The sequence below is a fragment of the Onychomys torridus genome, chromosome 10 (genome assembly GCF_903995425.1).
Source record: "Onychomys torridus chromosome 10, mOncTor1.1, whole genome shotgun sequence".
In the NCBI taxonomy this organism is placed as follows: Eukaryota; Metazoa; Chordata; class Mammalia; order Rodentia; family Cricetidae; genus Onychomys; species Onychomys torridus.
In genome coordinates, this window is record NC_050452.1 from 65,712,553 (window position 1) to 65,856,731 (window position 144,179).

Sequence of the window (144,179 nt, forward strand, 5' to 3'; positions counted from 1 at the left end):
CATCCACATGTAAGGTCATGTGTGAATTTATGTATACATACACACACAAGTTTATGTGTATATATGAATGTGTCTATGTGCAGACACTATTGTTCCCATGTGTGTATTGTATACACACAGGCACATGTGAATGTATAAGTGTGTGTATACATGTATACATGTTTGCACTGATCTGATGATTAATCTTCACAGTCAACTTGGCAGGATTTAAGACCATCTAGGGCAGTGATTCTCAACCTTCCTAATACTGTGACCCTTCAATAAAGTTCTTCATGTGGTGGTGACATCCAACCATAAAATTATTTTTGTTACTACTTCATAACTCTAACTTTGCTGCTGATATGAATTGTAATGTAACTCTCTGTGTTTCTGGATGGTCTTAGGCAACCCATGTGAAAGGGCTGTTCATCCCAAATGGGTTATGACCTACAGGCTGAGAACCGCTGATCTAGAAGTTAGGGTGGCAAACTTCTGAGTGTGCTAACCAAGGGTGGGCATCCTTGATGTGAATGGCACCATCTTATGGGCTCGGGGGCCCCCCCCCGACAGAATGAAAGTTGGAAGGAGAAAGTTAGAAGAGTACTGCCACTCACTCCCCTCTGTGTCCTGGTTTGTCACAACACAACCCGATCTGCTCATACATGCTTTCTCTTCCATGAGAGGCTGAACTCCCTGAAACCCTCATTCAAAATAAAACTTCTCCTCCATTAAGTTATTTCCATTAGGCATTTTTTTCATAGCAATGAGAATAGTTACTAATACAGAAAACCAGCTCTAGGGGAGTGAAATCATTGCCATGTCTAAATCTGCTATTTGGTTCATTAGCCTTTCAAATTGGATTTTTGGAGGAATTTGGAGAAATGAACTATAGAAAACCCATACTCCTGTAGTTTACAAAAAGTTTAATGGGTGATTCTGAAAGGCTCTTAGAAGACAAAAGTATTTTTTCATTCATTCATTCATTCATTTTTAAAATATAACATAAAATACAATAAGATAAAACAAAATCTATCACATTGGAGTTGTACAAGACAAATCAGCAGAAAGAAAAGAGCCCAAGAGAAGAAGGTGCAAGAGTCAGAAACCCACTTGTTCACACACTCAGGACTCTCATAAGCACCGAACTGTAAGTCATAATATAGATGCAGAGGATCTGGTGCAGACCCATGTCAGCCCTGTGCATGCAGCCTCAGTCTCTGAGTTCACATGAGCTTCGGTCATGTTGATTTAGAGGACCTTGTTTTTTTTGGTGTTCTCTATCCCCTCTGGCTCTTACCCCTTTTCTGCCTCCTCTTCCATGGGGTCCTCTGAGCTCTGAGAGGACAGATTTGATGAAGACATCCCATTTGCAGCTGAATGTACCAAGATCTCTCATGTCTGAATGTGAGTTTCTGTATTTGTTTCCATCTACGGGAAGAAGCTTCTCTGATGATGGTTGAACAAGGCACTAATCTATGAGTATAGCAGAATGTCATTAGGAGTCATTTTGCTACTACATTTTCTTCTTTCTTCTTTTTTTTAAAGACCAGTTTTATTATTCTATTTTCTAGGTCCCTGGGATAGTTAGTCTCAGGTTCTTGGTCACCTGAACAGTTTCAGGTATGGGTTCCAACTCCTGAAGTGGACCTTAAGTTAAATCAGTTATTGGTTGGTTACTCCACAAGTTTTGTGTCCTCATGGCTCTAGCATATCTTGCAGGTAGTAAGTATACCATTGTAGAAAAAGGGCTTGTGTCTGGGTTGGTGTTTGTTTCTTTTTGACAATGTACAGAGTACCTACCTGATCAAAGACACTGGAATATAGAGATGAGGGTTCCATGTAGGCACTAGGTTGACACCTCTGTGCTCAATGAGTTGTGTAGGTGTGGTAGAAGAACAAAACATTGATAGATACATAGATTATAAAGTCTGTTCTGATGGAACAAGGACTCTAGCGGGACTTTAATGAGAGGTTAGTCTCGGTTCATTCTGCAAAGTTTGTGGAATGTCTGAATTTGACAGCGATAGAATGATTACATTGACGGAGGAAATGTAAGCCAGCCAAACATGCAGACAATGCCGTAGATATTGCTAGGTGGATTTAGAAAGACTGAGAATACAATTCAGGGAGAGCAAAGCAAACAGAAGAATTTGAGAAAGAAGAACAGGAACAAATTGATGCCTGTGGGCAAGGAGGGTGTGGCTGTCAGAGAGATTAAGAGCCACCACTTTGCACTGGGACAGTAAGGAGCTGGCCAAGTTAGTTACTTTCTGTTGGTGTGATAGAACATCATAACTCAAAGTGACTTACTGAAGAAAGAGTTTATTTGGCTTCATATGCCCAGAGGGAGAGTCCATAATGGTGGGGGAAGCATGGCAGCAGGAGGCTAGAGCAGGAACTGAGAAATCACATCACAGTCATGCACAGAAAGCCAAGGGAGCGAACTGGAAGTGGGGGCAAGGCTGTGAATCATCAAAGCCCACCCCTAAGGAATACTTCCTCCATAAGGTAAGGTTGCATTTCCTAAAAGTTTCATGATCTTCCTAATCACTGCCACCAACTGGGGAACAAGTGTTCAAACACCCATGGCTCTGGAAGACATTTTTCATTCAAACCACCACATTGACTAGGCCTCACCTATCACAAGTATAAGAGTGTAAAACTCTGCACTCACTTTAAAGATTTTTCTTTAAGGCAAGAATACCAGCAGGGTGCTCTGCTTACAATAGGCCACCTATGGAAGTATTTTTCTGGGCTTAGCCATGCAAAAAGGAGAAGCCACTGCAGCCATGGTCCAGGAGCTGCAGCTATTGCTTAGGCTGGCATCATACTTTGGCATCATACATACTGTTATTGTTTAGCAGTCATGCAGAGTACAAGAGTCATGAGGTCATAGAAGCTTCTACCAAGATTTTAAAGGATTGCCTTGGAGGGTAGAAAACATGTAGCAGGGTAGGATTCCCTACAAGGGGCCCCTGAAAGGATAAACCATGAAGCTGTAAGGGTAAACCCTAAGCCATAATAGGGACACCAGAATGTTAGAGATGCCAGAAACATGGAATGTCTAGAGACTAAAAGCTACAGGCCATGACTGGCACCAGTCCAAAAGAGACACCATGTAGTCTGTAAATGGCAAGGCCAAAAGGGCAGGCTACCCATATCAGTAGCAGCTCAAATAATACCCCTTCTCCCTTCTCAACTTTTAGGGGTTGAGGAAGGAAGTGACTTAGCCACAGTTTCACAAGCATAAGGGCTAAAATAGGAACCCATTTAATATGATTTCATCAAACACATCAAATTTCTAAGGAAAGCCTTCCAAGGTCACAGATAAATCACCCAATACCATGATCTCCTGTGGCCTTTGGAGAACTGGTTGTCCAGAACATGTTAGAAATAAATAGAAATGTTGAATGAGAAGGAGAGATGGACAGATGACCTTGGGGCTGTCATTTTCCATGCACCCCTAAATTCCTGAGCTGCCCTCGAACATGAGAGCTTGTGGTTATTAACCCTGTCCAGCTGTTCAGCCAAGTCAGCAAACTCTGAGCCAAGGACATCCTCATTGCCCAGGTAACAATTCAGGCTCTCTGCCATGACAGGCACATTCCAGAGGCTAGGGAACATGGTGGTATGGGGAGCTGGCACACAAAGTAACATCTCTCAGAAAGCAGCTCAGAGGGCATGCACAAAAGCCACATTTGCCTGTCTAATATTTGCAGTCCCAGGATTTCCTTGTCTGCAAACATCAGGGCTGAGGCTATAGCCATAAACACAGCTGAATGTTGGTGCCTTCTATTGTGACTTGCCATGTTTTACAGGGACTGTAGGGGTCTGTCTTTCAAGACTGTTACCCTCCTTCTTGCCCCCTGACTCTTGTCCTATGCATATACAGAAATGTTTTGAAGAAGACAATTAGCAGGTTAACATTTATGGAGCACTCCTTGGTCTTTAGGCATCATTTTAAGCTCTGTCTTTTAGGAATATGAGGCTTTCATTTGAGTCTCATGCGGTGTCATGAAAAGGAGGCTAGGATCCCAAAGGAGGGCAAGAATCACTAAGTCCAGAAAGGTTGAGTTACGTGCCAAAAGCAGCACTATGATTGGAGCTTGTATCCAGATGTCCTTAGATTCCCATTCTTTCAAGCTTAACTTCCCAACAGAAAGATAAAGCAAAAACTAATCACTAGGGAGTACTTTCTCCAGACCAGAACTTGAGGTGAAACCTCTTCTGCCTATTGTCTACCTGGGACTTAACTATGCCACAGTACTCATGTGACAGACAGCTTAGGGGCAGGTTGGGTCAGGATGACATCTCCCCTTTACTCATTCATGCAGGCAGACCTTTTCTGAAGTCTCGAGGACCACAGGAGCTCAAAATACTAAACACAAGTTAAGGAGACAGTTCACTGTAGTCATCTCTACAAAGGCAAATCATGCTGCATCCATTGTTCTGTTAATAAAAATAAAACAACAACTAAATGGAAGATTTTCCCCTCTTTTTACTTAATGTTAAACCATATCAAGACACAGCTAGCATGTCCACCTTATAGGAGAGGCAGCAAGAGTCATAGGCCAGGCAGCTGTCCAGGGACTCAACCACTGCCCAGGGTGGTAGAAGCTGGGCAGTTCCAGAGAGCACTAAGTTTTCACTATTAGTGAGAGATGTTTTCCTGGACCAGGAAGTGGAAGGGTCCTGATCTCAGGACACCAAAACTCAATTCTTTAAAGTTGTGAGGTTTTCCTTTATTATTATTTTTGTCTCATGTCTTAAGAGTGAGACCAAATATTCTACTGCCCAATCAAACTTGGGTAAGTAATCCTGATACTGAGTTTTAGTATAGACACAGAAACTTTAAATCAGCACATTTGAATTACTCACACCTTTATAATCCACAGAAATTACATCTGAGCTTTTCTAGTATGTAACAGGTACCTAGTTCCTAAGAACTTGGCTATGTGTGTCTGATTCAAGAGTGAATTAACCATCTTCAGACTTGCTGTGCAGACAGTTGCCACCTCCACCCTCCTCTTCTGGAGCTATTGGTGATTGCTGAGTATCCACTGTGTGCAGGTACTGTGCCAGGCATGGAGTGTCTGTCTTTTAGAAGGTGTGATGATTAATTTTAGGTGTCAACTAGACTGTGCTCATGGGTACCCAGAGAGCTGATAAAAGACTCTGGATGTGTCTGTGAAGTGTTCCCTGAGGTGTGTGTTTGAATCGGGAGACTGAGCAAATGAGAGCTGTTCACACCAAAGTGGGCAGATATTATCCATCTCAGGGCCCAGACAGTGGGGAGAAGGATGCAATTCAGATTCTCTTTGGGAACTACTTCAGCGCCTTCTCTTGCTCTTGCGTGCTGAAGCTCCAGACTCATAGGCTTCCAGATTTGGGCTGGATAGCAGTCCTTGCTTCCTGGACTCTCCATCTTGTAGGCATCCTACCTGGGACTTCTTGGGCTCCATAATTATATTATCCATTTCCCATAAGAAATCCCTCATATGCCCATATGCACAGCCTTTGCTGCTCTGAAGAAATGTGGCAAGTGTAGGGCACAGTGGAAAGGAGAATAAAGGAAAGCACAAAATTATTTCAAACACTGAAAAGCTCTCTAAAAGAGAAATAGCAGGTTTGCAGGGAGAAGAGAGAGCGTGTGTGTATTGATATGAAAGGAGTCTATTTTCCATAGGCTAGCCAGGGGCTGTTACTAGCAGAGACATCTTAAACGCAAGAAGAATGATCAAGAATTAATTGAGAATCATGCCCCAAAGAGACAGGAGAGGAGGATCCTGAGGGATAGGAAGAGGCAAGAGGAGACTTTGGAGAAGATGGGATTTCCTGTGCACAAAAGCTTGTGTGTTGTTGGGATGGGACTCTACTCATGCAAACTTTTAAGATAGGAAGGAATACATTTGGATTGACTTTTTATAATAGATTTTTCTTACTGGCATGTTTGCAAGGTAGTGGTCATAAGGGACTATTGTAATGTCCTTGAAAATACTGAGAAGGGGCAGTTACCAGGCATAGTTAGAGCCATAATCTTACAGACAAGGCTTATGAGGTAGGGATCGGGGAGGGAGAAAAGAATCAAGGCATCTTCTGTCTGCTGTTTAAGATAGATGGCACAACTATTTATTAAAATAAGGAAAAGTACTATTGAGAAATATTAGAGATGGCATATGTGTCTCTGTGTGTCACTATATGTGCATTTATGTGCATATGTGCATACATGTATGTGTGTCTGCATATACATGTATATATGGATATGTGTGTAAGCATGTGTGAACATGTATCTGTATGTATGAGTGTGTATACATATGTGTGTGCATGTGTATGTTAGAACAATGCAGCATTTTCATTTAAGATAAATTTTAAAATGACAAGGTAAAAAATATTGCATGTCCTCCCACAGCCCAACAATGTCATGGGAACATTGCTTATCCTTCCAGTCTTTTTTCTTAATACTTATGTTCCATTTGAATAATAGTATGCAGTTATGTGCAACATAACTAAGTGTGTCTTAGTGTTTATGATTTAGAGAAGCTGAAATTCATTCTCACTGGCCCTACTGTGTAGCCTTGCTAATCTGTTCCTTGACCTCTGCAAACCTCATTCTTTCATTGGTAAAACAAAGGCAACACAGATGTACAATTCCAGACCTCACTGCAGAGGTGCAGGCAAGGCCTCCAGCTTAAACCCTGGCATAAGCTGGGCACAGGAGCTGCTGATTATCATGATAGCTATATGATTTATATAACAGTTTCTCTGGAATAAACTTTCAGAAGTGGAAATGCTACTCTCAAGTACTGGGTAATTAAAAGGAAAATAATTTTCCAAATTCTGGAATGATTCCCTAAAATTTTTCCTGAAATTCCCTGAAGTTTTGATATAGCTCAAAGAGATTTATGGACATTATTTTTAAAGGACAATGAAACATTTATGTAATAAATTCAATATAATTCAGAACCATCAGTCTGCATTTTTCAGAATCTCCAATTGATAGAAATTGTGTCAGGATTACTTTCAGTTCTTAAAGTTCATTCAAATTTCATCAAAAGTGTTTTTTAAATTTTTACAAATTTATGTCATGTTATTGTTCCATGAAGTTACCCCACCTGAAACAGATGAGCCAATAGTGATCTCAAATTGGTTGGGACACTTACTGGCAATAATAAACAGATGGGATGGCAGAGCAGGCCTGAGGCCACTTCAGGGAGACAACCTTTCTACATCCCCACACCTCAGCGATGCTTCTCATCACACTGGCGGCTACTTGAAGAACAGGCATCCAACCACAGAAGAGGCTGGACTACACCAGAAGCTGAGCAGGAAGTAAATGAAACTTTCAGACCCAAACAGGAATAAGTCAGTCATGAAGTCCAATGAAGCCTCAAGGTGAGTTGTGGATCCTGCATCACAGACCAGATGTGGCTTGTGGAAAGACCTAGCAACTTCAGTGCATGGAAACGTGAGTGTGAGCCATAGAACCAGAAAGGTGCTAGCAATGGCCTAGGAACCTAGCCAACACTCATTACCATCCTTGTTCAGTCGATTTAACTAACCCAAAAGCCAATTCAGTTGCAACATTTGTTTGCTAATAAAAACAAAACAAAACAAAACAAAACAAAACAAAACAAAACGTAGTGTCTAACAGGCCACTCTCTGAGGACATTGAAAATGACTTGAGGGCAGGTATAGCATCATGGAAGGAGTCAGAGGCAAAGGAAGAATACAATAGAGATCAAGTTCTGTTGCCATCATGGTGTCTTGTTTCATAGGGACTGAGATACATTTTTATGACAACAAAGGTAAATGCAATGTGTGCAACAGGTTGCAACCCATACAGTGTTCAAACATGTATTACAAATTGTGACTCTGAGATCATAACATTTTACCTCTGCAGAACTCCGGAAGACTTGAGGGTTTACCTCTTAGAGTCAACTGATGCTTGAGGAGGGGCTAGTACATCTTCAATTTATTGAGCAGTAGAAGTCCTTTTTTTTTTTTTAAATTTTTTGGGATATTGATCAGTATAAAGAAAATGGCAGGAAAATGTGTTGTTTTTTAAAATTTTCTCTCATATAATAAATCTCAACTGCAGTTTTCCCTCCCTCCACTTCTCCCACACTCTCTCCACTTCCTCTCCCCACTTAATCCTCCACGTCCATTCAGAAAAGAGCAGGGGTATGAACTGGACACAGCATAACGGGTATAATAAGACTAGGCACAAACCCTCATATCAGGGCTGAGTGAGGCAACCCAGTAGGTTTCAAGAGCAGTTGAAAGAGTCAGAGACATCCCCACTCCCGTTAGGAATCCCACAAAAACACCAAGCTAACAACCAAAACATGTTTGCAGAGGACCTAGTATAGACCCATACAGGCAATGGAGACAGAGAACTTGTGGTCATGGCCAACTAAATAAGCAAATATAAAGAATTAATGGCATTGAAGTGAGCATAAATAAAATTAAATTTTATTGATAATAAAAATGCTAAAATATACAAGATCTTAAGTCTTTGTGGTTAGTATGACAGAGCATATTCCAAAATAGCATCATCTCAAAAATAGAACACCAGAAGTTATTGCATTGAATTGGAGGGCAATGCCAAGCTCCTAACGTCACTTAATTATTTAAGTGTGTGCAAATGTGCCAAAGTTCAATGCTGGGTGCCTTCCTTCGTCTCTCCACTCTGTTTTTGGAGCTAGGATTTCTCTCTGAGCCTGCAGCTCAATGATTCTGCTACTCTGTCTGGCCAGTGAGTTCCTGGAATCTGTCTTCACATGCTAGCTCCGAGATTATGGGATTACACCATGGAGCTTGACCTTTCCTGTAGGTGCTGGGGATCCAGAGTCAAGCTCTCCGCTTTCATAGCAAGCACTTTACTGTCTGAGCTGTCCCCCCAGCATGAGAGAATTTAAACTGAAGAAGTATATGTTGTTGTGTCTTCACCATCTGTCAACGCTTGAGTGAAAAATCACCGTGTCCCTTCCCAGAAGCCGAGAAGGATCTGAAATTGATATTAACCGGAATGAGAAAAACCATGGATGTCTTTTTCTTCTGTCAGGTATTAGTAGCAGTATCAACAGAGGGATAGAAATAAAAAACTGACCCATGGGTCTGTATGTGGGTTCTAAGTAACGTTAACAGATGCTATGTTGCTGCATACTAGAGAATCGGCCTGGTATTTGTCCATATTCCAAGGTACAGTCACCATGTAATTTTTTGTGTGTCCCATGAACCACATCTCAATGAGCTAACTCAAGGTCAGCTCCTTGACAACTTCAGAAGGTGATCACTAAAGATCACTAAAGAGACCACACATGATTAGAAGGTTGGACTCTGAGCCAATCTGAACCCCGGACAAGGGGAGAGGCTGGAGAGTAAGTTCAGTCCTTTAATGATTTCATCTATCATACATAGTCAATGATCCCCTGATGGAAATGCTAGATATTGAAGCTTGAGGCTTGTTGCATTTTTCCTGCTGGTGAACATGGCAAGGGTCAGGGAGGGGTCACTCACATCCTGACTGCTTGGGGTGAAGGTACCTAACACCCTCCTAGAAGTCACATTGTGAGACTCTCTTTTGGTTCTTCTTGAGATGGATCACAACAACTACCCCTGTAATAAATACAGCATTTTCCCAAGACTTCATAGGACCCCTGTAATAAACAGCATTTTCTAGAATTTTAGGAATCATTCTAGAAATGGTTGGACTGGAAAGGTTGCAGGAAATTTTATTGTTAATAAACTTACCTAAAGTGCATGTAGCTGACATAACTCACTTTTAGCTGGTGTCTAAAGTGAGGATAATGTTGTTAGGTGAGGCTATGCCCTTTAAGTTGAAGGTCTGCAGTAACACTGGTGATGAATGCCAGAACTGATTAGTAAGTGTCAGACGACATATAAAACAACTTTCCCTGCATAAATAATAATGTTTGTCTTTTAAACAGGTTTACAGTATAATGTGAGCCTTTAGTAATTGTTTACACTCTATTAGACTTTTTAATTAGAACTTTAAACTTTTAGCAAAGTGTACACTAAGACTTCTAACAACACTGGTAATATCTCAGAGCCAGTCACTAACATTTTTACAGTAATACATATGAAAAACAATACTAAGATCAATTATGGCCTGGTAGCCTCTCTTCAGCTGAACTTAAGAGTTGGCATCATGTGAGAAAAATAAAGGAGCAAATTTTTTGGGACTTGAGGACTGTGGGTGAGGAATCCATATGAACGTAGGCTGTCTGCTGGAAGGTTCTGGAATGCAGCCTACATTGCTTGACCGTAGAACATGAGTTTTTTGCTTGTTTGTTTTGGTTTTGTTTCTTTTGTTTAGGAGGTAGCTCACCCCACTCCCAGGAGAATAGATAAAATTAATAAATAGAATGGATATAAAATGAAATGTGGAATGCATAGATCCAATCTTTAGAGAGATCTATCAATTTCATCATATAAAACCACCAATAGATGATTCACCATCCATCAGCTCTTCCTTGAAAATATTTTTTTTTATGAACATACAGTAGTCCCATGACACCATCAAAGAAACTTAGAGGGATAGGCTCTTGGGCTCTTGAAAACAAAAAGCTTATTTAGAAGTAACAGAAGATTAAAAAATGAGGTAAAGTTTATGGTGACTCTATACAGTAAGGGGTGCAAAGGCATCCCCAGGGAGGCAGACAAGGTGATCTGGGTTTTGTTTTGTTTTGTTCTTTTTTTTTTGTTAAGGAAACAGAAACAGAGGAGGTAGAGGGTTTATGTAGGAGCCTGAAGCTAAGCATCTTCAGAGACGCTGGGAAGTGAGTGACTAGAAGGAAAAAGGGCCTTTTGTGTCACCGCCTTGTCAATTAGCTTCATAGGAACTTGTCAAGGATGCTGCAGAAGGTTCCTGGCAGTCTCAACCTGTGCACAGCTGGGCACAAGTCACCCACTGACAAAACACGAGCAAAGTGAAGCTGCTGCACCCTCAGATCCTCAGTTACAGAAGTCCCCCAGTGGAAAGAAAGATCCTCAAAACACCAGGGACTGAGGTTGTGACTGGCAGGCTGAGGGGTTCCAGACTGGGGAGTTCCTGTACACACACACACACACACACACACACACACACACACACACAAACACACACACACACACACACACACACACACAGGAATCCATAAGTGTGCATGTGTGTGTGTACTTTAATGTGTGTGTGTGTGTGTGTGTGTGTGTGTGTGTGTGTGTGTGTGTGTGTATGACATAGGTCATGATACTGGACAAGTGCGCATGAGAGGGGAAGAAGGTATACTTAGGAAGGCAGAGGGATAAGAACAAAAATAAAAGAAAGAGTAATGGATTGCATATGACCTGAGGGCAGGGTGGGGCTGTTTGGGAAAGAGGATCTGCAAGAGGCCCAGGGGGATGGAAAGATGGTTGAGGGAAGAAGACAAGTGAGAACATGCATGGGGAAAGGTTAAGAGGGGAATATGAAGGGAGACAACTAACACCAAAGGCTGTTTGAAAAGTTATATGGAAACTCATTACTGTAGAGGCTTCCTAATATATGAAAGGAATCTAAATGAAGTCACCATAAGGATGTCACAAAAATGAAGATGCTTATGTGGGATGTAGGTTGGGCAGGCTATGATAGACAACAGGAATTTAGTGACTTGGATAAACGTGTACTTTTTTGATACTATTATTTAACTTTTGACAGAATTTCTTAAGGAAATAATTCCAAATATGTAAAATCCTTATGGAGGTAATGAAAAATGGAAACAAATTCAGTTTGCCACATTTAAGAGGAAGTTAAGTCAGATATGGCACCTCTGTTTTCCTCTGATGGAAGTATTAAAAGGGATGGTTGTGAAGACTAAATTAGTCATGAGGAATGTCTATAATTTAGTGTGAAGTGACAATATGGAATTAGATACACTATAATTATATTCTTGAAAAATAGCAAATAGTGACAGTGTAAGGAAATGTTACAATTCCCATGCATTGGAATATGAATGATGTTGGAATTGAATAATGGGCTATTTTCTAGTCTAAAACTTTCCAAATGCAGCTAATGTAGTGAATAATTGTTAAAATACTGAATTTTTTACTAAAAATGTAAATGGCTTCATGTCATTACTTAAGTTTCTCTAAAGGAACAGAACCAAACAGAAGCAACAGCAAGCAAATGGTTAATATTCATTTTCTAGAGATGGGGGGGGGGGATGGCTCAGTGCCTAAAAGCTCTTGTTACACAGGCCTAATAATTTGAGTTTGATCTCCCAAATTCATATCAAAATTGAGACTTTCTAGTACTTGTAGAGACCCACAGAGGTTTCCTAGCGAGAACTTACTCAGTCCAAGAATCTGAGTTTGCTTTACCGAGCAGGGCTGCATAAGGAGATGATTTGACCACGGGCATGTTACCAGGTACTTGGAAGGGTCTACACTTGGCTGTGCAGTGTGCTTTGATCTAGCAAGGGGGGGGAGGGTCTTTTGCCCTGACTCTTGGCATTGTTATAAAAAGCACTTTTGAATAACTTGGAAAGGCTGTTGGGTATTGACCCAGGCCCTCCTGAAGCTATACTGTGTTTCTGTCTTTCTCCTCTTCTCTATCTTTCTATCTAGAAGTTTCTTTATCTCTCCCTCCTCCTCATAGGAACCTCTTTAAAAGATGGGAGCTGGCCTTCCACAAGTGCTCACCTGCATTCCCACAATGCCTGCAGAGAAATGGAGGAAACAGAGACAGGAGGGTCAGCTGGGAGCTTATGTAGTGAATTTCAGAACCAAGAGAGACAAGGTCTTGTCCCAAAACAAGGTGGAAGGAGAGATGTTACTCTGAAAAACTGGCCTCTCACCTCCACATGTATATTGTGGCACACATGCATGTACCCAAACCTAAACCAAATGAAAAGGTGCCTGAAGTTAAAAAGCAAAAATGTTCCTCTGAGACCTCTAAGCATGGCTGCTTATGTTGACTATGCCTGGAAATGCATGCTCTAAGAACTAGTGTAGCAACAGAAGCCTTTCAGCCAAGAAAGCATAGTGACTGAGGTCTGGCAGGCGAATGACTTCAGCCCAAATTTGACATTTACCAGTTTCACAACCCTGGGAATGTTACCCCACAAGTCTGAGCCTTTCGGTACAGTGTTTTCTCACAGCTATCTTGCATACTCAGGAGTCTGTCTGTCTGTCACTATCAACAGTCAGGGGTGGCTCCTCTTTCTCGCCAGTGGAGACTTTTGCTTGGTAGACATATTCTGGTATACTATGAGTAGCCTTGGGAGAGAAAGGGGTACACTTGCCTCCATTTCTCCTCCCTAGCTGTTCCTTGTTCTTCCAAGATGGTTTCTCTAAGAGTCTCATATGTCTCTCCAGAGTGAGGCACTTTTATTCAGTGATCTATTGAGTCTGGTAGAAAAAAAAAAAGTGACATGTTTAGTCAATTCTCAAGTTTCAACAGCAGCACCAAGAAGTTATTTGACTTAAGTATGGGCAATTTGCCCAGTCACAATCAAGGCAACAGAAGACCACCAGTTCATGGTGCATGCTTAGCAGCAGTGTGGAGATTTCCATGATAGCTTCTAATGGAACTTCTAAGTCAGAAAGTCAGTTTCTACTGGGATAGTCACAATACTTTAAACCTAGAAAACTACGTGTCAAATTCTGAACCTAGGTTGTTTGGGGTTTGCTACCCAAAAGCCAAACCAAAGGTTAATGGGTTTCCGCTTCACTTTCCACGTTAGCCTGTATTTTTGGAGCATGCAGTGCAAAGCAGCCATTTGGAAGTTTCTGACTCTGTCATTTTGTGGTGGAGATTCCCTTTGTTTGAGAAATCTTCCCTGTTGGTGATGCTGCCTTTAGTTAGCAGACCTGCATAAAATCTAGGTGCATCCCAGTGCTGACCTTCACATGACCTCATGAAAGGAAGTGTTGTGACTTTACCAGTGGAAACTGACTTTCTGACTTAGAATCAGAAGATTCATTAAAAGGTATTGTGCAAATGTCCACAGCGCTGCAAAGCACTCACCCACTGAACTGGTGGCCTTGTGTTGCCTGGTGACTAGGCAAAGGGCCCATACTATAGTCAAATAACTTCATGTTACTGTTGCTTGAAACTCAAGAATTGACTAGATAGATCACTTTTTTTTCCTACCGGACTCAACAGGTCATTGAATAAGAATATAAGCAGGACCAGTGCAAGCTTTTCTTTTCTCAGAGAAGTGTGTCACACAGACTAGTCCTCAGAGAGGAAGTCACAGACTTTGGGGCAATAGTCTAAGTATTTAACTCAAGATGAGAGAGATGGCTATGAATGGCATTAGTACTCTTCCAGTTCCACTGATGCTTGCCAGGCCATGCTTTAAACCAGAGTCTCCCCAAATTGGAGTCCACCAAGAGCAGTCTTGTCCCTGGCATTTGTCCTGAAGTGATACTAAATAGCAGGAATGCAAGTCTAGGCTTCTAGAGAAGAAAATGGACTTTGCCTGAGCACTTTACAGCAGAAAGTGAAAGAGTGATTGACCATTGCCTCCTGTCCTCATTGTTTGAAGGTTGCTTTAAGGGTCCATGTATCTTGTATTCCTCTTAGATGGAGGCTGAGTGGGCTGCTACAGCCATCAGAGAAGGTCTATGGAGGGTATGGGAGCAAGGAAGGGAGATCACAGATAGTGGCAATACTCTCACCACAAAACAGGTAAAAACCTGCATAGGATTGTCATCCAGCTATGGCAAGTTAGGAGGATAGATGAGTTGGTGTAGAAGATGCTTATGCTATGTGTTGATTCCCTTGGGTTCCTGCTTGCAAGGTCACTGAAGTTTATTTATATCATTCTGCCTGAGGCTACAGTTTGTATCAAGCAGCTTCTAAAACTGGGACTGGAGCCAGCTAACTTCTGGCTCCAATAAGAGACCCAAGTACCCCAATAAAACCTGGGCTAGGCTGGCAAATTAAATACCTCAGTGAGTAGCAACCTGATAGGCAGGAGTCTCAGAAGATCAAGCCTCCTAGGACTGAGAAATCATTGGTAATTTCCACTTAGATGATTGTGAAAGCAAAAACTGCAAACATGCCATCAAAACAATCGCCAGAAAGGACTACAAACACAATGATGGAAACACCTATTACCGATATATGGGTGTGTATATCACATGTAGTCTGAAGAGAATTTGAAGCGCCATGTATTCAGATTTCCAAACAATAAAGGGAGGTGCAATATCCACAAGGAAAGAAGGAAAAAGAAATTATAAACTGGAAACAAGCAAATGTAAGCTAAGGACAGAAGAATTATTAAGGAGGGTTGACTTTTATTTTAATTCAAGTATTTATTTTAAAAGAGATTTAAGAAATCACTGGGAAGAAAGTATGAAGATCCCATGTGCCATGCTATGGTTTGGGTGTGGTTTCATTCTCTTAGTATACAATTATGATTGAAGGCTAATTCTAGGATGGTAGAGGTACCAGCAACATGCAGTGCTACCAGGATCAAATTGCACATAGTGTGTGAAGTCAGCCTGACAGAGTAATCCTGTATGGTGTGATCAGCAGAGCAACAGGGCGAGGTACTGCTCCAAACCTTGGGTGCACATCTCCCACCACACTGTGCTCTAGATGCTCACATGGACAGACATAAAGCTTTAGGATTTAACATTTGTCCTGGGTTCTGGTGTGTTTTGGGGGTGGGAATCCCCAGTGGGAACACTGATGTGTCTTATAAAAAGTCTACAAAAATGGGTACATGAGTAAATACAGTTTTGCATTTTTAAAATTAAACATTAAAAAAAAACATTACTAATTTGGAATTGATATGTGCACGATAAAATTGTAGTTAGGTAGGAAAGTGAGAGGTTGCTTCTAAAGAGGATATGGATGTTTTTGCACACAAGACAACCCTGAAGGATTTCCAGATACTATTACTTTTAATTGTACAAACTATGTATAAAATTTAGTATCTAAATTTTAAGGTTTAAGTTTACATGTATATATTTGTGTCTGTATGTATACGCACATTCATGAGGTAGAGGGAGGGACGGCTGGAGGCCAGAAGAGGTTGTTGAACCCCTGGAGCTGGTGTGAGCTTCCAGATGTAGGTGATGGGAACTCATCTCCAGTCCTCTGGAAGAGCATCAAGTGCTTTGAATAGCTGAGCATCTTTCAAGGCTCCCACCCTATCTTTAAGGTCTATGGTTCTGTGAATGCTGCATACATTACACACATTCACAGTTTTATATGACCCTCACCCCATCCATTACCAATTCTCATCCACCCCAACGTCTGAACCAAACAATAACTCCCCATCCTCTGGAAAACTCCATTCTGTTCTGTCTATAAAGGTCTCCACTTTTGGTACCTTGTATTATGGAATACTTTTGTGTTTTCAATCAATTGAGTAATTTTTCTTAGTGTAATATCTTCAAGGTTCATCCATGTTGTAGAAAGTGTCAGAATATCCTTTTGAGAGTAGCAATTTGATATCCCAAGTGTTTTGCTGATTTTCCATTGACAGACACAAGTAGCTTCTCTTTGTGTATTGTGACTAGGCTATCATCGTAAATAGAGACATAGAATGATGGCTGGATTCTCACTTTAAAGAAGCTCCCATTTCCTGGCAAGAGTTTTAAATTGATGTGGAGTAAAATCACACAATACAAAAAAAAGAAAGAAGTCTTGAAGATCTGGAATTTGGTTCCCAAGGGAAATCTGAGACCTGGGTTTCAAATTTCTTCTGATAGTGTCCCCTCTGTCTTGTCTTACTATTGGAACAAGCATTTGCTTTTCCATCTACCTTAAAAGATACTTTGTCAGCAATATATAAAACAAGTGGGTAAATGAGTGGGTAGAAATGCATCAGGATAGTCACAAGATGAGCACTGTGGCTTGAGTATGTGCATGCCTGGTACATCTGAAAGGAAAACATACTTATTTTAGAAAGTCAGTAATAGTGGAAGGGCTGGGGAGATAGCTCAAGTGACTTCACAATCCTGATGACCTGTTTGACCTCAGGAACCCACATGAGCACAAGTGCACTGTGACATGTGTGTACTTCCCATAACTCATACATAACACACCACACCACACACACACACACACACACACACACACACACACACTAAAAATAGTATCTTGAATTGAAAAATAAGGAACAAGGTAAGTTTGCTCCTTAGCTATGAGTAACCATGTAACTGCAAAAGTGGTAGACCCTAAAAGATTAAAATGGTCACCTAACTGGAATAGAAATTTTATTCCCCAATGACACATTAAATGGCTGTCTACCCACACTGTTACCTAGCATTATACTCTTTTATTTCCTGTATATATCCCTTCTTTTTTGTGGAATTGGTCTTTATCCCCTGGAGTTACAGGCAGTTATGATCCACTTGACCTGGGTGCTGGGAACTGAACTCTAGTCCTCTGAAAGAGCAAGAAGTGTTTCTAACTGCCAAGTCGTCGCTCTAGCACCACGTAATTATTTTAGAAAGGTTTTTGGGTGTGTGTGTATTGTATTCATGTGCCTGTGTTTAAGTATGTGTGCAGGGCAGGGGTTAATCTCAGGTGTCTCTTTTAACAGGTCTCCAGCTAATTTTTTAGTAAGATCTCCCAGTGAATGTGGAGCTCACAGACCGACTAGATTATCTGGCCAATAAGCTCCAGAGATCCTATTTCTATCCACTTCCCACAGTACTATGGTTACAGATGCCTGCCATCATGGCTGGCTCTTGATGTGAGTGCTAGGGACCTAAGCTTAGGTATTCATGCTTATGCAGCAGGTACTTACCCACTGAACCATCTTGCCTGCCCCAAGTATATGTTTTAAAATAATGCAAAATTTGAAGACATATATTATCAATATAAATTGCTTAATGAAGTCAAATTGTTTCAGGAAGAAATTATTGTAGCAGTTCTTTCTCCTCCAATCCTATTTTCTAGCCTGTTTTATCTTCTGTAGTATATTCCTTTGTATTTGAACTAAACCGACTTTTCACTTATACAGAGGACTATAAAAGGGCATGGTGGCAAGGATCCTGCTTAGTAAGTGTCCAGTGCTTAGTTTGTATTCAAAATTTATTCTTTTGTAGCTGAGTGTGGTGGCTGACACTTGTAATTGAAGCTCTTTGGAGGCTTATTTCTAGGCTAGCCTGATTTGGGGGAACTGTCTCAAAAGACCAAATGATTCTTTTTTCTTTTGTTAAGTGAAAGAGGACCCTAGCAAGTTACATGACATGTCAGCATCAGAGAAGCCAAGACAATGTAAAATTTTTATTGTAAGTTAGAATGTAGATGAGAATATTTGAGTTTTATAAGATCTCAAATAGAAAAATTAGTACCCTGTGCTGAGATAGAGCTGAGTGCAAATCCATGATTTATTTGAGAGGCTATGGGTGATAGCAGTGATGATGTAAACTATGGGTGATGATGTAGGGACCAGAATGTTGACTAACCCATCAAAGGGGTTTGATCATATTGTAGAATATGGGAAAATGTTAACTTTCACATCTTAAAAAAACATTTTAAAGACAATTTATATGTATGAGCATTTTGTCTGCATATGTCTATGCATCTATTGTATGCCTGGTGCCCTTGGAGGCCAGAAGAGGATGAGAGATCCCGAGACTATAGAGTTACGGATGGTTGTGAGTCACCATGCTAGGTATGAATGTGGGTCTTCTGGGAGAGCAGTCAGTGCTCTTAATCATTGAGCCAATTCTCCAGCCCAAATTTTACTTTCTAAATACAGCCACTATTTTTGAATATTCATACATGTATACAATGTACTTTGGATCATATTCACCCCACTCTCCCCTCCAACTTGTCCTGGCTCTCCTCCCATTCCCATTCCAATTCCAACTCCAAGTCTTTATTTTTGTAACCCACTGAGTCTAGTTAGTTATGCTTATATGTACATCATGTAGCCAGGCATCCATTGGAGCATGGACATCCTACCAGGGACCACAACCTTGAACTGACATTCTCTTCCCTAGTAGCCATCAACCTTCAACATCTCCTCTTGCTGGATGGGAGACTGTGTGCATGCTCCTTTCCCACTCCTACTAGAAATCTGACTGGCTTGATCTTGTTCAGGTCTTGTGCTTACAACAGCCCCTAAAAGTTCATGAGTACAACAGTCCTTTCATGTCCAAAAGACAGTTTCACCCCAGCCCTCTCAAACCTTTGGCTCTTACAGATTTTTAAAATGTATTTTCATTTTTATTCATGTGTGTGTGTGTGTGTGTGTGTGTATTCTACTGTGTTCAGGTACGTACAGAGGCAAGAGAGCATAGGATCCTCTAGAACTATAGTTAAAGACAGGCAGTTGTGAGCTTCCCAACATGAGTACTCGGATCCAAACTTGGGTTCTCCAGAAGCACAGCAAGTGCTCTAAATTCCTGAGTTACCTCTCTAGCCCCTTACAGTCTTGCTGCCCCTCTTCCATGATACCCCCTGAGTCCTGGGGAGGGGCAGGCTATAGATGCCATGAAAATATAAAATTTCATTTTGAAATACCTATTTTTCTCTCTGGGAGCCTGTATGCTCGCAGACAAAACTATGATCAACTACTGCCCACACTTTCTAACAAAAGCAATGAATTCTTTCTTTCTCCCCTCCCAGAAGCACATGTTGGCTTTATGATGGAACTTCAACTTTAGGATAAGGTACCCAGGCCACAGGTTGCTCAGGCTACACATCTTTTCCTTGTTCCTCCTCTGCCTAGTACACTGAAGAACCAACAGGATGCATAGAGAACGAGGAGAAAATTACAAGTGGGTGCATGCACAGTGAATGTAAAGCAGCACCATTCAACCTGCTTAACAGTGTGATTGATTTCATTTTTAAGGATTTATTTGTATGTCTGGTTGTAAGTACATGGGCATGCTAGTGCCCTAGCTCCTGTGGATCTGGAATTACAGGCAGTTTGTTAGCTGCTCAACATGGTGTTGGGCCAAACGAGTCCTCTGGAATAACATCCGTATTCTTCACCTTTGCACCATCTAGCCAGCCTTGAGTAATGGCTTCAAGTCAGATAAAGTGACTCTTCAGGGGCACCGTGAGAGACTTCAAAGGTGTGTCAGCGCTAGGCGCAGGAAGGTGCACAAAGGCCCTTCCAGAATTAAATACTGAGGAGTTCTGCATTGGTAGTCCTGGAGCTTCTCCCACCTGTACACTACACTGTGGAGCGGCTTGAGCTTCTTAAGATGATGCTTTTGAGCAAGCTACAATTTCACTGCTCCTGATAGTGTGTAAGGTGTAAACTGCTGAATAAGGTTCCACAGCTATGCCAATAACTTAATAGTTTATTAGTCAGTCAACAATATTACAAATATTTAAAAATTACTTAATATAAATAGTTGGCAGCAAACTATTCCATTACAGAGTTAAATTACCAGTACAACAGACAGACTGGAGATTTAGACACCTGGAAGATAACAATAAAATAAACTAAATTATTTAACAAAAATTTTAAGCTGAAGGCGTTTTACCTAGTGTCCATAAAAGCATGGGTTCTCTTTTTATTTAGAAAAAAATAAAAAACGGCTTTAACACCCCATTAGGAATATAAAATAAAATCAACTGAAAATATTAATTTGCATATCAAAGAACCATTTATAGTTACAATCCAAACACTCCATAAACCACTTGTGCGATTCTATACAGAAACTGGGAATTAGAAACTAGTTGCTTTAATATTACAAAGATTTCAGCTCCAAAAATAATTCAACATAAAATAAACTTTAGCAATTAGTGTCATAAAATTATATATTTTCACATAAAAATACAAAATAATATTAATGACAAGAATATGAAAAATTATTCCAAGTATTTTACTACTATTAAAATAAAATAAAACCCAAAAAAACAAAATAGAAATATGCATGAAAAAAGTCTCTCCTTTTGTTAGCAAAACACTATCCAAAATAACTACAATCATTTACATCAGTACAAAGATTTCTGGGTTTAAAAAATAGTTGCAATGACAAAAGGGGCATCTTTTCTGACAGTAAAAAATGACACTGTGGATAAAGTCTGCAAAATATGCAATGAAAAAAATAAATTTGCATTAAAAAGGTTTACACTGTATCTTTATACAAACATTAGAAACAGTATTGCACATCACAACACAGAATCGAGGTTAGTCAGCCTTCCAAAGTGTGTTATATTCAAGTTTTGCGGCATCTGTGAGGAGAGGCTCGTGCAGCCAGATGCAACAGGGATAAAATATCAAGTGTTTTCCATACACAAATATATAAATGCTAAATGTCTCCTTCTTAACAAAAAGTGTGGATTTTTAAAGTACTTTTTTCCTCCACAGTCATTCATACTTTTGGGCAGCAATATGAACATTTAGGGAACACAAATGAAGAAGCTTTGAAAATACAAAAATACAATCAAAATTAATTTTCTACAAAAATAGTAAAATAAATATGATCTGTAAATTAAAAAAACTCTAATACAGTGTTTAACAGTTAGAAAATAAGAATGTAGTACATAAAAGGAAAACTAATCCCCAAACAGAAAAGGAAAGGAATTAGAGGTAGGGGGAGGCAGGGAGGAACCAAATATTAGACCAATAAGCTCTGTCCTAACAGAAACGAAGGTGACACAAACCAGCATTTCTGTCACATTCACCCTGGTGGGAAAGGGTATCCTTTTCATTTCCCTTCATTTCAAATTTTCATTTCTGTTTAAGAAGGGAAAATGATTTTCGGCATCTCCAATTATTTCATCATACAATTTATTTTAGAGTTCATTATTTAATACATGAAAAGGCTCTTCAATTTTAAACATTAAGCAGAAATTATGAAAATAAAGTTTAAAAATCTGCGAAATTAAATATCTAAATAATTAACATTGCAAAACTACTGATTTTTTTTCTAAATTCCAAAAATTGAGGTATAGCAAAGGAGATGTCATCAGTCAAAAAAAGTGTGCCATAAAATAGCTGACTGTTGGAAAAATCTCTCACAGAGATATAAAAATAGTGCATAACAAATGTCAAAATGGATCAAGGTCTGGCAGGGCGAGGGTAGAAAAGAATGCTCCAGAAACTCTGGAGGGTCATGGGGAGTAACAAGTAGGGACACTGACAAATAAATTAGTAAAGAGCTCCTCTGAAAACAGCGTCAACTTCAAACATTAAAAACTTGAGCCACAACCACAATAAAACAGCAGAGTTAGACATGAACCACGTATTTTTACAGTACAAAAAAGCATACCATCGACAACCAATGTTGAGATCAGCACTTTGCTCATGTGAAGGATTGTCCCAAGGGTTTGCTGCACAGGCCATACCCTTGTAATTTTCTCTCTTTAGAGTCAAAAATCTTAGTTCTGCATTAAAACAAAACGAAAACAAAAACAAAAACATTTACCATTGTGGGGTGCTTTGCTTCCACTGCAGCGTAACTCCTTCATTATCAACACAGGGCTAGCTGCGGTTAGGATGCTCTAAAGAGGAAAACCACCACGAACGATGTTCTAGGTCAGAACTGTGCATGTTTCCACGCAACTCCCTCAATAAAGAAAAAAGAAAAAAGAAACTGCAAGCAAAGTCATTACTGAAATTCCTTCATCAAAGTTTAAAAAAAGCAATTCTTAACCATTAAGAATAACAATGCTCCATGCAACAGTGACCCCAGTTTAGACAGAAGACCCCATATACATAGGTCAAACATGTAAGCAAATTTAAGCCAGATTTCACCATTGTCTTAAAGGTAAATTTTATGCAACTAGCCATCTGTTATTAAATTTTCCCATCTCCATTTTGACTTCACTAAAGTTCTGTGTTCTTCTATAAAACCCTCTTTTAAAGTATGGGCTTCTCATGGGTCTCACATTCGGTGACTGGTTAGCAGTGTGCTGGCCATCTTTGGTTTTTAAAGGATATCTTAACCATGAACTATCAAAGGGGCTAAAATCAACTTTCTTTAAATTTCCTGTTTTTCTTTTATTCAATCTTTTATCTATACTATATCACTGCACATGAATTAGAACCGCACATCACAAAATTGCACAGGGATTACAAATATTACATCCAGTCTGCATAAAATCGAATTCCACTACTGACCAGATCACAAAATGGCTGCACTCTCTAATCTAAAACTAATTTGCATATTGTACACATGTAGGACAACATTTTTAACTTGAAGTCACAATAATGCATGCAAGTTTGCTTTTTTGTAAAGAAACAAATTTTATAATTTGTCCATGCTACCTAGATTCAAGAGAGCTTTTTGAACATTTGCAATACCTCACCTCATTAGTTAATGTCCTAGTGCATGCATATGGTGGACACAGGTTAAGTAAACATGCATTGTTTCACATTCTAAACTATGGCAGTTTCGGCCATATTGTGCTGCCTGCATTTCATCCGCAATGCAGTGTGTCTCTAACGTTTTCAATCCCGTATTAATAGGTGACATTTACACATAACACCTATATAGCAGCAAAGCTAATACAGCTTGTGATTAAAAATGTTTAAAAATAGCTAATAAATCAGATTATCTTGAGGTATTATTTCTTGCAAGTCAAAATGGAGAGCAACAAAATCAACCCTAATTTTTAGTTTATGTACACACTGAAAACAGCAACAATAAAAATAAGCATTTGTAGCAGACATATTCCATCTTCACTATTATTTTGCTACCTTTGGTAAAGTACTGGGGCAGATCTTGAAGTTAAAAACCCATGTTAAGAAATAAGTGCACGCTTCACCCACTATATAGCAGCAGACTGTGTTGCCCCTACGCAAAACATTCTCATATCTAATTTTAACTTTACATATAAAAATAACTTGGAGAAAATACAAAAAAACATTTTATTTTAACATGAAAATATCACAAAAATTAGTAAGCCTGAGATGTAGGGTTTTGGTGAAAAACAAGAGGCTTGTAGTGTTTTGGCTGCTGATAACGATGCATGTATTGAGAGCTGGGTGAGAAGCAGAAGAATGCACTTATTTCTTCTGCAGGTCAGTATCTTCAGCACAGTAAGCCACATGCACCCTTTCTTTCCTTGTTAGACGGAGGCCAGTTTGCTGTACTTAATTCCAGCGAAAGTGGATCTGACGCGGACGATCAGCACCTTCCTTCACCAATGGCTTATGGAACTCACGTCCTGCACGAGAGTGGATATTTGCCCAACAAAACTCACAGTAATACTGCAGGCAAGTGACATTGGCACAAAAAAAGGGGGCAAATTTTCCACCACAGCGTGCGCCCTGGCATTCATCACACATCTGGTCATCCAGCACATATGGCTTTACCTCCACCTAGAAACAGAAAAGACCTCATTGGAGTCTGCTTGAAAAATAAAAATTTGGAATGATTTTAAATGTTTATAGTATTCTAGAGACAAGGAGGAGAAAGTAGCAGTGTTTTAGGGAAACCATTCCCCTCCAGAGGAGGGCAAATGAAAGCCAGTTTGCTTCTGTGCTGACTACATTTGTGTATCATGTTTCATGTTCATAACTGGCTGCGAGCTTAAGTGGTCAACACTAGTTCACTTATTTTAACATGTTTCATTCAGAGGTCACTAAGTGCCATTCTACTCTATTTTCCAAAGAGAGGAAAAACCCACTTTAACAAACTAAAGACCTAAGACATTCTCCTCTCGCTTTTCTAATACCTGTATGTTAGCATCAATACCTTCAAACTGTAAGCAAAACTCATAAGGGGTTAGCATGGAAGACAGATTTCTTCTTAGATTTCTCTCATTTTAGTATCGTCTGTAAGCTGGTGAAACTCAACAGCCACTAAGATTGCAGCAGCTTTCTCTACTGCAGGTCAGAGCTGCACCTTGCTTGCAGTAACTGCTGCAAACAAGCCAGAACTGTGGCTAATCTGAACCAGGGCATGTCCAGACGTCTTTATAAGCTCTTAAGAAATAATGCCCCACTGGGAAGGACTGATTCAGCCAGTGATGCCAGGTTTGAGTGGGCTCTAAACAGCAGACTCTTTTACCTGTTTGCACATCTATGTGAGAATGACAGACTGTTGGAGTGTAAGACCTGGGGAAAGCTCACACTGTGGATCAGTGTCAGCTGCTTTCAGCTACTGCAGCCTTGCTTCCCTGTAACTTATGAACATCTCAGGCTGTTGTCTCTGGCTGACTGGATGGGGTCACTGTTTTAGAATAGTTAGTTGTGTGTGAAACTGGTATGTAAATGAGTAGCTTGTTCTCCTATTTTAGACAGCAATGAGGGCTCACAGTATTCAACAGGATAACTTCAAGCTGTCATTCACCAGATTTCTATATATAGGCCCAATCTATGCTACTTATGAACTAATGTTTCTAATTTTAGGTTAAATGACTTACAGAAATATATATTGTGTCTGAATTTTAGGTTTTATAAATGAAAAATCACTCTTAATTAGCACTTCCTCTGGACCAACTTCTTTTCCAAGTGCTTGTGCACATGTGAAATTCATTCAGTCCTCAAAATACCAGGGAGACTAACTAGAACTCCTTCCCATGTGGTAAGTCAGGAAAAGCGGCACAGAGAGGGCTGTTTGCCTGAGATTACAGAGCCAACGGCAGACACCGAGCTTGGTCCTAAGCACTCTTGTCTTGGGCACAAGCTCGTATAAACTGCCTGCACATCTAGGCAGATAGCTCAGACTTATTGGCTGATAAAAATTTTTGACATGGCTTTAAAATCACATCTATACTTATGGTTCTTATGTCTCAAGTTTAAAGTACATCAAGAAATTTGTATTTCAAGGATATAATGCTAGGAGACAAAGGAAGATAAAAGTGTTTGAACCACATTATTAACTCCTTATGGTAAAAAGCACCTATAAGTACTAAGTAAGACACAGATGACCTCCCAATATGTAACTTACACGTTTATCAATATCACCATGCTGAAGCTGAACAAATCGAGCACTGATGGCAGCAATGTAGCTCTGCTGATTGGAGAAAGCAACTCGCCCAGCACCTTTTGGGTATTTGAGTTCTGGATCCGTATCAATTCCAGCGTAACACACGCCACCATACAGCCGGTCCATGATCATAGCAAGTTCCACTTCAAAAGAAAAGACATTCACATTGAAGGTGAGAAGACAGTAAATCAACAATTACAAGTCAGGAGAACACTAACACAAAGCAGCTGTGAAGAGAAAGCCTGGCAGCCAGAGCTTTGCCCAGGCTGGCAGGCAAGCTACCACTGAGTTCCATTCGTAACCTTACAAGCAAAATAAAACAAAAACCCTAAACCACGTGCTTACTGTAAAGTCATTACCACCATATGCACTGTCTAATCTGGTAGAGAAACAAGAGTGTCATGTTCTTTTTTTAAAAATCCAACTCTTTCACATGCATATCCATCTCATTCATTTTCTTTATGGCAGGACAATCGCTCCTCTCTCCCAGAGTTCAGCTTTCCTCTCATACTCATTTCAACAAGCATGGGTCTTTTTCTCCCTTAAGGACAGTTCAGTCCTTGTCTACAAGAGAATCTTTTTTTTGACAGAGTATGCAGGTTGGAAGGGAAACACAGTATAGTGAGGGAGGTCAGACCAGCTCAATTACCTTGGTGACCAATGGGTAACAGATTTCATAGCCAGATTGGCCCCATATCTGTCTGAACAACCCTTAACGATCAGATTATCACCCTGTGACTGCACTCTAATTGATCTTTTCAAAATCAACTTCCCATCTTGTAAGTTCAGTGCCCCATTTTCCTGCTGGCAGCACTGATAATTAGCATAGACAATCTACTATTTTGTCTGGAAATATTTTTCCATATGACTTGCACGATATTTTATTCTGCTGTTAATTCACTTCACTGATGACTTTCAGTCTCACTTTTCAATGTCAGAATACCTTTGTTCTTTGCCTACACTTGGGTTTTGGTGATCCCAGTTTATGTCATGTATTTAAATACTACCTGTGTACCTTTCAGCTCCTGAATTTATGTCTGAATTCCTCACAAAGCAACTCTTTACCAGACCATTTGTGATACTGCAACACACAGCATGCTAAAAAGGACCATACATGAACACATTCTTCTCTGTTTAATGAAACATAATCTGATGAGTTTTTGTTGACTCAATTGTGTAAACAGCATTTCTGCCTTTACCCTTCACTTTCACTAACTATACAGATAATCTCATAGACTTGCTTTTCGGAACAGCGAGAACCCAATCTGTCCACTTCCATCAGGCAGGTTTGCTTTAAAAGCTAGTATCATTTTTCATTTGGTTAATGGAAACAAGCTTATCTGCTTGTCTTCAATCCTTCCTCTCCAATGTATTTCCAAAACACTAGAAATAATTATTTTTTTAAACACTATATTAGATGCCACATGGTTTAATTGAAATTTCTACTTGAGACTTCTGAATGGGGCCAGGAACTTACATTCCTAACCCCAACCACAATCTCCTTTAACCTGCCCTTCCTTTGCTGTTTCTCACACTATTTACAAGCCATCAACAACCACCCAGCAGCTTAAGCTGAAAATGGAATTCAACTTTCTATTTTCTGCCTAAGTATTCAATGATCTGTTCACCTGGTTCTTTCTCCACTACCACCACCAGTCCCACACAAGAGGCCTGTACCTGGCCTACTGTTATTTACTCACAGCTTCTCCTTCATGAATCATAGCTTAGCTGATCTTTCAAAAAGTCTATGTGATTATGTCTCTTTTGCTAAAAAACTCTTCTTGTTCTAAGGATCAACATCAATTAGTCTATTATATTTGTATGATCTAACTTCTGTTGATTTTTTTCCAGTATCCTTTTGTATCTCTCCCATCACTCTATGCATTCCTAGGTTATCCACTCTATGCTTTATACAGTCCCTTCATAAATACACCCTGCTGCTCTGCACTCAAGACTTCCAAATATGCTGTTTGCTTTGTCTGAAACACACTCCTCACAATGCTCCTATTGTCCAAACTCTCTTCCGTTTTTTTTATCAGCTTAAATATTTTTAAGTTATCACAGCATAGTATATTCCAAATATGAACATACACACATTCACACATATATGGATATGTCTAAATACACACACACACACACACACACACACACACACACACACACACTTCTCTTCCCAATCTTCTCTTTGCAGCAGTTATCACATTCTTTGAGCACTTACATGTATGAAGTTAATTCCTATCTCCCTGACTTGAGGAGGCTGCTTTCAGAGACAGCAATCACCAGCACCTTGAGATGGTATGATACTGCACAGCATACATATGCAATAAATAGTCACATTCATAATTACATCCTACTCAACAGCCTTCAGGTTTTTGGTTACTAGTTTCTGAGAAACAGAACTTTGTAACTCACTCGATTAGAATACTAATTTCAGTTAATAACTCAAATGTGGAAAAATGCATACTTCCTTAGACATCAAAAACAAGAAGACAATACAAATTTTTCTTACTTAGGGATTCTACTTACCAGCCCTTAATGGCCTAGGAACACCTCCAACAAAAATTGTTTTTCGGGGATCCAAAGGCTGAGACCCATCCATGACGAAATCACTATCACTTAAATTCCAAGGACGGATTTGAACCTATAGAGAAAAATTACATCTGGGCTTATTCCTTTTACTGCTTAAAATTTTTAATGCAGTCTTAATTTTTTAAAAACAGTAATTTAAAAATACTGTTTTGCAAACCTGCCTTTATAGGCCACAGTTCATCTGGTGTTTACTTACAGGTTTGTCCTTGATAGTAGGGCTGGAAACACACAGGTAGAGCTTTCCATCTTCTTCAATGCAAGCGTCAATGAGTGCCTGAACTGAGCTCTCTTCTTGAAAGAGGAGGAATGCATAACCTACAATCATACAAACAATGCAGCACGTCAAGTTAAGAGGCATTAATTACCTCAATGTAAGTACTGCTCCAAGAGACATAGAGCCCACCAAGTAGGTGTGAATCATTCCGTTTCCGCAGGGGATGGAGCACAATATCCCATCTCTCTCCTCTCTCTCTCTCTCTCTCTCTCTCTCTCTCTCTCTCTCTCACAATATCCCCTCTCTCTCCTCTCTCTCTCTCTCTCTCTCTCTCTCTCTCTCTCTCTCTCACACACACACACACACACACACACACACACACACACACACACACACGTATGAGTGAGTGAGTGTCTCAGGAAAGCTACACTATCAGGTTGACTATACAAATCTATGAAACATTCCTTTACAGAAGGAAAGACTGAGATGCCAGAGCAAGTGGTTGAACAGTTTACGCTCAAGTCAGCTTCAAGGTACTGTAATGCTATCTACCAGTGACACTGTTCTTTATACTAGAGGCCAAAGTTGTCCATAATGCTCATGTGGTGATACAAGTTCCAGAGCATATGTCTGGACTAGAGAATAATTGGAAATGACCAGGTAACTGTTCCTAGGGGGATACTCTGGTTTCCTAAAACTTTTCAAATACCAGCAAGTTGCCTTATAGAAGTTGGAACGAAACATGTTCTTTTTTAAGGATTGTTTAGAATTTTTCAACCACATCTTAACATGGATGAGCAGGAAAACACCTCTTTCAAGCTGTCTAGAGACTGTTTAGACTGAGAAACTTGTTGTGTCATTGTCAGACTTTGCAAACTGTGTCCTCCTCCCACTCTCCCGTGAGAACATCAAATGTCAACATTCATCAAGAAGCATGTCTGTAGTAGGTAGGGTACACACTTAGGTCCTATGACAATCTGTACAGTATCACAGTCCAGTCCAGTGAAACAAGTACCCCCACAACCTCCCCATACCCCATTCATGATGCAAGCTGACTGTGAAGTCAAGCTACGCTCAGAACTCAAAGAGCACAGCGCTCTGATGTAGTACAAAAGCGCATCATTTGATGCCTTTGTATAAAAAATACCTGAAGTTGTTACACAAATCTTCACTAAATAGAAAATTCCATAGATAAGACTAAGCAAGTTAAAAATATACCAAAATCTTTTATAATTGCTAGGAAAATTATATTCTTGACAACATGAAGAGTAGTTTTCTTTAAGGAGTTAATTTTGATATAAACTCATTTTCCAAGAACTATAATTATCCTATAATAACCTAACTCTAGACCAAGATACTAAAATACCACTTTAAAATGGGTATTTTTAGCTGGGTGGTGGTGGTGCACTGGAGGCAGAACCAGGCAGATCTCTGTGAGTTCAAGGCCAGCCTGGTATACAGAGCGAGATCCAGGACAGGCACCAAAACCACACAGAGGAACCCTGTCTTGAAAAAAACCACCCTGCCAAATGACTATTTTAAAATTTGTGATATTTAATATTAATATTTTATAATAATATAATTAAAAAAAACTTTAAACTTCATATTTTAAATTTTTAATAATTTGTTACTACTAGGCAAGAGACATCCATTACCCAAATTAAAGATTATAATTAAATTATGTCCATAATCTAGAGAATGCAAACCATTAGAGATTACACTATTAGTACAAACACACTCCATATAATTTTTGTTAGAATTCAATGAAGTAAGCTAATGATCATCATGTAAGGTAAATGCTGCTTGCCACAGAAGAGCGAGGCTCAGGGTCTGAGAGCTCAAGCCTCTGATCTAATTACAACGTAGTTTCGCCAGATATCACTTTATCTGTTTTCCCAACCATGGGAAATGCTCAGAAAGTGGATAACCCTTGAGTTTGGACAACAGTGGTCAAGGGCTACAATTAAGGATAATTTCACCAAAAACTATGATTTACCAGTATTATCTTTGTTCAGTTTCAGAAAAATAAACACTTCAAAAGTTACAGTTACAACGATGGCAACAATAGCATTGAGGACAACTACTGTTTCATTGTACATGCTTCAACTGTCTTCCTAGGTTACTGTGCCTTCTTTTTACAACTACTGTTTCATTGTACATGCTTCAACTGTCTTCCTAGGTTACTGTGCCTTCTTTTTACACAGGCAAATGGAGCATGTGAAAACCTGTACCTGTCTCCACCAAAACTCATTCTGAATTCTTTCTAATTTATATCTGTTGCTTGGTACCCATGGAGAACTGGGTCCATGACACCCCGCAGACAGCAAAGGATGCTCTAGTCCTTACATAACAGCATATAACCCGTACACATTGTGTATACTTAGCTTATGTCACCTGACATAATATAATGGTAGACACACACTGCTCTTCTTGGGGAACCAGGTAAGAAAAACAACCAGTGAAGCAAAAAACAAACAACAAACAAACAAAAACCAAACTGCCTCACAACACTTTTGGCTTGTGTTTTACTAAAATCTGTGTGTTTTACTGAATCTGTCTAAGAACCTGAAGACATAGTTCAATTCCTGCCTGGAATTCTGTTCAAAACCTCTTTACCTACCTAGAGTACACAGTAGCCTTTACATTTGATTCCAAACTCAATGAAGCTTTTTTGAAAGTTAAAGTAATTTTTGTGTATTGTAGGATTACTGTTGTTTATATCATTGGCTGGGTAATTGCCAATCTATGAATTATTAATACAAAACACATGTATTTATGTAGTTGGGTATGTTTGCAGAGACTATAGAAATAAACTAAGATGTATTTTGAACACCCTGTTGCAACTATGAGTGCTATGGAGAAGACAAACACAGTGTCGGGAGCTGGGATGGCCTAAGAGAAGAGAAGGTGACTTCATCGGGTAGATTACCAAAGGTTTCTGTGACAACTAACTCTTAAACTGAGATACACACACACACACACACACACACACACACATACACACACACACACACAGACACACACAGACACACACACACACACACACACACACACACACACACACACACACACACACGTCTTGGAGCAGACAACACTGTGGACTTGGAGGAGGATGAGAAATAACAGAAGCAGGGAGAAGGGTTTAGGAACTGGCTATGCTTTCAGAGACTGCTGTGGCCAGACCCCAGCAACAGTGACTGGAGCAATCCAGGCTGGAGAGGACGGGAGCTTATAGGTACCTTATCCAGACTTGCTAATCCTCTCAGACAGGAGAGTATTTTTCTAGACCTGTTTTAATAATACTAAACTAAAAGTTTTTTAATGCATCCTTTATTCACTATAGACAATTTGTCATTTGTAATTCTGAATGAGGAATAACATCAGTCTTTCTTTGCCCTTTCTTCCCATTGTTGGGAACATAACCTCTTTTTCCCAGGAAATGTATCCTTGATCACATGATTTATACAGGAACACAAGCATGGCAGGGACTTATCCTAAAAGTAAGTGATCCAAGCAACTAAATTTCCTCCTCACATTCACCTTTTTTTCCTTTTTTAATTTTTTTTTATTTATTTATTTTTTTTCTGAGACAGGGTTTCTCTGTGTGGTTTTGATTCCAGTCCTGGATCTCTCTCTGTAGCCCAGGCTGGCCTTGAACTCACAGAGATCCGCCTGGCTCTGCCTCCCGAGTGCTGGGATTAAAGGCGTGTGCCACCACTTTTCAAAGCTCACTTTTAGTTAGTTGACTAAAGCAGCAGGTTTCCTTGGGGCCATTCATCCATACATGGGCGCTATTGGGCTCTCTCCCTCCAAGCCCTCACTGCTGGTGACTGCTGTCTGTCTGCTCCGGGCCCACTAACCCTTCCACCAGCACCCCTCCCTCAACTTCACATCAGTCATGCTCCACTGTCTCTTCACTTCGCCCCACTAATGCCTCTTCCCCCTTTCTATGGCTCATGGTCCCTTTCTATTCTCTGACCGCTAAACACACTCATTTCCACATCAATATAGAGATGCTAAAAATTAGAAATTAAGATCTACATGAGAGAAACAGATGGCATTTCTCTCTTTCTCTCAGTAATCTCAATATATTTTCTACTTCCATACATTTTCCTGAAATTTTGACAATTTCATTTTCCTTGTGGTTGAATAAAAGTCTACCGTGTACTTGACTGCCACTTTTGTTATCTACTCATCAGGGGAGATGTAGCCAGACTGATTCCACTCCCCACCTTTTATAAATAGGGCAGCAGTAAACAGGAATGTGCACCCTGTCTGTGAGGTTCATATAAAACCGCTGGGTACACGCCAAGCAGTGCTACAACTGGATCAAATGATAACTCTGTTCTTTATATTTTGAGAAATCTCTGCATTGGATTTCTCTGTCACCAATAGTGAGTGAATAAGGACTCTCTCTTCTTTCCATATCCCCACAAGCATTTGCTTGTTTTCTTGAGGGCAGTCATTTTTTACTAGGGTGAGATGGAATCTCAGAATCTCAAGTAGTTTTAATTTTATTTCAGGAAGTTCATTTCTGGTTGGGTCATGTGATGTCTTTGGGTCATGATCTGTTACTTTGTGTTCTCTGTATAGTCTAGGTATTAATCCCATGCTGCGTGTATAGTTGTGAAGATTTCCCCCCATCCTGCAGCTGTAGGCTGTCTCTTCACTCCATTGTTTCCTTCACTGTAGTTTTTTCATTTCATTAGGATAGGGGCCTATTTCCTGAGCAACTGGAGTCGCACTGGGAAAGTCCTTATCTATGCTCCGAGTTTCATGATTTTTGCTATTTCTTCCTCTGGCAGTTTACTTTTTAGTAAGATGAAAGTTTAAAGACAGTACCTTGGGGCTGGAGAGATGGCTCAGCCGTTAAAGGCTAGGCTCACAACCAAAACCAATACTTGACAGTGAGTTAAAAATATCTGAAAAGTTACTTCCCCAATGCTGTGTCATACTATTACCTGAATACTTGTGTATACCTTGTAATATCTGAATTACTTAACTGGTTTTATTTTATTTATCTATTTAATTTTTTTGTTTTCTTCGAGACAGGTTTTCTCTGTGTAGTTTTGGTGCCTGTCCTGGATCTTGCTCTGTAGATCAGGCTGGCCTTGAACTCACAGAGATCCTCCTGGCTGTGCCTCTCAAGTGCTGGGATTAAAGGTGTGTGCTACCACACCTGGCCCTGGTTTTGTTTTTATAAAATGTAAATGAATCATTTCATATGCATCTTGATCTCATAGAACAGAAAATACGTTAGAATCCATGTTATTTTTGAATAATGCTTCAGGCAGAGAAATAGTCAAACACATATTCATTTGAATTTAGAAAATTATTAGAAAATTATGAGGAAATTTTATAAAATTATTAGAAAATTATGAGGAAATCAAATTTTATGACTCCTAAACAGCTTCAAGTAGAAGTGGAGTAGTTCTTAAAATCACTCTATCTCACCCAACTCTGGCTAACGGTCTCTACAAAGACTAACTTTAAGGTTTGTTTCTTTGCTATTTGTGCATATGTGGATGTCAGGGAACAACTTTCAGGAGCCAGTTCTCTCCTTCTCCCTTTATACGGGATCTAGGGTAGAGCTCCGGCCTGTGTGGCTCGAGCCTTTACTGGCCAAGCCATCTCCTCAGTCCACAAATCATTAGTATTTATCGAAAGGTACTTACGTTCAATTCTAAGAGAAGGCCCAAATAAATAATTGATATTATTTCCTTTGCTCTCATACAACCTCGCAAATATTAGAAAAAAGCCTCTTACCTTTTGGTGGAAAATAGGATTTGCTTTCTGCTTTATGGGGCCAATCTACTACCAAAGGTCCAAATCTTCTGAAGCTGGCAGTGATCTCATCTTAGGAAAGTACAGAATGTGCATCACAAATTAGTTCTAATGATTCTTTCCAAGAAACCCTGTACTTCTAAGTATTTGGGAGATTTAATGTCTAAAGTGTCAAATACCTTAAGATTAACTCTAATGTAAAAGGAAAATGTCTTTATTAAAACACAATATAAAATTTAACTATTGTAGTCAAATTCATTTTTAAGCAGCACACTGGTTAGACTACTGTATTCAATGTGAATTCTAGTATTCTGTAGTCACCTGAATACTAACAGCTTTGTAGTATACCCAATCATAACTAGCACTGGGCTGAAACATGTCATTTTTATCAAGTAAACTAAAACAGCTATTGATCATGTTAGGATAAGGTCTACTGAAGCAAGACTAGCTATAATGTCAGTAAAACATACCAATGCTAACTTAAGCCAGGTAATTTCATTGACATTAAAATATTATAAGTTCAATTTCAATGATACACGCTGTTAAGTTAATGAATATGCAGAATACATTTGTAGATATATGAACCATAACTGAAAAATTATCCAAATGTAGCAAAATCTTCTCTGTAGGCTATTAATGAATGGGTGGATTTCCCATGGCATTATAAACATAGTTTAAATATTTTTAAATCTTTACTTTAAGTTACTTTTCTGTATTATTATTTACTAACATTTGCATAGTTCCAATTTCTTGTTTTATTTTCTATTTCTATTTCCTTATTAAATTTTGTACTGTGTTTCTGTATCTTTAAGTAAATTGATAAATTTAAAGAAATTTAATTTTTGATTTTTACACATTGTAGATAAAGATTCATAGCTGGTTCCATTTATTCCATTGTGTATGTGTACATGGGAGTGTCATGTGTATGTGTTACAGTCACACAAATATTGTCATGTGTGTTCTGCATTAAACATTAGGATATGAGCTAGAATATGGAGACCTTTATAAAAATGTTCACAGTGATGATTTGCATATGATAAAAAACACTAGAACTTAAAAGTACTTGTTCAAATACTTGTTGAAATATTTCCATATTTCAACAGCTCAAAAACTATTTGTTACTGGGTTTTGTTTTTAAGGCAGGATGAACTTACCTTCATCAATATCTGGAGGAAGCCCACCAACAAAAACTTTTCGAGAAAAGCGTTCTATTCGCTCTCCATTTTGATGGGCTGAATAACATGTGGGTGAGTTTAAAACACCAACTTGATCACTGTGACCATCGTCCAACAAGCTATCGTCTATTGGAAACAGGGAGGATCGGCCTAAAATATAAGGACAAATACAGACTTAATCTCATATTAAAAATGGTCAAACAAGGCAAGCCTACAAATGTCAAATTTAAAGAGTTAGACACTAAGGGGACACTGTCATAAAAATGAATGGAAATGCAGACAGTACAATGCCAGGGTTCAAGAGAGAAGTGACTGCAAGTATGACTTAAAAATAGACAGCCACTGGGCTGAGAAGTGGGTCAGGAAGAGATGCTTGTCTAGCATAGATGAGACTCTAAGTCCAATCCCCAACAACGAAAGGAAAAGAAAGAGTCACATGACAGTAACTACAGCACAAAAGAAACAATAAATCTACTAGCTCATTTCAAGTGTTTATAGATAGCAGCAAGAGCCTGATGTATAGGAAACAGGCCTGAATGTGTAACTGAATTCTTTAGAAACTGGTGGTAAAATGGAAACAGCATAAGTTAAATAGGTAAGAGGACATCATGAAAGAAACATAACAGAAAAACTCCACGAAACTAATTAAGAGCTACAGTTAGCAGCAAGTCATACTTGTCTGTAAGGTCTTGGAAATAATTTATCCCATGTGACAACCATATGACTGTGTAGAGGGGACTTATGTACACGTGGAAGGCACAGAACAGCATCTTAGGATTCTAGTTCCTATGTGAGCCCACTCTTTAGAAAGGATCCCTTTATGGGGCATGTCTTGTTCAATCTTGTTAAGTAATGCTGATGCCCTGTACACTCACACAAAATAAAATGATCCAACAATAAATAGTACTCTTGCCCTCAAGGAATGTACACAAAGGCAAGGTAACATCTATACATGTAAGGATGGCATATAATCTCTAAGAAATCCTCAAACTGCTTCAAAGGAAGTAAACTAGAGGAAAGCAACAGTATACTGAAGACCACGGTAAGTTCTTGAATCTCCAAGGGTACTAAGCTAACACCTGACTGAAACATGCCAGACAGAATAAAAGAAAAGCCCTCTGAGGTTAGCAAAATTTACCCTTATAAGAAGACATTTTATTGAGTAGGTGGGAAAAAACAAAAACAACAAACAAACAAAACATCTGGGTGTAGGGGACCCAGCAAGACTGTACCATCCTGTGACTGAGGAAGACAAAGGAGCAGCTGAGATTAGGGGAGGCTCCAACTACAAGCTGGGCAGGACACAAGGATGGGAAATGAAAGAGAGACAAGGGACAGGAGGGAAGCAGACAGTCACACACTGACTGAATGTGAAGAAGTGAGTGTCAGACACAGGTACAAGGAAAGGACCTGGGTGAAACCACACATAAAGCTTCCAGTACTGATGGTGCTCAGAAACAAACCCCAGGAGAAGGTAGAAACAGAGTACAGAAAAGAAAGGGAACTTTCTGTCAAGTAAGAAAGGATTTGCAACCTCAGTGATGGAAACTCGAGAGAGCAATGAGGAAGGCAGCTCCTTGGCAAACACAGAAGGCATGGAACTTCCACCACAGAAAGGACAATAAAGAACAGTACCATGACAGAAATGGCAAAAAAAAGTCAGGAGGGAAGAGGGAAAGAACAGTTAAACAAAATGAGAGGATAATTTCAAGAAATGAAAACTCTGTTTGAGGGTGTCCCGGCATTTGATGGTAGCAATTTTCACGAAGCTGGGTGGCTGTCACATGTTGTGATATGCTGTATTGTACATACTTGGTACATGCAATACAGATATCAAATAAAACCTAGTCTTCAGAAATGTATTAGAGAAGGGAGAATGGAACAATGTAGACAAGCTGTTCTTTGAAGATTAAATCAGGACAGAGACAAGACTACACATGTACCTTAATCTAGAAATAAATACTCATGTAAAATATGATTACTATGTTACCATCTTGAAATATGTGACCCATGATGATGTGATATAAATAAATAAAATTGGGAACATGGCACCTAGTGGAGAACTGGATGGGGAAGAAGGGGCGAGCTACATACCTGTGACAATAAGCAAGCCAGTCTAAAATGCAGTACCCAGGAAGAAAAGCCACATCATGCTAAAGATTCTACAAAGCTGACTGAATGAGTATGAAGAGCTGGAATAGCTTCCATGAACCCCTAAGCTAATACTGTGCGCATCAGACAGCATCTGAGACCTGCAGCAGACACTTCTCTCTTTGCTCTAACATACCTACTGACGTTAAAAAAAACTAGTTTCTTCTGGTCAAGAAGATGGAATCTCTGGCCTGGGTGGAGACCGAACTCCACGCTACCCAAAACATGAACAAGTTAATCCAGCTATGCCACCTGGCCGAGTCCACCCCTCAGAAGGGTGGGTTTACTTCAAGTCACACTAAACAGACTAGTGGAATAACCAGCCTTTTAATGAGATAATCAATCTCTGCTTCCCAGAGCCTCTTCCCTCTAGCACCTCTTATAACATGTCATCAAGTTTGGCTGGGTCTGTGCAGCAGACTCAAAGGTATAACTATGTCATTTTTCTTCTTTCCCAGTGCTTGCCAGACCCCTAAGCATGCTTTTCTGGTACTTGGGCTTCCTTACTCTTTCCCTAAAGCTTCTGTCCCCACTAAGAGCTTGTCCACTCCGTGTCGCCTTAACTAAAGGTCCTGGCGATTCTCCTCTCCACTCCTCTGCCTCTGGGCAGCTGCTGAGATTGTAGCTCGCCTTCCCTGAGGGCTCTCTTTTAAACTATAATGAAATTGTCCTCTTTGAATAAACTTCGTTTTTGCTTGACTTTCAATTTTTTTTTTTTGCCTTTAAATTCTTTAATCATCAGGAAAACAACAACAACAACAAAAACCCCAAAAAACAAAAAACCAAACTTATTCCTTCACCCCTACAAGGCACCATGGCCTCATTATTACCACTACTTTATTTGACTTTCTTTAGTTCTGTGACTATGAAAGCCATATAAAGTCTTCCACACTGGAACGTATCAGTTGAGGCAATCTGAACTAGTGTTCCTGCACTGTGGCCATTCACATTTGGTTCCCAAATGAACTATCTCTTCTTCCTTTTGAGGTGAAAACTGTGTTCGTTGCAGACACTCACTAGATATATGCTGGATATACACAAATAAAAGTTATTTGCTATAACAACAGGAAGAAAGAGCATACAGGAAACAGGAGCTATCCAAAGATGAGTTCAACTGAAATAAGATGTTCTAAAAGAGACCTATGGTGAGTAACAATTTAAATTTCTAAATTCCTGTTATCAGAAATAAGGGCCAATGATAAATAAATGTCTATATTTTCTTTGTGATCAATGGAAAAAAATTCAACATGAAATTATAGGTCAAAAATTCTTTCTCTGAAATACTTGGGACAGGAATGTTTCTTATTTTGCTATTTCTTAGAATTTGAACTTTCAGATTAAAGGTACTCAACTTGCCTGTTCCCTCCCTCCTTCCCTTCACCCTTTCTTCTTCCCCTCAATAATATGACCACCAACAATATCCACCACAGTAATAAATTGTGAATTGTCAACTTACTCTTCTAATTGTCACCCCTCAATCACGACATTCATTTCTAATAATTTTCAGTTTTAAATAGATTCTTTCCATAATAGCCAAACTTGCTAATTGAATAATTCTACATTTTAGGAATAATAATACGTGTAGGGAAACAACTGCCTAGATTTTAGGAAAATTAAAATGACTAATCCAAATGCTGGACTGAATTTAGACATACTAATATTTTGTACACAGTATCATGAAATATTTTTATGCAAAATTAGCAGGCCATAATAAATACAATAAACAAAATTCTAAAAGACTTCTATCTGGGGGGAAAAAACACAGATCACAAATATTTAGAATCTAAACAAGAATAAAGAGGTGACCTAAGGAGACTTTTTTTTATTTTTGTGAACTATAATGTGGTACATATACTTAAATGATAAATGCACTGCAGCAATACTAACGGTCAATCAGTAACTGAGTACTGTGCTTACTGTAACAATGTACATACTGTATAATCTATTAACTAAAGTTCAGCTGAATAAAGGATGCAACACAATGGCTAAGAATATTTCACATATTAGCCATACATGTAAGAATCTTCATTTGTAGAAAAAAATGATTGCTTTCTTTCAAAAGGTCATAAAAACAATGAATTATAAATACTCACTTGAAAGAGTAACAGAATATATAGATCACTGATTTAAAAATATAAGTAAATGAAAAGATAATCCAAGTTTATCTTATTAGGAAAATGCAAGCTGGATGCACAATGGTGCTGGTATTAATGTTGAGGGCTGTCTCCCCCACCCCCATCTTGTCCACCATGTGTGTAGCACATATGCACACATGTCAGAGATGCTGATGCTGATGCTTTGATTTTGCTGTACTTGATTTTTCAGATTTTGAATTTATTCTAGCATGTAAGAATAAACATTTCTCAACATATCAATGAGGGGATATGGGAGGGAAAAATGTTTGTACAAATCAATTTATAGATTGATTCTAAACATGATTTAATTCACATAGATTATCTCCATAATTTTATTTATAGAATGTTGTGAAATTTTAAAAAGCACAGAAATTTAAAATTAATGAGAATCTGAATGTTCTTTCTATCTTCTAGAATGGAAACATTAAATACCCTCCATTGTGATGCAAATTAAAATAATTATCAAGACAGTAGAGGTAGGTTTAAGATTGATTTACCTTAAGTACATCAATTTGAACAAGCAGTCACTTACCTGGTATATTTCTCCAAACAAGGAAAAACATCTACTAACTTAATGCACAATGGTTATTTGAAGATATTTTGCCACAATAATAGTTTGCCTCTATTCTGACAGGAGATGAAGAGCCAAAGAAAGCATCTCTAAGCTAGCAGTTTACATCTTTTAAAACTTAATCACTAGGTATACTTGCCTTAAAATGAAGTTCACTGGAATTTTGTTTTCTTTAAAAATTGTTGTGGCCGAGTACAGCTTGTAGAATAGCCTCTTTGGGGCTGTAATTAAGTTTTACAAGCAGTACACTCTGCTACAACTACTCAACTCTGCTATCATGTAGCTCCAGGGTGACCAAAGTAGAAAACTAACAAACAAACAAAAACAGCAGAAAATGCCAGTGCTGCTACCAAATCTAAAATCTGTTAAAGCACGGGAGGCTGTGCCCTGAGCCATGGCCAGTTACCCCTCTATGTATCTACTATAGGGATGCTCTGCATGCTTCAGAGGCTCTTTCTTGCCCTCTCTCTGATAACTATTATAATTACTTATCAACAGTCTTGCTTATGCAGAAGGCCTAGCCCAGTCCCACGGAGGCTCCACAGGTGTTGGTCTAAAGTTCATAAGTTCCCACTAATTTTGTTTGGTTGTCCTTGTAGGTTTCCTCATCATGATCTTGATGTCCCTTGCTCATAGAATCTCTCTTCTCTCTTTGACTAAACTCCTGGATCTCTGCCTGGTGTTTGGCTGTGGATCTCTGCATCTGCTTCTATCAATTACTGGAGAAAGGCTCTATGATGACAGTTAGGGTATTCACCGGTCTGATTACTGGGGTAAGCCAGTTCAGGTACTCTCTCTACTACTGCCAGTAGTCTAAGCTGTGGTCAACTTCCCTAGCACCCAGTTTCTCCCTATCCCCACGATGTCTCCCTCTATCATGGTATCTCTTTCATTTCTCTCCTACTCCATCCCTGTTCCAGCTGAACCATCCCATTCCCTTTTGTTCTCTTCCCCCCCCCATCCCCTACCCTCCATTGCCCATCCCTCATCCCCAGTTTACTCATGGAGATCTCCTCTATTTCCCCTTCCCAAGGTGATCCATGCATCCCTCTTTGGGTCCTCCTTGTTAGCTAGCTTCTCTGGAGCTATGGGTTGTACTCTGGTTATCCTTTGCTTTACTTCTAGTATCTACTTGTGAGTGAGTACATAACATGTTTGTCTTTCTCAGTCTGGGTTACCTCACTCAAGATATATTCTAGTTCCACCCATTTGTCTGCAAATTGCATGATGTCATCGTGTTTTACTGCTGAGTAGTACTCCATTGTGTATATGTATCACATTTTCTTAATCCATTCTTCAGTTGAGAGGCATCTAGGTTGTTTCCAGGTTCTGGCTATTATGAATAATGTTGCTATGAACACAGTTGAGCACATGTCCTTGTGGTATGATTGAGCATTCATTCCCTGGGTATATGCTCAGGAGTGGTATAGCTGGGTCTTGAGGAAGATTGATTTTCTGAGAAACTGCCATACTGATTTCCAAAGTGGCTGTACAAGTTTACACTCCTACCAACAGTGGAAGAGTGTTCCCCTTGCTCTGAATCCTCTCCAACATAAGCTGTTATCAGTGTTTTTTATCTTAGCCATTCTGACAGGTGTAAGATGGTATCTCAGAGTCATTTTGATTTGCATTTTCCTGATGACAAAGGATGTTGAGCAATTCCTTAAATGTCTTTTGGCCATTTGGGATTCTTTGGTTAAGAATTCTCTGTTTAGCTCTGTAGCCCATTTTTTAATTGGATTGTTGAGTCTAGTTTCTTGAATTCTTTATATATTTTGGAGATCTTGTGTAGCTTGATTTGCTTAAGGGGCCCCCTGGCAGTAGGATCAGAATCCATCCCTGCATGAGCTGGCTTTTTGGAACCCACTACCTAAGGTGGGACACCTTGCACAGCCTTGGGGCATGGGGAGGGGCTTGGACCTGCCTCTACTGAATGCACCAGGCTCTGCTGACTCCCCATGGGAGGGCTTACCTTCTTGTAGGAGGAAATGGAAGGGTGAGTTGGAGGGGGCAGATGGAGGGGCAGGAGGAAGGAAGAGGAGGACCTGTGACTAGTATGTAAATAAAATAAGTTCTTTATTTCTATTATTCAAACTATCCCTTTTTTTTTTTTTTCTGGAAAACAATAGCTGTTTATTCCTCTATTAGAAGGGACTGCCCTGACTCTTTGGCTGCCTTCCAGGAACCTATTCTTTTTTTTTTAAATTAAGAGATTTTCTATTCATTTTATATACCAACCACAGATCCCTCTGTCCTCTCTCCTCCTGTCCCCCAACTTACCCCAGCTTACCTCCCCCCCATTCCCACCTCTTTCAAGGCAAGGGGACTCCATGGGGAGTCAGCAGAGCCTGGTACATTCAGTTGAGGTAGGTCCAAGCCCCTCCTCCCTGCACAAGGCTGCACAAAGTGTCTCACCATAGGCACTAGGCTCCAAAAAGGCGGCTCATGCACTAGGGACAGATCCAGGAACCTATTCTCCTACTAGGTTGCCTTGCCAGCCTTAATATAAGGGGAGGAGCTTAGTCCTACCTCAACTTGATATGCCTGCTTTGTTGACACCCATGGGAGGCCTGCCCCTTTCTGAACAAAAACAGAGGAGGAGTTGATTTGGGGGAGATACAAGGGAGGTGAGGGAGGAAATAGGAGGAGAGAAGGGAGGGGAAACTGGTCAGGATGTAAAATAAATAAATAAATTTAATTAATAATAATAAAAAGAAGGGATTGTGACATAAAAATAGAAAATTCTGAGTGACAGAATTTAAATAGTCCCACACACATCTCAGCACAATCCTGACCCTATTCCACCCCAGACCAGTATGTTCATTCTCAGAAAGGGATGGCAGAAACACTGAGTAAAACAGCAACTACAAAAGAAGTTTTCCGATGTCATGGAGCTTCCATGTGCTCTTTCCTAGCGGCAGAGCTTCCCATGGCCCCAGGCTCTGACATTCAGAAAAAGGAATCTTGGTTTTGCTCAATTACTTCTGGTATAATTATACTTTGAACATATCTAAAGTTTATTTCATAAATCAATATCTAGAGCCAGCTAGATTTAAAGTTCTTATTGACATTATGAAGGAACTGGAAATACATCAAAGAGATTCTGGCAGTAATTTAGTTTAGCTATAGTCAAGTGGGAAGTTTTGAAAACCAAAAGCGCTGCTCTATGAAAGGTCAATTAAAGGTGGGAAGGAAGAAACCAGTTCTTTCTAAAATCAACTGGCTACTGGGAGCCAGACTGCCTTTCTGACATTTGATGCTGCCCCACCCCCACTGCACTGGTGCCAGCCAGGACTTGGTTTTGGCCAATTGTGCCAACTCATTTTGACACATCCCTCACAAACAGAGAAGCTTTATTTACTCTAACAAAAAAAAGAAAAGACCAAAATGAACACACACCATTTCACTAGCCCATCAAATCCACAAGTTCATAATAGGAGATTCCTGGTTGGCTAGGTTTGGAGACTGGTACTGTTTCAGCATGAGGGGTAAATGAAGAGGAAATAGAAAGATAGCCAGACAAGCACCTCTACTCCTTTCTGAACTGTTCTTCTGCTATGCAAGTTTTTCTTGTAAAGTATTTCTACTACTTACTAAGCTAAGGTATGGCCAAATTCAAATAAAATCTCATAGCAGCTAGATTTCAAGACTAATCCTTTCTCGTCTGACCGTGCAAAGTGGAGCTGTAGCAGCAGATTCATGCAACCCCTAGAGGAGGACTCCAATTTCAGCCGCACTGTTACAACCTGAGGAACGGCTGCAGCTCCCCTTCTACTGAAGCAGCTGGGTGGAGGACCTGCCGGCTCAGGACAGAGAAAGGGCGTGGATGGAGCCTTACACCTGCATTGCCTAGGTGGCTCTGAAATGCAGCGCCTCTCTTTACAACTCTCCCAAGGGAAGACATGGCTAGGCAGGCAACAAGTCTCTGAGCATCAAGGAATTAAATGTCTATTGTCCTTCTTTGTGTCACAATCTGTAGTTACAAAGCTGAGCTCTAACAAGAAAATCACTGACTGATACCTTGCTCTTAAAAATTCAGCATATTATACTTATACCAAAGTATGCCCAATCAACTTAACACACGTTACTAGAGATAAAAGGTTTCTGACATGAAAGGGATTCTGAACTGCTCCATCATTTTAAAATTACAAAAAAAAAAAAAAATCACAGATTGGTAAACAGTTATTTTCAAGAGAATCAAAGTTCCCCACTTGACTGCAAAGTGAGCTAGATCACAGATCTGAAAATAGATATGAACACTGTAACCTTCCCACTCCCTTCTCAGCTCACTAATAACAGCCTTTAGAATGTAACTCAGCTTCACTCTCTTCCAGTTTTTTTTTTTTTTTAAAGAAAAGTGAAGCAACTAAAGATTAAGTCAAGTATTTAGAGAGTCAAGACTCCAGCAATGAAGTCAAGTTGAAATAGGGAATTAGAACTACTGCTTAAGAACATAAAGTACTAACATTGCTTATCAGTGGCAGTAACTGGTTTTGCCTGTGTGCTTTTGGGGAATGCACTCATCAGCAGATGAGGACAGTGCCACACACACGTAACCAAGGGCACAGCTATTACTGTCTATACTCATTGGCTTCAGGGAAATTCTAGAGATAAGAGCAAACACTTTTTCTTCAGTATGCAGAACTGTATAAATACCAGGCACTGCCCACTACTCTACTCCTACAATTTTGCTTCTTCTCATGCTGGCTTCTCCCACTTTTGAATTCTGCACATGGAAAAGGGAGTGGCAAGGTTTCAGCCATAGAAGGTGTTTCTGTGTTCTGAGGGACTTCAGTACTAGCCCCATGCCACAAAGCCTTGTCCCTTGGTCCCAATAAAAGTGCTCAAGGAAATTCCCACACCTCCTGTTGTGATGGAGGAGGTGGGAAGGGACAGTGGTGTATAGGCTAGACAAAGGGGCTGACAGGATCACAGCTTCACAGAAACATTAGCTACATGGTTTCTGTCAATGATGATAGTAATCTACTTACACAGTGTCACTTCCAACTGAGTCCAACGAAAATCACAATCATTGATAAGACAATTGGTTATAGAGTAGAAAATCACATCATATGTCATTTTGGTTAATATTAAAAAACTTATTTCTTAAGCAGATAAAAACAGCCTTATTTTAGAAGATACAGATATAATTTTTAATAAGAGTTAAAATTTTTGGACAGTCTAAGAAGGACAAATTTTATTTACTAACCATTAGTATGAAAATATACCCCTGTAGGTTAAGAGTTAGAATTTGAAAAGTTGGTAAGTGTTCACATCAACATGTGATTCCTCTATGAGCTTTCAGAGATTGCATAAAGAATTCTGAAATCATTAATTATGACATTGATCAATACAGCCCAATTAGAAACAGATGAACTATAACAAACAGAAAGGAATTACCTCGTCTTCGCCCATAACTCCTTGCTGCATGTAAACAAAGGACAAATTATAAAATGTTAGAACTAAAAATAAGCCCACACATACAAACATCCGTGATATGAAAAGTTATGTGGGCATTTAGAAACCGTATTTTAAGATATATGATAATGTCAGCACTTATAATTTGCACATCTTATCATTTACAAAGCACTTATACATACACATATATACAGATATATATGTGATATATGTCAGAAGACTGTTAAGAAGAATCGTCATTACTGAGAATCTAAGTCCTGTAATCAAAGCTGAGTTCAAAGCTGCTTAGGGAAACAGTAAGTGACTATAGCAAATGACATAAACGATGCTTTCTAGTCTTCTGACATATTTTATAGGAGCTATTGACTATGTGTCTGCCTCTGGGTAAAAGGAATTCTAGTCCATTAAAATTACTACCCTCATGGAATGATAAATGCTAGCAATATACAGTAGAAAGGAACTGGTAGTTTACATTAATCCCATGGACAGTGTATGAATATGATTCTCTTTCGTAAGAAGTTACCAGTGTTGAGAAAATCCTTCCCTTCAGTTAGTGCACACAATGAGTGTTTTACTCGATAAGTTATATGCAGCAAACAATAAAAAATGAATGCTATAAGACTGAGGTCTTAATTCATGCTTATAGATTGGATAAGCAAGAAAAATTCAATGCTGAAAATCTCAATTCACAATTTGTATTAGAACTTGCCAGAAATATCATCTCTCTAAAGTATAAAAGTTAAAGGTCAAAAGATGTATTTCATATACTGAGTATGTACTGTGTTATGTAAAGTTTAAAGAAACATATCTTGAACTTTATAGTAAGGCTTCGCTACAAAGAAATGCTACTATATGCCAATAAGGCACTAATTTTCCTATAATAATGAGGAGGGAAGGCAGACATGTCAGCTTTAGTCACTGCTACTTCCAAGAACTAAGTCAGTAAACATAAGGCCTCTATCATTCCTTTAAGCAACTAACTAGCTTTATCTCTGTCATTATGGTGTACACTCAGTCTGTTCTTGAGCACAAATGGACTCAAGGTCTACAGATCTGCTTCACATCTTCCTTAATATATGTGTTAGTTTAGGGTGAGGGTGAAAGTAGACAACACTTGTAGAATTTTATTGTCAAATTTTAAGATGTAAAAAGGTTTTTAAAACAGTTTCATTCTAATGGGAAACTAACTGTAGAAAAATAAGGTTGATAAACATAATTTAAACAGAGCTATTAAGTGAAGGGGAATGAAATCCCTTAATTTTTAACAATTAAATTAAACCTTCAAGTGGGTAACAAGCTCCAGACATTGCATAGCAATGTCTCAGGCGTTGAGCCTTCAGCTTTTCCTAGGAGTGTGCTAATAAAATTTATCAAGTTAAGTTTACTTTGGACAATTTCAACAGTGGTTCAGAGATCAGAGATTCATAAAACAAATGAAATTATTTTCAACAAGTTTGAAATCAAATTAGAAACTGTGATGAAGTTAAATGTGGCAAATAATTCTCAATCTAGTAAGGCAACACCAATGCTGTGTGATATTCTTAACTTTTACGCTCTTAGGGCTACTCAATACTAAAATAGTGAACACATAAATATTTAGAGCTTCTTAAGTTTCTTGCCATTCCTAGGTTTGAGCAAAATCATTTAGAAAATCTTCCCAATTATCTCATACCAGAGGAATTTCAGAATCCTGTAAAAAACCACTCTACTAATTTTCTGGATAACTCTAAGATTCAAAGTCTCTATACCACTAAAACCAGAAGTGTGGCCAGTGTGGTTATCAATAGGTAAAAGGCATTTGCCATGCAAGCCAGAAGTCCTGAGTTCAACCCCAGGAACCCCACGGAATCATAGAACATCTCCTGTTACTTGTCCTCTGACTTCCACAGAGACAATATGGCATATACACAGCTTCCACATCTTGACACTTGCATACATGGTGGGGGGAGATGAAAAAGTAAAACAGAATTGACTACAAATGAAGCCAAACTATGCAAAACATCTTCTACTCTATCATGGAAATCACCATGTTGCTACCACTGTACTAAAACATGTGTCTAACACACACTTCTAGAGATGTTTCCATGTGGAGTTCTGGGGTCTGTTTCAGTGTAACTGCAGCAGAATAGTCAAGAACCTCTACCAAAAAACAAGACAGTCAACGTGAGTATTATATTTCTAAAAAGCCTTCTTTGAACAGGCTGAACCTCCAAAAAAGAATGCTTTGAAGTGGGAAATATATTGATTTTATATTACTGATACTCTTTATTATAAAGGAGCTCTGAAGTACTTTGAAGTTTTCTTTCTACACAAATGACTGTAAAATTCAGGGTAAGATCACCAATGATCTTATTTAGGTTCTAGCCCCAATGACAATAAGGAAATAGAACAATTTTTATACTCTGTTTAGGGACTTTGTGTTCTTAAGTACTGGTCCTCAGCTCTATAGCTAAATTACTTAAGCTAAAAGGTAGTATAGGAAAAAAAAATCAGCTAGAAATATAGGTTAAAAAGGCAAAACTAAAAAGAAAAATACCTATGGTCCAAATAATAGTCCTTTACAAATTCCCACCTCCTCATCTACTCCCTTCACTCTCCCTGGTTTCCTAGCTTCATAAATTGATACAGTTGATTTGGAGCATCTGTCTTTAGAAGTATTGAATCAATAACAGTCTTGTTGTCTTGAGACCGGGTCTCATTTAGCCCAAGTTGGCCTCAAACTCACTATGTAGTTGACGATTATCGTACATTCCTGATCCTCCTGCCTGTCTCCCAAGTGCTAGGATGACAGGTGTGCACCGCCATGCTAGCCTTGGGTACATTTCCTTAATTAAAAGATCTCTATAATTCATGTCACTCCAAAAATCAAACAAGCTCTTGATCACATAAGTGGCTATATATATATATATATATATATATATATATATATATATATATATATATATAAAATTTAAAATAGGTTATTTTCTTTGGTAAAAGATGGGAAAATGCAATTCAATCCAAATAGAAACAAATACTTGACATACATAACATTATATCTTTACTACTGCAGAAAACACACAAATTTCTGACACTCAGAAAATGTAAACAAACTATCATTCTAAATATTTAAAACTGGGTTTTTGAACAGTCTATATCTGCATATAATGTGACTTTCTTAAAAAGCTGATGAACAGTAAACATGGGCACACAACAGAGACTTAACAATAACAGCAACTTACAAAAACAACAGTCTGTACATCAAGTCCACTTGATTCCAAATTTATCTGAGGAACACAGTCTATTCAGAAACAGGAGCCTCTCTATGGATATATATATATTCCCCTTTTGAGGCAAGGTCTCACTATGCATCCTTGGCTAGATGATGGAAGTCGCTAGATGATGGAAGAACTGGAAGAACTGGCTGGTCTCAAAGACAGATCTGCTACTCTCTGCCTCCTGAGTGCCATAATTAATGGCACCTTATATTAAAAAAGTTTAGTCTATACAACTCCATGAGCTATGTGGGTGTGGATGTGGTACTGTACCTCATGTTAAGGGGCATCTGAGTAGCAGAGGCTCAGAGTCATGAGTTCAGCAGAGGCTCTCCCTAATGCTATGCTGTGTCATCATCATCCTGGTTGACCTCCTATCTTTAGATTTATTTAAACTTTTATCTGAAAGTTGGTTTTTTTTTTGAGCTGAGGATCGAACCCAGGGCCTTGCACTTGCTAGGCAAGTGCTCTACCACTGAGCTAAATTTCCAACCCATTAACTGAAAGTTTTAACTACAATTACTAAGGAGGAATTATAAGGCCTTTCTAATGTTAGTATATCTTATTAGCATTATATTACTATTATTTATATTATACTATCTTTAATTAAAGACATTCTGATTTCACTGTATCAGCCTGTATCACTGCAATGATTGATTTCTGTCAGCTATATGTATTTTCTCAAGAATGCTCTTAACTACAACAGTCATGAATTTGTTTATATATATATATATATATACACCACTGAAATGTATCCTGTGTACTCCATGAAAGAAGGATCCTGTACTGCAGAAAACAAGGGACCCAAACTTTTCTATTACATAAAGTTTCTAATGTAGTATCTTCCTATTGTTTTCCTGCAACAACCAAACAAGCTTTCTGCTCATCATACACAACATCCTTGCAATAGCTGAAAACATCATTCGTGTGGTCTCATCCTCTTATGCTGTCTGAAGTAATGCCCAGTTCCTTGTCTGTTCGGAGGACCCGGCTTTCAGGCCTGATGATCTTTTGTACGGATTTCCATCACTCACTCTCCCCAGCTAATATTTACTCACAGAAGCTGTTCTAAATACGTGCATGAACTTACTCCTCTCAATAGTCCCCTGCAGCAAGCAGTGTGCTCTGGTTTAGATATTAAGTAATGAAGTCAGGGTCATGTAAGGTATGCCATTCCAGGTTGTAAAGAAAGGCAAGCTAGCCTTAGAGTCTGTGATGCCACACACCCATACACTTCCACAAAACATGATGATGCATAATATACTACTAAACACTTATCTTTAAAGTGAACACTATTAGCTATGCTTACAATAATAATAAGTAATGGTGAAGCAACATACTTAACCAACTTCCCTACAGTGAGTTCAATCTATGACATAAGATGCTGCACTTCATCAGTTAGTAATATTTAATAACTACTTAATATCAGAAGAGACTCGTAGTAACATCACTTAATTCCCCGATTTCCAGGGAACACAACATGCTAGGAATATAGCTAAACTGTATTTGTTAAGGAAAAATTTCCCCTTACCAAGTGCTGTTATCTGCCTTTATTCAGTATCCTTGATGTCTCACACTTTAAGACTTCTTCACCTCATGGATGTACCCAGTTAAGTGACTCCAGTTTCACTTCTTAACTGTTCGTCCCCAGGGAATAAAAAAGGACATGCTTCTCTTTGGAGCAAATCTCTTGTCCTGACCTGAACACATTTTGATGTCCTAGAGTCATTACCTTCTTTTTCCTTCTCTATTCCCTTGCTAAAAATGTTCAAAATTCCCAGGTTGTCTTTCTTCATTGAGTAAGCACTATCACCCCAAATGCAGACAATTACAAGTGCTCATGTTTAAAAACTAATAGAATATATTTTCTACTAGCTGTAACCTGCCTGAATGAAAACATTTTCATATATTCTTTAGGAAGAAGCATAATTCATTCAGTATTTATAGAACTTTAGACAGTTTACAAAAGCAACTGACGAATAGACTAGTATTATAACAACAACAACAACAACAACAACATAAGCTGCCAAACCATTGTGCCTTTTCCCAAGTTCCTTGCTATCTATCCTAATCATTCTATCATAATCATCCGGGCTACTGTCCACTCAACAACATAAGATGAGCTGTGACTAATGTAACTCACACATTTTTGCAGGGTACCTTCTTTCAAATGTGTTCTGACACATGAAAAATGGGAAATGTCAGTGACTTTTTCAGGTGTTAAAATATATTTTACCTTTATTTCCTACATAGAGTATTTAAGGGAAGGGAATCTATATAGTTTATAGTTACCTGAGCCTATCATATCTCACAAATCAAATGGATAGAACATTAACAATATGCTCTTTTGTTGTTTTAAATCCATTTTCCACAGCACCATGTTAGTCACAGACTGAGAACCAAAGGACTAGAAGAAAAGAGGTCCCTGAATAATGTCCTCAGTACCATCTTCCTACTCAAAGTCCCAGTGCTTAGACTAGGTTAGATTAGGCTGCTACATGTTTGGCAACTCGGTGTATTATACCAGACTGTGATCGCCCATCACCTCCCCTATCCTTCTGCTTCAAGATTTTCTCTCATTCCAGAATCCTGTCTCCCCTGACACTCCTCAGGTGACAAGCTTCCTTTCTACCCCCCTGTCTTTGTGGTCATCATCCACATGGCCTCGCTTCACAGTGACCTCCCTTTCAGATTTGCTTATACAGCTTCATTACATCCTATTTCAACAAAGCTTTACATGAAAAGAGCCAAACCAATATAATGAAGTGATTTTATGCATGTATTATTTATAGGTCTCCCTCTTCTTTGCCTCTCCTTGCCTCTAATTCAAAATTACTCCTGAAAAAGGCTTTCCCTCTCATCTCTACTCCCGTGATGACACCTATACTACATCCTGTGACTATAAATATATTTATAGTTGTCCAATGTTAAGAAAAAACACAGTTTAATCAAAGTTTTTCTTTTATGGCTGGTGAGCTTCTAATTGGAAAGTTAGAATAAGTTAAATCAGTGTGATTGCTATATTAATAAACTCACCAGTATATCCCTTAAAATAAGCACAAATGCTGATACTGAGTACTAGGGTCTATGTACTTTGCAAACTTTATCTTATTCAATTCTTAGAAGCTATGAGTCTTTATCTCCAGTTTAGAGAATGGGAAATAGGAAACTAAGAACAAAGTTTCTTGCCTTAGGTCACAGATTGAAATAGAATCCCAACACATTCAAACCAGGATTGCTCCTGAGGTTGAGGTGTTTGAATTATATTGCCACAAATGCACTTTTCATTGACTATTTATTCAGGGACAAAACATAGATTCCTAATTCCTGCAGCTTCACTTCGTGTTTTTAAAATATGAGCCTTCACTCTGCTGCCTGGGATGATTTGTAACTGACAGATCAAGTGATGCTCATTCCAGCATCCCGCAGAGCAGGGCTACAGGACAGTACAGCCATGCCTGGACATTGCTCTATTTTTATAAGATGACTAAACTGTCTGTATGGGGAAAGGTTCAGGGGAATACATATTTAATCTCTTCATTTGTATAAACCAAATGAAAACATAACATTTGGTAAAACTTACCATTTAACATCAACAGATTGTCAGTTCCTGGATGTGGATAGCTCAAACGACCTGAAAAAGACAGAAACAGAAGAATTTAAAGATTATGAAGCCATTTAAGAAAGAAAAAAAAAAAAAAGGCGAGGTTAAGTGGGATAAGAAGAAAATATTAAGCGCTGTACAGTTTTAAACTAAAAAGTTTATCTTTAACTCAAAGTATATTAACTAGGAAACCTGAAAACAAAAGGAGAAAGTTCATCTTAGTTCCCATGCCATAAGATCACAATGTGACTTGAGAGCAAATGGAACTATGTTTATTTCTATCTGAATTGTAAGAGCAGCATGGGTGCTCTGCTTCTGAAAATATAATAAATGCCTTTAAAATGTACTCAAACAGTTTTAATTTTTCTCTAGATTTTTGCTGTAAAAAAATAAAACTTCAAGGAAATAGATTTAATTTCAAAATCAAGAATAACTAAAATTTTTAAATGTAAAATGAGAGCACACCTTTTAATTTTTTTATTTAATTCAATGTGGTTTTTATACTGTCAGTGTGGTTTTATACTGTCATGTTTAAATAAATAAATTTAAAGAAGATGTCCTAGGCTATTATTAAAAATATAATCATACCTCATTTAGAGTTTAACATTTATGAAAAAAGTGAAAATACTGAGGCTTGTGAGAACAATAACACTGTCTAGTTGAAGTCGCTCTTGAAGACTTTGTATTTATAAAATTTGGAGACAGCAGTTTATACATGCTACAAAGATGGTATGTGGGAAACACGCCGTAGCTCGGCTAGCATTTGTACAACAGAATATTTGTTTGGCTACTGCCAACAGCAACGATGACCATTATTGCAGCTCATTAAAATACAGGAATGTATTCTGATGTCTGACTCTCTGATACTTTATTTTTAAGGATACATTCAAATTTAATACTAGTATTGCATTCTAGTCACCTTCGGCATAGCTTCTGTTTAAAAGGACAATAATCCTACATGAAATTCACTGCCATCAGAAGAATGAGCACACATCCACACAGATTAATGATGTAGAGATTCACATATGAACATGTATAATATGATCTCTGACACATATTGATTTCTGATTCACTATATTAAGAAAAGTAAGTAATCGTCTCTTAAAAGGACAACTTATCACCTCTTTTTACTCCCAAGTTTCATGAATTAACTAAATGAGTTGCTAAATAGAGCTTCCAAAGTCCAGAAACACAATTATGTCTCCTGTTCTGAGGAGTGAGAATCAGGAAAATACACAGAGAAGGTACAAAATAGAAAGACCTAGGAAATATAGCTTTTAAAACTGCATTTTAGTAACAGATCACAAAACTTTAAAGAAGTCACCACTTGTTTTGGAAATTAGGACATTCCTAACATTCTGTTGCAGCTGACCAAATTTATAGAATAATTTAAAGCCATCAAAATTGCTGATTTTCAGACATGATATTTAAAATAGTAGGTTTCTTCAAGTGGCAACCTATATTGCTGTTGAGTACAACAGTTGTTCTGTCCTGATAGAAGAATGCAGCTCACAGAAGGTAGAAACAAAAATAAGACCAGCCCTCCTCATGGTGTAGTCAGAGACAGAAACACAAAATTTCAGTAACATCTGCCCAGTGCTATAAGAATTATGTATGTAGAATATCTCACAAAACATAAGGAGCACTTAGCTAAACCCAGGATGCAGGCCTACATGCTAGGATGTTACAGTAAGCAGTAAGCAGAGCCTTTGTCCTGAGGTCTTATTCCACCTTAAAGACAAGTAACTTTACGTCAACACAAATTTATTCTCTAGTAGGTTCACTATTCCCTTTGACTGCAAAACAGTCTTTTTACATCTTGGCACTTGAATGGACTTTAAAAGGCAACAGAAGAAAACCTATTTGCAAATGAGCATATACTTGTATATATGTTCTAAATATTACAGCCCATCACAAAAAATAAATGTAGTAGAACACTCCATGATTAAATGAGCAAATTGATTCAAATTATCCAATCACTTATCCTCTACTATAGTGAAAATGTTGATATAAATTAGTAAGTTAACTTTCACAGTTAATGTTTTACTTATATCAGAACCACTTTCACTAAGAACCTGCCAATTGAAGGTAATGATGACCAACATCTGTGGGTTTATTATATGCAGAGGGCTGTTATAGGTTCTCAACTGCCAGTTATTTGCCCCTACTAACAATCCCTTGAATTTCATACTATTTTCTTTCCATTTGAATGTGAAGGTACTTTATCACTTGCCTGAGGTTTCATCATTGGTAGGGATGACTGGCAGGATAGAAAGCTGACTGGCTTGATCCTCTTACATACTGCCTTGATACTGAGCCCTGATACTGACTTCCTACTGATAAGGAGGTACAGGAAAAGGAATGCACAGAGGGCTGTAGAACATTTAAATGTCAATAGAAAAGAATGTGTAAAAGAAGACGCTTCTATAAAACCAGTTCCTCACTCCAAATCTAGAAGGCTGGTGCATAAACTAACACTAATGCTTACCTATCAACAAGAGGACCCCAATTTCTCGCTTAAAAAAGGCCCAGAACATAAAAAATTTCACTTCTCAGTTTTTGCCACATGCTGTGCAATATCTGCCCAGAAGATAAAAGATAAAAGTGGTATGTATAATTTTTGGAAAATATCCTTTAAAAGGGAAAGACTTCTTTTCTCCTGCTTGCTGAGACACAGATAGATGAGGGCTAAAGTAAGCAGGTTTTAGGCCGGGAGGCAGAAACAGGATTTCCCAGCTAACAGAAAAGTGTCTTAGTTCTAGTGCTGTGAAGAGACACCATGTCCAAGGCACCTCTTTTAAAAGAAAGCATTTCACTGGGGGCTTGCTTACAGTTTCTGAAGGTCAGTTCATTATCATCTTGGTGAGGAGCATGGAGACACAGGCATGATGCTAGAGAAGGAGCTAAGAGCTACATCCTGATGAGTAGGAAGAGAGGAGGCTCTAGGCCTGGTGTGGGCTTTTGAAACCTCACAGCCCACTCCCAGCGACACATCTCCTCCAACGCCACACCTGCTCCAACAAAGTAACACCTCCTCCTCATCTCTCCCATTCTAGCAACTGACGACAAAGCATACAAATATATGAGCCTGCAAGGGTTATTCTCGTTCAAATCACCATATTCTACATGCTCCACACTACAAGACGAACCTCCATCTCCCTGAAGCTGGGTTTCCTGATAAGCCAAAGGATCTAAGGTTATAAAGTCTTGAGGCAAGTCATTCCTTATAATTGTAAGCAAGCTTGTGGAATGATTATTTTATTCCACAAAGATTTTAATACATCCATATTGAATATGTGCTACTTCTAGGCTATTCTCTTGTAGCATTAACAGAGGTTGGTGGGATACTTAGTGGGTAAAGGTACTTGCTACCGAGCCTGAAGAACTGAGCTGACCCTGATGACCATTGTGGTGGAAGGAGGGAAGCAACTCTCAAGTTGTTCTGTTTTCCAAGTATGTTCTGTGCTGTGTATGCATGCGCATGTGTACACAATGCACAAATGCAAATAACACTATTAAGTAATGCAAAATATTTTGAAGAACGTGTGTGCATTTTTAAATTTTACATGTCTATGAAAAGCTGGAGGACTAACAGTATCTTTAAATCATTTTATTAGTCAATTACAGTGTTAGATAATGACTTGTGTGCACACACACAAGCCTTAGCTCCTGTTGTCCATTTAAATGCATATTGAGCCATTGGTAACACTATGAATAGGACAAGTGAAAACAAGCTATCTCTTGTTTAGACAAAGTATCAGAACACATTACAATAAGCAGCAGCACCTCATCCACTAGAGACTACTCTGGGCTTTCTGCTGTTTCTCTAATGTGTCAGGCATCCTTCCATTGCAGGATGTTTCTACTTCTGATTTCTGCCAACATAGCATCCCTCAGCACAGTCTGATTTCTATGTGTTAGGTGGCATTAGACATCATCTTGTCCCCAACAGTAGCTTCTTTCTTCCTCTACCATCATATCACATTAAAAAGTTGTCTAACAATTTCTTATTGTCACTCTCTTTTTAAAATAAAGATCTCCAAGAACAAGGCTTTCACTTCTTTTATTGTCTACTATATTTCTAGCACCAACAACAGAATGGTATAGAATAGGCTTTCAATTATTCACTGAATGAATATATCATTTTTATTACATGATGTGAGATAAAAAATTTAACTAAAAGCAGTTACCTAAAGATGTGCTGTATGAGGATACCAGCAACAAAATTAACAGAAGGAAAACAAAACATATCAGAGACTACAAGTGCTGCTTTTCAATCTTTGCAAAATAACTGTCTCCCTATCTTTAAAGCAATTTTCTTTAATGAAAGCAGGAGCACCATATTATTACCCTAGTTTTTGCTTTGAGTATAGTATTCAATAAGGGATATTCAAGAGTTCATTTTTCTGCCATGCTGGGGATGAATCCAGGACCTTGGTCATGCTAGGTAATACAGGACCGCTGAACTACATCCCTCAGTCCTACACACTTTATAAATGGTAATAAGTGGTAATGCTCTGTGCACATGTAAGGGCTTCACTGACATTTGGTAGATTAAGTGTGGTAAATACATTTTTAACTGACAATATTAACAAATTTTAAGTCAAGGTGTATATATGTGTGTGTGTGTGTGTGTGTGTGTGTGTGTGTGTATGCAGTCACAAAACCAAACATTTAGTATATCCTGTGGAAATAAATACAGATTAAAACTCATGAGATTTTCATTTAAAAGCTATAAATATCTAAAATCCTAACTGTAGTGACACATGCTGTTATACATGCATGGATACCATACATGATGGATGATTCTGGACATTCCAAACAAATATTTGTGAAGAATATAGATTAAAATGGAAAATATTTACTTATATAAACAATAGTTACTGTGCCTCTATTTGCTTGGCATTTTCATAGATATCATCAAGGTAAAGTAAAAATAGATGCACAGTTCCCTGTTCCCATGACATAGTCTCCTTTGAAAGATACCTAAACTAAGACGTTATTATACTTCAAATAAATGAGCAACTCTGAAAGGAATCTTTTTTCAGAGTCTTTCATAAAATTTAATCTACCCTAGGCAGGGATGTAGAGGCCTCCTCACTAAGAAAATACAAGTCGATTAGGGACTACAGAATCTTCCAGTTCAACATGGAGGAACAAATACATTTATTTACTTCTTTAGTTTTCTGAATCACCGAAAATGGCCTCTGTTGACAGAGAAATATCTCACCAGGGGAAAGATGAATGGAGCAGATCACAGGAGAATCACATTAACAAATTTTAGGAAGCAGAAACTTCTACAGTTGGCACTAACTCAGTAAACCATAAATCACTGAAAACACAACCCAAGCCACTCTGTGCATGGGGAATGTCATTTGGAAATAAGCAGACACCTGGTGAGAATCAGCACCAAGAAGCTCTGTCTAGCCCTTAAGGCAGAGGAGAGGTAGAATTGAAAACAGGAAGGCTGATAAATACCTGTCAATTTTTAAAAGCACCCTACAGGGCCTCCTTTTCAGTTCTTCAAAGAGGGCTACAAAGCTAGACTCATAAGATCCCACAAAAATCAACTGGGAGACACCCAGGTCTGCTTCCCAGACTACAGTGAAAGACCGAGATAAAGACACTGTAGGTATCTCTTATCACGGGCTGACTGCAGTCACTACTAGTTACTCCTCGTAATGGTAATAACTAGGAAGCATGCACAGAGCTTCCCATTCCCATTTTAGTATTTTACTTCTAGGTATGGATAGTAAACAGTCGTCATACCTGATGAAAGCATCCAGCATGAGAGCAAAACAAGCAGAAATAAAGGATGCAGAGAAAGCTTAGATAACACTACAAACCATAAAAATAATCTTCAATCAACAGGATATCCATCAGACATCTAAGATCGAATAAGGTTAAAAAAATTATGCAAATGCTCCCTAAAACTGTAGGCATATGACCCGAGACCATCTTGTCAAGAGCTCAGTAGCAAACCAGTCACAGGACACTGCTCTTCTCTATCCCAGCACCAGAATAAATTAACGAATTCAAAACAATAGGAACTGTTGTTTTTCAAACCAGTGGATTATGAGTGTAGGAATTTTAACATTTAAAGAATTTCCACAATAATAGAAGGGGTGAAATTAAAAAAATAATGAAGCCCCAAATTTCTATGAAGTAAAGAAGGCTGTTCGAGGATCCAAATGAATATGCAACTCAAAAAGTAAGAGAAATAGAGGAAAACCTGTATGCACGCATGTAACCTATGATACATCATTATTATGGAACTTCTGAACTATAGGCATGGAAAAAAAAAAGTTAAAACAACCATGCAACAGGCTTCAAAACAGCATTGTACTTGAGAGCAACCCAGGAGCTTAAAGAGAAAACAGTAATGCTGTGACATCCTAAGTCAAGACAGTATAACTCTACACTGCTCTATCATCTTATAAAAAGAATAACAGTACAAACAAGGGTTCAAAATGTATGTTCTATCAGCTGGAAGGTATTGTAAAGCAGGCCCGACAAATCAAGACCTAGATACCATTAAGACAAGGGCATGGACTCTGTGGATATATTATGGCTTCTAGTTCATAGTGTTCTTATGGGATTCCTGAGTGTATGGATAAGTGGGTCTGTGATTCTTGTGCCTTCTCTTGGGGTTTTTTTCCTTCTGTTTGTTTGTCTTGTCCAACTCCAATGTGTTAGTTTTTGTTTTACCATAATATATTATATCTATATTATATCATATTCATGTATTGTAATATATTCCCTTAGAAGTCTGTTCGTTTTCTAATGAGAGATGGATCTGGTGGGTCTGGATGGGAAGGAGGTAGGAAAGAACTGGGAGGAGTAGAGGGAGGGGAAACTGCAATCAGGATATATTTTATGTGAGAAAAGAATTTATTTTCAATAGGAGGAAAAAAACTTTAAAGTCAAGTTTAAAAAAGAAAGACAAAAAGGGACATGAAGATCATAGGACATGAGCTCTACAGGACGACAGTGACCAGTGACAGCTAGCTACACAGGGCTATGAGGATACTTCCAGACACATGAAATAAATCATGTGGATGGTTATCTGATGTATTTGCATGTACCAACAAAAGCTGTATGGTTATACAGATGCACTTTGGGATAAAAATATTTAGAAAACTAATTTTATAATAACTGTGAGGACAAAGTAGGGGAAATGCTTTGGGATAAATATTTAGAAAACGAATTTTATAATAACTGAGGAAAGAGTAGGGGAAATATTAAGGCTAGATAAGATACAGGTATCAACACGTAATACTAGAAGCTTAATAAAATACAAAAGCAACTAAATAGGGAATCAGCTAAAAAATAGAAAAAGCTCAAAGTGGCTACTTTGAAAAAGTAGACATCGAAAGTAGATAAAGGGTGAGGGAGAATAAGTCTGTGACACTAGCTGACTAACCGTGAACATACACACCTTCATTTTACAAAGGTTCACAAGTTTGGAGAGATGGTGACGAAGATTGCAAACATTTTAAGTTATATATAAAAAGGAAAAGTATTGAAATTCATGTTAGTGTTTCTAGTTTTTTAATAATGAATAAATGCCTTTTGTGATAAGAAAAATTTTTAAGGAGTTAAATGTTATGTCTTTGAAGGAAAAGAAACTCTAAGATACTCTCCTTTTCATACAAGAAGCCAAAATTCATATAATTCATATGCCTAATCATCCCAAATACTTCAGTTTAGCATTGTATGGTATATATGAGATGTATGCTATACATAAGAATTTTGTTGTTTTATTATTCATTAAAAGAGATATAAACTCCTATTTAAAAATTACAAGAAAAATGTGTTACCATGAAAAGACTTTCAAAGGAATAATATGTACCCAAATTGGCACAAATGCACCGTAATTTCTGTATGATAAGGTTTTGGTTTTAAAAATGAAGTTCTAGTGTTATAATTCAAATATTCATCAATGACGCCTAGAAAAAAGGACACATATACCCTCAAATAATGCTAATGACATAGACTACTACCTAAAAAGAAATATGTCTTAAAAAATCTCTACTCATGTTATGTTTCAAGTATGTTTTCTCAGACAAGAAAATTCACAGTTTTATAATTCTCCTTTAGACTGTGGATACTCTAACTAGTAACAGAAGTTTAAACTCTTGTAAACTGTACTTTCGTAAGATAAACTCAATTCTGAGTAGCTACATAGTAAATATTAAGTTTCCACATAAATTGTGAGAATGAGTATTTCAAAATCAGAATACATTTAAGAATATATATAAATAAGTTATTTTAGAGTTATGATGTTTTTCTTATCAAAAGCCAATGGTGACAAGAAAAGAAATCAATGAAATAAGAAAAAATATGGTGGTATGTACTTTTTCATAAAACAAATTGGATGCATTTTAAAAATCACACAGCCTAAAAGCATAGAGAACACACCTTTCTTTTTTCATTTTATAGGTTTGGTTTTGAGTTTTTGAGACAGGGCTTCTTGTATAACCTAAGGGTAGCCTCAAACTCACAGGGATTCTCCTGCCTCCAGCCTTCCAAGAGGTGGGATTTATAGACCATCTCCCTTGCTTTTTTTTTTTTTTTTTTTTTTTAAAGCATTTAGTATTGAACCTAAAATGCTTGAGGCTAGAAGTATTTTAGACATTGGATATATTGTTGAATTTTAAAATATTGAATATATTTATATAATGCATTCTCTTGATAAGGGATATAAATCCACATATGAAATTATGTTTTACATACACAGTCTGAAGATAATTTTGCACAATATTTTATTTTCTACTCAAGGCATCAGGTTTTACATTTTGCAGTATTTGAGATTTTGAATTTTTAATCTATACATCTGATTTTTGTCTATCCCCTTTTGGCAGCTGCAAAAATTTTGGCTTCAAGAATCACAGTTTTAAGATTGCATTTCTCTGTCAGAGGAATCATAGGGCAAAGTCACAAAAACATCTGTTTATCACTGGTATATTTTTTTATTTTGCAATTTATCTTGCTTCAATAAATAAACGTACTAAGCATTCCCAATTTATTTTCATAGTTATTTTTGCCCTTGCACTCTTATACCAGACTGTCTAGAAATGTGCTCTTGGGGAGATGGCTCAGTGGCTAAGAACACTGGCTGCTCTTCTAGACGACTCAGGTTTGATTCCCAGCACCCACATGGCAGCTCATAATTGTCTGTAACTCCACTTCCAGGAGATATGCTACCCTCACACAGACATATATGCAGGCAAAACATCAATGCACATAAAAGTAAATACTTAGAAAAAATAATTTACAACATAATAATAAAAGAAAATACACAATTGTGGAGAGTGGACCTGACATGAACTTGAGAGCCTCTGCCTACTCAGAAGTTCCTAGTTCTAGACTACGATTTCTCACACAGGGGCTTACTAAATGCATCTAAGTTGTTTTGTGGCTTTGGACTTTACTCCCCTTCATAAAGTCAATGGGAGAGAAACAGAAGGCAAAGTAGGAAGCTAGCAAGAATCTGGTGCTGCGCACGCAGTGTGAGTGCGGCTCTTATCTTTCGTTAGGTGCCCTAACATCAGCAGGGCTTCTTGCTTCCAGAGTCATAAACACAGGTGTTTATCAGTGAGGAATACAGCTGTAGTAACTACTTGGGTTCCTAAATCATTTGAAAAGCATGGACTTCAAAAATATTTATGGGCATAAAATCCCTTTCTAAGTTCTTGTTTCTGGATTGCTTTGAACTATTCAGGGAACATGGGAAAAGTCATTATGACTAGTCGAGACTGATCATCAAGAATGGTTACACAAACTGTTCTCTCCACAGTCTTTAAGTCAATTTTTATGAGCTGAAATTCAATTTTTTGTCCTTATAATTTGAGTAAGACCCATTTTTTACAAATTGTTGGGGGCAGGAGGGAGGGTAGCTTAACAATGATCTGTCTTGTTCTTTTGTTTAAAGGGGAATGAACCAACTCACACAAGCATAAAAAGATCACAGACTATTTTAAGTAGATATGCAAATATAAAATTGCAAAATTATGAAACTGTACTTGGCAAAGTATGATTTTCTTGAGCCACTTAAAATTCCATACTTATTCTTTGAAAGGAAAGCAGAGTTTGCCTAGAATACAGACAGCCATTAGAAACAGAGAGTCCGCAGAGAGAACACTACAGAATGGATAATGCAGCTCAGGTCGAGGAAAGCACATCCAGTGTGTTAGTGCTTCTGATTTCCCAGCAAAGGACAGCACATGCCTGACAACACTGAATGAGCAGGGCTATAACCAACAGTGTCATGTGGCCCTAAACAATAAGCTGGGACCAGTCTTTCAGTTCTTCAGAAGTGACAACCTCATGCATGCTTTTTCACACAATGACACTTCCAATAGTTCTTCATCTTTGTCCTACCCAGCTTTGAATCACAATTCCCTTTATTCCACATATAAATTAGGAATAACTTTCCATTTACCATATTTCTGAACACCTTCTCCTCTATAGGTATATAGTTTTGGTATATGGTCTGTCTGTCTTTCCCCAGCAGGTTATACTTTCCACAGGGATAGAGAACTTGGCTTTCCTCACAGTGCACTGTCAGCAAAGGGTACAAAGTTGACAAGTAAGTACCATGTTTGGCTACCACTATTTGCTATCTGTACATCTCCAACAAGACGAGAGCTTCCTGTTTGCTATACAACACCTCAAAAACCTCTCTTAAAATTCAGAGGTAAGTGTTAGAAAAGGTGAGTTTAAAAAAAAAAAAGAATTTTAGATGAAAGTGGAATGTGAAGTTGCTTCTATGAGTGAAGTTGTTCTTAGCCAGATCAGTCGTCTTTTACTCTTTCCACATTCTATACATCTACTTGACTTTTTTCCTCCACTGACGCCCACTGTGAGTAGTTTATCTTTTGCTTTACACTTAAGAGCGGAAGTAAATATGAACTTATAGATCTGCCTTTGACCCCTTAAGTAATCAGCCTCCATAATGGTTCCCTCCAGTCCTCTCTCTTCTTATTTACATAGTTTGAGCTATATTGTAGAAACAGCAGTATGCTACATCTGAGGCTAGGCTCTAGGACACTGGGGCATTTGCACTATCTGTGCCATTCACTCTGGGCAGCGGGTGTGTGTGTGTGTGTGTGTGTGTGTGTGTGTGTGTGTGTGTAGGCAGAGGTAGCACCAGCCGTCATGCCATAAGAAGGCTACACCAGGCCTGTGGAGAGGTCCACAGAGCAAGGAACTGAGTTTCTTTCTTTCTTTCTTTCTTTTTTTTTTGCCAATAGCTTTGCCCTAACTTTCTAACCATATGGAAAGGAATCCTCCAGCCTAATTCAGGCTTCAGACTGTAGTATCAACCAACTTCTTTACTGTTATCTCATGAAACCTTTAACCAGAAATAATCAAGTTGCCACCCAATTCTAGCCTTTAGGAATTATGTAAGATAAATGCTTATTGTTAATGTTTTCAAGCTAAACTCTTGAGTTATTTGTTTTGCAGCTATAGACAAGTATTACAGTCTCTTGTTATAACAGAAAGAACAGGGAGCTCATTTAAAAATTTTGCACTCTCCATCTCCTGTCTATTGGGAGATCTTGTGAGAAAGACCAAGTAAATAATGGTTTAAGAAGTCATTTTAAGAGGATAAAATAAGCTTCATCTTGCTGCTATGAGAAACATGTTGGTGTTTGTTTGTGTATCTAAGTAGGGGAAGATTTTCTGAGATAAAAAGAGAGGACAAAGTGCTGCCCTGAAGATGAGGACCAGAAAGAGAGGGAAACAACAAATGCATTGGTTAGCCCAGGCTGGCTCACTCGTTTTGCCATCACCTGGCTTAGACAGATTGTACAGGGGTCCAGCATCCCCACCCCATAATAGTGTAATGATCAGAATTTATGGAGAAAGAACATATATCACATGGTAAAGCAGGAAGCAATGGAGTGAGCCAGCAAGAAAAAGAAGAAAATCTCATCTTGGAGTGCCTAGTAGTTTTCTTTCTAGAGAAGACAGAATTCAACACAGAAATTCTTAGTAGTAAACTGTTAACAATTCTGTTTGTGTGTGTGTGTGTGTGTGTGTGTGTGTGTGTGTGTGTGTGTGTGTATTTACTTTTGAGGCAGTCTTGCTACCTAGCTCAAGCTGGCCCTGAACTGGTGACCTTCCAGCCTTGGTCTCCTGAGTGCTAGTATACAGTCACATGTCACCACACTCCAGTGTAGACTCTATTCTGAAACAGAAGATCCAAGGTAAACAGTAACCACTGTGAAAAAGAACAAGACTTCATACAGATAGCCTTACAATATATATTAGAGCCAAAAGGTCAACAAAACTCACAGTAAAACAAAGGAACACAAAGCATAACCTTATTAGTTTGAGGAATTGCCATCAGTGCACATCAACAATCATTAATAACACATTCCTTAAAACGAAAGGGTTAGAGACAAAAAACTATGTATGTTGAGTAAGACTTGACATCTGAATGCTGTTATCAACTTAGCTGGCAAGAAAACGTTTTGGAATTTGTAGGGCAAAATTTTCTCAAAGAATCACATTTGTAGGATTAACACTGGAGAATTTATAAAGAATTTCATGATTTGGATTCAATCAGAAGTTCTGAGCTAGAAACAACAATTATCTTCATGAATTCATAATACAATAGCTATGCTGGCTACTGATTAGTCAGCTTGATACAAACTGGAGTCATTTGGGAAGAGGAAATCAATTGAGAAAATGTATCCATAAAACTGACGACTGATATGGGAGGGCCCAGCCCATGTTTTTTGGTGCCACCTTTGGCCTCAAGGTCCTAGATGGTATAAGAAAGAAAGCTGAACCAGCCATGAGAAGCAAGTAAGCAATGTTACTCCAAGATCTCTGCTGCCTTTCGTGCCTCCAGGTTCCTGTCTTGGGTTCCTGTCCTGACTTCCCTCCCTGATGGACTAAAAGCTCTAGCATGAAACAAGCCCTTTTCTCCCAAACCTTTTGCTCTTGGTTATGGTGATTTATCACAGCAACAGAAAGAAACCCTGTCTGAGACACTAACACTGTGTGGCAATAACTTCTTTACTGATGCTTTAAGCGGCTAAAGTTTGGATGACTTGTTATATGCATTAGACAATTAGTACTCCTCTTCCCTCAATGTGATGCAATTGCAATATAAAGGACAAGAGACAGAAAATAACACATATGAAATAAGACATTTCTTCACCATCAGTAAATTAGTATATATAAGTGTTAATTTTTCATGAACAGACAAACCAATATATTATATGAAATTGATGCTATAAATTGCCACCTACCTTTGAGAGGATCATGTTCTGCTCTCATGATATCAATGAGAGAATTTTCCAGAGAGTGCATATTCAAGCTATCATACATTCTACTTCGATCCTGGAAGACAGAAAAAGAAAAGGTATAAGATCTATGTAATTTTCAAGGAAAAGTTAAAGACATATAATCTTTCTTACACAAAACAGGACACTTGATTAATACATTACTACTTAACTTGTATCCCAAGAAAATACTGATATGTAAGTCTCTTGTCTACTACAATGTCTCTTATTATTAAGGGACAATATTTTTAGCACATTCATCTCTAAAATATATAAAAATTAATGTAATTTCATTGGCAATATTAACTGAATGCAGTGAATTCTCTCATTTTATTTTCACAAATATTATACACAGAAAACATTTTCAGTTACTTCATGTTTTTCTCATATATCTAGGAAGACAGATATTGGCACTTGGAAAATAAGTGTCTTGAGAAGAATTTAATAATTGCACCATACTTTAAACATCTATCACACACTTAAAACTAGACTTAGTCATTGAATTGCAAAACAATGAATGCATAAACATCCTATACCCAAAAAACAAATGTAGAATACTAATGTCAGGAAAAGGATGAATGCCTTGCATATTTACATTCAAATCTCACTCTCCAAAGAAAGTCCTTCCATTTTTTGTAATCCCCCTCTCTGAACTCCACTCCAAAATAAGGCCAGCAGAAGAAGAGGGGAGGGGTAAGGCACTTCAGTTCACATTCCCTTCCCCGACTCTAAAAACTGCCTTCTGTGTTGACAGCAGCCCTTTTTATTGACAGCTTGCTAGAAGGCATTTAGTTCTCTAGTGCCTACGAATTTATACTATATTCCACTCACCACAAACTCAATGACTATGCAATGATATATATGAGAAACTAGCCAAACAGGCTATGATCCATGCCCTCCAAAGAGTCCGAAGTCTTTTCACAAACTGTCAATGCCATCCCTACCCATTTGTTGTATGTAGGAATGTGCAAAGTCATGTACATGTGGAGGAAGCAGGATAGGTCATTTTAAACTCTCAAAATGATTAGTACAGGAAACAAGAAAAGAATCAGAAATGCAAGCCAACAGGTTCCACGGAAATCTAAGTAGAGCACTGGTTAACCTGGATCCACATGTTCAAAGTTATACCAGAAGTCTCTAGGATAATATGCATCCATATATATTGACATATATCATTTTCTTAAGAAAAGGTTTATAGCCTTCATGATTTTCCAAAGGGACCAACAACCCAGAAAATATTCAGAACTAGGTCTCTAGAGAGCTAAAGAAAAACATAAGGTTTGTTTGTTTATTCCTCTTTGATGTTTAATTAAGGTTGTATGCTTTTTAAAGCTAGGGGCCAGGATCAGCACTGTAGACTAAACAAGGCATTATAAAAGAATTAGGAAGGGTGAGTAGTAACACTGAACGATGCAAAGCTGCTAGGAGGCTCTTATTCCCATGAATCACCAACTACCTACAGAAGTCCTATTTACTAACCTTTACGTAAAAGATCCTAAACAACACAACATACCCATCTCACATGCTCTTCACTAGAACAAGTGAAGTTGGTGGGGGAGACAACGAGAATCAGTGAAATAAAGCAGTGTTTCCCAAACTCGACATGCTTCAGAATTATGTGAAAAGCAGGAGTACATACTGGTGCCACACCTTAACTGAGTCTGACTCAGTACTTATTAGGTGGACAGTGAAGCTACTGTCCCACACATTATAAACAGCACTAAGCTTTGTGATCTACACTACAGGACCTCTTTATACTCTGCCTCCATCTTCTAGAAAATAACCAAGTCAGACTAGACAGTACCTATAGGCCACTTGAAATCATAGAAGATCTAAATTATTGTTACAGTGAATGACATAAAATGGAAGCAAGAGGATGGCCTTTGTGCAAGCAAGACCTACATGTTCACTAATGTCTCCATCTCTGCTTCTTCTCTGCCGTGTGTGCATTTCCTGGATTCTCCCACTAAACTTCTAAAGTAATTAAGGCTAGAGTCCTTCTAATCATACACATTCAGCTTTCAAATGTCTGTTAAATGAATACTCCTTTATCACTCCCATAAAATCACTATAAAGTGTGTAATTTGAGCTGTATGAGTGTAAAGACTGCTATTAAAATGGTAATTATAAAGAACTAAATCTTATACTCCTCTATAGAATCTGGTAACTGACTAAACTGGAACAACTATCAGATACTAAAACAGCTTCACTATCAAGTGAATTTCTAGTTACTGAATGGAAGACTATTGTAATATTCAAGTTCTTAAGTGTATTTAAGATAGGAGTAATATATAACTGTTAAAATAAAAATTAATATTTTTAAGATATAGCATGTAGATTCTAAGAGTATAGGTACTTAAAATATTTTATTTTCTATACCCTAAATATTTAGAAGAAGACATGCTACAGTTCAGAACTATCTTTTCAAGACAATAGTTTAAAACAAATTATATTTAATGATTTATATTTAGCTATAAAACAAGTATGTGTTCTTCTAAAGTAAGGATACTAGGAACAGATCTATTCATCTAAATTGTTATCAGTTTAAAACTATAAGGAAGACTTAAGGCAATTTAGAAATAAAGATGAACACTACAGTCCTGACATACTATCAAATATAGAAAATCATGGCAATGCATCTTACATTTACTATTAAATGGCTGTTTGAAAATTACTAAGACGTTTTAGAAAAATTAGACTGAGGAAAAGTTCACATACAACCTCTTCTAAAATATTTTTAAAAAGCCATCTGGTAATCAATTAAGTGGAGTTTTACAGAAATAAGAGTACTACAGTAACAAGAAAAAATGAGAACAAATGGAAAATGCTGAGTAGCCTCTGGAAGTCTACTGTTCTGTTACTGCTTCTCTTTACCCATACATTAGCCATAAGAACGTATGAGAATGAAAGGGTAGGCAGGTAATATTCCAAAAGCACTTAAAGAACTGAGGCTAAGACAGTAAGACCTGAGGAAAGCACCCTCTGCTCACCCAAAGAGCATTCTTCACTTTTAGCTATGTGTGAGGTTGAAGACTCCCTATGTTCCTGAAGTTCAGGCTCCCTGAAACAAGGGTACTGAGTCATGAAAGGCTGTCCTTGCTTTCCTACCACACACTACTGCATAGGGAAACCCATGAAAGATTCAAGTGACAGATTTCCTGAAAAAGATCTCCCAAATGTGATTTATGACTTTATGTCAGTTTGGATGTTTGATTGATAGAAAGTATCTTTAATTGATTAAGGTACTTCCCATGATATGCAGCAAACATCCAGCTCTGAAAACTCTGAAAACTGCCAACATTGTATTGATAGGTTTCTCAGGGCATACTGCAGAAGGGTCACATGTAAAAAGTAAGTGAGCCAGGCGGTGGTGGTGGTGGCAGTGGCGCACGCCTGTAATCCCAGCACTCGGGAGGTAGAGGCAGGTGGATCTCTGTGAGTTTGAGGCCAGCCTGGTCTATAGAGCTAGTCCAGGACAGGCTCCAAAGCTACAGAGAAACCCTGTCTCAAACAAAAACAAAAACAAACAAACAAACAAAAAAGAACCAAAAAACCAAACCTAACAAAAATTAAGTGATAAACATCCTAAGTTAACAGGAAATTTACAATGATTTAAAACCGCTAAGTATTCACAAATAAACATTGTGGTTTTTTTTTTTAATGTCTCATGGAAAATTTGATTTTGAGGAAATCAATAAATAATGGTTTTGAGCATGACTTCTTACTAAATGCTAAAAGCATTTTCAAATTAATAATTTTTGGACACACCTAATATAGTTTCAGTTCCCAAGAGATAGAGGCAGGGACTTCCCAACGTTGAGATCAGCCTCAGCTATAAATTAAGAGCCTATTCTCAAAAGCAAAGAAAAACACAAAGAAAAATTGGCTTATGAGAAATTAATAGGAACATCTAATAAGGGGCTAGGCAGGTAGCTCAGTTGGTAAGGTGCTTGCCTCACAAGCATGGGGTGGAGAACTCTTATAATCTCAGGGATGGGGAGGTGGAGACAGAAGGATCCATGAGACTCACTGGCCAGTCAGCCTTGCCTAATTGGTGAGCTCCAGGCCAATGAAAGACCCTGTCTCACAGGAGCTAACAGCAATTCTGAGGGATGATAACACCTTATCATCCTCATCTCTATATGCACATACACCTGTACACAGATACATACACACATGCATTTTTAAAAACCATTTTTAAAGTCAGGAATATGTATAATTTATATGTGCTTTTAAAATGTTTTAAATTTGAAGTTTTTCCATAAAAGATACTGAAAATAAAAAAAAAAGACTATTATAAAATTTTACTTGGAACAAATGAAATAAATTACCCTTTGAAAATTATTTTTCCATTTACTGAATTTAATTACATCTCCAAATCTTGGTACAGGTCATACCTGAAGTATCCTGAATGAAGATGTTAGTTCTGTAATTTATTATATTATAGACTTGATTCATCTCAGACTAAAGGAAGTATAAACCATAACTAAAGTTATATGGTTTAAAATAATATCCTTATTAAAAATTACTAATATTAAAATTTATAGGATCACAAAATAAAATATCAAACTATTTAAGTGATTAAGCACTTTAAGTATTTTAATTTTGCCAAATACTCTATATTTTATACTAAAACTACTAGTTTACATAGCAGCTGTTGTGTTTTTAAGAACTCCAAATACCACAAGCTTTTATGGAAAGATGGAAATGGAACAGACTGTATAATAAAGACCACCTGAGTACTTAAAGAAGTCAATAAGATCATATATACTTGCAATGTCTTAGTTTAAGGCTTTAGTCTCCCCTCCCCCACAGGTCCTAAGCCCCTTGTACATGTATACACACATACACACACACACACACACACACACACACACACACACACACACACACACACACACGCTGGGGGACTGGAGGCCTGTGAGACCAGGGAGGAAAAAAATAGCCAAAGAGATCAGAGAATGTGTAAGGCCTGGCCTGCAAAGGTTTCACATGACCTTGTTTATCACGATCCTTCTTTATAATAGATGAGCTATGACCTAGAGATGAGAGCCTATAGCCAGTGGTAAAGAATGCAAGGAAGAAACTTCTGGTTTTGGAATTCCTTGCCTTCCAGTTCAGTTCAAATTCCATCACCATTTTTATCCACCATCCATTTTTATTCCATCCATTTTTATCCACCATCACATCACACTTCTGTACACATACTACTCAGCAAGGTTTACCTGAGAATATATCTTTAAGAGCCAAAATTAAAAAAAAAAAAAAGAAATCTACCTAAAATCCTAAATTAAAAAATGGGCTAAGGTATAGTGGCTTTGAAGTTGAAGCAGGAAGGCTAAAGCACTGTACTCGGTCACTCCCAGAACTGAGTCATAAAATGCCCCCCCCTTCACCATCACCTCTATCTACTCTGGTGCAAGAGCTCCACCGAGCACAAGTCCCTACACACACCCATAAAGGTGGTTGTGTCATAGACAGAGCCCACTGCTCCTGTACTTACACTTGAAATAATTAGGCTCTTTCCTCTCTGAAAACATTTCCCTTTTCACCTTCAAAATAACTACAATCATTTTTCTCTCCCAACCTAACTTCTTTTAAGCAATCGTGGATTCAGTTTGAACAAATATGACAGTGCTACCACAATACAGGTGAACTGGGACAGAGTGAAAGAGAGAATAGAAATGGATGAGTGGGAAGCTTACATTAACAAGATAACAAGCTAAGAAACACAAGATAACTATCCTTTTTATGCCGAGATCCTGGCGGGACAACCTTGATAAACAGTCAGGACTTGTCTACAACAACAGCTAATGACTGATGACTCAGGCTAGTGCTAGCCTACCAGATTATGATGCTATTTATAAAATGTCCTGTTATTAATATGCCAATACAGTCTTTGTAAAAATCAGTTCATGTTGATAATTACTTGAGGAATTGCCTTAGCTATGGATTACATAGCTCCACTCACTTAACTTACAAAATCTCAAAACGAAGATCGAACTTGGGATCTATAAGAAAAGCTCCTCATATAATAATCCTCACGACCTGGTACCAGTATACATTCAAATTCAGTGTGCAGAAAGATAGACAGCATTTTTAAATCACTAAGATCTTGAAGATAAATTGTAGGATATAAACAATAATAAAATTTAGAATAAAAATACTATACCACAAAAGTTTTTTTTTTTTTAATAAAGGCGAGAAAACTAAAACAGAAGCTATTCAGAGACATATCTCAAAACAAATTCATCAGACTTTATGACAAACATTTACTGGAACATTTCTTAAAACATGAAATGGAAAGCTGGATGTTAAATAAATATACGAGTTCGAATTTTTATTGCAGATAATTCTGAAAGGAAGACACTATCTGTTTAGTTTGACTGATGTTTAAAGTCAGGTGCTCTTGGATACATAATTCATTGTAATCAAAACCAAAGTTTTTATGATTTCAAAATATGACTACAAATCTTTTAAATTTGAAAATGAATGGATTGAGAATTTAAATCAAGAGATGTTTAACAACTAAATTGTTTCAATAATCTCTAGAATATCCTTACATGGCAAAATTGAAAAGCAAATGATCACTCATATTCATAATGTAAATACTAAACTGCTAGCCAGGACCCTGAGAAGCACACACTGTGCCGCCTACCTGGTCTATTCTGGATGTTCCGGCTGCAGTGCACCAACTATCTTGGAGTGAATCTGAGCCCCAAGCTGGCAACTGCAAACTAGATCTCACCTTCAATAGCATAGAAGTTTGCATCAGAAATGAGCAGTTCTCTTCCCCATCCCGCCCAAGAACAAACAAACAAACAAAAATACAAAAAAAAACAAAAAACAAAAACAAACCAAAGAAACGAAAAACAATCAAAGTTCTTCTATCTTAAATTTTTGTTCCATCCTCTAAAGGTTTTCAGGAAAATTAAACCTCATTTGCAAGAGTCACAAAATATTAAACAGGCCAGGAAAAATGATCTCCATTAATATATTAGGTCATATTTAGTGGGGAAAATTACATACATAAATAGGTATATATTTATAGTCACTGAACCAGTGGAGACAATTTGAATTAGATTCAAAGAGTCTTAATGTTATTGTGGCATAATCACAGCTGTATTAAAGAATATTCTAATACTTAAACAGCTGATCACAGAAAAATCTATGTACCACTACAGTTACAGAATGTTTCAGCTTATATTATGAAAAAGAAATTTTGGTTGTCTACTAAGAAATAACTAACCCAAGCATTTTTAAGGAACTGCCACTTAAAGGCTTCAATCTGTATGGAAGAAATCTTTTCTTAAATGTTTGGAAGCTTATTTCCATTCATGTGTATTTCCAGAGAAATTCTTACATCTCTGTTTTCTCTGCGTGTTTTACACTTTCATAATTAAATGATATGCTTAAATTTTGTTTATCTCTAATTCCGTTAATCTTCCTATACTGCCACTGCTGCCTCCACCACCCCACTTCCTATTTGGAAAGGTTAGCGTTAGAAATAAGGACGTTTACATACCATTCTTACCTGTAAGGGTAAGAGTGTGTTACTGTTGTTGTCTGTCCTGAACACATTATCTTCAATCCAAGATTTTGGAGTCAGTGACGGAGTAGAGCGGGTAAATTTCGGTGGTGCTATAACATTACCAGAGAAAGGTTTCTTCAGTGGAGATATCTGATTCATAGTCCCTGGAATGCCCATGTTTCCACTTCTACGGTGATCTCTGCCATGCATCGCTCCCCAGGACATGCTCGCGGTGCCCCAACCGCTGCTCTGGTGGTTGCTCCAAGGAGATTGTTTCAGAAGAGGCTGAGGAAAACACATCTATTTAAGTTACAGGCTTGGAGAGCTTATAATTCAAATTTTCGAACTCCGCTAAGAATTTAATGTGATCATAAAAAAAATGAAACATTAAAGATAACAATATTTCTTAAGGGGCTTAGGAAAGAACTCTTGGGATCTTCCTATTTGATATTCTATTTACTTAATGTTAAGGAAGTTACTATCCTATCTACTAGAAACAGTTTTGTCTCCTGACAGTTAGTAAAATACTCTTAAAGCTGAAGTTAACTTTAAAGAACCTGCAAGCAACCTATCTTCTACTAGCTAAATTAGTATTAGTTAAATGGTCTTAACTGTCTCAGCTATGGGAGCCAAATTTTTAGATCTTAGTCTTCCCAAACTGATTGGGCTACTCTGAAAAATCCAACAGTAGTAACACTCAGCATGAAGTGAAGATGACTTTAAGGACAGGTCAGTGCAGGAAAAAATTCATTTTTCCTGAATTGTTAATTTAACTTTTAAGGTATTTTATTCCTGCTTTTCTTTCAGTATTTTTTTCATTTCACTTAATTATCCTTGAGCTGTTAAAGCAATTATCCAATGCCACCCATAGGTGGATCCACTGAGATATACAATAAACAATCGACAGCGTTGCTTATTCTTAACAATCTGAATGCAAGTCTCTGTTAAATTCATTGACACTCAAAAGCAAAATCATATTCCAATCTAGAACCTATGGCAAGAAAAGTCAAATCGTCAAAAAGAAAATGGAAATTTCACGATATTAGACCTTTTTTTAAAAAAAGGGGGGGGGGACTGTTAATTGCTAGTATTTCTACTATCAATAAACCAAAACTAGTAATTTTCTCCTAAGATTTAGACAGTGGAAATACAGACTATGCCCTTTCTAAAACTCAATAAATATGGTAATCCTAAGATTAAACAGTTTTCTTTTAAGAAAAATGTAAAAACTTGACATCCAGTACCTATGGATGCTACTACAGGATTTTAAGTGCTAAGACAATCGTGAACATATACAGCCTCCTCTCCTTCCACATAGTTGAAAAGCACAGCTAATAAGTCACGGTAGAATGATCTCACGCAGTAGGGCCTTATTTTGCCTACTAAATGACTCACAGTTCAAAGTTCTTTTCCAGTGACCTAAAATTCCATATGAAAGCCGTGTGACCTCTTACACTCAGAGGTAAGACCCATTTCTTTTTGTTTATTGGCGCATATTGCAGTTAAATATGAATCATGACATACATCCTGATAACCTTCTACTTAGACTTTGGGAATTCAAAATTACCTATAAATTTCTGTGGCAAACTACCAGTTAAAAAATAAAGAGCCTGACACACAAAAGACAGTTAGTTGTTCAAGATCATATAAACCTTGGGAAATGGAGTATTACTTTAGATGTCGGTTTTCCTTCCTTATAGGTCACACTCCTCATTCTTGGGGAGAAAACATCGATTCAACAAAATTATTAACTTCTACTTGGGTTAATTTCGATAAACTGTTAGCTGATACTTTGGTTAATTTAAACAGCATTCACTTTTGAAAACTTCGGTCAACAGAAAAGTTTGAGAAGTAAGGGGCCGGTTAAAGTCAAATTTGGGTTCCATGACAATTCTTAATATCGACATTGGACTTGGAATGATCACCACAATAAATGATAACTCCATTAAATAGCAACAAAACTCTCAACATCAACCAACTTAGCGGCCACCCAAAATCTGCACTGGGCGGGGGATAGGGGAGTAGTAACAGAAAAGATCCTGAGTCAGAAGTCAGAAAGGGCACAGCCTAGCAAAGAGCCTGCCTGCGTGTCATTTCATAATGCCACATACCCCATGATCCCGGTACACACCCCATGTGGAGACATCTAGGAGGAAACACATTAATCCTAGATTCAGGGGTGCCTTGGCCTTCCAATCCCTAAGATGAGACCAAATACTGAAAAGAGCCAACACCGAGAGCACCCTGGCCCCGAGGCCCGCCGGCCGGCAGCCGCGCGCCGCCTGACAGTTCCTCCCTGCCTGTGACAGCCCACCGGGTGCGGCTGCAGGTGCCGCCTGGGCTTCCCTTAGTGCTGCAGCAACAAACTCGAGAAGGGAACAGCCTCCGCTCGGGTCCCCTCGGGGGTGGGGGCACGCCGGGGAAGCAGCAGCCCCAGCCCATCTCTCTCCGCCCGCCCGCTCGCCTGCCCGCCCGCCCGCCCGAGCGCACTGTCCCGGCCCCGGCCCCGGCCCCGGCCCCGGCCCCGGCCCGGGCCCCGGCTCCGCCGCCATGCCCCGGCGCAGGGCGCTCGAGGGGGCGGCGGGCTCCTGTCCCCCGACGGCCGCCCGCCCTACCTGGTGGTGGTTGTACGAGTTCCTCTGCTGCAGGAAGGCGGCTGCGGCCGCCTGATGCTGCTGCTGCAGCTGCGGGCTGACGGGCGACCTCCGGCTCTGCGGCTGCTGCGGCGCCGCCGGCGGCGGCTGCTGTTGAGGTAAATTCATGGCGGGCGGCGCGGGCACCGCGGGTGCCGAGAACGGGCCGCCGAAGCCGCCACCGCCGCCGCCGCCGCCGGCCGGCACGCTGAGCCCCGCGCAGCCGTGCGGCGACACCGGCGAGAAACTCGGGAAGAAGGCCGGGTTAATGGACGACGGCAGCCCCGGGTAGAAGCCGTTCTCCGAGTCCGGGCTGGGCGGCGGCATGGCGCTCAGAGAGCCGCCCGCGCCGCCGCCGCCGCCGCCACCGCCGCCCGGGGTGGCGGCCGACGAGCCCGGGGGCTGTGGCTGCGGCGGCTGCTGGGGCGGCTGCGGCGGCTGCTGGGGCGGCTGCTGCTGGGACGCCGGCGGAGGCTGGGGCGGCGGCGGCGAGGCGGTCTGCACCGACCAGGGGGTGCCGAAACCGGGCAGCGGTGGCGGAGACGCGGAGCCGCCTCCCCCTCCGCCTCCGGGGGGTCCCCCGCCCCCGCCGCCGCCCGGGTGCGGCAGGTCCGGGCTCTGCAGGCTGCTGAAGGCGCTGGTGCCGAGCGCCGCGCCGGGCAGGAGGGTGCTGGGGCTGTTGAGCAGAGGGTGGTTGGGCGACTCCATGGAGCCCGGCGCGGGGTTCACCGGCGGCGTCGAGGGGGGCAAGCCCGCATTGGGGGGCTCGGCTGCGCTGCCCTCGCCCGCGGCCGGGGTCTGGCGAGGGCTTCCCGCGCCTCCGTGGCGGCGCCGCGGGGCTGCGGGCGGCGAGGGTGGGAGCTGCGGGAGCGGGGGCAGGTCGGCCGGGCGCTGCCGCGGGGCGAAGTCCTGCGGCGGGAGGTGCTGCGTATGCGGGAGGCTGAACGGCTGCGGGCGCTGGGCAAGCGGCGCCGACTGCAGGAGCGGCCCGGGCGGTGGTGGTGGCGGCGGCGGCGGCGGCGAGCTGAAGCGACCGGGGCAGTGGAGCGGCAGCGGCGGCGGCGGCGGTGGCGGCTTGGCGTCCGGAGGGTGGGGACGGTGTGGCGGGCTCAACTCTTTCCTCTTCTGGCTGCTCAGCTGCTGCTGCTGCCGCTTACTGAAGTCCTGCGGGGAGGAGGTGCGGCAGCAGCAGCAGGAGGAGGCGGAGGAGGAGGAGGGGTGGTGCAGACTCGGTTTGAAGTCCTGGGAGGGGAGGAGGTGGGTCACACCCGCGTTCGTGCCGCCGCCGGGGTGGTGGCTGGGGAGCAGCTCCGCGGCCGCCGCCCCCGAGAGCGGCCTCGCCGGCTGCTGTGTCAGCCCGAGCAGCAGTTCATCCTGCACCGCCTGCTGATGCGCCACGAGCGGGGAGGAAGAGGAAGCTGCGGCCGAGCTGGCCGCGCCGCCGCCGCCGCCGCCCGAGGGGATGGCGAAGGGGGAGGCGGCCTCCGAGAAGCCGGTGACAGGCAACGGCGGCGGCGACAGCGGGCCGAAGGGCGTGGCGGGCGGCCCGGCGGCGAAGGGCCGGTAGGAGCCGCCGCCGGGCGAGGACCGGGGGCTGCCGCTGCGCAGCAGGGCAGTGTGCAGCACCCCGAACCCGAAGTCCCGCATTTAATCGGGCCGGCGGCCGCGGCAGGAGACGCACCCCGTCCCCTGCCCTGCCTAGGAAACCCCGGGAGCCCTGGCGGCGCGGCCGTGGTGGAAGGAGGGGGGTTCAGTGGGAAAGGGACACTGTGACTGAGCCGGGGCACCGACTTGGACCCCGCCGCCCCTCACGGAGGCCACCGCCGCCTCCCGGAACCGGCTCCGGCACCGCCGCTGCCTTGGCCGCCGCCGCCCTCGCCGCTTAAGAACCCCGGAACGTGCGTCAGCAGCAACCTCACAATCGCCCCGCCCTCCCGCTGCCCGGCAAGCGCGAGCGCGCCGCCGCCGGCCCCGCCCCCCGCCCCGCCCCTCATTAGCATGCGTTGTCCAGGCGGCGAGCTGGCGCGCGCGCGCGGGCGCGGGCGCGTCCCTCAAGTCCCGGACCTCCGCCAAGGGCGGAACGGAGAAAAGGCCGGTTGGTTGAAGTTGGGACAGGCGGCTCCTCTGGGCTCGAGCCCCGCGCGCGCGCGCGCGCGCGCGCGCGCACCAAGGCGAGCACGCGCGGGCGTTGCGGACGGTTCCTGGGCAACCGCCCCTCCTGCCCGGGTTGCACGCGCCCCTTCCTCAGGTCCCGCCCTTCCCCAGCCCCTGGGGTCACGTGAGGGGCCGCTGTCCCAGGGACCTGGTGTTGGGACTAAGGCTTCCGATTGCAGGAATCCGGGAAGGTCCTGCGATCGGTGTTCCAGTGCGCCCAGCACGAGCTGTCAGTGGCCCCTGCCGCCGCGGGAAGGCTTTTTTTTTTTTCTCCAGGGTAGAAAGCGAAGCACCAGCGCCCTGTCTAGCAAACGTGTTCACTTCTGCTAGGGGAACAACGTCTGGGGCTGCCAGGGCTCTGCGCGGTTGTCGCACACGCCTGCACTGAATAGGTTTCCAGGCCAGCTCCCAGCCCCGCTGCAGCACGCCTGGGGTGCGCTGCTGTCACGGTGACCCGGGTGTGCGGGACTCCTTCTCTACAAGTTCATTCTGGCGTCCCTCCCTTCTTTCCCCGGGAGACTCTAATCAGAACATTTCCGAAGCTTTATTAATTTCCAAGGGAGAAAGATTTCTCACATGGGGGAGGCGGGCGGGAAGGAGGTTGTGACTCAGCAGCGGACTTGTTGGGGCTTGCAAAATGGAAGAGAAAGGAGCTTTCCATGTAGAGCTCCGAGGAGCGCTGGAAGAGGACTTAATCCTGTGTCATTCCTCCCCATGGGAACATTTTACATAGAGAAAAGCACACTTAACCGTAGTTCAATAATAACGGATCTATACAACGTAATAAAATGAGACTTGTGTGTTCTTATTTTTCAATTTTGAGTTTTCTTGATGCTTAGGAAAGTGAAACTACTGAATGAATTCCAGAAATACCGACTAATCTCAAGAGTATGCAGAAGGTTCATTCAGTGTTGAACTAATGTAAAAATTTACCATCCTCTTAGGGATGAAAAGAAACTACGTCTTTCTGAGCCCTCATTCTGTCATCTTGTCCCAAATGTATGTAAGTCAAATAAGCACTTGATAACAACAGTGTGAAACCAAAATACTTTATGTTTATATGTGATATACTAATAAACAACTTTCCCAAAAACATGTTTTATAGAATTCATAAATGCTTCAGAAATTAGCCTGGTAAACAAACTTGTTTGAAGTTAAACTCAAGGTCCTATTTAACAACCAAGGTAAATATGAATCTGGAGAAGTGCTTCCTTTAAATTAGAACACGAAAAAAAAAACCAGCATACATTAGAATTAAAAGTATATCAATAAATGTCAGTCAGGCTCTGCCTTTAATCCCAGCATTTAGGAGCATGGAGGGGAGGATTGCTGAGCGTCAAGGTAAGTTCCAGGGTCTGTTGAAACATCCTTTAGCGCAGCACTCTAAGAGCAGAGAACACTTACTGATTCTGTGTGGTGCCCTTCTGCACCAGGGTTTGAACACAAGACTTCTTAATGCTAAGTGCAGGGATTTGTTTTAAAGGACTGAAGGCCTCTGAATGCGCAAAAGCCACCACGCTTGTTGCTATTCATGAGGTCAGATTTTATTTTCAGCGCAACAAATTCTAAGTCCTACAGGCCATGTCCACCACTCACTATTTTAACACTCCGTAGAGTATTGTAAAGGCCCCATTTTTCACAGAAGGGAAAGTTACTTTCTGACACCTAAAGCTCTCCAGCTGCTGAGCTTCTCATGAATGAAAAATGTGCAGTAGAAAGGTTTCCTGTAATGTGTAGGTGGGTGATGGAGGTGGTAGGCAAGGGCTTGTGGTCTTACAACAGGTTCTGAACTCAAGACTGCATGAGTCTATAGTATATTCTAGAAAGGTTTTCTGGAGTGTGTGTTAGGCAGGGGGGGTGGTAGATGAGGGCCTGTGGTCTTCCAGCAGGTTCCAACCGCCAGATAGTATGAGTCCCTATTATGATCTTGTTTTCATCTGAAAATATGTTTCCTTTACGACCATTAATTAAGGAGGTAGATTCGGATTAGATTAGGTGTTATAAGGGACCATCATTTTATGGATATATGTGACTCCTCCTTCTGTGTTAGATAAATGTGGTTTTTAACTTCCTGGTATCTCAGATGACTGTTAATCAAAATAAGCAGTTCATTCATTTACTCCCACCATCCCGGGCGAGTGCTAAAAAGTATATTTTTGGTTCCACTTTATATGCACTCAAACCCACATATGTTCATGGAGCTAAAAGATTTTATTAAGCGACTCTTCGTCTTGGTAGGTGTGAAACGCTCCCCTTTTAGCTTGAATTTCTCTACATGAGCTCAAATCACAAACTTAAGATCCATAAATATATCTTGAGAGAGAATCTAAAAGCCACAGTCCTGAAGTACCTCCTCTTACTTTCTGCTCTATATTAAAACCTCTCACCACATCTGCTCACCTAGTCTTACTGGTCTTAACTCCAGCTGCTAGCCCGACTGTTTAGTGCACTGAGAAATGAGGGCAGTCACCCAAGGAAGTCCAGTCACTCTGCCTCTGTCCCTGGACACCTGGCTCTCCCTCTTGCCACAATGCCTGCTTCCCTGCCTAGGGGCGGACCGTGCATTGCCCATCTGCCCCTTGGGTCACCTACTCAGGCCCCAGCTCCAATAGTTCTCCCTTGCTTTATCATCATTTCTCTCCTCTCATGGAAACACTCCCAGGTGCACAAAAGTATACTAACCCCTCCCCCCATCTAAAAACAAAACCCAAACCCCTTGACTTCTGATTCTTTCTCTTGAGCTACCCTTTTACTGACCAGAACAAGTACCTAGTTGAATAAGTGAATATCTCAAAGACATCTCAAGTTGTTGTTCCATTTGCCCAGGTCAAAACTTCGAAGTCAGCCTTGACATCCATTCTTGTAGTATGTCCAAGCCATCAGAACATATTGCTTCTCCTAATTTTAAGTTATAGCCAGAGTCTCATCACTTCTCAACACTCCAACCACAAGCAGTCTGGTCCAGGCCAACATTCTCTTTCTCCTAGGTTGTTATTCTCATTTTCTTGTTCTTTGTTTGTTGTTTTTTCGAGACAGGGTTTCTCCGTGTAGTTTTGGTGCCTGTCCTGGATCTCACCAGGACCAGACTGGCCTTGAACTCATAGGGATCCGCCTGTCTCTGCCTCGCCAGTGCCAGGATTAAAGGCGTGTGCCACCACCGCCCAGCTATTCTCATTTTTCTAAGTCTCCAGTTCAAGTGTGTAATATTCCTAATTCTATAATCCATTCTAAACATAGTAGTCACAATGCCCTTTTCAAAATGGAAGCCATATCAATCCCATTTATCACATATACTTCTTCAGAATAAAGGAACGATTCCAATAACCAGTTTCTTCCTTATTGCCCTTACCTCCTGCCCCAGAATGGAGTGATTTATTCTAAACAGAGTGGGTCAAGTCAGCTCAGCTCATGCCTTTTCAGTCTCCATTGTACGCAGTATCTGTCCTCAGAATACCAACAGGCTCACTCCATCACATTGTTTCAAGCTTCTTTTTTGCTTATTTTAGGTCTCTAATTGTGGCGACTAATCTTGGTTGTCAACTTGATTGGACCTAGAATCAACTAAGAGAGAGAGAGAGAGAGATCTGTAGACCTATGAGAGTATTTCCTAGAAGGACTTAGGGGAAAGACCCTTTACTAGAGTAGACGGAACCCTCTAGCAGTGTCCTCCATATAAAGAGTTCTGAAGGAAATGCAGGAAGGGTTCCCCCTGCCGCCTTGGTCCTGCCTGTATCTGCTCTGTCCCTGCCATTGCTCTTGTGTCTCTCACAGTCTGGAACCCAGCTTCCTTGGCCCTCCCACAAGCACAGGAGACTAACAACTCTCCAGGAACCTCCAAGCTTTCAGCAACCAGATTAGGCCTACTGAGGCATGCTGAGGCATCTCACCTTCTGTACCAAATAGGTAGTTTTTAAGTTTCTCAGTATCTCCATCCTTAAACAACCATTATTGAACTACCTTTCCCATATCAGGTAAGCCAATCTAATCATCTCCTTTGTAATCTATACTCATTCTATCCTTTCTGTCCCTCTAGAGAATACTGTCTTATCGCTCAAATTCATTTACTCAGCACTACCCACCCCCTAGTAAAATACTCGCCTCTTTACTTCAGACTCCCTATTGCTTGCTCATAGGCTGTGTGATTTTTTTCTCCCTACCTGACAAACTACTTACTAACATACATTTTTGACCTTCAAATTAGACCTGAAGCCCACAGGGAAAATACATTATCAGTTGTGTTCACTGCATCCTTATTCCCTAAAACAGGGACTGATACACATTAGCTGTACAGAAATTGTCAAGTACATGCACTGAATGAAGGGTCTCTTGTAGTGGTGAAGAACCATGGAGGAAATAACAGCAGTAAGTAGACAGTGGGAAATATATCTGTCAGTTGCTCATTTGCTAGCAGGAGTTTCCCAGACGCCACATTAATGCTACTCAGGATCCAAAAGCAAGCTAAGATAATTCTAGGCATCAGTAGGATCAAGAACAAATAGATAAGGAATCCTAATCTTTTAAGCAGAGAAGGGATATCCCAGAATCCCAGGAGCCTAGAGCTGGAACATCAGCCTCCAGCAGTAGGAATATTGAAAAGCTTAAACAAAAAAGAAGAGTTGAAACTAGCTCCCAGGAACATCGAGCCGGTTTAGGAAGAACAGCATGGGCCAACTTAGTGCCTTGCCTCCCAGCTGCTTGTTTCTCATCACAAGGGTGTCTGCCTGCCAGGGTGAGACAAGGTTAAGTCTTTAGGTGGGGAGAGTGAGACAAGGTTAAGTTTTTAGATGGGGTTAAGGAGGGAGAAAGTGTAAATTCAGATTCAGACTAACCACAGACCACTTCTGCTCTACTGATCCAGTCTCCAGACTTGCTCTCTCCTACTTGCCTTGCCCATCTCATGTTTTGACCCTTCCTCCAATTTCTGCTGTGTCTGCCTTTTTCTCTGGGTATCTATTCAGGTAGGAATTCCTTGGTGCTTTTCTTACCTTTGCATACTCTTTCTAAGTGCTCTCATCAATGCTCATGTTTTAAAATATTGTCTACATGCTAATATTTCCCAAATCTGTCTAGCCTTGAGGTTAAAGTCATATTTTTCACCCTCTTATTTTAATTTAGTTTACTAACTTAGTTTCCTGTGACATATATGTTCTGAGACATAGCAATGTAATGTGTGTCCATGCCTACGTTAACATCTTCCCTCAAACAAACCTGCTTCTCCTCTTCTGCTCCTGGGTGTCATCATCACATCGCACATTTCACAACATGAAAACATGTCTCATCCTCTGCCTCCTCCACCCTCTCTCCCTCCCTTGAGGTCAGTTCTGCTCCAGACATGTTTCTCAGCCAGGGGCCTCCGTTCATCTCCACTCTTTGTCTTCACTTTTCCCCTCTGCCCTGCCCTCTTAGCCTTTCCTGCCATTTCTTCTCCTTAATCATTTCCCTTTAGTACTCTAGAAAAGTAATGACATTCCTGCCAGATTGTCCTTGTCAGTAACCACCTACCCAGGGATCTAAACAATATGTGCTTCTTAGGCCTTTGCGATCCTCCCCAGTACCAGGTTCAAATCTGAAGTGAAGTGGAGCCTTCAGACTTACTTGCAATTCCTGTCTTCACCCTTATCACCTACCTGTCCCTGTCTGTCTATCCTTTGAGTCCAATGTGTCTTTCCACAGCTCCACTTCTGCACATATTGGTACTTTGTGAAACATCTTCTGCTCCTCTGACCCAGCTGACACAGTCTTACGTCCCAGGACTGGCTCAGCTGCCCTACTGCTTCTTGAATCCCTTTGGTAGGGTTGAGCCCTTTTCTAGGTTCTCACATCGTATAACAATTCTTCTTTTCTTTTTTTGCCTTTTGGCTAAGATCAAGTGTACTACTCCAGTGATTTTTTTTTTTTTTCTCACAGCTGTCACATGGACAGTGATGATAGTTGCATTTCCCTCACTTGTCACAAGTCCTTGCTGATTAGCCTAATGAATGCTAAGGAAGGAAGGATATAAGTAAGGAAAGGAAGAGCAAGGGGAGAAGGAAAGACAGGAAGAATCCCAAAGCACACTTGCACAAAGATGTGCCATTCTGTGGAGAACCACAGCTTTACTAACAAATGTCTGATGAAGGACAACAGAATCTTGAACAGGCCATACAAGCAAGAAAAACAAAGATTAGTAGAATATGTTTACTTGTTGATCCAAACCAAATGTTTTGTTCTAATCATTTCACTATCCAAATCTGAGCTCATTGACAGATGAAAGCGTGCAGAATCTTTTCCCAGATGAGAAAGGGGAGCTTCCAAGCAATACAAAATCTTTGAAGGGAGCTTTGTCATTCAGCTCTGAGGCTCACTCACACCCAGGAATCAGGCCTTCAAACCACCACCCCCACTCCCTGAACAGTCTGCCTGGTCTGGGCTGGATCCTCTTTCATAACTACCAGTTCTCTTACTGTTATCTTCTCTCTTTAAGTAAGGCCTGGTCAACTGTGTTAGGTTGTAAAGAGTTGAGGTGGTGGCCATGTTTTACACATTCCATGGTTTTCACACTCTTACTGATTCACTTTTGCGTTCAGAAACTACTAACTGAGTTTAGTCAAGTTCTCACTGTATCACTGATGTTCTCGGCCCAGAAGTTATACTCAGGAATAGAACTGTAAACACATGCATTATTCTGTTTGTAGTCACAGATGCTGTATGTAAATGCTGTTATTGATAAGAATTATGATAATTTCCATCCCTAATTGTATACATAGAATCATAAACAGCGAGATTCTAGACTGAAACTGGCCAGTAAATTGGAGTATGCTTGATGCGACACAGTTCTGCTTGGCTGGTCCTGGGTGGAGTCCGTGGTGAATACAGAATACAGAGTAAAGCAGTTTTCAGGAAGGCAGAATACACCCAGAATACACACAGTCCCAACCTAAATTAAAAGTGATCTTCATCTTTACTTCCTTTTCTTTCAGTAACATCTTTTGAGTAGATGAAACAAATAACACTTATGTTCTACAGCATGAAAACCAAGGATCAGGAACAAAGAAATTTGTTTGGGGAAGTTTGCATGGACTGGCTTAATGTGCCTCAAATGTCTCCTGCTCTGGTCAGTGGTTCTTCAGCTAAAACTCAGGTAGAGTCAAAGAAAGTGCTATTACTTTCCCAAGAAGGAACCAGTGACAGGCCTGCCCTTGAAAACAATTAGGTGTTGTGGTTTTTTGTTTTTGTTTTTGTTTTTGTATGTGTGTATGTGTATACTTGTGTATGGTGCTAGGGGTCAAGCCCAGGGCCTTGTGCAGACTAGGCCAGTACTCTTCCACTGAGTGATGGAGGTGTATTTCCCACTACCCAAAGGACTTGAACTCAGGATGTCAAGGAGATAGCCACACCTAACCTTGATCACAGGCAGCTTTATTTACAATGTGAAGTCAGGAAATCATCCTAAGTGTCCACCAATGGACAAATGGATGAAGAGGGGAAAAATGCAGCTATATACACAGTGGAATGTGCTCCAGCCTTTAAAAGAGATTATTCTAGGTGAGATGAGCAAGACACATAAAAATCGGACACTACACATCCTCAATTGTACATGGAATCCAAGCCAGTCGAACTCATAAAAGCAGAATGGTGGCTACAAGAGGCTAGGTGCTAGAGGAAGATGAAGAGCTGATGGTCAAAGGGTAAGATTTGCAGTTAAACTTGAAATGATAAGCAATTAAGGGGACTGCGATAGTGATATTTTATTTGTATTGAAATGTGATTTTATTTGTATGCTAATAAAGTTGCCTTGAGGTAAGAGCAAGCCAGAGCAGAAGCTGGGTGGTAGTGGGGCACGCCTTTAATCCCAGCACTTGGGAGGCAGAGCTAGGTAGATCTCTGTGTGTTCAAGGACACAGCCAGCATGGCAGACACACGCCTTTAATCTCAATACCAACCATAGAAGACCTGGAGGTCTGTACAGACAGGCAGTGATGAGGAGCTCATGTGGCTGGGTTTACAACCAATGAGAAAACAGAACAGAAAGTCTATAAAAAAGACAGGACACCCAGAAGTAGGTCTCTTGCGGAGAGGAAGGACAGCAGAAGCAGTGAAGGGTAAGGTTTTCTGCTCTTGCTCTGACCTCGTGTTTTTTAACTCTGCAATTGGTTCTGTGTTTCTTATTTAACAAGACGGTTACATCTACAGACTGTAGCATTAGTTATCCCAATTGACTCATTCTGCTGGCTACTTATTACTATATTTGTTAGTCTCCCCAGAGTGATGAAAACACCTGTTAGAAACAACTTAAAGGAGGAAGGACTTATTTTGGCTCATGTTTTCAGACAGTTCAGCCCATAGTCACTGTGCTTGGGCAGAGAATATCATGATGCCATGAGTATATGGTGAGGGGGTCTTTTTCAGTTCACAGTGGATAGGAAGGGAAGAGAGGGAACACTGTCATTTAGCTTTCTCTTTTATTCTGGGCTCCCAGCTTTTGGGACGGCACCAGCCATATTCAGAGTGATGTTGGGTGATATTTTGTCTGTGTTCTGACAAAGCTTGCTTCGAGTCACCAGTTAATCATAGAGGTCTGGAGGTCTGTATAGAGAGGAACAGGAAGTGATAAGGCAGGCAGAGATTGCATCTCAGCCTTTTGGAATGGAGAAACGGAAGAGGAAGGAATGGACTGTGGATGCTCTTCTGCTGCTCTGATCTTTCAGGTTTTACCTTATATCTGACTCGTGGTTTTGATAAGATTAATTAGATTTACGCTTTGGAGTGGGTCTTTTTTGCCCTCGATTGATCTTTTCTGGAAATGACCTCACAGATATACCCAAAGGTGTGCCCTCTCGTCCAGATAAATCTAAATCCAGTCAACGTGACAATGACTAACTAATGCAATAGCATCACTATGTGACCACAAATACTACATGATTATAATTACAAAATAGCAAATGTTTCCAAAATCTTGAAAGAAGAAAATAAAATAACAGTTATTTCTACTATGAAATAAAGGTAGAAAGAATAGTCCTTCAAGCCTTCACACTGACAACTGACTTCAGAAGAGTTGGCATTGGGGACTTTAGAGATAAGGCATTTTATTTTCAGATTGTGCATCCCACAACAGCTCAGAGATATTCATCAAATGTGCTTTTCTATTTCTTTCTTGTCTTATTAGAAGAATGAGCCCTGGCAGCATATATTAGATAAATTTCATTTAGTTCACATTTCTCCCTACATTCTGCAAAGCATTCTCCTTCAACTGTTAAATTATTCCATGCAAAGAAAAATATGGGTTCATTTTTACTAAATGCTCAATATTTAGACTCTATGTAGATGAAAAGTATTGCATCTGTCAGATTTGATCTTAATATTTGAGGGAACCCAGAATATGGAAATTTTTAACTGTTTATTTTGGAATTTGTGAATATTCGATTAGAAAGAAACCCATAAAATGTGTTTAGCAGAGGGCATTGCTACCTGGCATTTGTACAAAGATTGATTACACACAGTGGAGTGAAAACATTCTGAGCAAAGAGTGATGTTGGACCTTGTCCTAGTGAGTGGGCATCCTCATCACCATCACCTCCATTTTACTCTTCATTTCTTCTGTGGAATCCTAGGGGCCTTCAGGAATTTATGAAGGTTTCTATATGGCATCCAAACTTCATTTATATTTGTTAATCTTTCTAGATTTGAAGAATATAATCCATAATAATAAGAAATGACTTGTTTTCAAAAGAAAAGCATAACAGCAAACTTATATAGAAAAATATTTAAAATATTTTCATAATAACAAATTATGTATAGGAGCATTCTGATGTTTCTGAGGCCCACACAGTGTTATGGTAGCTCCAGTAGGATGTGGAGCCAGGGGTACAGCCCTAGATCAACACTTGTAAATTTTGTAGTAAACTGTGAACTTCAGGGTTGTCATTGGTGAAGGTATTGACAATATCAACCTTGAAATGGGGATGATTATGAATATTTAAGTAGAGAATGGTCTTCATGTTAGATGTAGTCTAAATGTTCACATAAGCAAACCAATGAAAACAACTAAGGTATCATCTGCCATGCAGTGTATGGAAAAGGATGGGCTAGAAAGCCAGCTAGATGAAGACTGTGGTAGGGAACTAAAAAATGAAAATAAAAGTCACCAAACAATATACCAGTGGATGACAGACAGTCTTGGTAGTGTGCTTATGTGCCTAACTGCAAGGAGTAGAACGATAAATCCAAATGAAAAATTTCAGAAGAACACTAAAGTCCTCTGATATCCAAAAATGAATAATTCTGGAAATTAAGTATATCCAGGAAATGCTTAATCCATGTAAGGAAGATACATGATGTAAGTAGGAGAAAATTTATCAAGACAGATGTGTTCCAGTGATGATAGTGTTACCTACAGGGTGGTTATTAGTTAACTTGGGCAGGTAACCATCATTAGTCTTTCATACATGACCATAGAAAATGAGTGTGAAAACTGTTTTGTGCAGGTAGAACATTGATCCTCCAAGTAGGATACATCTAGACCATCATAGTCTAATAGATATATACTATAAACCACAAGGTGAACTACACATGTAATGTGAAATTTCCTAGTACCAGCATTTTAAATGTACTGGTATGTTTTGTTAATCTCTATATAACATATTATGTAATGACAGTACAAGTTATTACTGCTTTACTGTTTCTTCTGAGTCTGTTGATTAGTGTGGGTCACTGGGTCACCACACAGTATTTTGCACCCCAATATGGTTTATTACATTGATTTGCAAATTTGAAACCATCCTTGCCTTCCTGAAATAAATCTCATTTGGTCGTAGTGCATGACTTTTGATATGTCATTAGATCTAAACTGGTAATGTTTTGTTGAGGATAATTGTACCTTATTGTAGGAGTTCTTCTGATAAAGGTATTGTTAAGTGGTTGTGTCATTAGGCAACCCTGTAGTCATGTAAACATATAGTTACACAAATTGAAGACATCCACAGTGACGCTATGTGACACAGCCTTATGGGATCATAAGGTACACAGATGTATGAAATATCATTACAGAGCACAAGTGTACACTCATAAGGACAATGAATTGTAGGTGTTTCTTATGATGTTTTTGTCTGATTGTCCCATTTAGGGTAAATAATACTGACCTCAAAGATTAAGAAGTATTCCTTCCTTTTATAATTTATTTATAAGAATGTGTGAAATATTAATAGCCATCCTTCAAGTTTGTGGTAAGATTCAACAGTTAAGCTATGAAGGACAGGGCTCTTCCCAGCAAAAACTTTTCAATCACTGTACTTATTAGTCTATGATCTGTACGTTTATCCTTTCACTTGTAGTTGTTTGGATTTATCTGGAAATTAACCCATTGCATTTGGGTTATTTATTGCCTGACATTATGCATAGTATTATTTTGTGATGTTTTAAATTTCTAGGAGGCTAGTCTTGAGGTCCTCATTTTTAACTGTCTGTATTTTAATAATTTGAGTGCTCTCGATTTCTCCCTCCCTCCCTCCCTTCTTCCCTTCCTTCCTTCCTTCCTTCCTTCCTTCCTTCCTTCCTTCCTTCCTTTCTTCCTTATTTTCTTCCTATCTTCCCATTCCCCTCTCTCTCCCTCTCTCCCTCCCAGGTATCTTAGTTAAGATTTATATTGGTGTGGTTAAAATACCATGATCAAAAGAAGCTTAAGGAAGAAAGAGTTTATTTTATGTTACAACTCCCAGGTCACATTCCATCACTGGGGGAAGTCAGGGCAGGAATTCAAGGCAGGAACTTGGGAGCAAGAACTGAAGCACAGAACATGGAAGAACATTGCTTACTGCATTGCTCTTCCTGACTTACTCTGTTTTATTTTCTTATATGTCCCAGTACTACCTACCCAGGGTGGCACTGCCCACAATTGGGTGGGACCCTTCCACATCAGTCATCATTCAAGAAAAAGTTCCACAGATGTCCCAAGCCTGTAGAGGAGAAGTCAGGCCTATAGAGTTCATTTTCTCAATTAAGATTCCTTCTTCCTGCTGACCACACCTTGTGTCAAGTTGACATAAAAACTAGCCAGCACATTATTCTTAGCCCAGGTGACAGTCCATCAGTTTTCCTTAGTTCTTGAAAAAACAAACACTTGGCTCTATAAATCCTTGATATTGGCATTATATCCTTTGTTTCATTCTTGTGAACCCTAACCCTCATTAGTTCTTCCTTCAGCTCACCTTATTTGTGCTTCATTCCTCTTTTGCTAGTTTGGCAAGGTGGGTGTATGGGTTATTAATATGAGATCATTACATAATAAGCATAATAACCATAATCCCCTCCAATTATGCTGTAGCCAAGTCTCATGAGTTTTAAAGGGGTTCACTTGCCTCAAATTATTTTATAATTTGCCTCATTTATTTTTGAATCACTTGTATTTAGGAGTATTTTGTTTGTCACATAGTTGTGAATCCCAAAAACTATTATAAGTTATTCTACTGTAGTTGAAGAATGTACTATGTGTTGCTATTTGTGGCCTCTTACCATATGGCAATTGTTTTTCCTCATGTGAAGTTTGAAAATACTGTGATATATTATTACTGATTAGAGTGTCTCATCAATGTTATAACTAGTTGATTTCAAGTCTTTCACTTCCTTGGTCTTTCTTGTTGTATTTATTAAGGAAAATGAGCCACTGTTTCCAAATATTATCAAATTACTATTTTTAACTTAAATTATGAATTTCAGTTGATAATTCTGAAGATTTCTCTTAACCCCATGAGGTCTGTGCTTTGGCTTCTCAGTGGACTGATCCACTTACTCTTAGGTCTTTTGTTTCTTTTGTTGTTGTTGTTTTAGGAGTTTTGGTTTTTCAAGACAGGGTTTCTCCATGTAGTTTTGGTGCCTGTCCTGGATCTTGCTCTGTAGACCAGGCTGGCCTTGAACTCACAGAGATCTGCATGGCTCTGCTGCCCGAGTGCAGGGATTAAAGGTGTGTGCCACTGCCGCCGGGTAGGTCTTTTGTTTCCAATAACAATGTTTGTCTTAAAGCCTATCTCATGCAATACGAATAGAGCAAGTTTAGCTCTTTCAGATTCTATTTTGTATGGATTCTGTCGTCTATTTTTTGATTCTCCACATATATCTTGGAAGCTAGTGCTCTTTGGAGATGTCATAAAGGTGAAGCATGTTTGCTCTGCTTTGGCATTTTGTACCTTTGAATGGAGAGGGATCTATTTTTTTCTATGAGAAGACTGACAATAGCCATCATTTCATAGACCATACATCCATTGCTATTCACAACTTAGTCAATGAGTACTGCCGTGATAACGTATTTTGTTTGTATAATCAGTAAAGTGTAGTGTTTCGTTAGATCTGCATTGTTTTAATTCCAACCTCTTTATAATCTGTCAGGATTCATTTTGTAACTTATTTATCAATGGTTTATGTTTCTTGCAATACAAATCAACACATTTATTTAAATTGAAATTTCAGAAGTTTTCTGGAAGAAAATGTGATCTGCCTGTTTTTCCAGTCACATATGTTCATATGATATTCATCCTTTATGAAGTGACCTAAATATGAAGCTATATGTGTGTGTGTGTGTGTGTGTGTGTGTGTGTGTATGTATAACCTAGGGAAAAATAAAATGCAGATGTGAAATCAAGGAGAAAAATACAGAAGATTTAAAATTTCCAAATTTTTAAAAAGAACAGTTTCCTATTTTTAACAAGTACTCATGGATATCCAATAGTTATGTGTCATTGGATACATTTAGAAAGATCCATTAAATTCATTTAAAGTAACAATGTTGCATATGTAGAGAAAATTATATCTTTTGTAGCACTTCTTATATTTTTAGATGACTTAAAGTGCATTTGTTTGAAAGTATTCAACGACACAACTGTTTTTAAAATATCTAAAATTTCTTCAGGTAATTTGTAAGAGAACTAACTAAAAGTCTTAGCAAATAAGGCAGTCAAAATGTCTAGTTGCCTTCTTTACTTATTGCTTTATTTTCAGCCCAACATTTCCTTCATAATTGAAAAAATGAATGAATGAATGAATGAATGAGATGTTCTGAATGGTGACAATGTATTATGTACTTAATACCAAGGGAAGAAGAACCCTGGAGCCATGTTTTCCCCTGGCTAGGCTAGCTCGTTATTGGTTGGTTAGGTAGAGAGAACTGCATATTGGTGGCCATGGGGAAGAGAGAAGGAACACATTATATCTATAGTTCTGTCTGGAGAAGACAGTCATAGCCAGGTAGTTTTAATTTTGTAAGATCTCAAAAAATTAAGGAAGGACTAAACCAAGAGTACTTATGAGAGTTCAGCATAGTTTCTGGGTTCATACATAGCAGTAATTACATTCTGCAAGCTTTTCTTCTTGTCTGGTACTCAATTAAGCATTGATCATACAAAACTGAAGGACAGGTATATGTCCTAGTTAGTTGGATGAAACACTTTGTATCTTATTTCAATTATTGTGATCTTAACATTTGTTTATCTCTGCCACCTACCACTGACCCAACTGAGCTCCAAAGGCGGGAACTAAAACATATTCTTTGGCATCCTCAGTGTTCCTTTCTGGTTCATTCAGCAGCTTTCATGGAGTGTTCCCCTGGTTTGAGGCTTCATGCTCAGTGCTACACAGGTAGCCCTCTACTCTGTCCTTCATATTGTCTCAAAGTGGGCAGATGCTATTATCTGTATCCTGAACTTGTTCAAGGTCACAACTAAACCTTATGGGACCTAATTCTAACTGCAGGCGATGTGATACCAAAGACTGTATTAGGTAGCTATGCAATAAGTTTAATGCAATGGAGGAGTCAGAGTTACTTACACTTGGGTCTTTGCAGCTGAGAATTACTTGCTTAAAGATGCTAATGCCTTAAAGTGACTGTTAGAACAAGAGGCAGCATTACCACCATTGTTTGATTAATGAGAGCTGAAATGAATTCATGAAGACACATGATTTTTAAGTGTCCAACCTACCAATTTGGGAGTTACAGTTATGTGACTCTGGTCTCACAACTGTTTAGCCTTGTCACTTCTGTTTCATCTTGCTTGGGTTACAGGCTGGGGAGAATCTTCTGAGAGGAGCTCTGGAAAAGGCAGGAAGAACTCTTGACTAGCAGGCATGTTTCTTGAGGGATTAGGTACTGCATGCTAGTAAGACTCCAAGTGTCCTGTCAACATTGTGTGTGAATGCCAACTTGGTCTCTTTTATTAATAAGAGCACTTGAAATCCAAGCACAACCCACATGTAAAAATGATTGGCTTGTTGAGTGTGCATGTAAACCAAAGACAGTGTGTTAACCGGTTATTCATTCATCCTTGCTGGGGACATAGCCTGGAATGCTTCCCTAGGAACAATGCCAGGGGTCACTCTGCAGCTTGCAGGCCTCAGCCTGGAGCTCTCTGTAGTTCATTTACTGGAGTGGATAAGCTCTGGCATCTTAATAGGCAAATGGAAATAAGAGTGGCAAATTCTGAACTTCTGTAGAAATTTAATCTAACCCACAACCACACATAGACTTTATTATTTGTTTATTTGTTTGTTTGTTTGTTTGTTTGTTTGTTTATTTATTTATTTATTTATTTATTTTTGAATAGGAAAGCCTCACAAAAGTTTTCAAAGGAACCAAAAATGAGATTGATAATAAGTTCTACCCTTGTGTTCACCTCATTCTAGCTTAGAAAAAAAATCGTATAAGTAGATATAGCCTTGGCTGAAATTTATTCACCTTAGGAAGGTCTGTTTTGCCAGTTTCTCTGACATTATGCAAGACTAGCTGGCTTGCCAGTTTCTCGATTGCTGATAGAGACCATGAAGCTGCTGATATTGATGAGGATTCAAGGAAGAGGAAGGTCCTGCTTGGTAAGTTTAGATTTGGTTGCTTACGTAGAAGGAGAAATTATACACTCCATGTGGCCAGTGTACCTTGTCTGTTAACATCTATCATAAGTAGGGTTGTTGGAACTAAGGCAGAGGTGCCTGCATTCTTATTGCTGAGCAAAAGAGCAAGGAATCCAGGAAGAAAGGGGGCAATGAGTAAAATTTGCTTTCACTAATAACCACTAACACTCATTATGCTAACAATTTGTAATGTAAAAGGTTGACATTCCCTTGTTCTGTCTCAGAGGAGGCATTTAGCCCTCTTTGCATCTCTGTGATTAACACTGCAACTGTCCCCACTTCACAGGGACAGTTTTCCAGGGGCAGGGAGCTCACAGTGGGACTGGTGACCAGAGCTTCTGCCCTCACTCCCTGGTGTTAAAACCCCAAACCGGTAAGGACTTCAAAGAAGTAGCGGTTAAAATTTTTGAAATCTTGAACAAATTTTAAAAAAACAGGAGCAGAAGAGAACCTACAATGTTTGAAAATGACTATTGATTATAAGAGTTCTATGCTTTATTATTATTATTATTATTATTAAAACATTTTATTAAATTACATTTCTTCATTTCTGTCTATATGCGTGTGTGTGTGTGTGTGTGTGTGTGTGTGTGTGTGTGTGTGTGTGTGTGCAGCAGAGGTTAACAGCAGTTCTCTTTGTGGCATCAAGTATTATTCTCAGTCACTGTCCACATTACTTTTTGAAACAAGGTCTCTCACTGACCTAGCACATGCCAGTTTGGCTAGACTGGCTGAAAACCTCAGGAACCCCTACTTCCAGCTCTGGTATTACAGGTATGCATGGATATTTTATGTGGGTGTTGGGGATTGAACTCAGGTCCTTATGTTTTGTGGCTTGCTCTTATCCATGAAGCCATCTCCCCAGCCATCTTCCATGCATTTGAAACCCTCAGCAGTATTTTTCCCTCGGAAATGGATTCATGGGATGCTGACTATGCTGGGTGACTTGCCTGTACCTCTTACTAAAACCTGAGACTACAGATCTTATTGATACCTTCTTGCCTACTGACAGTGCCCTCACTGTGAACTACATGTCATGCAAATGCATGCCACTCCTCTTTGTCTTCCAAGTCAATGAAGTTAAACTATCCAACTCCATACAAAGCTCTGATGATTAAATATTTACAGTAAATAAACAGCTGAAATGTAGCTCAGTGGGAGAGTGCTTGCCTAGTGACTTTGATCCCCAGCACTGTGAAAATAAAAGTAAATAAATAAAATGGGTCCCTGGGCAGAGTTAGGGGGTATATAGGTACAAAATTGACTTCACCCCAGGCTGTAGAGGACACATTGGAGAGTAAAGGCAGAAAGCTTGAATGGAACATAGGTATAAGTAAGGTCATTCAAGAGGGCTGGAAATGACAGAGAGCCAGAGAAGAGAGGGATTCAACCCTGAAAATCCACCTCCATGGGAAAAAATTCAACATAGCATCTCATCTCTTTATGGTCATCATGATTTTATGGTTCCTTTGAGTTTATTATATAGTATCTAAGACTGAAGTCTTCAAGAATACTGGATACCTCGCCTAACATAACCTATGCTATCTTATATATGTCCTGGAAAAACCAACATGTCATCTTATGTTACAAGAGATAGCTATATTTTTAAAGTTTGTTGACTACTTTTTTTTGTTTGTTTCTTTGTTTTTGTTTTTTGAGACAGGGTTTCTCTGTGTAGCTTTGCGCCTTTCCTGGAACTCGCTTTGGAGACCAGGCTGGCCTCGAACTCACAGAAATCTGCCTGCCTCTGCCTCCCAAGTGCTGGGATTAAAGGCGTGTGCCACCACTGCTGACTACTTGTTTATTGGCATCGCATTACAGTATACATATATAATTTACACATACACAAACACTACATGACTATATTATTATATGTGCTATTTATCATGGATTAGCACTACTTAACATTAGTTATACATTAGAGTCCCATAGGCTGCTTAAAGAGGTTGTTATGGAATCAAGCCCCACTTTAGGAAATTTTGATTTAGTTAATTTGGGAGAGGTTGAGCACCAGTTTTTCAAAAACTGCACTGATGAGTATAGTATTTATTGCGACTGAGAAACACACAATTTATTAGTTACTTAAAGTATTGAGCTACACATTTTGCAAGTGTTGTCATTTTGTATAACAGTGCAATATATAAAACAATTTGATATATATATATATATATATATATATATATATATATATATAAACAATAATGTTTTATATATGAAAAACTGAAAACCAAAGAGGTCATATGATTTTTTCCAAGACCATACAGTGGTGAATATGGAGAGAACATATCCATTTTCTTAACCATAACCCCCACACTCACCACAACATGAAAGTAACTCACCATGTCATACTTTTGGAATGAAAATATTAGAAAGCGATTTAAACACATAAGAATCTTTACTCAAAAGATTAAGCTTAAACTGTGTAAAGAACCACAGCAACTTCTGATGTGTTTATATGTGTGTGTGTGTGTGTGATTGTTTATGTGCATGTTTGTGTGAACAAGTGTGTACACACTACCTTGTCCAGTTTTATTTATTTTTATATGGGTCCTGGGGATTGAACTCAGGTCTTCACACCTCTGTAGCAAACTCTTTATTCATTGAACCATTTCCCCAGCCCTTGCTTAATAATTTTTGAACACATTCAACTGTGTGCTGAGAAACTGTTTTTGTGTGTCATCTCATGTTGTACACTTAGTGTTGAAGCATACATTTACTTAATCCAATCAATAAAACCATGTAGATATAATGGTGTTATTAAATAAGAAACACAGAGCCAAATGTAGAGTTAAAAGCCCAAGAGGGCTGGGCAGTGGTGGCATACGCCTTTAATCCCAGCACTCGGGAGGCAGGTGGATCTCTGTGAGTTCCAGGCCAGCCTGGGCTACCAAGTGAGTTCCAGGAAAGGCACAAAGCTACACAGAGAAACCCTGTCTTGAATAAAACAAAAACAAAAAACAGACAAACAAACAAAAAAGCCCAAGAGGTCAGAGCAGTAGCTAAGAACTGAGACTAAAACTGCCTTCCTACCCCTCGCTGTCTCTGTCATCCTTTCCCTGAGAAGGAGACCTACTTTTTCCTATTGACTTTCTGTTCTGCCTTCTCATTGGTTGTAAACCCAACCACATGACCTTGTCACTGACTGTCAATACAGACCTCCAGGTCTCTATGGTTGATATTGAGATTAAAGGCGTGTGTCTCCATGCTGGCTGTATCCTTGAACACACAGAGATCTGCCTGCCATGTGATTGGATTAAAGGTGTGCACCACCACCGCCTGGCTTCTGCTATGGCTCGCTATTAGCTCTGACCCAATGCAACTTTATTTATTAACATACAAATAAAATCACATTTTAGCACAAATAAAATATCACCATAAAACCATGAGCCAGATATCAGGATAAAACCTGAAAGATCAGAGAAGTAGGAGAGCATTCATAGTCGCTTCCTTATTGTGTCTCTGCCTCGCCTTGTCACTAACTGTTCCTCTCTATACAGACCTCCAGACCACTATGGTTAACTAGTGGCTAGCTCTCCCCCTCTGATTCCAAGCTAGCTTTATTTGTCAGAACCAAACAAAATATCACACAACACAATGTATTGCTGCATCTTTGTGTTTCAAACCCCTACGTCTTCATGTTTAGCTTAGTCCTTCTGGGATTGATATTTATTTTTTCCATTGCACAATTGATATTTTCACTTGAATGTTTCATAGGCACACCAAAAGTAAAATATCCAAAATGAAGCTCAGTTTCTCTCCATTTTCTTCCATCTTTCCCATCTCAGTAAATGACTCCGTCCTCTGTCCAGTTGTTTCATATGAGAATGCTAAAACTCGCTCTTGATTGTTTTTCTTACTATGCACAATAAACTTGTTAGGTTTATCTCCAAGCAGTGTTTCATCTTCCCTTTTCACCCCTCCTCTTTCTCTGCCAGCACCTGAGAGCCCTCCCCCAATCTGTCTGGGAAGGACCCTTAGGATATCTTCCTCATTGTTCCCTCACTTCTGCTCTTGCTTTCCTAAAGCTCCTTCTCCAAACAGCAGCCACCGTTGTGCCTAGGATCATCTTCTACCTGCTTCTAGTCCTTTGAGAGCGTCCTTTCTGTAGCCTCTAAGGCTCTTCCTGTTCTATCATAGCCCATGTGACTCGACCCCTTAATCCCTGTGCTGTACCACGGGACTCTAGGTTTTCTGAGTACTTAATGATTTCCCAGGATGTAGAGCTTTTCTCTGCTGCTCTTCCAGCCTGATGACTCTTCTTCCAGCATCAGCAAGTCTTATCTAGGATGGGACTTCCTTATGAAGACCTTTATGAACCATTTACTCCAAAACACGCCCTCCCCCCACTTCTCGGGAAATCCTCTGTTGCTTTAATACTGTTCATATCACCAATATACAAGATTTATTTGTTTTATTGTTTACTTACCTTATTTGAATATGATGTGTCTAGATTGATATATGCCCTGTTTTGATTTAGTGTCAGCTGGTTCTGTAGGAGCTTGTGGCACTGGGAATGTTCATAATGTATATGTGTTCTATGTTATATATGTAAATGTCATGAGTCTCTAATGTATAATGAAGAAAGAATGGCTTCTTTCTGATACTTTAAGAGAATAAGCTAATACTAATGATTCCCAGGCTGCAGTCATTGTAGTAATAACTTATGAAAAGTACAGAACCAAAATTCTGTTGCCAAGATTCTGCTATTGTTAAGTAATCTTAAAACAACAGCAATAATAGCAACAACAAAACCATTAAATACCAAAGAGTCAAATGTTCTATGTGCACCATTGTTTTACTAGAGAGAGTGATAGAAAACCAAGGACTAAAGAGGACAGAAATGGAAATAGTATGATGTATTGGAAAAAAGACAGTGAATAGGATGGAGAAAGAATGACCAAAAAATAGTTTGAAGAAGCTTGATAGGTTTAGTTGAAAGTCTTATGTATTGCACAAAAACAATGGGATTTAATCACACAAGAAGTAGGAGGATCTATAGAAGAAAAGGGCTTTTAGCAGGAAAATGATAGGATCTAATTTATATTTAAAATTATTTTGTGGCCAATGTGACACATAGCTTGGAGGGGGTGCTGTATAAATGAGGTACCTCAACTAGAAGGTTGTGGGGATGGCCTTGATGATGAAGGGGAAGAAGCAGGTCTTTGCTGTTAGTTCTTCCCGGAATGACTCTGAGAGGCTGCAGCTGACTCCTATTTCAGTTTAGGCTTGCATCTACCTATGGGCTTTAGAATTACCATCCATATTGTTTATACTTATGTTTCTAATGAATACATTTAGAAACCCACTAAACTATAGAGCATTCACTAGGAAGCTTGGAGGAAGAATTGGATGTAAAAACATTCTGCAAAGTGCTACAAATGGAAGCTATTTTTATTTCAAGCAAGTCAATTTAGTTTACAAAGAGAAAGTTCATTTTCTAGCATGTGAACTCCCATAAGCAAACTCCCTAGGAAAAATGAATCATTCTTAGGACCATAGTACTTTCTGTACTTCTATCATAACACTTCCATTAATTATGAATTGTTTATGCATCAGCTTTTCTTCATGGCATATAAATCCTCTGGTGGCAGAGACAAAGTCTTATGAATCTTTGCAACTTGGTTTTTGGTAGACAGTAAGTACTCAGAAAATGTTAATTGCATTCATGAGTGAATGATTAGTTAACAGCAAAGGAAAAAGGCAGGCAATAGGGAACTGGTATGGACTTTAAAGATGAAGTATAATAATAGGGACAATATATGAAAGTGCAAAGATGGAGTGTGATTGGAGACCACATATTTTATTTTGGCCCAGGAGATATATACAGAGATTTCTGTGTTATCTAATGAGTGTTCTAGCTTGTTTTTAAGTAACTATTGAGGCAGAGGGAAATTTATTAATTTAGCTAAGATTACTGAGCTTGGAAGGGATTGAGTCAAGCCAGTGGATAATAAGGAAGGAAGAGCATCATGGCTACTTTCTAAATTTTAGGATCTGGTCTCTACTATAGTCATTTAAAATTATAAACATGGGTTGAGTATTTAGCTCATTGGTAGAGCACTTGCCTAGCAAGTGCAAGGCCCTGAGTTTGGTCCTCATCTCTGGAAAAAAAATATAAACAGTAAGGAAAAGACAGCATCAAGAGATCTGTGAAATGATAAAGAATTATAGGGATAAGATTTCTGTGCTCATGGAATTTCGGGCTTGGTAGAATTTAGAAAACTGTACACAACCATAAGAGGAATATCAGTTAAAGCTAGTTGGTTATTAGGGGCAAATATCTCTCTCTAGCTGAGTAGTCATGAGAAATGGTATGAAAAATGTGCTGGGTTTGGAGGCCAGAAGAGCCACTGTAGTTCTCCTGGGTGTGTAACTATGGGAAAACTGTCCCATCTTTCCTGTTCTACTGTGTTCAGTAGTGGGAATAAGGTGGTAAATCCATAATATTTCAAAGAGATAAGACTGATGATGAAGTACTTGGTCTTAAATGGGCCATTGATATAATATCACCATCACCACTACCCAACTCCGGAAAGGCTCAGGAAGTGCTGTAAAAGAGGTATTGGAAAAGAGGTCAGTAGACAGGGAGATGTGCAGCAAAATATCATCTTCTGGACATGGCATAGCCATTGTACCCACTAACTTATTGCAGCTGTGCTTATCAGCATAAGGCCTGTACAAGATTGGGCCCTTTAGCATTTCATCACATATGGGGGAAGGAGCCTTAAGGCCCCACCCTTGCTGGGGGGACTATTGTCAGTTTACAGTTGATAGAGGATGGGTGCTGTTTTTCTTCAATTGTGTAGTCACCAATAAATTTCTCTTGTTCCAATAAATCTCATACTCATACTTGGGGAAAAAATCTAATGAAATTCAGTGAATTACTTATAGAAAGAAGGCATGAAAGTAGAAGGACATGTTGGGAAGAGGGGATTTAGGGAGGGCAATAAGAGTGAGGAATGGGAAATGAAAAATGACCAAATTCATTATTTAAATATATGAAACTGTCAATAAAAATGTTTTTTTTTTTTAATTAATGGGTTGAAGTATGGGAAAGCAGTTTCTAAAATTTATAGGCTTGTGACTAAGAATGCCAATTTTTAAAAGATATGTTATTTTCTGTTGTTTTTGTTTTGGAGATATGTACAACTTTTTCTGTTACTGTTACAAAATATATGAGAGCAGCAACTTAGAAGTTTGAGTCCCGGTGGCAAAGGCAAGTTCACTGTGGTTGTTTGAACGCAAATGGCCCTCATAAGCTCCCGTATTCATTTGTATGCTGGACTCCCCTGTTGATGAACTGTTTGGAAAGAATTAGAAGATGTGGCCTTGGAGATGTGTCACTGGGGGTGGGCTTTAAGTTTTCAAAAGCCCATACGGTTCTCTCTCTCTCTCTCTCTCTCTCTCTCTCTCTCTCTCTCTCTCTCTCTCTCTCTCTCTGCTTGTGGATCAGGATATAACTCTCAGCTCCTTCTCCAGCACCATACCTGCCTGTTGTGCCCCCTGTCATGATAGCAGACTAAACCTCTGAAGCTGTAAGCAAGCCCCCAATTAAATGTCTTCTTACATAAGTTCGCTTGGTCATGGTGTCTCTTCACAGCAATGGAACAGTAACTAGGTAGAAGTTTATACCAGGGGCTGGGGTAGTGCTGTGATAGGCATGACCAAACATGCTATTGTTTTGAGGAATATGGATGACTTTGGGATAATTTGACTATGCAGGTCTGGCTCAAGAGGTTTCAGAGGGGAAGAATATTAGTAAGTGGCCTAGAGGCCATTCTTGTGATATTCAGGCAAAGAATGTGGCTGCTTTTTGCCCTTGTCCTAAATATCTGCCTGAGGCTAAATTGAAGATTTTTGGATTAATGTTATTGGCAGAGGAGAGATCTCAAAACAGCCTAATATTGACTTTGCATATGGTTACTAGTGATCACTCTTATGAAGATCAACCATGAAAAACAGCAAACATCTCAAAAAGAAATACAAAGTGAACAGTTTGAGGAGAAAAGAAGCCCCAAGGACATGCAATATTGAAGCCAAGTCCAGTGCTCAAGGAGATAAAAAGGAGTGAAGGGAGTGGTATTCTCAGTGAAAATACCCACCCATCTAAACTTCCAATTTGTAAAAGAACTAAAGGAAAGCTGAAGGCTCAGAGAAAACCATCACCAGGGAAAAACATATGCAAATGCAAGTCAAGGAGTTGCCCAGGTTCTAACCTCAGCAAGCAGAAGAACTTGGCAACTTCAGTAGGGGGGCCTAGCTCTAGAGTCAATGATACAGAAATGGGGCTGTACAGTCTTCCTCTGCAGTCAAGGAAAGCTTCTGAGGCAAAGCTCGGCAGGGCAGTCCCTGCATGAAGGCCTGGAAAAACTATTTTGTGAAGCTGAGGTGAAGCCTGGATTATGTTGGAGACTTCAGGATGTTGGAGATGCTAGAGTTCTGGGATATCTGCAAGGAGAGCTATAGGACAGGTGTGGAATCAGCCCAAGACAAAGACGTGTGTTGCAGTCAACAAGGCTGAAAGGAGTTGCAGATCTGAAGAGAGCTTTGACTTCAGACGTGGAGATACAGAATTTGGAGTTTGCTCTGGTGGGTTTTTGTCTTGCTTTGGTCTATGCTCCCTTCCCTACATTTTGGAATGCTAATATATATTCTGTGCCACTGTATATTGGAAGTATGTGATCTGCTTTTTTATTTTGATTTTACAGGGGGTTATAGTTAAGAGATTGCCTTGAGTCTCAGAAGAGACTTTGAACTTTTCAACAGTGTTGAGACTGTGAAAGACTATAGGGGAATGTTTGAAATTGGACTAAATGAATTTTTGACTATGACATGGCTACAAGTATATAGGGGCCTGGGAGTGGAATGTAGTTGTTTGAATGCAAATGGTGCCTATTATATATTTGGATGCTTGGTCCCTAGTTGAACTATTTGGAAAGGATTAGAAGATATGGTCTTGTTGGAGGAGTTATGTCACTGGAAGTTGGTCTTGAGGTTTGAAATGTCCATACCACACCTAGTCTCTTTCTCTCTGCCTGTGGATTAGAATGTAGCACTTAGATACTTCTCCAGAACCATGTCTGCCTGCCTATTGCCATGATCCCTGACATGTAGATGGTAGACTAACCCTCTGAAACTGTAAGGAAGCCCCCAGTTAAATGTTTTTTTGTTGTTGTTGTTGTTGTTGTTGTTTTCTATATATTGCTTGGTCATGGTGTTTCTTCCCAGCACTAGAATGGTAGCTAGGACATCTGTCATTGCAGAGAAGGCATGGCTATTCAAGCTGCTTGCTTCAATGGCCACAGAGCTGTCAGTGTGACTAGTTCATGTCTTTGTGGACCAGGAAGCAGATAGCTGTGAATGCAGAAGGAGCAGGTAGGATCGTTGTGGCCTGCTTCAATGAGCTACTTCTACTAGGTAGACCACAATCCCCAAAGTTCACCCATTATCCCAAGATATCATCTAGGGGCTAAGAATTCAAATACATGAGCTTTTGGGAAACCTAGTCTTGAATCATAAGAGTATTAAAAACCATAGAGTAATAGAAAGAGATTTATAATTCACCCCTTGAACATATATGGTACTTGTTGCATAACAGGCTAATCAAAACTTATGAAGCTTAGCTCCTGAATGACTGAGAGAGTCCAGGTAAAATCAATGGAGTAGAGAAGACATACTATACCCAAATTGCTGTGGCCTTTTCAGTGCACCAAGCACTTGTCAGAACATATTAACTATAACTCAGTATTACAAAATTGGATCTTTTTGGTTGTTTAAGATACATATGTGTAGGCATATGTATATAGTTGTGCATGGGACAAGAATATAGTTTTGGTATTGGTGGGATGGCTCAGTAGACAAAGATGTTTTTTGCTGAGACTGATGACTTGATTTCAATCCCTGGGACCCACAAGGAAAGAATCAACTCCTACAAGTTGTCCTCTGACCTTCAAACACATGCCCTAGTATGTGTGTTAAGTCCCCTGAACAACTGAATTTAATAAACTTGTTTAAAAGTTGGTATAAAATACCTTGTATCTGTTTGACTCTGTTAATTTTTTGTTCCTCAATGCTGGTATTTGTGGTTGAGAGTAGTGCCATACTGTCTTCATGAACTCAACAGTGCTGTGGGATGTCTTTCTGTATGCTGTGAATATGTGTTACTATGACTGGTAAATAAAGAAGCTGCTGTGGCCTATGGTGAGTCAGGTTATAGCCAGGCAAGAAATCCAAGAGAGAGACAGGAAGAAGGAAGACAGAGGCAAGACAAGAGAGACACCATCCTGCCATCCAGGGAGCAACATGTAATGACACACAGATAAAGCCACAGAACATGTGGTGATATATAGATGAATAGAAATAGGTTGAGTTTAGTTATCAGAGCTAGCTAGCAAGAAGCTTGAGCCATATGCTATGGCCATACAGTTTGTAATTAATATAAGCCTGTGAGTGATTATTTTGTAAGTGTCTGAGGGATCCAGCCAGGTGGGACCCAAGGAATGCAGGACCATGGGGCCAGCCTGGACTGGAGAAATCTTCTGATTACACAACAGATACCATGACATATGCTAAAGGGATAAAGCTTAAGCTTGAGAATGTTAGACATGTTAGACATGAGCCAGAGAGGATTTGTTAGAGTAAGGTTGTACAATCTAACAGTCTAACAGTATAAAGCCACATGTCCATAGCAGCTATTTATTATCTTGCCATTAGTCTTTAACTTTGATAATTGGTATGGCTGTTTGAATAAGAATGGCACCCTATAGGCTTATAGATTTGAGCTTGGCCACCAGGGAGTGGAACTATTTGAAAGGATTACAGGGATTAGGAGATATGACCTTGTTTGTATAGGTATGTCCTTGTTGGAGGAAGTATCACTATGGGTGGGCTTTGAGGTTTCAAAAGCCCACGGCAGGCTCAGCATTTCTCTCTTTCCCTCCCTGCCTCTCACATACATTCTCTGTCTCTCTCTTTTTCCTGACCTGCAAATCAGGATGTAGCTCTCAGCTACTCTCCAGTGCCATACATGCCACTGTGCACCCCACTATGATGAAATGGAACAAATCTCTGAAACTGTAAGCAAGTTTCCAATGTTTTCTTTTATGAGTTACCATGGTCATGGTGTTTCTTCATAGTAATAGAACAGTGACAAAGAGAATTGGTTATACGTACACAGTATTGTTAGGGATATCACCAGGACTACTGTAAATCAAAGTTTCATGTGAATACAATGATGACATTAATAAACATCACAAGGATATAATAGCTTTAGTATCTCATTTCATGACAACTGAGTGTACTTTTTATAATGAAATTTTCTTATAATAATTGTTAGAACTTCTGTTTCCAGAAAGATAGAGAAGGTGATTTTTGGCTACTCTCCCCAAATGTGTACAACTAACACATGACACAGAAATTAACATTAATGCTCAGAAATTGTCTTGAAACCTTAGAACCCAAGGAGCAATAATGTGATTAAGTCATTGGGCTTTCCTTTTGTGTTATATGTCTCAGAGATTGTGACTCTGTAAATGCTAACCAGTTATAAACAGCCTCAACAAAATCTTGCTCTTCATAGTCAAAGCACAGGAAAAGTATAGTATCACATCACAGAAAATTATGTAATGACCATTCTATTGCACTGCACACAAATCCTAGCCCTATCCAGCAACAAGTAAATGGGCTTCAGTCTTGCCCCCACTGTAATGGTGCATTTCCTCCATCATATCCCCACCTCTGGATGAGGCTGGGGAAAGCTGAGCAGAGAAGCAGAACTATTTCTACGGAGAAGCAATGGACCACCACTGTATTAGTTACTTTTGTCACCAAACATCTGATGAGAAGCAACTTTAGCAAGAAAGGACCAAAGTTAGCTCATTGTTTAGGGGAGTATAGTTCATTGTGGTGCTGAAGTCATGTCAGCAAAAGCTGCCCATCTAAATGGATCAGGAAGCAGAAAGGTGAGAGAAAGAGATTGCTAGAAGTTAGGCTGGACTATTAACCTAACTTGCCTCCCTTAACTAGCCCACTTTCTCCAGTTAAGCCCCACCTCCTAAGGGTTCTACACTCTTCTGAAACAGCACCATTAGAGCACCAATGTTCAAACACAGGAGCCTGATAACAACATTTTACACTTAAAGGATAATAAGCCTACTCTATTCACAGTGTCAGTGAAGAACATATCTGCCTCTTGGATCTCCACCATAACCAGGAGCAGGGTCTAATCTCTCCCCAGTTGGCTCATGTCAGAGAAGACCTAGAGGAGCTTGTAAACTGCCGTTCTGTCCAGGGATGCCATGGCTGTATAACCACTGTAATGAGAAGTGATATCAGTCTCGCAGCTCTCATTGGGGTGTTAGGAGGAGAGAGACCTATTGAGGAGCTGGAAGTCTCATTTTCTTTCAGTGAAAAGGTCTGGTCAGCCTCAGGTGGCAACAGGCAACTAGAAGTAAGGATACATTATTTATCATCCACCAAAATATCACAGCCAGTAAAAGCTGAGCACTGAAATAAAACCACTAATTTCTTAACAAAACATCAAAAATACTCAGTTCCAGTCAGACCTGATTCATGACACTGGGCCCCAGGAAAATCTTATATAAATGGATATTAACAATGAGATGATGGACATGTCAGTATTTAGAAATCTTCCAGCCATACAGTTTTAGCTTTGGCATTTTTTCCCCTGTATTCTGTCAACATAAATGTTAGAGCTGCTATTTCAGTTGAGCCCCCCCTCCACCACCATTTCTTTCTCTTATCTGCCTGTGGTTCCTGGGTAATTTTTATTATTCTTTATATCAGTATACTGATGATATTTTTCTATCCTCTTCATTCAAATGAAGATAAATTTAAAACAGCATTTGAAAGAACATTTCACTGAGTGATTGTAACATGCTTTAAATATGGAAAGAATAATAATTCTCACAAAGGAGCAGAAAGTATAAAAAAAATTAGAACTTAAAAATACAATAACCTCAAACCCAAACAAAATAATACCAACAGCAACAAAAATCTTTAATAGTTTATTTAACAATTTAACAGTTGAATGGAAGAGAAAGAGGAAAGAATCAGTAAACTGAAAATAGAGGAAATAGCCAATCTGAACAAAAGAGAGAAAATACTTTGAAAGATAAAGAGACCAGGAATGTGTCTGACTTTAACTAAAGGCCAATATTTAAACCCTATAGTACTAAGAAAGAAGAAAGAGATTGAGCTGGGAAAGTATTTGGAAAAACAGTAGCTGAAAATAAGTCAGATTTGGTAAAAGACATGAATCTATAGGTTCAAGAAGATGATTGAACTTCAAATAGGATGCCTCTAAGAAATACATTCAAGACACGTAATTGTACTTCTAAATATTAAAGGCACAGAAAAATCCTGAAGACTATTAGAGAGAAACAGCATGTTACTTATAAAGGAAAAGTCATAGGAACTTCTTGTCTGAAATCATAGAGGTCAAAGGAAGTATAGTAATCTTGAAGGAAGAGAGCTATCAACTTAATATCCTGTGTCCATTGAAAGCATCTCATAGGAATGAAAGGGGAAACCCAGACATTCCAAAATGATGAAAAGCTAAGCAAATTTCCCTCACATAGTGATTTGCTGGATGTTCTCTAAACAAACAAAATAAGAGTATTGGAACCTTAGAGAGGAAGATGACTCATAGAAAGCAAAATTATGGGTAAGTAGGATACATCTCTTTTGCTTTTGACATTTAAAGTAATGACTGATGGTTCAAGGGGAAAGTTTAGCAATATCTTGTCACTGGAATTTTCTTTGGGCCACCAAACACTTCCAAATAAAGACATGGAGGCTTATTATTAATTATGAATGCTCAGGCTTAGCTAGGCTTGTCCCACTAGCTCTCAAGTTAATTTAACCTATTTCTATTCATCTACATTTTGCTTCAAGACTTTTGACCTTTCTTTAATTTTGTATGTCCTACTTTCCTTCTTCCTCACTGTCTGTCTGTTTGGCCCCTTACATCCCCATTTCCTTCTTCCCCTGAGCCTAAATCCCTCCTCCTACTTATGTTCCCTGTCCAGAAGTCCTGCCTGTACCTTATCTCTCACTATTGGCTGTTCAGCTTTTTATTAGACCAATCAGGTACCTTAGTCATGCAAGGTAAAACATATATAGTTAAACAATATTCCACAAATTAAACAAATGCAACACATCTTTACATAGTTAACCAAATATTCCACAACAATATCTGATATGGCAGGAAAAATATGTAGATAACATATTTAGACAATTTCAATATACATGTAGGAAGATAAAAAGTCAAAATTGAATAAAGTTTCTATACTTCAGCTGAACTGACAAAATGTCAGACAAGTGAATTTGTGGTAAATGTGTGATATAGACACACATATGCACAGCTGTATGTATAAAACCACATGGAAAAATATCATAGATGAATCAAGGAATTCTAAAATATGTCATAGTAGTACATAAAAGCAATAAAAGACAAAAAAAAGTTGGGCAAACAGAAGGTAAAATGGAATAGCAAAATAAGTATTTCTCAATACTCCATTATAAATGGCCTATAGATACCAAGTAAAAGATTTGAAAAGGGCTTTAAAGAAACATGATTCAGCTGCGGGCTATCCACAGGAAGCTCATGTCAAATATAACAAATATTTGTGTAGGATTTATCTAAAAAAAAAAAAAAAAAAGGACAAAGCCATATCCAGAATGCAAAATGTACTCTCAATGCTTATAAAGAAATATTAAAAAAATACAAATAATCAGCACAATCAGAAAAAAAATGGGTAAAATGCTTGAATAGACATTTCCCTTAATAGAATATAAATATAAAAGATAAACATATGAAATATGCTCAATATCACAAATCATGAGGAAAATACACATCAGCTGTTAGCACACACATCAGAATAGCTAAACAAAACAGAATGTGATGCCCAAAACTGTTGAGAATGTGAAGAAATTATCTGTGTTGTTGGGACTTTATGAAAACATGGTACAGACACTCCTGAATATTCTTTTATAAACTGAAGCATGCAACTCTCATAAACTCACCAGTTTCTTTCTAGGCAATTTATCTCAGTGAAATAAAAAAAAAATCTTTGCTAAAAATCCATCACAACATAGTCAAAAAATGTTTAACAAGAAAAATTCTAAATCACCCACATGTATTTTGGTGAGTGATTGATGAACAAATTTTCATTCATCCATGTTTTGACTCTACCAGATGCTTAAATATATTTATCACTTAAACATGTAAACATTATTATTTTTACTTTTTGAAGGTTGAACCTTGAAGCTCAGATAATTTAAGTGGCTTACTTATGGGCACTGAGGGCAAAGACTAAATTTTTCTTATAGGGTTTATTTGTCCATTCACTTTAACCAGCTATTAGGGATACATAGGAAGTGACTCAACACTGGGATAGGGTCTATGTGTCCTTATGCTTTAGACTTATGTTAGTACCTTTCTATTGGAGTAAGATTCTTGACATAAAACTCAGAGTGGTTTGACTTCAATATTTTCCAACAAATGGAGAAAACTATTCATCATTAAGACGTGTGAAGCTAGTGTTCAGAGGAGACCCCCTAGAATATGTCCAAATGTACTTTGAGTGTCTGTTTCTCAAGGTACCTTTGAAGACTTGGAAGGTATTCCAAAAGCCTTATAAGGATAGTGAAAAGAAGGGACAGTTTCCTATTATTCCTATTCTTACTTGTGTGAGAGTTACTTTAGGTTGATTTCTGCCCATATTTGGAGCCATCATGGTAAAGCGTAATACACTAGTGACACTTCTACACAGTGTTCTCTCAGCTGCATTTGAAGGTACCATTTGCTCATGTGTCATTTGTCACTTAATGACAAATCTATCTTGAGAAATACATAGGCATTTCATTGTATAAAAGTAAGATGGTGCTTTCACAAACTTAAATGCTACAGCTGCTATACATCTAAGCAACAGCATAACCTCATGCGGCCGCTCTTCTATATGTAGTCCATCACTAACTGAAAGTTTATTGTGGTGCACATAACTAAATTCTCCGATAAAAGATGTTATCAATGTTTAAAGTATTCTGTCTATGTTATCGATGAAAACAGTGGTATTATCCTACTGCCTCTAGTTGTGTTCCTTAATAAGCAAGTAAGGTAGGATGTCCCTTTCTCCCTCCCTCCCTCTCTTTGTCCTCTCTCTCTCCCCCTCTCTCCCTTCCCTCTCTCTTTCACACACGCACAAACACACACACACAGACTCACTCACTACTAAAATAGAAGTAGCTATTTGGGGAAGAATAAAGGATAAGCAGTGGCCTAGGAGGGGGTAATGGGTACTAAATATAGTCAAAGGACATGACATATTTGAGTTAAAAAAAAACTTTAAGAAACCCATTAATATGTACAAAAATATAATAAATAATTTAAAAAGAAAATCCACTTTTTAAATAGAAAACGTTCTTTCATTTTTATTGGCTACTTAACATTCCTCTGTGAATTTCTACTATACAATGTTTGGATATTTTTCTGTAGGTTGTGTTTTTCTTATTAATATGTAGCAATTAATCTCTGCTATGTTCCTTACAAGTATTTTTAGGGTATAATAGTTGCATCTTCAATATTTTGTTTATGCTTATTTTTTTCAGCAATGTAAGCCAATCACAAAGGGAAACTGAAGAGTTTAATTTATATGAAATTCTTGAGCAGACTAACAACCTATATTGATAGAAAACAAAATGGCCATTGTCTGAACTAAAAAATATGCAGGAAAATTAGATCAAAATATTCTGTATCTCCACTGGATTTTTATTGCATTTGAATTTACCTCCACTCAGCTAATACAACTGAATTTTTGTACTGTATTTTATTTCAAAGTTAATGGTTCTCATGTGTTGAAATCTATCAATATGTTCCTTTATATTTGTATATTTTTACTTCTTTAGAAGAAATTGTCTTGCTCTTGAATTCCTTTTGAATCTAAATTACTTTTTCAAATGTCTGTAGATATTTCCTGCCTTTCATTTTATGCTGCTTCAGGCACCTACCTTGCCCTTTGCATATGCAAACTGATACATATTTTGCAAAATAAGTATTACTATCACAATTTTTCAGATTATGACAAAGAAAATGAAATTCATATTTTCTAAATCAAACCCATGGTGAGTGCTCACATCCTAATGTCATAGCACACACTCTTAACCTTTCAATGCCATTACTTCAAAACATATATGAGAAACACAGTAGGATGTAATTACTGAATTTTACCTTCTTTCATCATTTCATTCATTCCCAAAATGTTTTGCATCACTTCATACTGAAAATTAGTACAATAAAACAGACCCTTTCTTTTTTTTTTTTTTTTGAGACAGAGTTTCTCTGTGTAGGTCTGGAGCCTTTCCTGGAACTTACTCTGTTTTTTTTTTTGTTGTTGTTGTTGTTTGTTTGTTTGTTTTTAGCTGAGGATTGAACCCAGGGCCTTGTGCTTGCTAGGCAAGTGCTCTACCACTGAGCTAAATCCCCAACCCTTAAAACAGACACTTTCTTATAGGAGACTCTGTTGCTAATATAAACCAGTGTGAACACACTTCATACTCAAGATGACCTTGACTAAGGAATGAATGAGTGAATGAAGGACAGGAATGAGGGGAGACAAGAGTCAGAATCAGTTTGTCTTTACTGGAAGAGCCAAGGTTACTCTTGAGGCCAAATTTTCCAGTAAGATGAGCATTCTGGCTGCCTGGCATAAGGAGAAGCCCTGTGAGGATTAGTTGCAGCTAATCATTCCTCCTACTATAACTGCTGTTTGTGACTCCCTCCTCTGAGTTCTCAAAGCACTATCATACATCTTTATAGTATTTTTGTGTAACAGACTGTTGTGCTTCCCAAGCCTCCATGCTGAATCTTCCTGTTCTGTGCCCTTTGTGTCCTCAGTGCCAGGTGAAAAACAGATGCACTGTCAATGGATAGGCCACAAGGCTGGCTGGGCTTTAGGAGCTTTAAGATGAGGTCTGTGATCTCAGTTCAAGTTGAAAATGTTACAAGGTTGCTTAATTCTGGATGCTTTGCAAAGAAGTATTGATACTGTTTTTGATGGTTGGAAACCAGTGGCAACCTTCTTTCTGATGTTCCTCTAAGTGACAATTATGTGTTTCAAGGGCCTAGAGCATATTATTTTTATCTGGAACTCAGTAAGGATCTTTTTGAATGTGGAAAAACATATATACTACATGCACACACATGTTTACATAGTCTCTGTCCATTTGTTGTAGAAGAATTACTGTGAATGAATGATTTACAGAGAGTAGGCTTCTTGAGAATAGGTCCAAAAGCAGGAAATTTCAAGATTTGACAGCTGCTATGTTTGGCCAGTGCCTGGTACTGCATCAAAACATGGTTGATGGCACTACATAATGGAGTCTGTCTGAGAGCCATGAGTGACTGCTTTATAACAATTTACACTTTTGAGAACTAGTTGGTTCCTGCAAGAAATAAAAATAGCTAATACCTCTTAAAGGCCCATCTTGTTGCTATTTTGGCAATCCAATTTTAGCATGAGTTTTAGGTATGACAAACTACACACACACACACACACACACACACACACACACACACACACACACGCACACACACTGTTCTAAAGCTGGTTTGTGAAAGGAGTTTGCTTAACACTGAAATCCAGGCATTGGTCCCTAGACATATTCAACCAGCAAAGCGCCAGCCTCCCCAGTGCATTTTTCTCATCACAGGATGGCCACTGGCCTCAGAGTTTTCAATATGGCAACTTTCTAGGAAATTTTCAAGGAGAGTATTGGTCATGTAACTGTTGAGTGATTTTCCAATATAAGGACAAATCTTTCCCTCCTTATCCCACAACTCTGTTGAAAAGCCTTGCTTGGATCAGGCAGATATGGGAACTTCATTCTAATAGCTAACTTTTAAAGAGTGGCTGGAGACAAATATCAAAAATGTGTTGTATATTACAGGTAATGTTAAAGATAATGTACATGTACTTAAAATTGAAACCTCATAACCCCTGTGAAGAGCTTGTACATTTTTAAGAAGGAGAACCCAATACTGATTATAAGTTTCTCAAATCACAGATAATAAATTAGTAGACCAGTAATTAACTCTCTCTGGGTTGTTTCTGGTATTATTATTATTATTATTATTATTATTATTATTACTACTACTACTATTATTATTTTATCAATTTTAAACTGTCTTCATCAACTAACTAGAATTTCAATATATTTTCTCGTTAAAGGATATTTGATTTTTTGCTTATTAATATTGCTTTTATCTTTCATTCTTTCTGTTTATTGGTGCTATGATTTGAATGTATCCCCATTTCATGTATTGAAGACCTCACTATCAATGAAGTGTAGAACCTAGTAAAAGTTGGCTATGCCATTAGGGCAAGATAAATTAATGAATAGATGGATGAATGAATATATTAGTCACCATCTCAGAAGCACATTAGTTATTGAGGGGGTAGGTTTATTATAAAATTGAATTTGGATGAAGATTGGACTCTAATGCCATACTAGGGGTCGTGCTCTTTTTTTTTTTTTTTTCCAACTTGACACAAACCTAGACATACCTTGGAAAAGAGAATCTCAGTTAAGGAATTGTTTCCATTAGATTGGCCTGTGGGCATCTCTATGGGCATTTCTTGATGGATATGGGAGGGACCAGATCACTGTGAGCAGTGTCATCCCTGAGCAGATGGGCATGGGCTATATGCAAAAGATAGCCAAGCAAGCCAGAGGGTGAGCCAGTCAGCTCCCTCCATGGTTTCTGCTTCAGTTCCTGCCTCCAGCTTCCAACCTTGAGTTCCTGCCATGACTTCCTTCAGTGGTGGTTTGTAACTTCAAAGTTAAATAAACTCCAGTGACCTGAGTTCCTTTAAGAAGGCTCCACCTCCTGTTAGTTTAACCACCTCCCAATAGAGCTACAGGCTGTTAACTAAATTTTTATTTAACACATGGCCATTTGGCTCCAAAGTATTGCAGGTAATCCGTGACAAAATCATTACTCTCATTTAGAGAGGAAGAATGGCTTTGGGAGATAAACAATGTTTCTAAGTAGACCCAGAAAAGGGCTCTTCAGAGTATCGAGCACTGGGTGCAGTGGCTCTGTCCTTTCCTGTTGGATTATATTATAGAATAACCTGATACTATGTTGCACTTAATAGTCTATGTCTCTGCAAGGGAAGTTTACTATGATACATGTGTTCATGATATTTTAAAAAATGGTTTTCCTGCTTCTTTTGATGTTAGAATGGCAGCTATCACTTCTCCCCATCCTTAGTGCCTCTGCTTGGAGAGAAATAACCAGCTCTTTATTTTAAATTTGTTGAACATTTTATGATGCAAACCTGAATTCCTAACGGTGTGGCAGGGACCTGAATTCCTAATAGTTGATGATTGGTGCCGATTAGGGCTTTCAACTTGTACACCATGCTTGGCCCTGTTTGGTGGATGAAATGGAGTCATTCTATGTAATGCAATGCTGACCTAGGTATGGGTTTTCTTGCAAAAGTATTGAGGGCTTTGAGGAAATAAAAGTGCTGATTTCCCCAATCCAGTCATGGTAAATGGACTTGTGCCAACACAATCTCTCTCTAGCCCATTCTGGCTGGAGTTGTAGCTTTCCTCTTTAGAAAGCAATCACTGGTATCTAACAGCCTCACATTAATCATTAAGACTCTTCTTGCTTTTGGTTTCTCCTCCATGACTTGGTAAAGAACACTCAGTTACTGAGAAGCAATGCAGGGGAAAATAAATTAAAGAATGAAAATCCAAACAAAGGAACTCAGAGAAACACATTTGTAAGTTATGGAGTTTGAGTTTATGCTTAGAATAATTTGGTGGTGTGCTATAGAATTAAACACATTTGTTTAAGTGTAAACCTTAGCCAGAGTTTATAAGTAAACTCAATCAACCGGAATTGTTTTTTAATGAGAAATTTAAAATGCCACTTTGGATATGTGGTTCACATACAGAAAAATGTATTTCTCCTCCTAAACTGAAATGGCATCTATTTATCATCTTTCTTTCTTTTTTAGTAAAACTATCTCCTTGACCTTCTGCATAACGTAGAAGATTATTAGATTATAATATTAAAGGAAAATGCGTTAAAATTGTATAGGACTTAAGAGCCTACTTGCTCTTTTGGAAAGGAAATCCGTATTTCATTACAAGTAGAACATGAAAGCAATGGAGTACACTGACATTTTTTAGACTCTAATATGTACTGGATATGAGGAGTTTTCATGTGTAATACCTTATTTAAGATTTTGATAGATTCTTCCATTTCTGTCTTAGAATGAAGAAATCCAGAGTCTTTGGTCAGCTGGCCCAAACCACATTGCTAGGAACATTGGAGGTAGTAGATAAACATGGCTGCACACATGGGTCTGTTACACATAACACTGGGAAATAACAAGAAAGAAGCCATCTTCACTAGAACAGATGTCAGGCTCCATGCAGAAATGGACTTTGTCACCACAGCACGGTTGCTGACCAAGATGATGTGGTCTTCTCTGTCCTTATAAAGCTTAGCCAGGAGAAACATATTTCTAGAAGGTGGGTCACCTAGGATCTAAAGCTCAGTGTGGTAACTAGATAGGGTCATGTAATAAAGGAAAAAAACATCTGACTTATCAGAAGTGTACTGTCTGGCAGTGTGGAGGCTTCAAGTGTGAGACAAACTATCCTCACATTGATTCCTCCTGAGGCTGGGAGGGAAGCTACCTCTTCCAGGATTGTCTCTGTACCTGAGTCTTCACCTCCTGCTTTCTTCATATGAGTTTCTGCCTCTAAGTATCTGTGTTTAAGGCTGATAGTCATTTTAGAATTGTGTTATCCATATATCTCATTTTAGCTCAAGTACTCTTAACAAGCATGTTTATTTATAACCATGACCTGAACATAGGTCATGGTTAGGACTTATACATTTTGATGGTATATAATTTGGTCCCAAACATCCAGACATCTTTAGTTAACTAGCATATTGATTATCTGGTCCAGTATGGAAAAATAATCCATAAAGATACCATAGCAAGAACTGACAAGTCTAAGCTGCCAGTTTTTCAACTTTCTGTGAGGGAAGTTAAGACATTAAACAAGCAATTGCAATGAAATAGGCTGTGTTGCTTATTTTTCTTAATGTCATGACAAAAACAAAAGATAAAAGAAAACTGACAGAAACTACTTAAGGAGAGAGGCACTTAGTTTCAGAGGGCTCATTTCGTATTATAGTTATATGGCTCCATGCACTTGGACAGAACACTATGATGGCAAGAATACATGGCCCAGGCTGTTAGTTATCCTTTGGTGGATGGAAAACTCAGAAAAGGGGGTGCAGGAAGAGGACAAGACAATTCCCATAATACAGTCCTATCATGGTGGGGTCACAGACCTTATGATCTAGTGGTCTCTAGAGAATACCTTCATAGACTTACCCAGAGGTATATTAACTAACTCCTTTGATGTCTTTTAACCCAGTCAAGCTGAGAAACAAACATCACTGCCTTGGACTCAATCCTAACTCTCTCTCTCTCTCTCTCTCTCTCTCTCTCTCTCTCTCTCTCTCTCTCTCTCTCTCTCTCTCTCTCTCTCTCTCTCACACACACACACACACACACACACACACACACACACATCAGGTTAATCATCATGTGCCCAGTGGTGTCAACACATGACAATGATTCAAATAGGGCTTTTTTCCATGGGAAATGATGGTCTCTCCCACAATAAACTTGGTTGGTGGAAGAGCATAGAGTGGGCTTTTCCTGGAGGGTTATTGTATAATTCAAGGTTATTGACACAACTGGGTTATTCTTTCACAGAGGTTCTCTGCTGTCCCTTTCAAAGTATTATTAATTTGTTCTCTTGTATTACTTTTTTGTTTAAATATAAAAATAACCTTTCAATGACCAAGAACAAGTAACTTTGAGCTAATCTCCTGTTGTATTATTTAGGATCCTCATTTTATATACAATTATAGAATTTTTACTTGTATCAATTCAGAGTGTCTGTGAGTTGTTTTGGTTTAATGCCAATTTCTCAAAGCAATCCAAATATGTGTTTTTATTGAAAGGCTTGTTACATTTAGCTCAAGGATGCTATTGATGGCTCCATGCTATCACATACTGAACATGTTAGAAAAACTGTGGAAATATATTTTCTCTGGAAATTCTGATCCAGCAACAGCATTTTTAAGTGATCATACTTTCTGTTGTTGTTGTTCTGTTTTTATTTTTTGGCTGTTAATGGATATCCCATTTCATCTTTAGTAAGTTTGGGGCTTTTGCTGTTTGGAATCTACCTAATAACTCATGTTCTCATTTCACTGTTGCCTTAGTTTGTCTTTGTATTGCTGTGATCATTACCATGACCAAAAACATCTTGGAGAGGAGAGGTTTTATATCATCTTATAGTTTATATAGTCCATTATATAGTCCATCATGAAGGAAGCCAGACAGGAATTCAAGGCAGGAACTTAGGCAAGCACCAAAGCAGAGACTGTAGAAGAACATCACTTATTAGCTTGTTCTCCATAAGTTGCTCAGCCTACTTTCTTTTACCACCCAGGACCACCTGCCCATGGCTGGCACCATTCACAGCAGGCAAGGCCTTCCTATATCAACCATTAATCAAGAAAATGCCCTGAAGATTTGCCTACAGGCAATATGATGGGGGTGCTTTCTCAATTGAGGTTCCTTCTTCTTAAATGACTCTAACTGTGTCAACTTGGCAAAAATAGTGACTAAAGCAATGCTTTTTTTAACCTTCATTATATAGTCACTTTTACTATAGTAATGTTGCATAGTGTTATATAGAATATAGGCTTATACTTCCTATCAAAAATGTTGTATAATGATTATATGGATTAGAATGTGTCACTTTTTGTTGTAAATACAGTAGATATTGTTGTTTATCCATTATTTTCTTCACCCTTTACACACTGCTTAGTGTTCCTTTCCTGAGGTAGTTACCATCACAGCTCTTGGTCAGGGAGGCGGACACCATCTTTAGCTCTCAGTGTGGTATAAGTAGTGAGAGATAACCTCTGCTGCCATGGTGTTCCAGGAGCCCAGACCTATTATGGAGAGCATCTTGTGGGTTCTTGACTTAGAGGCTGATTTGTGGATGGCTATGCTACAGCTTAGGCCAGAGAGACAAGTAGGGAAGTTTCTTTGGGCAGGAAGTCAGGTATTCCCTCCATCTGAAGAGGAAAGCACTGGATATTGGAGGAAAATAGTGCACTGAGAAACAGTTCATCATGGAAATATAGAGAAGGTGAGTTGTAGGCTACCTGTTGATAAATTCTGAAGTCAAGCTGATCTCTAGACTTCTTTCCTAAATGAAATTATTTTATTATTTAAGCCAGTATGAAATTTTATTATTTTGTTGTTATTATTTTCATTTAAATAAATGCCTGAAATATTTTGGGGGAGCAATATAAAATCCAAATAAGACTAGAAAGTGACAGCAAATGTAATAACAAGCCACTCATTATTGGGGCCCATTCCATCCCATCTTCTTGAGTGTATGACCTATGGCTAGTGTCTTATTCCCACCCATTCACAAAGGTCAGCCCAAACACCCCTCTCTAATGAAGGCAATTTTAACTTGCTGACTCAATTACTCAATTACTGCTGTCTCTCTACTTTGGATACTCCCCTTCAGTTTTCAGCCAGAACAGAGATGTGTTGTTGGTCATATGCCTTTTGGGGGCAGTATATTATTCCCTGAGGGCAGGCACTGGGCTTCTTCATCCTTATTTCCTAGTATAGTTTCTGCTAAGTAGCAAGTATCAATCCAACCATGTAGCTCATTATTATTTGAAGGGAACAACTGATAATTGAGAAGGAAGGATGCATTGGACTCTTTGGCGACAAAGGTTTAGTCCTAGAGAACAGTTTATTTTTGTGTTTCTTTGAGGAAAACCCAGAAAATCTATATTTCTAGTATTTCTATAGATTGAATACTCAAAGTGGAAAGACCCTTGATTTGACCTCATTTCCTAAGTAAAGAAACTGAGACCTGGAGAGAAGAGGTGACTTGCCCAAAGCTACAAAGATTAAACTTGAGATCAGGAAGGGAACTCCTATCCCCTTTTACCCCCACCTCTGTCTTCCTCACCTTCTGTTATTCTGCTTCTTATGTGCGCCCCTGACCCTTGGCGTGACCCCAGTTGGAATGTTTCTCTGAATTCTTGCTTCTCTGTTGCAAGAACAGCATGGTTCTCACTGGATTTCTTTTTGCTAGAAGCAGATAATAGAAACATGTGATAGCACTCAGAACACCATTAGACTAGGACATTGCATTTTAGGCTCCTTTCCAAGCCTGCGTTCTATGCAGGAAAAGTTACTCACTTCCTACAGTGACAGGAAAAGACTGTAGAACCCTGCAATTTGGCAAGTCTACAAAGAGTAAAATTCTAGGCATTACAGAAAGCATCTTTTCCCCATTGGTTTTAACAAGGATTTTTTCATTTTAATAATCTGTGACAAGATGTCTAGCTAACAAGAAACACCTGTAAGTACATCAGACCTAGAGACATGCAGTCAGCACTAGGACCCTCCCCTGAAACACTCGGCTCGCTACCCTTTCAATTTAGTAGTTTACTTTTAAATGTTGTACATGCATATTGAGCACATTTCCCCTCCTATCCTCCCCGTCAGTCACCTTTGTCCTCCTAGACTGCTTTACGTCTAGTTGTGTGCTATGTGTACATACTTGATCATATGTATCTATAGGGTTACTAGGAACCACAAATGAGAGAAAACATATTTGTCTTTATGAGGTTGACTTAATTCAGTTAATATGCTTATCTTCATTTATCTTTTTTTTTTTTTTCTTTTCAGAGCTAAGGACTGAACCCAGGGCCTTGCACTTGGCTAGGCAAGCACTCTACCACTGAACTAAATCCCCAACCCCATCTTCATTTAGCTTAATGCAAAACATGAGACTGTTAGAGGGGGAAAGTTGGTAAAACACTAATATTTAGGCAGAAGCCCTCCATCCTCCTATCAGTGGAAGAGTGACACCCTTATGTCAGTGGATACTGCTGGGCAGTACATGGAGGCTTTAATAGCCTTAGGAATTCATAGAAAGGGATGGTTATTGCTCCAGTGTGCTTAGTTTATGCATGATAGATAGATAGATAGATAGATAGATAGATAGATAGATAGATAGATAGGTAGACAGATGGACAGACAGACAGACTGGAAGCCAGATATGGTCTTGTAATCCCTGGGAGGCCGAGGCAAACTAGAGGAACATGAACTGGGGGGGGCTGCCTGGACTAATAGAGAGACCTGTCACAAACACACACACACACACACACACACACACACACACACACACACACACGAAAGAAAAAGAAAAGCAGATTAGAATGCAGATTAATTTGGATTTAGGCATCTGAATTAAATGAAAAAACAGAAAATTAGCCATTTTCTGCTCTGTCATATTGAAGTAATACTAAAAAAATTACTTAAAGAAGTTAAACAAGTCTTATTATCAAAACTGTTATGTGTTGAGTACAATGCTAGGCACTGGGGACAGGGGAAAACCCACCCCCACTTTTTCCCCAGGATACTCTTGAGGAGATAGGAATAAGAGATATGAGTTAGAAAGGTAGAGGGGAGAGAAACAGAAACAAAAGATAGCCTTGGGAGGACCTGGATCAATATCCACCAGCCCCTCCTGTCTCTTCTAAAGGGCCTTTTATAGGAATGCCAAGGGGTGGTGCAAAGATCTTCCCCCAGCACAGCCAAGTGCAGACCCTTCCAATCACCTGGTAACCAGACATGGCAGTCAAGCAATTCTCTAATGTACCCCTGCTGGGTAAAACAAACTTAGATCTTACTAGGAAACCTTTGTGGGTCTTCACATAAAACCACACAGCTGTGGTCTTTTGAGGAAAAGAGGGAAGGAGATGTGTAGGTAACAAGGTAGATGAAGGTAAGTCCCAGGCTCCAAAGGCTAATGGAATGTGGTCTCATTACCATTAGGGCTTGGCTGAAATATTAGCTAGAGTGCACCTCTAAGGTAGTTTTAGAATCCAATAGTTAGTCTCCAACTTCCTACTTCAAACTTCCAAGGTGGCATTTTATGCAGTAGGTACCAAGTGTCAGTTTCTAGGTAGCATCTTATACTGATGAAAATTCTTAGCCCTTTAGACAATGCTAGTGTCTGTTGGAAAACAAACTCTATTTTGGTGTTTTTCTTCATTTTTCTAGACAAGGTTTCATTATGTAGTTTAGCTGACCTGGAACTCACTCTGTAGACCAGGCTGGCCTAAAATGCAGAGATCCACTGGCCTCTGCTTTTCCAGTGCCAGGACTAAAGGCATGCTCCATTACTCCCAGCCAGACTCTCTTTTAAAGTTGATTCCTTGTTTGCTATTCATTTTTGTCTCATTTTGTTTATTTTTAGCAGTCATGTAAGTCAAGATTTCCCTATTAAGGTATGTATAATGCTTAACTGGTCCTGATGGTGACATGAACATGTGTTTGGTTTTGCCCACTGTTTTTCTAGACAAGTAGCTAACTCTTCACAAATCATCCTCTAACTTAACATGGCTCTAAAGACGTGCAAGGTAGTTCCAGTTACTCTTTTACTTTACAGATGAGGAAGCAGAGCTCAGAGAATGAACATTTCTGAGGAATATGAGTCCTTCTCCATCATATTGTTATAAACTGAGTGCTGTGCTACTTGAGATGGCTTCCAGGAATCTGAGGATCCTACCTGGGGATTTTCCATGCTTATTTCTAGGGAAATCTGCCCAGAATCCCCTTTCTCTTTTTTCCCACTTATTTAACTTCATTGGTCCCTTTAAATTGACCTTAGGCTTCCAGTAAATCACAGTGTGTTGTCCACTAGACTAGCAGTTCTAAATCTGTGGGCCATGACCACTTTGGGGGTCAAACAATGCTTTCATAGGGGTCACATATCAAATATACTGCATATCAGATATTTACATTATGATTCATCACAGATGCAAAATAACGGTTATGAGGTAACAACAAAAAGAATTTTATTGTTGGGAGTCACTACAACATGAGGAATTGTAGACCAATCTCTTCTCCCTCTTCATCCCTTTAAACATGATGTCAACAGAGTACAGAGTGCAGTCCGCAAGGACAAAAATAATAGTAGGAGAGTCAATATTGAAGAGAACAGCTCAAGCACTTTTACAAGGAGAAGAAATGGGTGCAGGTAGGACTAACAACTTAGCAGAGTGGAGAAGGCACCCATATAGATGCCTGCAAATTACGTGCCCATAACATGTAGTCAGAAGTTTTCCTGTGTTCCACCTAGCCTGCAGTTGGGACAAATCTCTCCCACTTGCATCCCAAAGCCACTTAGTCCCAAGTAAACACACAGAGGCTTATATTATTTACAAACTATAAGACTTATGGGTCAGGCTTCTTGATAGCTAGCTCTTATATCTTAACTTAACCCATTTCTATTAATCTATGTTTTGACAAGTGTTCTGTGACTTTACTGGTCTGCTGGCATGTTGCTGTTCCTTGGACAGCAGCTGGTGTCTCTCTCCACACTCTGTCTTTCTCTTTCCTGTCTCTCTCATTGGATTCCCTGCCTGCCTCTAAGCTGCCTTGCCATAGGCCAAAACAGCTTTATTTATTAGCCAATGGGAGCAACACATATTCACAGCATACAGGAAGATATCCCCCAGCAATAGCACCTTTGGGAGGTTCTGCAGGAAAATACTAGAAGCACTGGACAGTCACAGGCACCAGCTAGCACAGGGTGATTGGCCAAATTCTGACTCAGGTCTCTCCCTAACCTTCCATAGTCAGAAATCTCTCATCACCTCTTATTCTCACAGAGTAGGGTTAAATCATTTTCTGAGAATTAAATATGTGAGACTTTGGTCTTAGGGAAACCAATATCTAGGTAAATCCAAGTGGTATGACACAAGGTGAAAACTAGGGACCAAGGAAAAGTCTATATAAAAAGTTCTGACACATCAATATCCTTCTACTTCTTAAGATGGCCAGTGGCTAGGCATCTACCTTATTCCTATGTGTGTGCAGGTACATGTATGTATGGATAGGTGAGTATAAATATATATGTTCATCTGAGTGCAGGCTAGGGGTCAACCTCTTCAGGTATTGGCCTTTTCTGTTTGTTCGTATGAAGCAAGATTTTCTACTGACCCATAACTTATCAAGTTGGACGTATAGACTGGCCAGTGAGCCCCAGGGATCTGCCTGTTTCCATTGCTGCAGTACTGAAATTATAGGTATGCACTACAACACCCATATTTCTTTACCTGGATTCTGGAAATTGGACTCATGTACTCATTCTTATAACACAAGCTCTTTACAAATTGAGCTATCTTCCCAACCTACCTATTTCTATTTCTAGCTGTGGATTGAAAGGCCATTTTTTAAAGAAATACTGTTTCTCTAGAGACTGCCATCAACCAGAATAGTATGGTTTTCCACTACCCCAAGCAAAACACAGCAGTTAAATTCAATCCCAGACTCATAATACTTCTAATGAAACATTTGATGAGTCACTCTTTAAAAAAGTTGGATCAACTATCTTGTGTAACTAGTTAGTTGATGAAGGCCTTTCACATAAAAGATTGGAGCACACATAAGTTCAGTAAATGAATGAAATAAAAGCAATTATGAAAAGGACTGTAATGATATGGGTAACTCTAGGAAAATGGTGGAAGCTTTGCAAAAACATGCTACTGATATATTCACAAACAGAAGGAAACTCGTTTCTCAGTGTAATAGCAAGATGCCTGCATTAAGGGAACATCAGAACAATTAAGGAATTTGGGGAGAATGTATTTTTATTTCATTTTATCCCTCAAAAAATTTAAAATTCCATATAAAATTTGGGAAATAGCTGTTGAAGAACAAAAGTAGAGAGGATGGACAAGGAAGGATGTAAAGAAAATTAGAAGCTCAATCTAGGTGCTTCTACCACTATATATTAGGAGATCCAGAAAGAGAAGATAGGAAAGTGCAGAGTGGGCTAAGAGGTAGGTCAGTGCTTGCCCCACAATGATGAGTACTTGAGTTCAAATGTGAGATTCCACTTGAGCATGTAACAGTAACACTGTGAATCTGTGTGTGAGGGGCAATGGTAACAGATGGATCAGTGGTTGATGGCCACCAGCCTAGCTCCAGATACAATTAGAGACCGTATCTCAAATAAACAAGGTATACAGTGGTAGCCTCCTCTAGCCTCATCATACACATGAGTATTTGCATGCCCCCACACAAAAGTACATATGTAATACACACACACACACACAAACACACCCCATACATACTCATACACAAAAAGATTAGATAGTAGATAATGGAAAGGATAAAATATCAAAAACAATGTAGGAATGTCTCTCATATTCATGTATGTAAGACTGTACATTGCCAAGCTTTGTTTGTTTACACTGTATATAGGATTTTCCATCAAGGCATGTGAATTCCTAACTTTAGAATGTTAAGAGTAAATGCTGTGGCTATTGCTCTATGTAAATAAAGTTCTGATTGGCCAGTGGCTAGGCAGGAAGTATAGGCGGGACAAGAGAGAAGAGGATTCTGGGAAGTAGAAGGCTGGGGGGAGACACTGCCAGCCGCCGCCATGAAAAGCAACATGTAAAGACACTGGTAAGCCACAAGCCATGTGGCAAAGTATAGACTAACAGAAATGGGTTAATTTAAGATAGAAAAAGTAGATAACAAGCAGCCTGCCACGGCCATACAGTTTGTAAGCAATATAAGTTTCTGTGTGCCTTCTTGGTTGGGTCTGAGCGACTGTGGGACTGGCAGGTAAGAGAGATTTGTCCTGACTGGGCCAGGCAGGAAAACTCTAACTACAAGTAAAGGTACAGGGAGGAGAGGATTCAAATGGCTTCAGTCAACAAAGCTTGATTAGATGGTAAAACAGAGCAACATATTCATCTCGTTGAGGCATAGGAATCTCATGTCTGTATTCGGGTTATCAACCATTGAGTATATAAGGTAGTATATAGGCATTTTTGACAAAAAAAAAAATGTGTCAAGAATTTACCCACTAGAAATTTTAGGAAGCTTCTGAAAAACAGGCTTTATAAAATGAAGTTTGGCTGGACATGGTGGCTCACGTCTTTAATCCCAGCACTTAGGAGGCAGAGGTGGGCAGATCTCAATGAGTTTGTGCTGTGGATATTGCTCTGTGTAAATAAAGTTCTGATTGGCCAGTGGCCAGGCAGGAAGTATAGGTGGGACAAGAGAGTAGAGAATTCTGGGAAGTAAAAGACTGGAGAGAGACACCACCAGCCGCCGCCATGAAAAACAACATGTAAAGACACTGGTAAGCCACACGCCATGTGGCAAAGTATAGACTAACAGAAATGGGTTAATTTAAGATAGAAAAGATAGATAACAAGCAGCCTGCCACGGCCATACAGTTTCTAAACAATGTAAGTTTCTGTGTGCCTTCTTGGTTGGGTCTGAGAGACTGTGGGACTGGTGGGTGAGAGAGATTTGTCCTGACTGGGCCAGGCAGGAAAACTCTAACTACAAATGGCGCCCAACGTGTTGGCAAGAGTTTCCACCTAAAACCTGACAAAAAAGATTCTAAAACAGAGCTAAAAACAGCTTCCTAGTTGTCTCTCTGAAGTTAGCGGCAGCCTGCTGGTTTGAGCTACTATGGCGGGTTCCTGGCGGGTTCGTCTGACCTGCAGTGTGGCAGGAATGAGGAATCTACAAGCAGCACTTTACTCTGCTGCATGGTGGATTTAGCCTTTGCTAGTTAAAAAAAAAAAAAAAAAAAGTTTCTGGGCTATGCACTACTTTGATAGAACTGCTTCTGATAGTTGATGGTACACAAGGCTCCAGACCCAGAGCTGGTGGTAAACTGTACCACCGCCATGTTGGGAAGCTGAGGTGGGCGAAGCCAGCAGCCACAGTGGTGTTTCAGTCTTACAAAGATGGATATTACACAGAGAATCTGGTTTGTCTTGTCTTTGGGATTTTTAACTGCAGAAAAAGATTTGATTGTAAAAGCTGTTAAATTAAACAAATATGTAAATTTTAAAGGTACCTTGACTTCAAAATTTGGATATAAGGACATGTTGCTTTGGAAAAGAGTCTCTGCTTTTGTTTCCACAGAAATCCAAAGGCTGTGGATTTGTTCCAGATTAAGATACATCAGGTTTGATCAGCCAAGACCACCTGACTCCGATGACACCATGGCCCAGATGATCTGACATCCAGAATGGTTTCAAGGCAACTGGCTCAGAGGTTCACCCTAATGGACTACTCCATAATCCTAAAATTGTCTTTATGTCCCCATAAGATACAGCACCCCCCTCCAGCAGGAAGTAGTAAGAGAAACTACGCCCACATTCCCAAAATTATCAAGCTGGCTTTGGAGATGGAATTGGCTCACTCCTTCTCTAAACCCAGACATATAAAAGAAAAGGTTAAGAGATTCTTGTGTCCCAAATCAGAAGAGCCCTCTGGTGTGGGACAGAAAAAAAACCAATATTTTTCTTTAAAGCAGGTTGATTATAAATGAGATCTCTTTCTAAAGAAGAAAGGGGAATATGATATAGATATAATAGGATGAAAGGGTAGATTAGGGAACTTACTTCTAAAGAGCAACTTGTTTAAAATGTTTTACATTGGTTTAGATTTTAGTCTATTGATACAAACTTAGTTAATTTTGTTATATTGTGTGTATATTTCTACTCTTGTTTAAGGTATTATGTTTGTACAGCTCATTTTAAATTGAAATAGATAATTAAAAATAGATTAATAATTAGTCATCTATGATAATCGTACTCGTAGCCATGTTAGTTAAGTCTTCTAGGTATACATAGAGATATTTCAAACAGATAGGTAATCTTCAAATACTTCAAAGACCTACAGAATATGGCATTTAAAATACTTTTAAAATTTAGACTTTCTGGACAGTGAGACATGTCTGCTCCTGGCAGCACCAATTTACTTCAGAGAGGAGGATGGGCATTGAAGACACTTCATATGGAATTTATCTTCACCTTGGCAAAGATAGCCATTTGGGCAAGAAACTGTTCTTGCCTGGACTGCTTGATCGACTGGACATGCAGGACCCATAGAAAGGTGACCACTAAACTTTGCTTGACAAAATGGTCCTTCAGGTTCCTGCTTCGCAGAGGAAACTGCCAGACATTCTACAGGACACTGATAGAAGTGACCGAGAGACTGAGAGACTCTGTGGGCTGAAGACAGATGCCCCAACATTACAAAGGAACATTAGGTGACTGTCCAGGCTGCCAGCTGTCTCTGTCTACCCTGCAAGACTCCCGAAAGTAGCTTACATCCTTCTCCCGGTTCTCAGGTAATATTATATCCTTCTGAGGTCTTTGATGTGGTTGAAGACTAGACAGTTATAATTTCCTCAATTATGATAAAAGATAAGTTAGATATAAAACCTTAGACTCATAAATATAAAATAGATAGGATATCTTCTTTAATATTATAACAGTAATTCTTGCTTGATAATTGTTTTGTTATATGTAATTGTACTATGTAAAAGTTAAAACCTTCCTTAAAAAAAAAAAAGAAAAGGGGAAGTGCTGTGGATATTGCTCTGTGTAAATAAAGTTCTGATTGGCCAGTGGCCAGGCAGGAAGTATAGGTGGGACAAGAGAGTAGAGAATTCTGGGAAGTAAAAGACTGGAGAGAGACACCACCAGCCGCCGCCATGAAAAGCAACATGTAAAGACACTGGTAAGCCACACGCCATGTGGCAAAGTATAGACTAACAGAAATGGGTTAATTTAAGATAGAAAAGGTAGATAACAAGTAGCCTGCCACGGCCATACAGTTTCTAAACAATGTAAGTTTCTGTGTGCTTTCTTGGTTGGGTCTGAGAGACTGTGGGACTGGTGGGTGAGAGAGATTTGTCCTGACTGGGCCAGGCAGGAAAACTCTAACTACAAGTTTGAGTTTGAAGCCAGCCTGTTCTACACTAGTGAGTTCCAGGACATCAAAAGCTACATAATGAGACATTGTCTCAAAAGGAAAAAAAAAAAAAAAGAATAAAATGAAGTCTAAGTGGCAAACTTGAACATTAGTATTCAAAAGGCAGCAGGGTGGTGGCTACTACATGTAGGATGCAGAATGGGAGGGCGGTATGGGAGAGGAGAAGGCAACATTCAATAAAGCATTTTAAATTGTAGTAGAGCATTTGCAAAAATAGCCTATGGATTTCAAGAGACCCAAGAAAAAAGTGGTGATAAACACATTGAAAATAATAAGAAAATTAAAAAGCAAGAGTTTATTAACAACTGTTGGAAAACAGAAAACAGTAAGTTTTATGAGGAAAGCTGTGTAAACCCAAAGCATTTCTTGCTGAGGAATCAACATTTATGTGGTCAGGATGATGCAGACACCGATTATTGATTAACCCAACATTTTATGTGTAATTAAATCCAGGGGATGAAGGATGATGATGGTGGATGATAGCTAACTCCATAATTTGCATAACAGGAAGAGAAAAAGTAAGGTCTGTAATTTGTAGAACAGGATATACTAGTGTAAGAATCCTATTTCAGACAGGGACATAATTATGAGGAGAAGTAGGAGTTGAAAGAGGTTGACTGAGTCACAATGTCACAATCTTTCAGTATAAGCCAATTTACTTGACTTATAAAATATAACAATTTTAATTAGATAAAGTAACACATTCAGCTTTAAAATAATGCTTCCTGGGTAGCTTTGCTTGTCATTCCTTATAGAATCTCAGTTACTTGTGATATTAATCATCATTTCCAGCTTAACCAGGTTTAGAATCACCAAAGAGACCCACCCCTGGCGATGAGGACATTTCTGGGGAATTTATTTTTTTTTGAAATTTAAACAATAACAATTATGTTTTGTTTATTGATTTTTTAAAAAAAATTATTTATTTAAAAAAAGTTTTAATTTTCATACCAGTCCCAGTTCCCCCTTCCCTATCCTTCTCCTGCCCCCCCCCCCCCCCACTGCACCTAACCCCACCCCCATCCACTCCTCAGAGAGGGTAAGTCCTCCCTTGGGGAGTCAACAAAGTCTAGCATACCAAGTTGAGGCAGGACCAAGCCCCTCCCCACTGTGTCAAGGCTGAGCAAGGTATCCCACCCTAGGGAATGTGTTCCAAAAAGCCATTTCATGCACTCAGGATAAGTCCTGGTCCCACTGCCAGGGGCTCACCAAACAGATCTAGCCACATAACTGTCACCCACATTCAGAGGGCCTAGTTCAGTCCCATGTATGTTCCCCAGCTGACAGGCCAGAGTCCATGAGCTCTTACCAGCTCATGTGTGGATCAGCTGTCTCTGGTTTCCCTATCATGATCTTGACCTCATTTGCTCCTCTGATCCCTCCTCCCTCTCTTCAACTGGAGTCTCAGAGCTCAGCCCAGTGCTTGGTTGTGGATCACTGCATCTATTTGCATCAGTTACTGGATGCAGGCTCTATGATGACAATTAGGGTAGTCACTAATCTGATTATAGGGGAAGGTAAATTCAGGCACCCTCTCCATTTTTGCTAGGAGTCTTGGTTGGTGTCATCCTTGTGGACTCCTGGGGATTTCCCTAGCACCAGGTTTCTCCCTAACCCCCTAATGGTTCCCTCTACCCAAGATATCTCTTTCATTGCTCTTCTTCTCCATCCCTTTCTCCACTCAGCCATCTCAGTCCCTCCTTTTCCCATCCTCCATCCCTTCCACTCTGTTCTCCCACTCCCAGGAGATCTTAAGTATTTTCCTTTCCTAGGGCCCTCCATGTGTGTCCCTCCTAGGGTCATCCTTTTAACCTAGCGTCTCTGTTCATAGCAACATTTTCTTAATAGCCAGAACCTGGAAACAACCTAGATGCCCCTCAACCAAAGATTGGATATGGAAAATGTTTATTTACACAATGGAGTAGTACTCATTGGTTTTTTAAAAAAAATGACATCATGAAATTTGTAGGCAAATGGATGGAACTAGAAAGAGTCATCCTGAGTGAGGTAACCCAGACAGAGAAAGACAAACATGGTATGTACCCACTCTTAAATGGATATTAGACACAAAGTAAAGGATAACCAGGCTACAATCCACAACCCCAGAGAAGCTAGGTTTCTGGGGAATTTTAAGTAAAGGAGTAAGACCTGCCCAAAAAGGGGTGGCACCATCCAATGGGATAGAGTCTAGTAACTGAATAAAAAGAGGAAAAGGGGGAGACCAGCTAAGAACTAACATTTCCCCTTCGATGCCTTCTGATCCGCACATATGTGAGCAAGCTCCGACCAACACAGCTGTGAGGCTGTCCTGCTCTCATGTCTCCCCGCCCCCCATGGTGGACTATGCCTCAAACTCTGAGCTGAAACAAACCTTTCCCCAGTTGTATCTTGTCAGTAACCAAGACACTTGTCTTGTCCTCATCTCTCATCCTAGTTTCTTGTCCCCTGTCTTCTTCATCTAGACTATATAGTGTGTTATATTATGTTAGATTCACTTTGTCTTCAGTTTGATATTGGACAATGAACTCTTTGAGAAGAGAGGTTGGTGCTCCATAAAGGAACACCAGGGACTTATCATATATAGTATTCACACTGAAGAAGCCCTAGTTTGTGTACATCAAGAAGAAATAACAGCTCTCTTCCCCCTAAAAGATGTCCTGTGAGCAGATAACCATAATAACAATGAGATTAAAATTTTAAAAGGAAAAGTACCAACGAAAATTTTTGCTAATCAACAAATCACCTCTCTTCACTTTGCTGTTCCTCTCTGGTATTTGTCTGTATGAAGACAAGATATTTTCTCTATCATCGATGAAGATAGGGTTTTCTGTAGTGATTTGCTTGCTCATTTAACACTCTGATGACACCTTTTCCTTGGTGGACACGTGGTCTTAATAATGGTTATTCTAAACAGGTGTATAGTATTTCACAAGCTCTTTTCCCATCATCCTCTAAATGGCCATACTGATCAAATCTTTCTTACTAAACAGTCGCTATACTCACATGTATTTCTTCATTTTTTTTTTCATAGTCTATCTAAATTCATTTCCTAGTAGATGCTAAATTGGTTACTGTAGGGGTTTGAATGAACACTTGCTCCTCGGTTGGTGGTGGTGTTTGGGAAGGTCATGGAGCTTTTAGGACATAGAGGCTTGCTGGAGGAAGTATGTTGCTGGGGGTGTGTTTTGAGAGTTTATAGCCTTCCTCTACTTCCAATTTGCTCTGTGTTTCCTGTGTGACAAAATGAGATCACCCACTTTCCTCCTCAGCCACCTGCCATGTCAGACTTCCCTTGCCGTTATGGATTCCCTCTCTGGAGCCATAAGCCCAAATGAAGTCTCCTTTCTGTAAATTACTTTTGGTTATGATATTCTATCACGGCAACAAGTATTGATTTTTGAGCTTTAGAATTTTAAAACTGTTAGAAATGAAAAAAATCAAATCTCAAATCTGAGCTAAAATAATCTTAAAGATATGTATGTATATGTATGTATGTATGTATACATGTGTGTATGTATTTTTGTAGCCATTTCATATTGGATCTCTCACATGGAAGTTCATCAAATTGTTTGATAACCAAAATTTCTAAAATCCCTTTGTACTGCTTACTTTTTTCACCACTATGTCCAAATACTGGCAAGGCCCACAAGCTCACAGTCTGAGAGGATCTAAGTCCATCAGGGTAGGGAAGACATGTGGTAGGGCTAGCTCATCTGTGGCAGGAGAATCATAAAACCACTTGCTCTTATCTTGGACAACCAGGAAGCAAATATGGGACAGGAAGTGTGTCTGAGCTATTTATAAATCTCAAGGCCCGCTCCTAGGGACTCATTTACTCCACTGAAGCTCTCCTCCTAAATGTCCCACAACCTTCTAAAACAGCATCACAAATGGGACCAAATGTTTAAACACATGAGCTCATAGGTGACATTTCACATTTAAATCATAACACCTGTGTTTTGAGTCTCAAATGCATTATTTACTTCACTTTATTGGTCCTTACTCTGCCCTGAGGTACTGTGCAAAACAAATGTGTTCTCTTCTTCCACATGACAGCCTTTTAAATATTTGAGGATGATAATCACAGACAAAGTTGACCTTTGAACAATCTTTCAACGGAAATATTCCCCATTCCTGATTGTAAATCCTCCTACTCCTTAACCTTTGCCGTTTTCTGCCCCACTTACCCAACTTTATTCTGCCCTTGTGCTGCATTCACAGTTCTTTAGTCTCCTGGTCTTTGATTCATGCCCCTATATTCTGTTAAATCAAAGATGCCATCAATTATAAGAAGCCCCATTGCTTTCCATGTCTCACTAAAAAAGCAGAGAGAGCACCACTGACATTTCAGTTTTGACCTGATGTCGGCTGTTGAGGCCCACTTCACTTTCAGAGATGTTAAAATGTGAAAGAAATGTGTGTGTGGTAGGATCAGTGAACTACAAGAAGGCAGTTGTTTATTACTAAGGTAACTTCAGCATGTCAAGACATGTCTTACAGTATGATCCTTGGAGCTGGACAGATTATTTCAATGGATTTAAAAAAAAAATACTTTTTCTGATGGTAGTTGGTGCTGCCTAGGACTCTAGTAGTTTGTAATATTGTGATTAGGTGAATGGGGACTTCCTGGCCTGGCAGTGTGCGTGTGCGTGTGCGTGTGTGCGTGTGCGTGTGTGTGTTTGTGTGTGTGTGTTCCATCACAAAGGTTTATTGCTTCATCCTAAAGGTAAAAATGCAGTTCCGGTCTAATAATCACCGATGATAGGGATAATAGGGTAATAATACCTAGCTACTTCATTACAAAGGCACAGTTCAGGAATGGGAATAAAGGAATTGTAGACAAAGTGCTGGTAGTGCTTTTTATGTGTGATCAGCTTAGAAATAGAGCAAGTCTGAAGAACTCTTAACTATGGTCACAGCCCCAAATGTGAATGACATAGGTCAATATTGTCAAAAGAGTCATTTAACAAGTTCAGGGTGGGAGGTGGTAGGAAGATGTGTATATCTGGAGGTATAAATGTTCTAACACTCTTACCTTAGAACATTTGTGAATGGTATGTAAAATTGAAGCATAGTTCAAAGATACAATAGCCCTGGCTTCTTAGTAAGTTCACAATCATCTTCGTTCCTTCAAATTCAGGTAGATTTTCTATTTATATATCTATTGGGAAGACGACTGATTAATTTTTGGTAATTCCTTTAATTATGCTTTTATTATTAATTCAAGTAAAAACAATATAAGACTTCTAATAGCAAAATTCACACTATGAGCCATTCAAAGTCTTTTTTTCTAAGCTTTGGAAAGTAGAATCAGTTTGGGAAATTGGTAATTATGTTCTACAAAGTTATGAGGGAAATTAACCTAATAGATACTAAGCAATTGTGCCCATGAGAAATTATTTGTAAGCCTAGATGCCTATAAGCTTCTGGGAGCAACATTTTCATAAGCAATGGGTGTATTTGTTTAAAGATATCTTATTTAACAAATGTAGCTGATTCACTGACTCTGAGCCCCATAACTCATTGAGCATTGCAACTCATACCTGAATGACACATCTCTGACACATATGTTTTCTCATGATATCTTCTTGTGCTTGCAAAAGCTAGATAGAACTTCACTTGGGGGGTCATTCCACACAAAAAAATCTCCAACCAAAAGCACCAAGGTGTGCACCATGTGGCACTAAATTCACTGCAGGAAAGGCTCGTGCTTACAGTACATGTTGTGAAATAGGAAGGCAGAATATTGCCATGGTATAGGTTGGCTGGTAATGTGTGGATTGGTGGTGATTCAATTTTTTTGCTGATCTAATGGCCTCAAAAGCTTTACAAATACTAGTTTTGAGACAAGAAATAAGTTTTAGCATGAGGCAAATAAAAAAAAAATACAGAATCTGCAAACATTGAAGATCCATTGTATGCTGTATCCATTAGTACTCTAGTACTAACTTAATTCACTATACTTCTCTTCTCTCCTCATTAACAACTCAGCTTTCTCACATCTTACCTATAGAAACTTGGCCACAACATAAATGATGGTGACCTTTTATATTAGCATTTGAATCATGTCAATTAGAAATATATATATGGATGGTTCTATATATCATTTACTTATTAATCCAATGTTCCTAGTTTCTAAAACATTCCAGACATTGCCCTAGATAATGATGATATATCAATAACAGAACAAATCACCTGTGCTTGTGAATCTGTCCATGTCATTAAGAGACATAGACAGTAGGTGTAATGCATGAAACACGGACCATGATGATAAATGCCTTGAACTAACTTAGAAGTGTATCATAGTGTGATCTTTCTCTATTTGGGGGATTGGAGCTTCAACCAGTGTGATTAAATTATCCTGAAATGAAGACAGAAGAGTAGAGTGGGAGTGGAAAATTCAGAACCTTAAACTGGAGATGCTTCTTAAATACCTAATAGAGATATCAAGAAGATACATTATGAGTCAGAAGATAAGGTGAGAACTCAGGTCTGAAGCTGAGTTGGAAGGCAATGGCTTATGGATGGTACTTAGAGTCACAAGATTATATGCAACTGTCTAGAAAGGTAATGCTCCGATGCATGTTAATGTTGAGGAGAAAACTTGGAGATGTGGTGGCAGCAAAGAGACTGAAAAACAAAAACCAAAAATTAAAACAGCACCAGGGAAGAGTGTCAGTGACATCACCTACTGCAGAACCGCAATGGAAATTCATGGTCCTGACTCGTATTGTTGCCTCCATCGCTGACTGAAGATTTTGATGATGCGTCTATTTTGTTCAAGATCATCACTCTTTTTGTTTCCCAAAGTGTTGTTTAAATAATTGAAGTGTTGGATTTACCAGATGGTAATTGCTAAGATGACTTTCTTTACTCTTTAAGTCTTCAGGGCATCATTCCAGTTTTCTGTAACCTTCAAGCATATGTGTAAATAGTTCAGTGAATTTATTATCTAACTCCCTGAACAGCAAAGCCTGGCATCACCCAGAATCCAACTCTCCTCATAAAATGGAGCAATGAACCATTTACCCTAAAGGACCTTTACAAGGAGGTTCAGTTACTTCCAGAGTCCTTCAAATTGTGTGCTTTGCTGGTTTTAACTTTTATAATTTTCACTTTTCCTTGGAGGCATAACATTAATATGAAAAACTGGATGAATTTTGAACTCAATGAAAATTTCACTCCCTTAGTATACCCATTTTCCCAGACCAAGACAGAAAAATTTTCCAATACCAGATGCTACTTCCACACCTGACTGTACCACAGCTGTCTCTTCCATCTACCACTAGCCTCAGTACAGTTTCCATTGATTTTTTAGCTTAATGAATTTAGTATCTCACTGAAAGAAGTAATATTAGCAATGTGATTCAGCTTAGCATTATCATATTGTTGCTTTGTGGTCCACAAATTTGCTTTTTAAAATTAGAATTGAATTACATCATTTCACCCTTCCATTCCTTCCTTCTAATCCCTTCCATGTAACTCCCTTTTTCCTTTCAAAACCATAGCCTCTTTTGTTATTTTACACACACACACACACACACACACACACACACACACACACACACACACAATTTTAGGGCTGACCACTTGGAATTGGGCAACCAATTAAGGGGGCTCATTCCTGAGGAAGACTATTTCTCCCCTCTTAACACTCTTTATGCCTGTCGTTCTTTGTCTATGTGCGTGGTCTTGTGGGATTTCCCTCTTCCATGTTAGCATGTCTATTGTATTGTGCTTCTTCAGGCCTTATTTAGGAAGCCATGTTGTTGAGGTATCCTGGGTGTCCCTTCTCAGTCATTTCTAGGATACACGCTCTCACATCAGGCATGCTAGTCTTCTGGCTTTATGCTCTCTCTTTTGACATTCCCTGACCCTTAGGTACAGGAATTGTAGTTTAGATCTATCAGTTAGGACTGGGCACCCCATGATCACTTGTTATCTCCATTTTTGACTAGTTGTTGCTTTCTGTAATGGTCTCCAACTTTTCATTGATTGTAATTACCTGTGCTGGAACTCAGTGTTCAAAGATAATGGAATTAAACACTCTTTTGTAATGTGTACCTAGCTTTCCTTTTCTGCAAGAGACATCCATGTTGTTATATTTAGTAATGGATCATTCCTTTATATTCCCCTCTGTAGTATTCATTTTATACACACTGTAAATTATCTGTTCTACTGATGACAGACTTCTGGGCCATTCCTGTGTTATATTACAAATAAAACAACTATTAATGGACTTGTATTTGTTTTCCTTGGTTTATATATCTGAGTATAACTTGGTGGTCATACATGCATTTAGGAGTGGAATTGCTAGATTATAGCATGGGTGCTGTAGGGCTAAGAGGCCCTACCACTGGTGGCCTCATATGGAGCTATTTGAGTAAGGTCTCCAGGGCCAGTTTCAGAGCAGGGCTAAGGGTCCTTACACAGGATGCTATTACATGCCTACTTAGACAAGGTCCTGGGATAGGGAGCAGAGCATGGTAGGGGCAAAGGGATCTTAAAGCCAGCAGCCATCTTTGCTTTTTTTGTTTAAACATGGGCTCTAGAGAGCATACTTGATTCTTGTGTTTTTAAGGCAAACACTTTACTCACTGAGATATTTTCCTAGTTCACCAATCATTTTTTAAATTATTAATTCCCTTTCTTGTATATATTTCCTAATACTAAAGTTATTTCTCATTATGTTTTTCAATTAACATTTTTAACACTTTAAACAAATGAGACAATGTTTTATAAGTCAGTGGTGTGTAAGTCTCTTTGGACTCTCATAGCAAAATACAACAGATGAGTGGTTTAAAACAGAAGACAGAAGTTCAGAATTTTACAGCTGTGGAGGCTAGAAGCTTGAATTCAAGGTATCATCTGAGCTGTATTTCCTGTAAAAGGGCATAGGTGATGGTATGTCCTTCCTGTTAGCTCTTGGTGATTCTGAGGGATTTCAGCTAGTGCCATCCCAATTCTATCCCTGATTCATGTTTCCACATGATCTTGCTTTTGCTTTCCAAAGATGTCAAAGTCCCTATTTATAAATAAAGTCTCTTTCTGATATTCTGGGTCGTCAAGAATTTTTTTGGCGGGGAAGTCACCATTGAATTTACTATATTTAGCAATGATGATCTTATTAACAGCACTTGTCTTACAACTGTTTAAGTCCTCAAACTGACAGATAACTATATAGTTTTGAATATACATATTATATCACGTTCTGTGTAAAATGTAGGCAGAACCATAATTATTAATAGTTTCATTTTGAGAAATTTTGATAATTTTCCAGTGTGATCTGGAAAAGGTTAAAGAGTCATGCATCCTATGTTGTATGACTCTTCAGGCTTCAGGCTCTGATGTGTAACCTTTGGGAAAACTTGTATCTTTTTAAGAACTGTGATCTGCAAAGGTTAAAGGTTGTGCCTTATTGAATTCACTGGAAAAGTAGGGAATGAGTGAGGCTCAAACACTGAAAAGAAGTCTTGTGTTGGGTGCTGTTTCTCTTGGTCATGTAAGATTTCTGGCACTACATTAGTAATATTTGCTCCTCATTTGGCCAGTGTTGACTGCGATGTCCTGTGACTTCTGTTGGTAGGAGAAATAGTTTTCCCAGGAATTGAAACCTCTGAAATCTGATATCATTGAAGAGGGAAATTCCAAATGAAATTACTGTAAAATAAACACAAAGAGGTTACATTCTGTCTGATGGTCTTTTTGCAGCACTTTATAATTTTGTAAATTAGATGTTGACCTGTTTAGTTTTGTTGTCAAATTAACTCACATGGGAAGAGGGAAATTCAATAGAAGAATTCACTTCATCAGCTATGCCTGTAGGCATATCTGTGAGGACATTTTCTTGATTTTTAGTTAATGTAAGAAGGCCCAGGTCATTCAATACAATACCTCTGGCCTCTATTGGCACCTGCACTCAAATTTACATACCTCTGCAAAACACATATACATAATTAATGATAGTAACAACAAACCTCCTTTTAAAAACAAGCAAGCACAGACTACCATAGCAACCTATGTGCCTAGTTTCAACTAAGTATGGTGGTGGTATAGGGGATGTTGTAACAATCTTGAGAGAAATGTTGACTAAGCAGAGATCTGTGAAGCTGGTGGACTCAGTGACGGTTACTCAATAAACAGATCTTTGCCAAGAAGGAAGTCAAAGAGTGTTCCTACTGCCTCTTGTGCACATAAGAAGAGTATTTTGAGTTTTCTTCATTTAATTGCAGTGTGACTCAATAGAACACATTAGCCTTTGTACAGGTAATCAGAAAGTTATGAAATCTTCCAGGATCCACAGGCTAAAGCAACAACCAGTGTATTGATATGCAAACATATTCTATAATGAACTGTTTAGAATAAAGTTTTGTGGGCAATCATCTCCACATAGTAGGGTTTCACCCAATGTTACTTATTAGCAACATTCTTTTAAAGTTAGTAAAATGTTGATTTTTTGACAAACTGGCCAGGGAAGCAAGTAGACTACCTGCAGATCTTCACCTCTCCCTAAGCTCCTCCAAATCCAATCCTCTAGTCTTATCCCTAGTTCTGTAGCAAACCATCTGCTGTAGCTTCCCTCCCCCTCCCCCGATCTCCAGTAGATCACATAGTTCTTCCCCTCCTAACTTTCCTCCCCCTTCCCTCATCTCCAGTGGATCACATAGCTCTTCCTTCCTAACTTCCCCCCTACCCCCAATCTCCAGTGGACTATATCCTAGCCCCCAACTATTAGCAGGCTATCCCTGGTAATTCACAGACCACTCCAGCCAGGGAAGCTGGTAGTTTAACTGCAGATCTTCATCTCTCCCTCTATTCCTCCAAGTCCAATGCTCCAGTCTCCTCCCCAGCTCTGTAGCAGACCATTTTCAGGGGCCTCTTTTCACTGTCTGTCCCTATACCCAGGGAACTAAGCAGATCCTAGTGGAACACCTGCTTTCCTCCCTCCTGAGGGATGGCTCCCAGCCTCCCCCAGCCCATCCTCTTTCCTAAGTATCAGCTTCCAATACCTAGAATAACATTTACCTGGAAACCCCTTGTGGCCACACCTATTGGAATCCCAGAAGAATTTCATACAAACAGCACACAGTCACCACACTCTCTTAATAACAGAGGAGGCAACAGAAGGCCCAACAAAGACAAGACCAGATATCAGCAGTTAGAATTGCAATCTTCCTATACTCAGGTGCCTAGATGCCAGTGTAAAAACACAATAACAGCCAGGGCAATATGTCTCCACAAGAGCTCAGCAACCCTACCCCAGCAAGGCTCAGAGTATTGCAACATAGCTGGAGCACAAGAAAATGACCTTAAAATAGCCTTTATGAATATGATAGAGGTCAGCCAGGCAGTGATGGCGCATGCCTTTAATCCCAGCACTTGGGAGGCAGAGCCAGGCGGATCTCTGTGAGTTTGAGGCCAGCCTAGTCTACAAAGTGAGTTCCAGGAAAGGTACAAAGCTACACAGAGAGACCCTGTCTGGAAAAAAAAAACAAAAATAAAAACAAAACAACAACAACAAAACCCAAAACAAAACAAAAAGAATATGATAGAGGTCTTTAAAGGGGAAATTAATAAATCCCTTAAAGAAATCTATGAAAACACAAACAAAGTAGTGGAAGGGAAGGAAATGAACAAATCAGTTCAAGACCTAAAAGAAATAGAATTAATAAGAAAATTTAGGAACTCTAACAGGAACCTCCAAGGCAAGCTTTACCAACAAACTACAAGAGATGGAATAGAGAATCTCAGGCATTGAAGATATGATAGAATAAATAGATACTTTGGTAAAAGAAAATGTTAAAAGAAACTCCTTGCACAAGATATCTAGGAAATTTGGAATACTATGAAAAGACCAAATCTAAGAATCATAAGAAGAGAGGAAGAAATTTTTCTAGAATTGAATGAAAACGAATATATAACATACCCAAATTTAAGGGATATATGATTGTTCTAAGTGGCAAGTTCACAGGACTAATTGCCTAATAAAAATGGAGAGATCTTGTACTATCAACTTAACAGCACACATGAAAGCTCTAGAACAAAATGAAGAAATTACACCCAAAAGGAATAGTTTGTAAGAAATGATTAAACTCATAACTGAAATCGATAAAATAGAAACAAACAAAAACAATTCAAATAATCAATGAAACAAAGAGTTAGTTCTTTGAGAAAATCATTCAAATTGACAATCCCTTATCCTAGTTAATTAAAAGACAGAGGGAGAATACCCAGATTAACAAAATTGTAAATAATAAGAGGACATAACAAAAGACACCAAGGAAATCCAGAGAACCATAAGGACATACTTTAAAAACCTGTACTCCACCTAATTAGAAAATCTAACAGAAATGGATAATTTTCTGGATATGTACCAAAGTGTGCTTTATTTTAATTTATTATTACAAAAGAAAAAGTAAAAGAAAACTCAAAAATAGAAGCGAAAACTGTACAATGGAAAAAAAATACATCTTCAACAAATGGTGCTGGCATAACTGGATGTCAACATGCAGAAGATTGCAAATAGATCCGTATCTGTCACCATGCACAAAACTCAAATCCAAGTGGATCAAAGACCTCAACATAAATCCAGTTACACTGAACTTGTTAGAAGAGAAAGCAGGAAGCAGTCTTGAATGCATTGGCACAGGAGACCACTTCCTAAATATAACATCAGTAGCACAGACACTAAGAGCAACAATTAATAAATGGGACCTGTTGAAACTGAGAAGGTTTTATAGGGCAAAGGACACAGTCAATAAGACAAAATGATAGCCTACAGAGTTGGAAAAGATCTTTACCAACCCCACATCTGACAGAGGGCTGATATCCAGAATATATAAAGAACTCAAGAACTAGACATCAAAATACGTAACAATCCAATTAAAAAATGGGCTATAGAGCTAAACAGAGAATTCTCAGCAAAAGAATTTCAAATGACCAAAAGACATTTAAGGAATTAGTCATCAGGGAAATGCAAATCAAAATGACTCTGAGATACCATCTTACACCTGTCAGAATGGCTAAGATCAAAATCACTGAAGACAGCTTATGTTGGAAAGGATGCGGAGCAAGGAGAACATTCTTCCACTGTTGGTGGGAGTGCAAACTTGTACAGCCACTTTGGAACTCAGTATGGTGGTTTCCCAGAAAATTGGTAATCAATCTTCCTCAAGACCCAGCTATATCACCCTTGGGCACATACCCAAGGAATGCTCAATCATATCACAAGGACACATGCTCAACTATGTTCATAGCAGCATTATTCATAATAGCCAGATGCTGGAAACAACCTAGATGCCCCTCAACTGAAAAATGGATTAAGAAAATGTAATACATATATACAATGGAGTACTACTCAGCAGAGAAAAACAATGACATCATGAAACTTGCAGGCAAATGGGTAGAACTAGAAAATATCATCCTGAGTGAGGTAATGCAGACTCAGAATGACAAACATGGTATGTACTCACTCATAAGTTGATACTAGATGTAAAGCAAAGGATAACCAGACTGTAACCCACAATGCCAGGGAGGCTAGCTAGCAAGGAAAAACCTAGGAAGGATGCATGGATCACCCAGGGAAGGAGAAATAGATGAGATCTACATGAGCAAACTTGGGGGTGAGGAGGGTAATGGAGGGCAAGGGATAGGGAATGAGAACATAATGGAATTGGGGGTTCAAGCTGGAACAGGGACAGAGTAGGAGAGCAAGGAAAGAGGTAGCATGATAAATGAAGCCATCATGAGAATAGGGAGAAACAGAGTGCTAGGGAAGTTCCCAGGAATCCACAAGGATGACCCCACCTTAGACTACTGGCAATAGTCGAGAGGGTGCCTGAACTGGCCTACTCCAGTGATCAGATGACTGAAAACCCTAACTGTCATCCTAGAACCCTCATCCAGGGACTGATGGAAGCAGATGCAGAGATCCACAGCTGGGCATCAGGCTGAGCGCCAGGAGTCTAACTGATGAGAGAGAGGAGGGATTCTATGAGCAAGGGACATCAATACCATGATGGAAAAATGTACAGAGACGGCCAAACTAACTAGTGGAAATGCATGAACTGTGGACCAATAGCTGAGGAACCCCCATGACACTAGACTAGGCCCTCTGGTTAAGCGAGACAGTTGTTAGCTTGAACTGTTTAGGGGGTCCCCAGGCAGTGGGATCAAGACCTGTCCTTGGTGCATTTTGGAGCCTAGTGCCTATAATAGGATACTTTGTGCAGCCTTGGTGCAGGGAGGAGGGGCTTGGACCTGCCTCAGCTGAATGTACCAGGCTCTGCTGACTCCCCATGGGAGACCCTGCCTTGGAGGAGGTGGGAATGGAGGGTAGGTTGGGGGGGAGGCTAGGAGCAGGAGGAGGCAGGAGAGAGGAGTCTGAGGTTGGTATTTAAAATGAATAGAAAAATCTCTTAATTAAAAAAAAAAGATATAAGAAAAAAAGAAATCAGGATATATTTGAATTTCATAGATAGCATGCTGACTACTGCTTATTTTTTGTTAACAAAATTGTGATAATAAACTTCCAAATCAGCCTTATTTGAAAGGAGCAAGACATCATGAAGAGATTTAGTTGAAGTGAGGCCTAGCCATGATACATTTCCCATATTCCCTTGCTCCATGAAACTGTGATGACATAGAAAGGGATAGAAGCATGCGGAGGAGGAAACTGCAATGCACTACCATTGTATTAATTTGGAGGCCTGCCTGAGTGTTAGCATTTCTTTCTGTCCTTTTGGTGTCATGAGATGAGTTCTAAGAAGATTATGTTGGAAATAGAAGAAAGTATTGAATAAAATGTGATCTTGCTCTAAATACAGAATTCTCAATAGAAGAATCTCAAATGGCCAAGACATTTAAGGAATTGCTTAACATCAGGGATATGCAAATCAAAATGTTTCTGAGCTACTACCTTACACCTGTCAGAATGGCTAAGATCAAAAACACTGATGACAGCTTCTGTTGGAGAGGATCTGGAGCAAGGGGAACACTCCTTCACTGTTGGTGGGAATGCAAAGTTTACCGCCACTTTGGAAATCAGTATAGCAGTTTCTCAGAAAATTGGGACTCAATCTACCTCAAGATCCAGCTATACCACTCTTGGACATACATGCAAGGGATGCTCAATCATACCATGAGGACATTTGCTCAACCATGTTAATAGCATTATTCGTGATAGCCAGATGCTGGAAACAACCTAGATGTCCCTCAACTGAAGAACGAATAAAGAAACTGTGGTACATATACAGAATGGATTACAACTCAGTGGTTAAAAAAAAAAATGACATCATAAAATTCAGCCAAATGGATGGAACTAGAAAAAAAATCATCCTGAGTGAGGTAATCCAGATCCCGAAAGACAAACACACTATGTACTCACTTATAAGTGCATATTAGATGTAAAGCAAAGGATAACTAGGCTACAGTCCACAGCCCCAGAGAAGCTAGGTAAAAAGGAGGACCCTGAGAGGGATGCATGGACCATCCTGGGAAGGAGAAATAGATGAGATATCCTGGATAAACTGGGGGCAGGGGCAGGAGAGGGGACATGATAGAGGTTGGGAACATGAGGGATTGGAATGGTCAGGTTGGAGGAGAGACTGAGATGGAGAGCAATGAAAGAGATATCTTGATAGCAGGGGACATTATAGGGTTAGGGAGAAACCTAGTACCAGAGAAGCTCCCAGGAGTCCACAAGCATGACCCCAGCTAAGACTCCTAGCAATAGCAGAGAGGGTGCCTGAACTGGCCTTCTCCTGTAATCAGATTGGTGACTACTGTAATTGTTATCATAGACCCTTCATCCAGTAACTGAGGGAAGCGGATGCAGAGATATATAGTCAGAAGTTTTCTCTAGTCCTGCCCAGTACTGCAGTCCCAGTCCCACAACCACTTATAAAATAATCCCTCAGAGGCTTAATGTATGGTCGGTCTATGGTGGGCCTCTTGTTAGCAAGTT

The 144,179-nt window shown here is 39.4% G+C and overlaps 1 protein-coding gene across 8 annotated transcripts; it reads right to left on the minus strand.

Annotated features, from left to right (window-relative positions):
* Positions 1 to 20,227: 20,227 nt before the first annotated feature.
* Cpeb2 (cytoplasmic polyadenylation element binding protein 2) lies at positions 20,228 to 78,085 on the minus strand. Of its 8 annotated transcripts, none has more exons than XM_036201692.1 (12): positions 76,176 to 78,084; positions 73,564 to 73,845; positions 72,688 to 72,777; positions 65,997 to 66,087; positions 52,708 to 52,758; positions 45,853 to 45,876; positions 35,575 to 35,745; positions 34,403 to 34,492; positions 28,619 to 28,737; positions 28,360 to 28,474; positions 25,795 to 25,976; positions 20,228 to 24,221 (listed from the first exon to the last, which is right to left on the minus strand). In XM_036201692.1, the coding sequence occupies exons 1-12, from the start codon at positions 77,838 to 77,840 to the stop codon at positions 23,994 to 23,996; spliced, it is 3,108 nt and encodes a 1,035-aa protein (XP_036057585.1). In that variant the 5' UTR covers positions 77,841 to 78,084; the 3' UTR covers positions 20,228 to 23,993. The 8 variants fall into 8 exon arrangements, with proteins under 8 accessions (XP_036057585.1, XP_036057584.1, XP_036057587.1 ...); XM_036201691.1 differs by having other exon boundaries at positions 73,555 to 73,845; XM_036201694.1 differs by lacking the exon at positions 45,853 to 45,876 and having other exon boundaries at positions 76,176 to 78,085.
* Between the last annotated feature and the right edge of the window lie 66,094 nt (positions 78,086 to 144,179).

Bases quoted from the DNA above. Each gene is read 5' to 3' on its own strand.
- Cpeb2 (XM_036201691.1), bottom strand. From the start codon at position 77,840: ATGCGGGACTTCGGGTTCGGGGTGCTGCACACTGCCCTGCTGCGCAGC. The intron at 72,778-73,554 runs GTATGTAAACGT...ATGCTATTGAAG, and splicing joins TACCCTTACAGGTAAGAATG to GTGAGATCTAGTTTGCAGTT. The intron at 66,088-72,687 runs GTAGGCGGCACA...TCTGTCTTCCAG, and splicing joins GAACATCCAGAATAGACCAG to GATCGAAGTAGAATGTATGA.